Source organism: Cannabis sativa, chromosome 5 (assembly GCF_029168945.1).
Source record: "Cannabis sativa cultivar Pink pepper isolate KNU-18-1 chromosome 5, ASM2916894v1, whole genome shotgun sequence".
Lineage (NCBI taxonomy): Eukaryota > Viridiplantae > Streptophyta > Magnoliopsida > Rosales > Cannabaceae > Cannabis > Cannabis sativa.
The window spans coordinates 76,491,042-76,630,912 of record NC_083605.1 but is presented as its reverse complement, the minus strand read 5'-3'; the positions used below and the strand labels follow the sequence as shown (position 1 = coordinate 76,630,912).

The following is a 139,871-nucleotide window of genomic DNA, read 5'->3' as shown; positions in this document are numbered from 1 at the left end:
TATATATATTTATGTATATATACTGTACATATTAGCAGACAATGCATCGTCTGTTTATTGTGAATGCTGGTTCTGGATTTAGAATGCTGTGGAAAGTAGTCAAGGCTTTTTTAGATGCACGTACTCTAGCCAAGATTAAGGTAACTAGTAACTAGTAACTAGTAACTCATCATTAATTACTTGTTATTATAATCATCAAACTCAACTATACATATTATAATATATTCAGGTGTTGGGATACAACTACCTTAATGAGTTACTTGAAGTTATTGACCTAAGGCAAGTGTTTAATTATTAAGATTTTCGTTACTAATTAGTTACAAATGAATTAAGAATATAATAATTAATGTTGATTATGGATATATGAAAGTTGCTTGCCAACATTTCTGGGTGGAAATTGCACGTGTGATGACTATGGTGGGTGTTTGTTAAGTGATAAAGGACCTTGGAATGATCCTGACATTGCAGAAATTGTTCAGGTACTCTAAATTTTACATTAACTACCATTTTATAATGGTTAATTAAAATTTTAACATCTAAATTTTGATATATATTAAATTGTGTTTATTGAAGTTTTTAGGCCGTTAAAAATTTATCTCAAATTATTGACATTGTTAAATTCAATACTTTCATCCAATTTTACTAATGGATACTTGATGCGGATAAAAGTTCAACAGGTACGATTTAGTATATGTTGAAATTTAGGAACACGATTTGATACATTGACAATCATCATGTTGGTAAAAAATTAAATGGAATTGAACATAAATCCTTGTATCTGAAAATCTCAATAGTTCGAAATTCATGAACGACATAAAAAATTCAGGGATATGATTTGGTAAGTATCAAAAATCTGGAAGCAAAATCCTAATTAGTCTTTTATAATTTGGGGTAAATATTATTTTGAATCCTGTATTTTGCAAAAATTATTAATTAAACCTTCTATTTTGTTAAATGACAAATTAAACCTTGTATTTCTAAAATAATACTAAACCGTTTTTCTGTTATAAAACAAAACTTACTAATAACTCGATATAGAAGTGTTATGACAAAATTAGTTATGTTTTTTATATCTGTTCATGCTAGAAACATCTTCAAGTTAGTTATATTAAAAAAATTATCGAAAATTAAACTCAGAGCCCTATTTGTACTATTTTAAAAAATACTGAATTCATTTTGTTATTTAACAAAACGAAAGATTCAATCGATATTTTTTGCAAAATACAGAATCTAAACTGATATTAACCTTATAAATTACCATTACATTAAAATACGGACCATATATTTACTGAGAAATGATATGGTTTATGATGGACTGGTGCTGAGGAGAGGATTTATTAGTAATGAAATTTGTTAATAATAAGTATGAATTAATTTTTTGTTTATGTTGTATATAGGCAATTACGACAACAACAGATGAGGAGAATAACAATGGTGAAGAAGATCACATTGAAACAACAGCTCCACAGTCTGCATTGGCACGCAATATGGTATTTATAAAAACACTTAGGGTTCGTTTGGAACGCCATATTAGGTCGTATTGTATTGTATTGTATTATATTGAATTGGATTATATATCATATTTTTATATAATACTATGTTAAACTTTAATTTATACTAAAATATTATATATTTAGGTGTCCATAAAAGTTATTACCACATATAGTTTTACATAAAAATATTGTATAAAATACAATTCAATATAATAGAATACAATACAATACGACCTAATACGGCGTTCCAAACGAGCCCTTAATATTATAATCTGATCTGTTTAATTATTATTTAAAATATAGATTATTAGAATAATTGATGATATGTTGATATTATATGACAGAAAATCAGAGGTTTGGAAACAGCACTTGCAGACACAAAAAAGGTAAGTTCTTGAGTTAATTTGAGGTTAATTATAAGACATCAGATCTAATATGCATAATCATATCATATAATTGTTTATGTTTCTGTAAATATTGTAGAAAATTGAGGCATTGGAAGATCTACTTGATCAAACCAAGATTGTAAGTATACTTACTCTCCATTAGTAACTTAGATTTTTTTCTAATACTCATTTTGCTTTGTTTTTCATAAATTCTTACAAAATGTCATTTGATTATTACACATTTTACACCTTGTTAAAAAATCAACTTTTTTAGAGGGGTGCTAATTACAACATCTTATTACAATTTCTTAGTTAATTTATATGCCCGAAATCACATGTTGGAATATTTTCTTTTCAATTTTTTTTCACAACGATATTCGTTATAGTTACAATATTATCTTTGTAAATTTTTAAAAAATTCCAAATATTTTACAGTAGCGATAATAGAATTTTTAATATTCAAATCTACCACGCGTGTTCAAAAAACTTCAAACCTATTATCGACACTGTAAAGTATTCAGAAATTTTAAATATTCATAGGGATGATATTGTAACTATATTTTGGAATGTGTTTTTCAAACACAAAGATTAACTAAGAGATTGTAATAAGAAGTTAACGGTAACACTTTTTGATATTTTAAAGTTTTTCTTTTTTTTTAAAAAAAAAAAAAATCATTTTTACAAAGTAAATTTGTTTCCTTACTCATTGATATGTATTTGTTCCTTTTGGCAGGCCTTAAAAGGGCTGACTCTGCATATTGAAGACTTGAAAAGCTTTTAGGACACTTTCAATTTGTTAGATTTTATTATTTTTTTTCTTCCGTTTTTTATTAATTATTCCTCCTAAAATCAAACCCAATATTTGTATGTATTATATAACACAAATTTCTCAAATTATTATTGGAGAATTCACATGTACAACACTAAGTCATAAAAGTGTTAAAAAAAAATAAGAAAATAAGTGTTGCATGCAAAGATTCCTTTTTGCCTTATTGGGTAATAGAAAAGTGCATTTTACAACCATTATTTATTAATTACCTTTTTTATTTATTTATTTCTTCTTTACAAAACCAATTACATTATGATCATGGATTTACATGTCCATGTGAGAGCGTCTGCCGTAATTTGCTCTGAGGCAGTTACCTTCCTTTTTGGTTTTTCCATCTAACTTTCAGATTTTCCTGCAGTTTCCATATCCATCTTCGATTCTTTTCCCTGATTTGCCGCACTTCACTTTCATTTTTACCGTGTATTATGGATCCATTAACGCAAAAAATGAAAGGAATTATCAACTTAGAAGAAGAGGAGGAATCCATTCTGTCGTTTGATGAAGAAGCGTCCAACACTTTGAACGATAATGAAGAACATTGTCTCCTTGCTCGAGTACTAACCAGAAAGCCAGTATATTTGTCTACATTACAAAAGCAGATGAAGGTCCATTGGGATGGTCGTTTTCCTGCTAAAATCACTGAAAAAGAAACTGATCTTTTCATGATCACCTTTGGCTGTGAAGGTGACATGGAAAGAGTTCTTACTCAAGAACCTTGGCACTTCCAAAACCACCATATTGTCCTCCAAAAACCTTCTGCACTACAAAATTTACAACCGACTGATCTCAAATTCTCCCCCTTTTGGGTACAAGTTTATAGGCTACCTTTTCTTAGTAAATCAAGAGGGTTAGCAAAGGCTTTGGGTAACATTATTGGGGAGTTTTTGGAAGTTTATACTGACTCTCTCAATGAAGGATGGGGGCCATTTTTACGCATAAGAGTGAAACTAGATGTTACTAAGCCACTGAGAAGGGGTCGCAACATTCGTCTGCAGCAAGTTCGTGACAAGTTTTGGGTGGATTTCCGCTATGAAAGGTTGCCCGAATGGTGCATGGAATGTGGTTGTTTGGGCCATCCATATCAGAAATGCTCTACTTTCCTTGAATTAATAGATAATGGTGTGGAACCAGAACTTTCTTATGGGCCTGCAATCAAAGGGGCTGCCTTGCCAACTTCGGGTTATGATCGATACAGGACAGATTTCTCCAAAGGCCATGCTTGGCCTTTAGTTACTCGACTTGCAAGGAAAACCATAACAAGTACCATTCCTGCTTTGTCTCTTCGTGGTCAGCCACAGCCAACAACACTGTTATATGGGGAATCATCAGGCAACAAAAATGTTCATCCTAGTGGCATCAACAATTCTGATCCAGATGATGGGAATTTTTCATCTTCGAGACTCACTTCCTCCCCTACCAGTGGTGTCTTCTCCTTTACACCAGCAACTTTAAACTTGGCTTCTCTGGTGCATAATGACACAACAATGGCTCATACATCTCAGGTTCAGGATGCAGGGAAACATACAGCAACTATGAACATTAATCCACAACCTACTATGGGTGTTTCTGCTTGTCCTGATACAATTAATGGGCAAAAAATTACTCATCCATTACCTCCAGCAACAAAGGCATCAACACCTGGCCAGGTTTATGGTAAAACCAAAAATCCCACGGTTCCATCACCATCCTCAACCAGTATTATGCCTTCTTCCCCAACTGAGATTGATTTATCTGACATTTTCATGCCAAACATTGGATCACCTATGGGTTATGTTGCTACATATCCGCCTGATGTAAGCAACTCAAATGCTTACACCACCCTCTCCAACATGGCTAGCCCATCAGTCCACGCTCCTATCACAACCGATTCCACAATCTCCATGACTACTGCTGCATCTTTTGGCAAAGAAAACCAGTCACCAAACCGATCTTCCAAGAGACAGCCAGGAAACTTGTCAATGAGAAAGGCTCTTAAGCGTTGCAGGGGACTACAACTTGCTTCCTCAAATTCAGTTCTGTCCACTGATGCTGAGGTGAACCGGAATGTTTCTGACACTGATGCAGATCCATCCGTTTCTTTGGACAACTTTGCGGAGGCTGTCTCACAGCCCCGCAACCAGCCATGAAAATCCTTAGCTGGAATGCGCGTGGGTTGGGGAATCCTAGCGCATTCAGACAACTTCGGTTGCTTGTGAAGCAACAATCTCCTCATGTATTATTTATTATGGAAACTAAATTAGTATGTAATGAAGTTACTCGTTTTCGTCAAGCTTTACATTTTCCTAATGGGTTAGAGGTTCCTAGGGTCGGGTTAAGTGGGGGTTTGCTTTTGTTATGGAAAGACAATGTAGATGTAACTCTTCTTAATTATAATATAAATATATTTGATTGCTACATGAAGTGTGATAATGGGCCATCTTGGCATTTCTCTGCTTTTTATGGTGCTCCCGAAACTCACAATCGAATTCACACATGGAAACTACTTGAGAGATGCAAGGATGTCGCTCCTTTGATGCCTTGGCTTGTGATTGGCGATTTCAATGAAATTCTTTCAAATGAAAATAAACTTGGTGGGGCGTTACGATGTGAACAACAAATGGACAAATTTCGATCAGTTTTGGACATATGTTACCTTTATGAGCAACCTTTTGACGGCGATCCTTTCACTTGGATTAAAGGGCGTCACAATGTCAATGCAATGAAGGAAAGGCTTGATTGGTGTTTTGTAAATGATCAATGGAGTAATACTTTTCAGCCGATTTTAACCAAACACTTGGACTATTATAAATCGGACCATAGAGCAATCACAGTTGAAGTTATTCCTTTGACGCACCAACAACCTGAAGTTAAGAGGCTCTCACGGTTCAGATTTGAAAAATTATGGCTGTCCGATTCTGCAGCAACCGATATCATCCATCAGACTTGGCAACAAAATTTACAAGGTACTGCAATTGACAATTTCTGCACTAATATAGAGGCATGCTCCAGATCTTTACAACAATGGCATCACCATAAATATGGCAATTTCAAGAAGAAAATCACAGCTGCTCACAAAGAGGTAGAACTTCTAAACAACCAACAAGTTCGGAATGATGTTTCAATGTGCAATCTTAAAAAAATGGAGGATACTCTTGATGAATTGCTATCCCAAGAAGAGGTTTATTGGCAACAACGATCAAGAATTGATTGGTTACAATGTGGAGATGAGAATACAAAATTTTTTCATGCTTATGCGTCTTCACGAAAGACCAACAACACAATAAAATCCCTGCATAATGAGGATGGTGTTGCAGTCACTTCAAAGCACGGGATGACTGATATTATTTGCAATTTTTTTGGGGACTTATTCTCTGCTTCGGGTACACACACAGAAGCTTTGCAGCAGGTTTTACATGCAATTCCCACTACTGTTTCTGCTGAAATGAACGACACGCTGTTGCGCCCTTTTTCAGACAAAGAAGTACTTGATGCTCTTCACTCAATGAGTCCTGACAAAAGCCCTGGTAGTGATGGTATGTCAGCCATGTTTTATCAACGTTATTGGGATCATGTAGGCACCGATGTCACAAAGGTAATCCTTGGAGTTTTGAATGAGGGCCATGATATGAGCAGAATCAATAACTCAATCATAACTCTCATCCCCAAAATCAAAAAGCCGAAATCAATGGGGGATTATAGACCTATTAGTCTATGTAATGTGATTTACAAATTGATTTCCAAAGTGATAGTGCTACGGTTTAAAGATGTTCTACCTTTCGTGATATCTGAGAATCAGAGTGCTTTCCTTCCAAACCGTCTGATCACTGACAACGTTCTTGTTGCTTTTGAATTGGTTCATCACCTCAAACACAAGACTCAAGGCAATAAAGGTTTTTCGGCGCTCAAGTTGGATATGAGCAAGGCTTTTGATAGGGTTGAATGGGATTATTTGTCTGCGGTAATGGACAAAATGGGGTTTGCTCATCAATGGATCTCTCTCATTATGCGGTGTTTATCGTCCAATAGTTTCTCTTTTCAGCTAAATGGAGAAATTGTGGGCAATGTCTGGCCAACAAGAGGACTTCGTCAAGGTGATCCTTTGTCGCCTTACCTTTTTTTAATTTGTTCAGAAGGTCTCTCACGGCTGCTACACCATGAAGAGCAAATGGGAAATTTGTTGGGATTAAAGCTCACAAGGCACGCCCCATCGGTATCCCACTTGTTATTTGCTGATGATAGTCTCCTTTTCTGTCACGCAAATCAGAGTTCTGCTTTAGCCATTAAAAAGATTTTGGAGACCTACCATCAAGCTTCAGGACAATTCCTTAATACCAACAAGTCAATCATGTCCTTCTCTCCCAACACTTCACATGATGCAAGAACTTTCTTCAGCCAAACTTTGGGAATGCCAATCTGCGAATGTCATGAGACTTACCTAGGTCTTCCTGCATACTCAAGTCATAATAAGAAGGAGTTATTTAGTAGTGTCAAGGACAGAATATGGAAGCTCCTAACTGCCTGGAATGACAAACTGTTTTCTATTGGGGGGAAAGAAGTACTTTTGAAAGCGGTGGTGCAATCGATTCCTACATACGCAATGAGTTGCTTTCGCTTGCCTTTGGGTTTCTGCAATCAAATAGAGTCTATGATGGCAAACTTTTGGTGGGGCTCTAATAAGGATGGGTCTAAAATCCATTGGAAGAGATGGAAGTTACTCTGCAAATCCAAGTTTGAAGGTGGAATGGGTTTTCGATCTTTTGTTGATTTTAATCAAGCTATGCTAGCCAAACAAGCTTGGAGATTATTCAATAACCCAAACTCTCTTTTAGCTCGTCTTTTGAAGCACAGATACTTTCCTAGAAACACCTTTCTAGAAGCTCACAAGGGTCACTCCCCATCTTTAACATGGCAAGGAATTCACTGGGGTCGCGAGCTACTTCTTAAGGGACTACGGTACAAGATTGGTAATGGTTTTCAGGTACGATGTGGACTGGATCCTTGGATACCAGGACATGATGAGTTCAAGCCAATATACTTCTCGGGGGAACCATCCACGCCAGTATCTACTTATATACATGATACTATGGAATGGAATTTGCCACTCTTACATGATGATTTCTCCCAAATTGATATTGATCGGATCCTCACTATCCCTTTAAGTTTTTACCAATCAACTGATCGGCTTATCTGGCATCATACTACAAATGGTCTGTACAGTGTCAAATCAGGCTTTCACCTTGCAAGCGCTATCTCTGAGAAAGATCAAGAATCGTCCTCGGATGATCACAAGTCGTGGTGGAAATATTTTTGGTCATTGCAAATTCCCCCAAAGGTTAAAATTTTTGCTTGGAAAGTTGTCCAAAATGCCCTACCGGTTGCCACAGGTTTGCACAAACGAAATGTAATTGACTCTGCTTTATGTTCAAGGTGTAAACATGCATGGGAATCAATTGGACATGCCTTGTTCTCATGTAAATCCGCCAAAGCTGTTTGGAAAGGTACTAAGTTTCTAATTGATTATCACCATGCTCACAGTATGTTTAATGGAGATTATCTAATTCATTTGGCAACTACAATGGAAAAAATGGATGTTGAAGAAATCATATGTGTTATGTGGAGCATTTGGAATGATAGAAACAAGGTACTACATGGTGGCTTACCAAGAGATCCTCTTTCAATTGCAACCTTTGCTTTGACTTACATTGAGAAATATAGAAGTGCAAAGAATATATCCTGCAAAAAATTGCAGCAGGATATTACACACCAAAATGCCACTTCCCCATCAAGACCTGTACAACTCATGGCTGTAAATGCTCAAGGAATGCAAACACTACACCCCATGTCTGCACTTAGCCGATCCCCATGTCTGCAGATTAGAGAAAACCATACTGCAATGCAACCTCAAACTGCCTCGCACCAGCACCCAGTAGCAGCAGCACAACCTCCACGGAACAATTCTGATGCAGCAGGCAGTACCTCACGTCAGCAGCTCTTAGATAACATTACTTGGACTCCTCCAGCTATGAATGAACTTAAAATGAATGTTGATGCTGCAGCAAATTTTCAAGATCACACACTAGGAATTGGCGCTGTAGTTCGCAACTACAAAGGAGAAGTGATAGCTGCCCTCTCTAAACGAGTCCAAGGTTGTTTTCGTAGTGATGAAATGGAAGCAAAGGCGCTCTTTCATAGTCTCAATTGGGTTAAACAATATCCTTTTTCAATTACTATGGTGGAAACAGATGCGCTACGAGTTTCCTCTGCTCTGAACTCTTCACATAAGGATTTATCATGTTTTGCAGATTTAATTGATGATGTTCGTTGTCTTTTATCCTCTTTCCCTAGAGTTACTATTATCCATGCTCGTAGGCAGGCTAACAAAGCTGCCCATGGCTTGGCTAGGTACGCTCTAGAGTTGGATGAAGATGTATCTTGGATAAGAGAAATACCTTATCCTATTTTCTCTATTATTGTAAATGACTGTTGATTTATAATAATATTGGAAATTTCTCAAAAAAAAAAAAAAAAAAAAAACCAATTACATTATACTTGTCAATATGTTGAATATTTTGATCAAAAGATAAGATTTGTTGACCAAACTACCCTTATTTGATCAAGTCCAAGCTCCATATTATTAAGTGTTTTCTTGTTTTGCTATGAACAAGAAAAAAGGATTGAACTTTAAGTTTTAACTTAAGTATCCACTTTTAAGAGAGGAAAATTGAAACCCAATTTCAATTTCATTAGTAAAATTATGGTCAATTTAGTTAATTTTTATCAAACACTTTACAATTACAATTTACAACTAGTATTTGTAATCAAGTAAAAGTTATTATAATTGAGTATAATTAGCTTTAAAGAAAGGAGCCTTTTATAATCACAATTATAGTTTTGAACCATCCATGCACATTGCATAGATTAGATCCTTTTCTTTTCATTAATTCATCTTTTGAGTTGATGATAATTTAAATGGTAGTAGTAATATTATAGCGTATTTTGACATGCATATAAATATATAGATACGACTTATCTTGAAATATTGTGGACCATAAGACAAAAAATTATTTTTAGACCCTTATTAATAAAAAAAAATATAATTTTTAAGAGAAATTTTTCTTTTTAGCTTTTGTGCGTGTTTGGTAGACTTTAAGTACAAGTCTAGCTCGTCTATACTTAAAGTGGGCCCTATATATAGTTGCAAACAATGATTGGCATTGGCAAGGTTTAGGTGTGTATTTTTGCTTAGGGTGAAAGAAAGACTCAAAGTTTGAATTTTTAGGGTTTCTGCATAAACAATTCGGTGGTCCTATCATATATATACCTATACCTATATCTATATATGTATGTATATTTATATCATGTTTTGACTATGATTGAAGAGATCAAAGCCATCATAGTAGTAAATATTAGGTGCAAATGCAATGCAACAACCTTTTCTCTAATACAAATTATTGTTACTATTTATATTTTGAGATATATGAATTATGATATGAGAGTTGAGGTCATTATTTATTATTATTATTATTTCTTTCATACTTAGCTAGCAAGGAAAAATCATATAATAAAATACAATAAAATAAAGAAAATTTGGTTAATGCGTATGGACAAGACACTCTGTATTTTTGTTTTATTTTATATGAGAAAAGATAGCTTTTTATTTTTGACTAAGAAGAAAAGAAAGCATTTTTAATTACTCCAAAGTTCAAACAAACATGTTTAATATTTCTTAAATCAAAATCATTACTTTTAGTTGAGTTTTTACTCCATAATTCAAATAAATAATAATAATAATATGTTATATTTGTCTATTTGTATTGTATGAACACTTTTATTTGGAAGAATTATTTATTTATTTTTTGATTGTATATTTTACAGTGTTGAATTTAAAAAAAGTTGTTGCATAAATACTTTTTTTGTGTTATTTTCACACGTGCTTGCAATGTATATATATATATATATATATTTGTGTTATTGTACATTAAGAGCTCGTTTGGAACGTTATAGTAGGTCGTATTGTATTGTATAATATTAAATTAGATTATATATTATATTTTTATATAATACTATGTTAAACTTTAATTTATACTAAAATATTATATATTTAGGTGTCCATAAAAGTTAATACTACACATAATTTTACATAAAATATAATTTAATATAATAAAATACGATTTAATACAGCGTTTTAAACAAATCCTAAAAGACTTGTAAACCACAAACGGTCTCACAATAATTAATTATATTATTTTAAAAGAAATAATTAACAAATTATATATATTTTTAAAAAATTTAATTATGCATTTTTACTAATACACTCTTATTTATTTAGTATTTAATTTTTTATTATTACAAATCATTATAAATTCTTAAAATTTATAAAATGTCTTAAATAATTAAAAAATAGTTCCAAAACACCCTATATTATTTTTTTGTTAAAAAGACATAAATAATAAATAATGAAAATGAAATGAAGTGGTGAAAGAGAGAGGAGTTGGAGGAGGTTGTCTCAATTGGCATCATTTTATCAAATCTGGTTTTTCCCAAATTCCCAAATCCCCAAATTCTGCTCTCTCTCTCTCTCGATCTCTCCGTCTCTCTCTTCTTCTTCTTCTTCTTCTTCTTATTCTTATTCTTACCAGCTTGGCACAATGAGCACAGGAGACCTTCTCAGCATCGACCCTCTTGAGCTCAAGTTTCCCTGTAAGTCTTTTTCTTTTTCACCATGGATTCAATCGATTCAAGGTGGGGGGGCTTCATATTCATTCATCTGGATCGCCTTTCGCTTGGTTTGTTTTTCTTATAGGTTTTGAATTTTGTTTCTAATTTTCACTGTTTTTTTTTTCTTAGTCGAATTGAAGAAGCAGATCTCTTGTTCATTACAATTGTCCAATAAGACCGATAGTTATGTGGCTTTCAAGGTAATTCCTTTCTGGGTTTTCGTTTTCTCTATCTATATAATGTAGCAAAACCTAAGATCACCCGCATCAATTATTAGATTTTTTTTGGGAAGGGACCTAGCTCAAATTTGATTCCCTCTTGTTTGTTCCAATTAAGGGTTTTTATTTTAATGGTGAAAGCATTAGAATTCGAATTATATCGAATTTAATTATTAGATTTCAGGATTTGATTGATCTTCTTATTATGGTACAATAAAGCTTGGATCTTGCATGCTTTTGATTATAACATGGATTTGATTGATCATGTGATTCATGTTCAGGTCAAAACTACGAATCCTAAGAAGTACTGTGTTCGTCCCAACACCGGAGTTGTCTTACCACGTTCCACGTGTGATGTTATAGGTGCCTGCTTCAACTCATATTCATCCTACTTACTTACAAGTTTTGTTTTGTTTTGTTCTGTTGAGTTTTTGTTTTTATTTGAGTTTAATCATGTAATGATTGTTCTTTTGGCTCAGTCACAATGCAAGCCCAAAAGGAGGCCCCTGCTGATATGCAATGCAAGGACAAGTTTCTATTGCAGAGCGTGAAAGTAAATGATGGTGTAGCTGCCAAGGATATTAATGCGGAAATGGTAATTGTTTTAGGGAGTTCTTATGTTTTGAATTATGAGCTATAAGATCGATTCGATAATGTAAGGTGTTACTTTTTCTTTTGGTGTAGTTTAATAAGGAAGCAGGGCACATTGTCGAGGAATGCAAATTGAGAGTGGTTTATGTTTCTCCTCCTCAACCACCGTCTCCGGTGGCAGAAGGTTCGGAAGAGGGATCTTCACCGAGGGGATCTGTTACGGAGAATGGAAATTCTAATGGTGCTGAGTTTTCCAATGTTAGTGGGGCTCTAGTCAAATATTTTTGGGATGAGTTGTTATGTTTTGTTTCTCATATTAAAAGATAATTAATGAATTCATTCCTTTTACTGGTGATCACAGGCTGCAAGGGCATTGGCTGATCGGCCTGAGTTTCAAGAAAAATCTTTAGAGGTAAACTTAAGAGGAGAGAAAGAAGATTATTGGAATTTGTAAAATTATTTTTGGTTTATATTTTTCAAGCAAAAAGTTAAATTCTTTGCATATGGGCAAGCAATTACACACCAGACACATACATATTAATATAGAGAATCGGTATTTATTGTGGTAATCTTCTTCTTTCTGTTTAATGCCATTTTTCTTTCTGAGTATGACTTTGACAGTGACAGAAAACATATTATTCCATTTATTTTAATTAGCTGAGTGTTTTCACCTTTTTTTTTCTTTTCAAAATTGGCTTTAATAGGTAATGGCTGATTTGTTCATCATCAAAAGTAGTATTTTTATGTTTTAACTTTCCTGGAAATGGGGAAACTTTTGAAAAAACAATTATTGCATGTTAAGTGGTAACTCTATTGAAGCTGCTACATCAGCATAGATGAAGAAGTATGTGTATTTCTCATAATTTACCGTAGTTTTTTGTCTTTGGCGTAGCATATTTTAATGTGTTGCTAGAGTGGTTAGTATACAGCATACTTCTAGAGAGATGCTGCTGCTTTTTTGCAGTTTCATTTGTGCTCTGTATTTTATTTTTAATAATGTGCTACACAATATTGTTTTGTTTACAATTGTTTACGTAAATTGCAGGCAAAAGTTCTTATTTCGAGATTGACTGAGGAAAAGAACAATGCAGTTCAACAAAATAACAAGCTTCGCCAGGAACTGGTGAGGCCCTATTATGCATATTCTTTTGAAGAGGATTATACATGATTAATATATTTCTCGAAATGGCTAAATTATACTTGTTTATTTCTTCCTAAGAATGGGTTTAGATTATCAATGTTATGGTAGAATCAAGCCAACAGTTACAACTTGGGCAATCTGCATAAGAAATACAAGTATCATGTCTTGTTACTCTTGTAAGAAAATTTGGGAGGGAATTTTTTTGTTTAGTGGCATATATTTTTTCCAAGCACTGGTTTACTGTTGTAGATCATGAACTATTTCATTGGGTAAAGGGAAGTGGGGAAGGTTAATCGGAGTGTCACATCCTTCTGGTATTGCATCTGAGAATATGTAATACTTTAATACATGCTTCTTTCTAGTTACCGTATGCCCATTTGATTTACTAGTAAATTGTCCTTTCTTTCAATATATCTTCAGATTATTCCTTGGTTTGGGTCGTTTTTTTTGACAAGATTACTGTGTGTGTAGGAACTTCTGAGACGTGAAAGCAGCAAAAGCAGCAGTGGTGGTATTTCAATCATGTTTGTCATCTTTATTGGCTTGCTTGGCATAATTTTGGGATATCTTATGAAGAGGACGTAAGCAAGCGACTACTACTATAAATGGTTTGGCATACTATTTCCTTATCGATTCCTTTTCTGACCCCAAAATCATTGAAGAATGAAGAGGGGACCGAGTAGAAAGTAATCGAAGAGGAAGGGTGGTGCTTTGTGTTAGTTATTAGCCATGTGAAAGTAACAAGTTTAGGTGGGTTCATCATCATCACCATCATCACCATCATGGGGTATTATTGTAGTTGCTGCTGAAATTTGCAAGTAGTAGTGCATTGTTAACTTATGGTCTTCGGTAACATTCCATTCTCTTTTTGTAACTTAAAAAAAAAAGATTGATTTTTCATTTTGCTTCTTTCTTTCATCGTTCAACTAGGGAGGTCCTGGTAACAGTATCTCTTGTGACTGTTAATAAATTTATATACATTTTCTGTGTGCTGCAAATTAGTAGCTTCATTTCCTAATAATTTTGATTCTTTACTCATTGGTTTCTATTCTATGGTAGCAAGAAAGTTATTGTATGGATTACATAAGAATAAACCAACATGAGAAATGAATGAATTGTTACAAATAATGCTGAAGAGTAAAACAACAGTTTAAAAGGTCAACAACAGCCAGGATAATTTAACAAATGAGGGGTGCAAATCACCTTAAATATGCATTCACGTAAAAGGGTGTGCTCCAATTTCACAAAAATGGACAAATGTGTACAACTTAATTAAAAAAAAAATTACAGTTGTTCCTTCTCCATGGAAGGGGACAAGGACAAGCTTGCTCTATACGTTTCATTTTAACTGTTTGGTCAAGAGTTATGGCTCTACTACGTAAGACGCTCATGGACCATCAGGCTGATAAAGACAGTCTTTACTTGGAAAGGAACCTGATGAAAGTATCTCTTGTCTGTTTACAAGATTCACCATCACCAGAAGCGTGTTCTTCATCTTCTTCCACTATTTCTACATAAACAAGGAGCTTGTGAATCGCCCAAAGTATGCAGCATATAAAGAGTGTGCTCAAACAACAGGAAAATGTACAAATTTCTACAGCTTAATCAATAAATGCAGTTGTTCCTTCTCCATGGAATGTACTCGAGGAGCTTTCAGACGGAAGAAACTACAGCCTGCACTAGTTTCCCGTATTCCCGGTCTCCTTCAAACTCTTATATCACACCCTGTAGCAAAGACGAAGAGCAGAAATATGTTATATTAATTCATAGAAACGTTTAAGAGGACAGAATGTTAAGTTTCATCAATCTACTAACAATCAAGAAACTAAAAGTTCTCTAAGAAAACATAAATTGCCAAAATTTGTTCATCAATGAGTAACTGCAGAATTTGTCACATTCTTCGTTGACAGCTTCAATACATTTTGCCTCTTAGTTCATGTAAAAAATGATATCTTATTGTGTCAACCCTACCCAAAAAATTAATCACTCTTTGCCCCTTTGTATCACTAGAAGTTTCTCAAACTCAAACCAAGTATTCCATCACTAATCAAGGTAATCACCCCTGTCATGTAAAGAACCTCCTCTAAACACCATTCACAATAAGCTGAATACTACAAAGAAATGCAAAATCTTCAAGGCAAAGTGGCAAACGCAAAACTGAAAACCAGATGAAGAAGGCTTTAGAATTACAAGTTGCAGAAAGCAATTGAAACTATCTTTGAAGGTGAATACATCTTAAATTCAACTAATAGAAAACTCTCAACATAGAAGTACTGTTATAGCATCTCTAAATTACAAACTACAAATTCAGTGAAACAAAGATGCATAGCTCAATGAGAGATTAATATAATCAATGAAAATAGAGATTAAAGCAACAACAATGTCATAAACAAACTCACCTCCCAGAGAACTTTCTACGCTTGGGGCTGGGATTGTATTTGTCTCTATCTCTATCTCCATCACTGGATTTCAAAAGAAAACAACAAAAAATATTAAAGCTTCGCAATAAGTTATAAAACACCCAAAGAAATTCTAACAACCAAAAACATCATCAAAACACAAAACTCACATCCTTGAAGAGAAGTTTCTATGCCGAGGATTAGCTCCATCTCTAATACCCCTACTACTTTTCTCAATTACCAAAGCTCTTTCCCTTTCCTTCTCACGTTTTTCTCTTCTTAACCGTTCTTCCCTCAGCTCTTGCAAAGTCTTCTTTCCCTTATTCTTCTTCATCTTCTCCTCTTCTTCATCAGAAGAAGAAGACCCATTACAGTTTCTTCCTCTCTCACTACTCAAATCCTCAATAGGTTTCTCAAGATACCAAGGCAACTTCACTCCTTTCCCAGCAAGACCATAACCCAACCTGTACTTCTCATCTTCCTCAGTCACAACCTTAGGTTCCTCTTTCTTTATCATCTTCCTCAATTTCTTATTAAACCCATCTATTTTCTCAGTGTCACCTTTCTTCTTATCCTTATTCTCTAACCCTACTTTAATGGGATCAAAAATCCTAATTCCCTCAAACAGATTAATGTGAGCAGATTCCTTGGGTTCAGATTCCTTGGGTTCGGATTCCTTGGGTTCAGATTCGGTGGGTTTGATTAGAGGAGCTAACCCACGAGCAGTGCGAAGCTGTTCGACACGGAATTCAGTATCTCGTTTTCTGGATTCCTCGCGCTTAAGCTGTTCTTCTTTAGCGGCGGCTTCTTCATCTTTGCGGACTTTCTCTCTGTTATCGAAGTTGTATACATTCCATCGTTTTTGGGGAAGAATGTTCAGACCTCCATGGCCTCCCATCGGATCTTAAATCCAAGCTTTCACGCTTCAATTTTGAATTTTTTTCAGTGGAATGAATGTAAATTCAGAAACCAAAAAGAAAAATGAGCTTAATTTGATTCGAAAAATAAAAATTTTACAGATTGCGAATTGGAAAATTAGGGCTTACAGAGAGAGAGAGAGAGAGATTTGCTTAAGAAGATACATGAGATGAGACGGTTTGCTGAAAAAACGACGAACTATATATAAGTTTTAGATTTCATACAAATTGTCGTTTTTTCCGAATGATGCGTGCCTATCGAAAGTGTGTCGTTTTTCATAAATGCTGTCGTTTACATATGTTGTTTTTCCCGTGTTTCATGAATGTTTATGTCATTTCTTTGAAAGTGTCGTTTTCTTGGATAATGTCGTTTTTTGAAGATAATGCCTTAGTTTATGTCGTTTTCGGAAATAATGACTTAACTTATGTCGTTTTATTTAAAAAGTGTCGTTTATCAGAAATAATGGCTTAGCTAGTATCTTCCTTACATACGTCTCGTTTCTCCGAAAAGATGTCATTTCTTCGAAACGCTGCCGTTTTCTTGAAAAAATTGTTATTCTGAAAAGATGTCGTTTTTCCGAAAAGATGGCATTTCTCCCAAATGATGTCGTTTTATTGAAAAATGTCGTTTTTTCTGAAAGATGTCGTTTTTCTAAAAAAATGTCGTTTTTCTGATAAATCAGTAATATTTGTGAGTTAAACTTGATTGTAAGCAAACAACGTCTCATCTTTTTTCTTTTTCTTTTTTGAAAGGACCAACTTCTCGTCTTCAGAGGAGAAACGAACAATTAAATTAAAGAGCAAAAAAACGAACAACAACAACGAAAGAGTTTTCTTACAATCATACAAGGCAAAAACATAAGAGTAATTTGCGGCAAAACCCCCTTAACTATCAATTTACTTGCAAAAAACCATCCAACCTCATATTTTGGTGGGAAAACCCTCCAAAGTACTATTCTGTTTACATTTTAAGATGTCGTCTGTCCAGCTCATAATTTTGCCCACGTGGCAATGACAAGTCACTAAAAAATTATCCTATGTGGCCACATTTTACAAAATAAAAATAAAACTTTAAGAGTAATTTGCGGCAAAACTCCCCCAACTATCAATTTACTTGCAAAAAACCATCTAAAAAACTTTAAGGTTGGATGGTTTTTCGCAAGTAAATTGATAGTTGAGGGAGTTTTGCCGCAAATTCCTCTTAAATTTTTTGTTTTTATTTTAATTTTTATTTTGTAAAATATGGCCACGTAGGATAATTTTTTATTGACCTGTCATTGCCACGTGGGCAAAATTAAGACTTAACGAGGCTGAATAGACGACACCTTAAAAATGTAAACGAAACAGTACTTTGGAGGGTTTTCCCACCAAAATATGAGGTTGGATGGTTTTTTACAAGTAAATTGATAGTTGAGGGGGTTTTGCCGCAAATTACTCAAAACATAACCAAGAGAAAAAGGTTATGTCGAAGTGGGGATAAACTCTAGTAATACAAACAAAACCAAAAACATATATGTATACATATAGAACATTAGATATATATATATATATATATATTGAATTGACATGTGTGTGATTATTAATTATTGCTTCACAATCCCAACTGAGATTGCACTTCAAGTATGGCTTTAGCAGAGTCATTAAGCCTTTGTTCCTCCTCATGTGAGAGATGAACATTAGTGACACCCAAAACACCACCTCTTCCCAACTGGGCAGGCAAGCTCAAGAACACTTGGCCACCACCAATGCCATAGAAGCCAGTGGCGAGTACGGTGACCGGGTGGATCTTCCTCTGGTCTCTGAGTATGCTTCGAGCAAGATTGGCTGCAGAGTAACCTATGGCCCAAGATGTGTAGCCCTTGAGGCTTATGACTTCGTATGCACTGCCTATCACTTGTTTGTGAATGTTTTCCAATGTTTCTTTCTCGTATGGAATTTGCTGCCTTTCTAAGAAACTAAGTACAGGCACTCCTCCTACGCTTATACTTGACCATAGTGCTACTGAACTGTCCCCATGTTCTCCAATTATGTAAGCCTATATACAACATAACACAACTCAATTATTTCACAAAAATACCAAATTTCTTATTACACCTTTAAACTCAATATTGTCACCACAGATGATAAATTCTTAAATTTTCAAACTTTCCCATTACATTATTATAACAATAAGAAATTATGGCTTTCCAAATTTTAAGAATATTACTATATATAAGATTATCAATTATTTTAAATTAACTACATACAAACTTGTCCATTTTACACCAAACAAATTAAATTGTTTAATACTTATCACTTCAATATAAAATCATAGCCTAAAACTTTAGCTTCATGTGCTGCCCATTCCCAATATGCATTATTTTATTTAATACTTATCACTTTCACTACAAAACTATAGTTTATTTTCTCTTCACAATTCAATAATAATAATAAAAAATTATCATTTAATATTTTATTTTTTAAAAAACAAATCTAATAAATACCTACCCCGAAAGTGACCACTTAATTATTATTTTTTACTTATATAATAATGGCATTAATATAATGTCAGCTTTTAATTAAATTTGGCAAAAAAGAAAAAGAAAAAAGCTGACCTGGACATCTTGAGCATTAACATCTAGATGATCGGCGATGAGAAACCGAAACCGAGAAGAGTCCAGATTCGTACCCGACCCGATAACCCGATTCGAAGGAAACCCTGATAACTTCCAAGACACATAAGTCAAAACATCGACGGGATTAGATACGATCAACAGAATAGTTTCCGGCGAGAATTTCGCCAGCGGAGGTATGATGTGCCGAAACAGAGCAACGTTCCTCTGAAGCAAATTCAGCCTCGATTCACCGGGGATCTGGCGTGCACCGGCAGTGACAATACATAGATCGGATCCGACGGTGACGGAGTAATCGACGGAGGCGATGATCTTCGTCCTCGGGAGAAAAGCTGCAGCGTGTTGAAGATCTAACATCTCGCCTCGTAACTTATCGGGTTTTGCATCGACGAGGACTAGTTCGTCGGCGAGATCTTGGGTGAGGATAGTTTGTGCTATAGCCATGCCTACGTTACCGGCGCCGATGACGGAGATCTTGGTGTGGCGTTTGGTTGGGGAAGGTGGGGCGGCGCTGTGGATTGGTCTGAAGAAGGCATTTGATAGGTCGAGGCCTCCTGGCCCTAACGACGAAGTTGACTCACTCTTCTGCATAGTAGTATTGGGATATGAAACGACGTAGTTTTAGTATGGCGTTTTATTAGAGGGTTTTGTGATTTGTTGTGATGTGTCGATGTGGGACTGAACGGTTATATATACAGTTTGAGAAGAAGACGTGTGATACTTTCAACAGGTACGATCACGTAAATGATATAGTATTTCAACTTCTCTTTTTATATAAACGAAACGACGTAGTTTTGAACTTCTTAAGGGGTTTTACAAGATGACGTGTGATATTTTCAACAGTCAATGAATCCATGTATGTACGGTCAGTCACGTTTATGTGTTTGTGAAAAGACAAGAATAGCCTCGGTTTACACTTGGAATTTTGGAATGTTTGTAGTGAATATATTCGTCATTTAGCATTATATAATATCTAGAAATATTTTTTGCTTGGGGACCAATCCAATTTCTGGAGTTTAGAATTTTCTTTATTAATTTAGAGCTGTTTTTCCTTTAGATTGGGTGGGAATAATTAAATCATATAATACCAGAACTTTTTGGTATGAGAAAACTATGGGTGGAGAAGAGAACACAAACCATGCCCTAAAGCTTTCGAAGACTATTTATCTATTATTCTACACCACGTGGCACTAATATATGGACAACCATTCTAGTCAATAACTCATGTATGAACTAATTATAATAATGGGTTATGCCAAATGCTAATTAATGCCTTAGTTGGTGTAAAGGAGGCTTAGTTGGCTAAAAGGTAAAGGTTGGAGTAAAAAGTCAAGGTGGAGACTGATAGCATAGTTACGGTTCAAACAATTTTTAGTAAACAACAAATGGCTTCTGTTTTTGGGTTGATTATTAATGATTGTAAATTTTTATTATCATCTCTACAAAATGTTAGTCTTCGTTTCATTAGACGATCTAGCTAATAGAGTCGGTCACTTTGTGGTTAGGCGGTTTCGGTTTTTCTCTGATTATAGAATTTATAGGAATGTTGTCCCTGATGATCTTCAAATACTCTTGTAAATGAATGTTAAATTTGAATGTAGTTGATAATTTCATGTTTAAAAAAAAACTCTAAGTAATTAAAGTAGATTAATTAATATATATCATAGCCAATAGTAATAAATAGTATATACGTGGCCATATATATGATATATGGAGAAATGCATGTGGACTGCATGTGGGTACGTAAAGAGAAAAAAAAAATGTACTTTTAAGTTATTATTGTCACGTCGTATCAATAAGCAAAATATATGATCATAATATTTGTTAATTATATCTAGTGTTATTGGTATTGACATTTTCAGTAAACACATTTCTCTTTTGCATGCCTATATTTGTTACTTTTGTTTGGTAGCTAGATTAATTTTACAAAAATATTAAGGGCACACCTTTCATTCTATTACAGTTAACTAATTACAACATCGGTATTATTAGACACCTTAAAGTGCCTAAAATTGTTTTGAATTCAAATTTTCTTTTCTTTTCATACAAGTAAAAGAAAATTCAAATTAACAATACTAACTGTTTGTAACCCAGAACTTTAAAGCTTAATTAATTGTTCAAGAAAATAAAAATTAAAGCTTAATTAAAAAATATATATACACATATAATTGGTTAATAGATTAATTTAGTTAAGGCAATGTGATAAATTTTCCTCATTACTATACTTTGTTTGTTAAAATGTGGTATTTAATTATATAATTTCTTATGCAAAGTTCTTTTTCAATTTGTTAATTTCTATTTGTTTGCTCAAATACCCTTTTGGCACTGCAAAAATGTGGTCATAATAATGATTATATTCTAGCTTTTATTAAATTATATCATGCAATATTATTCATCATAAAAATAATTCAACAACATTAATATATATAATAAAACACAGAAAAACATGTTCATATTCCAAGTAGAGACTGAACTTTGACAAGTGTTTCAGCAGATTCCTTAAGCTTGTACTCCTCTTCCTCAGACAGATGCACATTAGTGACACCCAACACCCCACCTCTGCCCAACAAAGCCGGCAAGCTCAAGAACAATTCTTTCCCAATGCCGTGGAGCCCCGTGGCGAGCACCGAAACAGGGTGAATTTTCCTCTGTTCTCTTACTATGGTTCGAGCAAGATTAGCCACAGAGTATCCTATTGCCCAAGAAGTGTACTCTTTAAGATTTATAACCTCATAAGCACTTTCAATCACTTGTTTGTGAATATTCTCTAAAGTTTCCTTTTCGTAACTAATTTGCTCCTTTTCTAAGAGCTTCAAAATTGGTACTCCTCCCACGCTTATGCTCGACCACAATGCCACAGAGCCATCTCCATGCTCTCCTATTATATAAGCCTACAAGAAAGAAGTATCAACACATGTTTTCGATGTGGGACATTTTTGATCAAAAGATAAACAAATTAATCTCATCACCTGTACATCTTGAGCGTTAACATCTAGATGATCAGCTATGAGGAATCTGAATCTTGATGAGTCGAGATTCGTGCCCGAACCAATCACGCGATTTGGTGGGAACCCTGATAATTTCCAAGAGGCGTATGTTAGAACATCGACGGGGTTGGAGACGATTAGGAGGATTGTTTCGGGTGAGAATTTGGCGAGCGGATGTATGATGTGTCGGAACAAAGATATGTTCCTATGGAGTAGATTCAATCTAGACTCGTCAGGGATCTGGCGAGCGCCTGCAGTGACTATGCAAAGATCAGAGCCGCTTGTGATGGAGTAGTCGGTTGAAGAGAGAATCTTGGTTCGAGGTAGGAAGGCTGCAGCGTGCTGCAGGTCTAGCATCTCACCTCGGAGCTTGTCTGGATTGGTGTCAACCAAGACAAGCTCGTCGGCTAGGTCTTGGGTAAGGATGGTTTGGGCTATGGCCATGCCAACATTGCCAGCTCCAATAATTGAGATTTTGATGTTGCTTTTGGTGGTAGAAGGGGGTGTAGCGTTTTGGATGGGCCTAAAGAAGGCCTCTGATAAGTCGAGGCCTCCTGGCCCACCCAAAGAAGAAGTGGTGGAATCACTCTTCTTCTCCATTTTTAGTATTAGTGTATATATTTGTTTGTTTATGTGTTGGGAATGTAATAATATTTATAAGCGTCGTTGAGTCTCTAATTTGTTCAAAAGGGAATGGGGAGAGAGAGTGGTTAAGATTAATATTATAGTTGTGTGGGATTTTTCAAAGATCAATGTTTGATTATTTTGTACATGTAATAATGTCGTACTAACTAATGTATCTTATGAGTGTATGACTAATGTGAGGTTTGTTAATTCAATGTGGAATTACTTTTTCTTTCTTAGTGGACAATCAAGTTTCAATTCCCAGGTCGTGAAGGCTGGAATTTTCTATTATTTCTAGATATATATTTTATATTATTTATTCTCTATTATTATGTATGACTAAATATACATATGTGGTACTTTTGGGTAGCAAATATATGCCATATACCATTACCACCATTGATTTTTGTGAGTTGTGACAGAACTATGGGTGAAAGAGGAGAAATGGTAAAAGACACCCTTTATTGTTATTTATATAATTAAGTTTCGGATGTGATGAATAACTTTTATAAAATATTGTTAATCAACTATAAAATGTCATTGTACTAAGTATTTATATATGGTGCTTACAGCAAGAAAAACGGGAAAAGACACTAGCAGTATGTAATACTGCTATTGGTCTCATACAATTTAATATATTTCTTTTTTTTTTTAACCACTAATGATTAATATCAGGGTGCTACTTTTAAAAAGTGCTAGACACCAATAATATTTAATAATAATATTCCTTGTAATAATACCCGTAGAAGAGTTAAAATAGGATAAATATCATTTTGGACCTTCTGTTTTACAAAAGTTACCAATTGGACCTTGTGTTTTGTTAAATGACAAAATGGACTCTGTATTTTCTAAAATAGTATAAATAGGACCCTAAATTGATTTTTCTGTTAAAATAAAGTTTAATTATACTCCGATCTAAAAGTGCTATGACAAAACTGTTTACATTTTTTGTATCTGTTCGTATTAAGTATTGTTTTCAAGTTGGTTGTATTAAAAAAAAGTTGTCAAAAATTAAGCTCAGGGTCCTATTTTTACTATTTTAGAAAATACAGGTTTATTTTGTCATTTAACAAAATACAGGGTCCAATCTGTAACTTTTGCAAAACACAGGATCCAAAATAGTATTTACCCGTTAAAATATGATGTGTTGCACACTTTTTAAAAATAACTGTCTTAATAATATTCGGTAATAATTATTAAATTAATTTGATGTAAAACTCAATAATATACTAAGTGGTGATACTAGAATCAAGTGGTTGCAGCATTTTTCATGTGAAAGAGTAAAGAATACTTTTGATTTCCACCGACTCTCATTCGAAGCTTTTCCATTATTATTTTATTTTTTCAATCTAAATTGTTAATTTCCATTAATTGACATTCTCATAATTAATCTTAGTTCTGATTTAGACTTTATTTTCCAAAGCATGTGTGTATGGGGTTGGTTGGGTCGACTATAAATAGCACCCATCAAATTTCTTCATTCAAACCTTTTAAGTAAATAAAATAATTCTATTTGTTTGAAAATTTTCATGGTTTTATATGTTTGTCCCTCTTTTACGTACCTTTTATCATGTTCCATTTTTTGAAACATTAATTAATTCATATTGTTGATAATTTTTTTGTCTTCTTATTGTAAGTATAATAATATTCTATATCTATATGTTAAAATTTATCAAGAATAATCAATACAAACCATGTTTATATTCTGCAATGACCATCTCAATCTTCTAGGGATTATAAATCTCTACAACGACTACAAAAAAAAAAAAATAAGTAGAAAATATTCAAATCACTCTTTGAATATAATTGATAGATAGCTGGTAGCTTATTAAGAAGAGCTATCGCCCAAAAGAATAGACAACAACTTCGAAGGAACACTATTAATAAGGAATATACGTTCAGCTAGGGACATAGAGTGTCAGGCAATAAAATGCGCGGCACGATTCGCAAAACATTTGACAAAACATAAAGTAACATTTGACAAATTTTGAAGAATAAACTTGCAATCTTCCACAATAATTCCAAAACCAGAATGGAGCCTCTCATTGCTTCGAATAGCTTCCACACAAACCAAACTATCGGTCTCGACAGCAGGCTGAGAGTAATCTTTTTATTAGGTTTCTTGATAGATTTTTCTTTACACATAAAAAAAAATAAGCTACAACTTATGTCATACTTACTAGTAAAAGAAACATTTACTTAAGCTACTACATGAAACGGCAACCAATATATGAAACGACGTCAAACTACATGAAACGACAACCTATATGTGAAACGACATCAAACGACAGAAAATACAATAAACGACAATATAATCCAAAAACAATCAAGAGAGAGAGAGTTTGTTGCAGGGTTCAACAATGGAAGCGGAACTGGCAGAGTTAGAGACAATTCAAACCCAAATCCTCCGACGCATATCGGACCTAGAGCTCTCCCTTCTCCCTGCCGGCGCCGGCTCCGATATCGAAGAATCTGAACTGGTGGCGGAGAGCGATACCGAAGCTCGACTCTCTTCCATTCTGCGGAGCCATGGCGTGAAGGACTTCTGTTTCAAGAAGGTCGCTTCGGATTACTACAACTGGCCTCTCGAGGCTCGACGAGACGCCCTCTCTGCCCCATCGGTCGATCATCTCTGCAAAAGCATCGTCTTGGTAACTTAATATGTTCATTACATTGGGTCGATTATATTATGTTAGGTTTAATAGAATGGTGATTGAAATCAGTGAATTCTTTAGGGATTATCAGTTGTGTAATGATTTGATTCTCACTTATTAAACAAGCTTGTTATGTTTAAAATCTAATTGAAAAATGGAAACTTTGAACTGGGGATTTAGGGATTATCTGTTTTGTAACGTAAAGATATGATTTTTGGGGGAAAATTGTGGAGTAGACAAATATGAACATTGGTTTATACAAATGTAGGTTATAGTGAGCACTGATGAGCTTATATATGCTCTGAAATTGAACTTGTTATGAAAAACATTAAAGATAGATACTTTTTCTAGTTTCGTGATCAAGTAGTTTTTTTTTTATCTTGAACAAAAAACCTTCATTAATTTAAAAACAAAATAATTACATCCTTCTAATGTAATCTAAGAGGCTATGCTCATTCCTTGTGGGTTTTTTGTGCAATACAGTGAGTATTCTAGCTTGCAAACTCCTTTTAATCTCCCTATCAATCATTGTAACAGTACAAGAAAAGCAATTATATATACTATTGTTTCTGTTTCTCCAAAGACTGTATACAGTTGCAGCAAACGTTGCGAAAAAGGATATCTGAATTGAGCCCTTTCTCTCTATTCGGGTACCACTGACGCCAACTTTTAAAGTCCAAAGGTCAGGCCTTCTAAACATATTGTTCTCCAACAGGTCAATACTCAAGCTCCATCTAATGTTACAGATTGCAGTGATCGCAACAATTCAAAATACTATGTTGTTGTTGTTCAGGTAGGTTTTAGTTTTCTGGTAAAGTAAAGAGATTAAAAAAGTTCAATTGTACTTGCTACCTGAATGTAATGATACATTGACTTAGTTCTTTTTAATTGTTGTATTGCAGTATACTGCTCGATTCAATGCTGAAACTGTTAAAAATTTCTTGTATTCACTCAATGATGGCAAGATAGCAAAAAAGAAATTTAACTGTAAGTTTCTGTACTACTAAAGCAATACTTATTATGTTATTGTATTTGCCTCTAGTGTATGTAAACAGTCTCTAGTATTTGAATTATAAAATACTTAACTTGTAGGTTTGATAGATAAACAACAAAGTATTTTTTTTAATGGTCAGTTAGAATGAGAAACCCTTGAACAATTGATTGAAATAGGCATCATATGGCAACATTGCTGGACTTTGGATTGCCTGTATTCTAATACTGCTTACCAACTTTTCTTCTGAAATCCCGGAGTACTCGTTTTCATCTTGGTAGTTGTCTTACGGTATTGACTTTGTCAACTATTGTGTATATTTGCAACCTTACATCATTTATTGACATGTCTAGACATGTCTATTGCTAACATTTAAGTTCTTTTTGGCTAGACATGTCCCTTGCTTGCGTTTAGGTTCTTTTTCAAATGATCTGTCTAGTTCTTGGCCCATTTACTTGAAAGACTTTTTTTTTAAATTACCTTCTGCCTGTCATAGTGGAAGCTCTTAAAAAAATGTTGAATTGTCTCTGTGGTTCTTCTGGTACATATAACAATAAAAAATACTGAGGTCTCAATGCTTTGGTATCTTAATATATCTCAGAAGATGATACTGATTGCTATTTTTTCTCCCTCTTTCACTCAGTGAGGCTTGCACCTGAGGAGACTTCAGCAAAGTTGACTGGATACGAGCACAATGCTGTAACATGTGTTGGTTTGAAGACAGACATTCCGGTACACATTCTTTCCCCACAAATTAATATATCATGTGTAATTGCGTATAAAAGGAATGAGCTCACTTCAGGTTGGAATAGACATGAGAATAAAGACTTTGACAATTATTTTTTGTATGAATTAGAGCAGCAAACCACTAAGATACAGTAGATATTTTAAAAGTGTGAATATGATAAAAATGGAAAAGTGAACTTGCAGAGAACTTCTGTCTGAAAGCAATACTCTCATGCTGAATATTTTCGGGTACATGTCTGAATATTTTTGGGAACCTGTCTGAATATTTTTGTTCTCGGCATGCATTGACAAATAATTCAGTGACAAACTGCTTGATTATTGTCTCTTAATGCTGGAGATAGGTCTAACTCATTACCCCTTTCGATTTGATTGCCGAGGATTTGCTTTAAGTCAGTGTTGCTTTATGTACCCCATTGATAACAACGTTTTGTGATGACAAAAGGGAGTTTGGTTTATGTTTGCAATAGTAAGAAAATTCTTGTTGTGAGTTATTTCATTCAAACTTAACTTCCAGCAATTGGATGATGGTCATTTCTAATTATGGTCCATCAATACAACACCGTTCTGAAGTGATAAAAAAGTCTAGATTATAATAGGGTGGTCCACCCTATTTATTGTATGATAGAGATATGGATTGACAATTCAGTTAGAATAGTGTAGCTAGGTTTATGGACAGCAAAAAACCATGAGTTGTTAGCACATGCATCTGTGTAGGGAACACTATCACTTTAAAAGAATTTGGGGAACATTTGACGTTGAAATAATGAAAATCTCTCTTTTCATCACATGCTGGAAAGGTTAAATAGATAGAGAGCTGCATGAGAAACCAACTAGACTACGCAACAGAAATTATAATTGACACCTTGTTTTGATTGGTATTGCTTTGATTTCAGGTGATTTTGGACGAAGCGATTACAAAACTTAACCCCAATTTCTTCTGGTTGGGTGGCGGTGAGGTTGATCTGAAGCTCGGGATTAGAACCTCTGAATTTATTGACTGTGTGAAGCCTTTCATTGTCAGTTGTAGTGGTGGTTAACAACAAGGGCTCAAAAGAGAACTCTTCATCAAACCAAGACCATGCTAAAGACAACTCTCTTTATTTATATTAAACATTGTAATTTTTGGCCATGGCTAATGGCAGAATAGGAGGTCAGATTGGTATAATGACTTAATGTTTTGTTTAGGATTTGAAATTTGATGAACATTGGAGGGTCCACAGCAAAAGATGTATGTATAGGCCTTGTCTCGCATTGTTGTTGGTGGAAAAGATTGATGAAGGTGACACATGGAATGTTAGACTGAGCCACAATTCATCAATATAAGCCATTAATTTTGGTTGGTTGTTAGTTAATCCTCATGGCATTTTTTCATCATATATAATATATTTATGTGTGTCTGAAAATGAAAATAAATACAAAAAAACAAAGTCACTTCATGTTCTTTGATTCATCCTATCATAACATAACCAAAACATGTGTTTTGGGATGAGTTTTATGGCCTTTGTAAAACTCATTTTCTCATGTGACACATTCATTATTATCAATAAAGAAGTATAAATTATTATTGTTCAATCAAATTGCATTACATAGTGTGAATTTCAAGAAATGAATTCCAAGTTATAGTGAAATCACTAGAAAATAATAATAAGTCTTGAGATAATTTATTTCATAAAAATCAAATTTAATTGTCTCAAATGTCAAGTTATTGATTTTTACATAAAGTGAGAAATTAAGGTGAAAGAGAATGAATGGAATATATTATATATGGCACATCTGTTACTATTAACAAATTAGTGTTGTTGTCTTAACATTAATACATAGAATTAAATCAGAATTACAAATAGTTAATTCAAACAAGAATTTCATTAATTAATTTCTGAGAACATTGAAGGGCTTGTCATAACACTACTAACACAGCAATTCAGACAAAAGTACCAAATTATAGAAGGTGTCTAGTTCTTCTACTTCATCTTCTCTAGTGCAACAGAAGCAGAAACCAAATCTTCAGCTTCAACCGGCTGATGCATCTGCACTCGTAACTTAACATGTCAATTGCCATGAATAAATCTAAGTGTAGCATGCTCTAAAGAAGAAATAATCAATTGAGTACCAAAATTTCAATTGCCAAAATACTCTAGTATAAACCTTGTAATATGTATGATCTACATACCATTTTATATTTGCAGGATTCTATGTATCATGTTATGAACGGGCACTATAAACATCGAAAAACTCGGGACATAACATACAAAGATTCTTCTCTCTCAGTATTGAAGGTTGTACATATTAAGGGTGTAGAGTGGATACTATACTACTTACAGCTTTTGCAACAGCAAGCCAGTGAAAAGAACGAACGAATGTATCTTGATGTGAGGGAAGGCTATCGTGTTTCCAATATGTTAAATTTTTAAACTTTGCATTCATTTCCCAACAGTTTGAATCCTCTCCAACCATGCTGGAAGCTTTTCTCTTCCCTAGTCCCCTCTTTCCCAAAACAAATCCTGCAACAAATACCGATATAGATAATTAGTGATGTTTCTTCCTAAAGAGATTATAGTTCAATAAAGGAATAATACAAGAAAGTTAACAAGCCTCATTGAAATTAAAAAGACAATGATAACTACTTTCATTCAGGAACAAGATTGATTCTTGATGAAAGGAAAAGTAGAAGACGGATAAGCCTTTGCTTAAGACACCCAATGAAGGTCCTAGTGGTTAGCATTCTCTTCTAATTTCTTTTTTTGAAAAGAAACATAGCTGAAACCAAATCTTTAATTAAAACAATTTAAAGTCATAAGAGATGATAAGCTATCATCTTTAATTAAAACCAAAAACTCCAATCTCTCAGAATAAATCAGAAAATGAAAGTTCTTAAAACCATATTATCTCAAAAGAGTCAAAAAAAGGCTACCAAATCAAATCTAACTTTCCATAGTTTCCTCCTACCAATAAAAAGCTTGCAGAACAATATCTTGACATTGATGATGTTGAGGCCAAAACAATAAAATACCAAAAACATTCATAACTATTCATCCAAAAATATGTCTGAGGAGTGATATCCCCAATTCTTAGGCCACTAATTCTTATTTTCTTTACACACACACAGAAAAAAAAACATTAGGTGTTCATATTACCTAGGCACCACGCTTCGAGTCAAAATACACCTAAAGTTTCAGGCGAAACGAATGAAGACTGGACTGCTAGTGCAAGAATATTAATAAACCTATAAATTATAGAAATTTCTCATAACTAATATCAATATATTTAGACCATATTTATAAAAATATATGCATAAATCACATACCAGAGTACCCTTCTGGAAGAGAAAGTGTAGTCCCCTGCAGCTTCCTTCCTCTGAAATGAGCTTCCTCTAATTTTAGTCCCTCAATTTCCACACCTTTTAATCAACCCCAAGAAAACCATCAACACAAATTCTCTAAAACCGCTAAACTACTAGAACAAAACATACTCTTACAGCAACAAGAAGTTGTTTACCAGTGGATTTGGGTTTGAAATAATCAGCAACAGAGCAAGGGCCGTCGAACTTGATATTACAAGGCAGAAGGTGTACTTGACTTGTCAAATCAACCACATCATTCTCCGATTCACCATCACCACTGCTGCACCTGTAGAGCTTTATACTCCCTTGAGTTCCATCCTCCATTGACTACAAAAATCCTAATTTGGTCAATTTATTTTACCTTGTCTCCATCAAATATAAACATATAAGAGAAACTCAAGAATGAAACTCAAACAATTCTTCACTATCAAAAGATAAACATACCAAAAATAATTATATATAACTGACATTCATTTATGTTATCACATTGCTCTACTTCAAACATCAAGCTTAAGCCATTAGTTTTAAAAAAAAATAGACTAAAATAGCTTCAAACAAACAGAAAAAAAGGATATGAAGATCTAAGCAATAATACCATTCTCATCTCATATACATTATTAATCTTATATCTCAGATCATAGAAGAACACTAAGAAATATGCATATCATTAACCATACTAAGCATAACAAAAAAAATCAAATGAAATGAAATGAACTGAACTGAAAAATCCCTAACTAGTAACTATTATAGGCCTAAAAAGTTGAGAAATTAAGAACATTATGTATGAATGAACAATGAACCAAACCCATAATCATGATACTCAATCTCTAACTATTCAGCCTAAAGATTTAAAAGTATATATGAATGAAACACATAATCAAACCATTATAAAAAATAAAAATCCCAACTTTAATTTAAAAATCAAGTTCAAAATCCCACACTCAGTTTTCAATCTACTGCTGTTTGCTTATCTGGGTCAATTCAAGACAAAAAAGAAAACACTGTAAGAACAAAATCAAATCCACACTAATATGATAACTTAAGTAAAAACAATCATATATGCAAAATAAAAATGGAGAAAAATGACAGAAAAGCTGAGGATTCTCACCTAAGGAGAAGAAGAAGAAGAAGAAGAAGAAGAAGAATAACCGGAGATATGGAACGGTGGGGAAGAAGGAGCCGCCGTGTGGTACTGTACGTTAGGAACCAGAGAGGTTGAAAGAGAGAGAGAGAGAGATTTTGATATTACACATATTTCTTTATTGCATTTCTCAATGCTTTTTTTTTTCGAAAATTTACATAAATTTTCTTCTTTTTTTTTTTTAAGAATTTTACAATTTTACATTAATTTTTTCTCATATATATTTTTATAATATTCATATAAAAAATAAGAAGAGTACCACATAAAAATACATTAAAAATTTTATTTTACATATAAATAAAATTATAGAAATCGTAAAAATATTTAAAATTTGGTACAAACGTATTTTAATAATTTTTTTTTGTTTTTTATATTTTTTTAAATAATCTCTTTTTTTTATGATTTTTTAGAGCAAATTATAACTATTAACCATTTTTATTTTATTTTGGATAATATTTCAAGCTTTGAATTTTTAATTTTTTTTTTGAGAGAAAATCATTTTATATTAAAAAAAAATTAGATTTATCTTTTTTTTTTTTTTTGATTTAAGCGTTTATATATTACAAGGACTCGAACTCAGGACCTCCAACACTCACACACCCATCTATGGCCACTTGAACTAACCTCAAGTGGTTAAAAAAAAAAAAAATTAGATTTATCGATCATTACAAAAAGTGTTCACAGGTATAAAAGATAAATCAATCATATTTGTTAAGTATTTATATTTTGGGAAACATGCTCTACAAATTTAAGAACTCAATTTTTAAATTTATAATGAAGCCAAAAAAAATAATAAAAGGTAAGATACTTTATATATATTATAAATAAACTTGTAAAAACTTATGTTAAATTTTTATAATTTAAAATTTGATGAAAATAAGGGGAAGCCGCTAAGGCGTTTGGTTGGAAGGAATGAAAATATAGGAATGAGAATAGGAATAGGAATGGAATAGAATAAAATTTAAAATACATAAAAAAAAAAATTGATAAAAAAATCATAAAATTTTTTTTCTTGTTACATTGGAATGGTCATTCCTTTATTTTTAAAATAGTATAGTCATTCTACCAAAATAGTGGAAAGAGCATTCCATTAGAATGCTATTCTAATACTTTAAAATGCAACCAAACAAAGGAATGAAATAAAAATTGTTTACTTTCCATTCCATTCCATTTCATTACCTTCAACCAAACGCCACCTAAGTGTTAAAACCGGTTCTAGTTAAGCTTATTCACAAAAAATTAGTTATTTTAGTCATTTGTGTTATTTTTCTGTTAATCCATTTTCTTGTTCAGTTATCACTTTCATTGCCTATTTAAGGCATTCTTCAATGTAATTCATTCATACAGATTATAAAGAATATCAAATTGTTTTGTTCTTCTCTCTCTTGTTTTCGTCCCAGTACTAAGACTAGTTTAACAGTGAAGGAGGGAACTCAAAATCTTTTTACTCAAATAAAAGATAAAAATAAGAGGGCCCACAACACAAGATGTATGTATAGGGCTTGTCTCACATTATTGTTTTTAGAAAAGATTAATGAATTAGGTGACACATGGAATGTTAGATTGTGCATGCCACAATTGAGCCATTAATGATAGGTAGGGGCATCAGTTTTGTTTTTATTATATATATATTATTGCTATATACTCAGAAACATTAATGTAATTCTAGTAAGCATCTTGCCTCTTTGTGTATCAATTTAACAAGTTTTCTGTAAATACTTAGAAAAAAAAAATTAAGCATAAACATTACTTTTGTCGTTTGAATGTTTCTATTCTTTGGTGCTGAGAGAAATTATGTCCTATTTTTTTAAATTGTGATAAACTCCATTGTAGTTATAGTAAAAATTTTACTTTTTTTTTTTAGAATTTTTAAATAATTTATAGTACCAAAAATAAAATTAAAATAATTAATTATAAGATTCGCTTATTTATTATTTTTTTTATATATATGTAGTGCTAATGACAAAATAAAATAAAACCATATTCCTTTTCATCCTATATTAACACATAATTAAGGACCAACCCCAAGTTGCAAGTGAAAATAAAATGTGCTTTGTTGCATTACACAACTCTATGAGAATAGCTTCATAGTACAATATATCTATATATACTCAATTTAATCATTTAATCAAAAGTCAATATAATTATGAGCAATAACCGTAACAAACAATTTCTTTAGTTAAGTTGGATTTGATTATTTGTTTTGATTTTTTGTCCTTTCTTTTGTTTGCTATTTAAAAAACCAAATGTGATATCATTTAAAAATTACTTACTTTCTCATTTTTCAATTTATTTTGTACCTATTTTTATATTATTATTACCAAACTAACAAGCTTTGTCTCATTGTACATATGTTGTTCTCAATAATATATATAAAAATTTTGTCATCTTTTCTTCAAATTAATCACAAATTTAATTTTCATATATCTTCCAAACATGTAGTGTTGATAATTGATTAAATGAACTTGTCCAAAAATAAGATGTTGATTCTAGTAGATCCTTTCTCCATGTTTTGAAGTTGTGTAATAAAGTCCCCACATATTAATGGAGTTGTATATTTATATATCAAAAACAATCTGACATGCACACACAAGATTATAATTTCCATTATTATACATTAATTATTATTTTCACAAACACATGTCATGGGCACACATGTTTCATGCATATTTCCATTCCCATATTTATATAATCACTTTTTATTTTCCACACACTTAAAACAAAAACAAGTAGTACATATACACTTACACATACATATATATACAAACATTATATATCATGATGAACCAGTTTGCATTATATATTTGTATATGTGTGAATATATTTTTCATTAAACAACAAAATGTCCCAAAAAGGGCAAAATACGTAGTTCTTATTATCATACACCACTACACTATATATTATTATTATTATTAGTACAACAATATATAAAAGACAAATGCAAGAACAATAAATAAGAGTGTGTATGTGTATTATTAATTAATTAATTAGGGTCTTTGGTTGTGAATTGGAGGCTTTCGGTGAGGTTGAGCATAGTCCATCATATCTATATCTTCTTCATTACTCCTTTTGTTTTCCTTATTATTAGCATTAACATCTTCTTCATCATATCCCAGCATTGACCTTAGACTCTTACCCTTCTCATTTTCTCCCTATAAATATATATATATATATATAATATGTTATTTCATGCATGATAAATTAATACATGTTGTATATCATATACATGAACATTATGCATTGACTCATTTTTATACTAGATATGCATGCAAGCCAATATATATAGTATGGTCCCCCGTGGGTATTTATATAAAAGGATTCAAATAATTTAAATAAACAGAAAGAAGAACATGATCATAAATATGAATATAGATATATATATATATTAATTTATGACTACATACCTTAATATTATTATTATTATTATTAGTAAATTCAACACTTGAACGTTTGAACAACTGATCAGTATGTGATGATGATAAATATGGTTTTGTTGTGAGATCGTTTCCTCCTGTACATATAGATAATATATATTTACAATCAGCCAATTAATAATTGTGTAAACCAAATAATTCCATAAAGAAAAAAGTAACAATAATTGCTACGTACCAATAATTAGTCATTTGATTATTCTAAATTTTAAATATTGTATATATATTATACGTACAATAAATTAGTCTTTTGGACATTAATCTTCCTTCTAAAAATGTTTTTTTACACGTTTATTATTTATTTGGTGATCTCAAAAAACAAAAAAGAACCATATATATAGAATATAATATTATATATATTATGTAGGATAAATAAATAGTTAATTAGTGTCTCATGTTGCATTCTTTTTATTTTTTAAATATTTTATTAATTTTTTAATTTTTTTTTTTTTTATATTTGGAGAAGTAAATTTGAACTTAAAATTTTTCTTTATGCATATTAAATCACTAAACTAAATCTATAACTACAACACTTTATTAATTTATTGATGCGGCTTGATCAGAATTAGCCAGGTATAATAGCAAATTTTGAGAATATATATTATTTATTATATTTTAGAGTTGATGTTTGTATTTTTTAGCTTTATACTAAATTCTATTTTTATATAAGTTTAGTTAGTTAATTTAATAAACTCATCCACTACTTAATTAGTGTTGAGGGGATTTTTGATAAATGTTATCAAAAGATATATATTCCATTACTAAAATTTTATCACGAGGCTAAAATTTAGCAAATTAAGTATATTATATATATATAAAGCTCACAATTATTATTCACACATATATAGAGTAGAATAACATAACAAACTGCTTTTCTAAATATAAATTGTTATAAAAAAGAAAAGATAAAAATAATAAGTTTGTCTTTTATGAAAAACTATATACATATTATAACATAGTATATATAAGCTTACTAATAAGCCACCTAAAGAGATTTCTTGATTGGAAATAATAGTACATATATATATATATAATTAAATTAGGTACCTTGATCAATAGAAGGTTGATCATGATGTTGTTGTTGGATCATCATCAATGGATTTTTGTGCTTCAAAGCGTGAATTGCACCATTATTCATATTATTATTATTATTATTATTTTCTTGCTCTTTTTGCTGTAATTAATAATAAGTAATAAAAGTTAGAGAGAGTACTATATATTAATTTGTATTTTTGTATACATAAAAAACTTGTATATATATATTTATATAACTAATTATAATAACCTGGTGATGATGATGAGGAAGATGACGAGCATTGCATGCATGCAAAGAAGCATTAAGACAAAGAAGAGTGAAAATAATTAGGGCAACACAAGAAGACATATTGATATTCATTATTACGATCGAGATTATCGAACAAATCAAGTATATATTATATATAGCCTTAGTACAGTTATAGAATATGTATTTTATAGTTATATAAGTTGAGTTTAAGAGTATATATAGTTGTGTATGTAATAGGAGAGGATGCGTTTTTGGGATATATATATAGTAAATGTAGAGATGAGATGAGATGAGATGAGATGAGAATTAATGTATATATGCATTAAATGCAGGAGGGGGTTTGTGTTGTGTATGGGGAAATTAAAGAATAGAGTAGAGAGGTTCATTAAGAGAAGAACATGCTTGTGTTTTTATTTTTCAACATTTTCACAACCAAATTCAACATCTTTGCCCTTCTCCTTTGTCCCCCCCTTCTCTCCTATATCCTATACCTATACCTAGCCTACATATCTACTCTCTCTCTCTCTCTCTCTCTCTCTCTCTCTCTCTCTCTTTTGTATTTTTTGGTCAAGTTGAGTGGGCCCACCTCTAGCTAATAAGAAGGGACAACTTAAGCTACAATACAACATTGCTATTCGACCCTTCAATACTACTTTTTATAGGTAGTACTTTATAATTGGTTTACGATATTTTTTTTAAAATTATTTTATTAAGTTATTTAGGATCCATACCTATATATCATTAGTAATACGATACTGAAGAGGTTGTTAAGCACCAATAATACTTTTTAAATATATTTCTCATAAAGTTAGTCAAACAATACAAGTATTGTACACACATTGCCTATTTATATAGATGCAAGTAAATATTATATATTGTTATGTATATATATTTGGGTAATTGTATTTTTCAAAATATTACAAATATAATATACCTTAAAATGATAAATAATAATAAAAAGGTGTTATGATGCGAGTAGTTATATTTTCTTTCATCTATTTGTGCTAGGTCCTCTTCAAGCTAATTAGAGATCTTAGGTCAAAAAGTTAAATTGGGCTCTTTTATATGAAAAACATTATGTTTTTTTTTATATAGTGGTAAAAATTTAAAATATAGTATTTTAAAAATATAATTAAATTTTTTTAAAAAGAAAATAAAATATTCTAGCATCCTAAAAACTAAATTAAATATATTTTTTTAGAAAATAGTTATATATTTTAATAAACAATAGTAAAAATACAAATTATGGTATTTTAAGAAAATAAATTTAAAGTATTTTGTTAAAAAAAATTTGAGCTTAGGTGGGGATGAGCGTGGGCTCCTGCTGCCTCACCCTTGAGCCGACCATGGCTAGAACATGTTAGTTGTATTAAAATAAAAATTTAATGGAAATTTAGTTTAATGTATATTATTTTGAAAAATACAAAATTTAATTTATCATTTAACAAAATAGAAAATTTAATAGATATTATAAAATATAAGGTCCAAAACAATAAAGGTAATAATTATTTTTGACATGTGATCAATTACAAGTCTCTTTTTTACTTAGACTAGATATTTAAAAACAAATTTCAAAATAAAAATTAACTAATTTTTTTTTAAAAAAATAAGCATATAAGAATAGGATAGGATATATAGGACCTAATGACAAAATGTAGTATTAATTAAGAGTTTACATATATAATATTTATATGTATATCAAGATCATGATAAGAGGTGTATCAATATATATATATAAATGTTAATTAAATTAATTAATAGGTATGAGTGTCTACTTTTTTGTTAGATACTCGATCTCTTTCTCATCCTAACATAACATAACATTAACATATGTATGCACCCTAAAGCTTACATACTCCATAGCCCCACTTCATCAACACCCTTGTCCCATATATATATAAACAATATATGTGTTGTACATATTCGGTGTATATGAATAACACAATTCTAATAATTAATGTTTATTTATGGTAAGAATTAAAGAATAAAAACATTAATTATTTTTACAAGTTTAACTAATTTTTGTTAATTATTTAATTTTGTGATCAGAAACTCTAATAATTAACTACAATTTATATAAATAAAAAGCGTGTTGTCTTTCTACTTTGATTAATTTTTTTTTTGTAATTTATACGAAAGCCACTTTACTTTCTATGTTTATGGCCGGCTCTATGTTAATTTGGGCTTAGGCAAAAATAAAAATTGGGACCAGCTCTATGTTAATTTGGGCCTTAAGCAAAAATAAAAATTGGGGCCCAGTGAAAAAGTAAGACTATTGGGATTTGAATTCTCAATCTCTTAGTTGTTAAACTAATCAAATTACCACTAGGCTACAACACATATTTAGAATTTAAAGTATGATTATTTATTTTATTACTAACTATATTTTATTTTATTTTTTTTTTTTTTTGAAATGGGGCCCTGAGCGGTGGGGGGGCCTAAGGCGGTCGCCTCCTTCGTCTTAGCTCAGGGCCGGCCCTGTCTATGTTATAATTCCTTCTTTTTCAAGGAGAGGTGTGATTATCGTTAGGCTGGCATAAGCACATAAGTATGTTAAGTTTGTATTTAGGGCTCAAAAAATAATTTATTTTTAAAGTTATAAATTTTTTTATTGATTTTAAAAAAATACCACATTTTCTTCTAAATAAGAGTCTAATTTTTTTTTCTATGGCCCATTATATTTTAGGGTCGACCTTGATTATCGTTTTTTGTAAGTTTTTATTAAGGATAAGCTGAGAACTACTATTTTTTATTACACATTAACTAACTGTAAAATAATTTTAATTGATAAATACTCTCTTTTATAATTAAAGTACAAAATATAACACCACATAACTTATCAAAATTAGAATCCTTAACACACATAATAGAGATATGACCTATAAAACTGGATACAAATAAAATAATAATAAAAAATAAAGAGTGAATATACAGTATAATTTCATCTTTTTACTTTGAGGCAATGTATAAGGTTCACCAAATTAGGCTAAACAGAGAGAGATTCTTCTCTCAGATATTGTATGAATGTTTTAAGCATGATTATTATTCTATCTTTTATTTTAACACTTTTAGGCTTTACTTTAATATACTTACCTATTTACAAAATATATTATGTTTGCTTACTTTCTTTTAATGTTACTATAATACATTTTTTCAAAACTAATTCTCTACTTTATGATTATTGTGTGTAACATCTTAGTCATTCATTCAAGTAGTGTCTGATTGTTTAGTTTTGATTTTTAATTTTTCTAAGCGCTCTTTTTTTGTAATGACTTATGTTCTTTAGTTGTTCTTGTTCATGTATTTAGGGTATATCGGTTAGTCTGCTATATGTATTTTTTTTATAGAAAAATAAAAAGATAACTCCACCTACTCTAATTTATTATGTACTGAAGTTTCTTCAATACTAGATGATATTATCTGTAATAGCCATGGTGTATAATTTACTTTTATGTATATGAAAGGTTTCTTTTTTAAAGGAACAAATCTAAAGTATCCTTGATGTTATATGTTGTAGTAGTAGTAAGTTAGATATGAAATGATGATGATTATCAAAATCAAGACAAGTGGGAAATAATAAGTTAATAAATGATGTAAAGGTTGAATCAAATGAAACCTAGATTGGAGTAGTACTAGTAATGGTGGGAATTTCATGTATGTATAAATGAGTAAGAAAGATTAAGAGAATTAGAGACAAAAGAGGGGATGGTGAAAGTGTGAGGTGCAGTGTGTTTTGGGGACAAGAAGAAAAGGGGTCTTAATCGTTGGTTCTTGGAATTCAAATTACCCAACATTATGTCATGTACACCATGTGCCTTAGACATGGTACAATTTCAACATCTCCAATTGGGGCCACACCATAATCCACATATTTATTAAACTCCATCCTCTCTCCCTCCATCTCTAATTGTTTCCTCTAATTAAGTTACATGTTCAATTCTACACATTTTGATTACTAACGAGCTATATTAATATGGTGTTAGACATAATAATATTGTTTAACTATCTACTTCTGTATATTCACACACACATATTATTTATTCTTTGTTTTTCTTATGAATAATAATATGTATACACATAATTCTAAGTAGGAATATTTCATTTTTATACCTTAAAACAGTTTTTTTTTTTTTTTTTTTTTTTTTTTTTTTTGTATTTTTACAGAATTTTACATAAAAATTCATATTGCAACTAGCAGAACAACCTAAATCGCAACCAAAAATCGTATAGGAACCTACATAGAAACTACCAGATAAACCATTTTAGAAATCCAAACCGTAAATTTGAAAAAAAAAAAAAAAATAGTATATGGAGTAATTTTCCTTTCAACTAATTGTCTTTATATTTAAGATGAGTCTCACTTATCAAAAATAACTTGTTACATGTATGTGTATCATATTTATGTGTAGTGTGTACATATTATTTTTGTTTTCAATATATTTTTAGGTAGAGTAATATGTATTAATTCTTGCTTTGTTGGATACACATCACTTGAGTATATATATATATATGATAGAATATGTATCACAACCAATTCATGATTTGACTAACACTTATGGTTATGGTGGTCGGTCTTCACCATGTCGTCCATATATTTGGTAAATTTGTAATAAGTTGGATATTTGTTTGGATGAAGATACCGAATCACATTTTTGTAATAATAATAATAAAAAAAATCTTTTAGAACTCTTAAAATGTAGTATAGAGATGCAATCCCCTTTTTCTCAAATTCATTCATCTTGGCTAAATAGTAGAGTACATTAACATGATTCATACTACTTGGGTCAAGGGTATTTTTTTAAGTTGAATTGGAACTCTATAGCAAACTTACTAAATTCATAGTATTAATTGTTTGTTTTTTAGAGGAAAAAAAAAGATTTGAAGATGGAACTCATAGTACATATTTCGAGCATTAGTGGTGTCTAATACATCTAAACATGTCATCTTGTAATTGGATAATAATACTCCCTAAAAGTTATTACATTAAACTATATGAGACTTGATACTTAGTTGAATTAATAGCGATATTAACAGATAGAACGATACTAAGTATTACTGGTACTTTTTAACATCTCTCATATTTTGAAGATGGTTAATAGACTAATTTACCCTCCTATTACTTTGATTCTTTGTTTTTTTGTTTTTTTTAGCAAATGAGATTTTCAAGGCAATTGTCGCATAGTGCTACTATTAACTCCCTATTACAATCTCTCAGTCAACCTATGTGCTCGAAAATATATGTCGAAATATTTTTTATAGTTACAACATCATTCCTGTAAACTTTTTGAAAATTTTCTAATAATTTGAAGTGCCAAAAATAAATTTGAAATTTTTTTAACATATATAGTAAACTAATGTCAACTATTCAAAAATTTACAAAGAAGATATTGTAATCATAACAAAAACATTCTATAAAAAAATATTTAGACATATAATTTCGAGCATGAAAGTTGATTAAAAAGTTAGGGAGAGACAGCTACCACACCATATCTATTCTAGAGATTAAAACTAACTTAGCGATATTGTATTTACAATAAATGAAATTAGACACTCTTAATAGAGAAAAAATCTATCAAGACAGTACTAAACTAAGATAAGAATTCTTGTTCAAAAGAGCATGTACACGTTCACTCAATATTCTGAACCCCAACCTCGAACAGAGGAGGCCCTGAAGAACTGAAGAACAACTATTGCTTCCGCCCCCAGAGGTGATAACGAACCCGAAATCGAAGTGTTGCCGTAGAAGCTAAGCATATACCAAGATGGTCACCAACCACAACCGCACAACCAATTCTTATTCCTGCTTCTTGTTACAACATTTTTCCAATACAATAAATGCCATCCCTATATTTCATTCTTATTCATTTTCCTTTCTCATATACTCATATTCCAATACCAATTAGGATTTAGTAAAACGTGTGTGATTGATCATATATATATATATAGTAAACCTCTAATTTCAGACCATTTCCAACCCATCATAACTCTGAAATGGTATCATATTCATAGTTCATCTCCCACCTACTTATTTATTCAAAACTTACATTAAAGCAAATATTTTCCTTCTTGCCTATCCTTCTGCTCTGTCCTGTTTGTGAGACAGATTCTGAATCGCATTATCACTGTTCTTGAATTGCATATTCTCAAGGAAAATATATGGGGAAATTAGTTGCTGGGTGGGTACTATTCAATGGCCGAGTTCCTTCTTGGATCTTCAGCAATGGTGTTTGCAATCGACAAGAGATTTGAAGAGTCAAGTCATTAATGCTATTTTTTTCTGCTGCTGTGTACTTTATTTGGAAGAATAGGAATCAATGTATCTTTGGTTGTGTGTAGCTCAGCTAGAAGCATTAGCTTAGAGATTAGAAAGATTGTTAAATGTAGAGTTTTGAGCCTTGGGCACCTTAAAGTTACCAAAAAGGATAGGTATATTCTAAATGTAGTTGAAGGCTGGTAATGGTTTTTTGTTTGCAGTTGCTGCTGGTGCAGGCAGCGACTAGCTGTTGCTACTTTTCTTGTTTGTAATTTGCTTGGTTTTTCAATAAAAGTTTCCTCTTGTTCGAAAAAAAATATATATATTTTCCTTCTTAACTTTTGGATAAAGGATAAATATTTTCCTTCAAATTTAAATACCATAATAGAAATGACAAGAGAATACGAATTTAGCATTAACAATGTACTAGTATGTACATGCATACATACATATATATTCAATTTTTTAAATATATACACAATATCACCACTAGCAAGGTGTTCATACAGTAGAGATAATAAGAGCAACATTAGCATATATATATATATATATAGAGAGAGAGAGAGAGAGAGAGAGAGAGAGAGAAGATAAGTGATAAGATAATAATGAAGATAAACAGAGGTGAATCAGAGGGTGTCTTAAGATTTAGAAACCAAAAGTGTTCTCACCACTGTAAGTGACATAAAGAAATCCATCTTCATCCTTCTTTTCTTCATATATGGCAGACATAATTGCACCTGCAAAAGCCAAAAGAAGCGCCAGTTTTCCATGGCATCATGGACCATCATCTCAAACTGAAAAAGAGATAGACTGTATCTTCAAAAATCTCAAGGACAAAAACAAATATATACCTGTAGGTGGGAGAACATTGTCCACAAAAATAAAGATTGCCTTTTCTGCACTTAGTTTAATCCTTTTGCGGATCACATAAACAAATTGTCCCACGGTTAGGTCAGCTGGGACAAGGTACCTGTTGTAATTTGTCTCTCAAGTCAGTTTTAATCAAAAGGAACACACAGAAAAGCATAAAGATAATAAAAGGAGAAAGAAAGAAAGAAAGAAAGAAAAAACATACAATCTGACATAAATTCCTTGTTTTGTAAAGCTGGAAACTTCAAGCACCAAAGATTTTTACCAACAAACATTCAAACACACCCACTTTATAAAAGAGAAAACCTATAGCTAAATAGCTATATTATCCCTAGATAAAAGAGTAGCAGAAGATATTATACCAGTAAGCAAAACTTAGTAATGTTAGACAACTGAGCTAAATTTTTTAAAGCAATTAAAGTCAGACAACTTTTTTCTTTCCCTGTTTTACTAAAAGTTCTCTATAGTACTCAAATTAATTAACTTTAACCATGCAATAACATGCAGCTAAGTTAAAGAACTAGAACACTGTTGTGGCTGAAGAAAAACCAGAGAAAAGATCATAGGATTTCATTTTAGAACCATATTTAGTTTGTGAAAAGAAGACCTTACTTCTTCTTGTCAATATTTGGAATATCACTTCTCTCTGCTTTCTCCACAATCACCTTTAAATTATACAAGCAAGTTTTAACCAAGTTAGTTATGAAGCCAAAAGCAATGTTATAGTACTTAAACATAGAGATGCGAGTAAAGTTAAAGGAAACTATAAGAGCCTAAGCAATGTTACAAAACAAAACAACTAAGACACTTCAAGTCCAAGATGTAGTAAACTTAAAGAAAAGTAGCATTGCTAAATATGATTAAGCTTAAGCAATTCTAAACAAAATCCATCAGAAAACTCCAGTATTGAAAGCAATAATTAAGTAGTAAACTTAAAGAAAAGTAGCATTGCTAAATATGATTAAGCTTAAGCAATTCTAAACAAAATCCATCAGAAAACTCCAGTATTGAAAGCAATAATTAATGGACATATAAATTTTATGCAATTAGCCACAAAACTATCATTAAGTAGAGAAGTATACATAATTCTCTACTTTCTACACAAGCAAGCATAAAATGGGAGAACCCAAAATTTGAGCAAAATGGTAATCAAATGCGTGAAGCAACAATACATTTTGATTTAAATCTGGTAAAATGATCATGAACTTATGCAACTTCATCATAATACCAATTTTAATCTAAGAAATAGAACAACAAAGACTGGTAGAATTTCATGGTACATTTAATCAATGGGGAAAAAAACAGAGACTAAAATTCCATCAAAGTAACAAGATGGTCAATCAATCATGTTGCTTAAAAGTATAATCTCACCGGAATCCTATCAGGGTATTTCTCTCTAATTCTAGCAGCCTCTGCACGTCTCTTATCTGAAGAAGAAAACAAAAAAAAACACAAATTTAAATTACACAAGAACATCAAGAAAACCACATACACTAAATACTATAACACAATTTCATACCAAGATCATGCTCTTGCTTGAAGTAACTCTTTGCCATTCCACCTGAAATCACTAACCCAATTTCATTAATTACCAATCCACAAAAACCTAGTTACTTTACTTTTCCCAATTTCATACACACCCAACTCCAAATTTCATCAACTATCAGAAAAACAGAGTCAAATAGAGCACAATCGAAGACAAACAGAGTGAAATGAAAGTCCTCAAACAGTGCGATCATAGAAAAACGATAACTTTTTCTCAGAACAATCAATTTTGGGTAAAAGCAATGAATATACTCGATCAAATCATAAACTAAAAACAAATCCGAAAATTAATAAAACCAAACCTTACGAAAGCGTTTTAGTGTTCGATCAGTGAGTCCAAGTCTGAGTCTTGACGAGAGCTCTCACGGTTTTCTTGATGAAGATAACAATGGCGGCTTTTTCTTCTCTGATTTTTTTTTTTTTTTCAACGCTTTATATATTATTAAATTATTATCTATTGAAAATAATTATTGTTTTTAATTTAATAAATAATAAAAAAGGAATATATTGAGATAATGCGTCTGTGCTTACGTGGCATACGTATCTATAAGCCAGGTTGTCTTGCGTAGCAATCAAACAATTCAACGACTTGTCGTTATTTCACTACGATGTCGTTTCGTCTTGACTCAAACAAGTTGTCGTACTCCGTTAATTATATGACTGTCGTTTTTAAATAATACGACAATAAACAAAAGCCGTATTTTTTTTGTACCTATGGCATAATAAACGACGTGTCGTTTTTTATAAATGTTGTCTAAGCAGAAAAATGGGAAACCAATAAGACATTTTTTAGTCAAAGGATTCAATAATGGTGAAGAAGATATGGTCTGAAATTTAAAAAAGGAAAAATCATTACATTTTTTTTTAATTATTATTATTTTTTTAAAAAAAGAAAATAAATAAATAATTTTCTATTTAAGGTGAGAAAAAAAAAAAACAGATAGTCTTTGCACTTCTTTTTGACAGATATTGGGGCCACCTTTTAGGCCAAAGTGAGTGAGAGAAAAATAAATAGTTAATAGAAAGTAGAGATTTTATCGTTAATTAAAATCAACTAAAAGCAAAATCTTGTCTATATATCTTACTACAACTTTATTAATTAGTTTGGTGTGTGCTGATGAGAGCTAATAAATAATTAATTAATTAGTTTTTTTAACTTCACTAATTATAATTAATTTGGTAAAAATTTCATGCATGCCAACCCTTTTTTTCATATTCCCCATCTCAATTCATTGCCTTATTATTAATATTAAAATTAATTATAAAGTACATAAATATATATTAAAATCCTTTTGTTGATAGCTCCATCTACCTCTCCTAACTTTATTTTATATTTTTATACAATTTTAATTAAGAAAATGAATTTAATATGTGAAACTTTTTCAAAACATTGGAATTTTTCCTTGATAAAATTTAAATTATTTTTTAAGTCATTAGATATATTATTCTAGTTGGAATTAATAAATTCTATTTATATAGATAAAGTTGGGATGTTATTGTGATTTAATTTGGTTAAAAAGTGAAAAATAAAGTAATGTCGATTAATTTTATATGGTTTTTAGACTACAAAAGCTTCTGCCTTTACAGTTTTAAAGATCGATCACTAATTTAAAGATGGTTAGATTCTAATTATATTACTCATTAATAATGCATTCCCAATGTGAAATCATATATAAATTAGTCATAATAATAATAATAATTTATACAATAATTCAATGAGACCCTTTTTCTCTACAACTTTTTTTTTTAATTTAGAAAAATAATGATATTATTATATATTGGCCAATATGCATGCAATAATTCAAAATAGTCTCTAGTTATAAAACAATCAAATGTCATATTAATTTCTTGTCAAACAAAGAACACTTTTGAAATTGTTGCATTTTTTTTTTCTAAAATAAAATATAATTAAAGTAATAACAATAATAATAATGATGAAGTCATTTTCTTTTCTGTTTGGTGAATATAATGATAGTAAGAAAGAAAAAAAGGTCCAAACCAAACCAAATGACATGATAAGGATTGTGAAACAATATTAATTAAGACCACTCCATAGCCAGCCTTTTTAGCAATAAACTCATAATATATGTCCTCTTCCTCTATATATAAATATGTATATATATATATATATATAAATATATATATATATTCATGGGTAAGTCCACGTTACAAATTTAAAGAAGTGTTTCGGTGCACTTTATATTTGTTTCAGCATACAGATAAGTTTTATAGTTAAATATTTTTTTTATAATCATATGTTCTAATTATTTAAGAATACTTAATTATATTTTTTTTTTTAAAAAAATAAATATATAGTTTACAATTTGCCAAAAATAAGATTGTTACACTATAAAAATAGTGTAAGAGTTGATTAGTACTTTGTAAATGGTATAAAAGTCTATAAATATGTAAATGTGTAGTCACTAAAGAATATGGAATGAAATAATAGAATTTTATTTCAATTGTAGATTGGCATTGTCTCGAAGATTGCATTTAGAGTTTGGCGATAACTTAAAGTATGCATTTGAAGTTTGGCACTGACTCGAATAGTGCATTTAGAGTTTGATACTTACTCAAAAAGTGCATCTCAATAATTAATATTGTATCAAAGATTTATATAATTTATTACACATATGATCAGCACCGTATATTATTACAATGAATCTTAAATAACTACAATATCCATGATTATAAATAAAAAAATTAAAATAAAAAAAATATTTAAATGTTAAAACAGATAAAAATCTACCAAAATAACTCTTTATTTATTTTTATATATTTATTTATTTATGTATATATATTCCTTTATATACATATACACTTATCATAAAGTCTTCGAATCATAATAGTTTGAACAAAAAAATTGAAGAAGGTTCTTATCAATATTTTCTTGATGTTTACTCATGCATGCATGTACTGGCAGAGATGATAATTTATATATATATGAATATATACATAGTAATAATTAATAAAATGTGTATATATAATGTGACAAGCTCTTAAAGCATGCATCAACATTTTCATTTCATTTTCATCGATCCAATCATTATATTCAGTGAATATATATATACAATTTCAACGATATGGACCATAGTAATTATAAAAGAGAGAGTGGTGCAAGCAAGAAACCCTAGCTTGCTATATATATATATATATAACAAATTATTTTTGTTCACTATAAACTTGATATTATATAATGAATATTTATGATTATGTTTGTTAAAATAAATAAGAAGCTTAATTACTTTAATTAGAGGGTTTTGAATTAGGGCATCACATGGGGTGGTGGTGATTCATATATATATATATATATATATAATTAATTATAATTATATAATTATAAAGGTAGAGCCTTTCATGCATATCCTGACATGTCCAAATCATGGTTTTCCTAAACAATTCATGCAACACCAAACCATGTCCCCTCTCATCCCTTAATTCCACACAATATATTAATTATTACCTAATTAATTAACTATCTTTCTCAATTGCAGGTATAATATCCTTAATTCTATTTTATTTTGTTAATAATTACTATTATAAGCCTTTTAAAACGTGTAGATCACAAGTAAATAAAAACATCTTTTAAATTGAACACAGTTTAGTCACTTGTAATAATAAAAAGGTCTATAATTGTTTTTTTTTAAAATAAAAAAAATTAAAATATATCGATGAATTAAATTACAACGTTATCGGGCAATGAGAATTCATTTTGATTAAAAACTCACTTAGTTGAGCAATAAAATTACATTACAAAAAAAATTTATTTTTAAATACAAAAGTGAAAAAGTTGTGACTAATTATAAATTATCATTCTTATGCTGTGACTAAAAAATTCGTGACATAAAATATTAGTCACAAAAATCACAATTTATTATTACTAAAACTAAATTAGTGACAATTTATACCTATAAATACTATGTTTAGTCACAAAAATTTTATTGTGACTAAAAAATTATCACTAAAAGTGACTTTTTTTATAGTGTTAAAAGATCTTGAAAAAGTTGTATCCCATAAAAGAGCTCATAAGGCTCGTATAATGAGCTACATAGAACTCAATTTCTCATCTCGAATTTAGTCCCTTAACAACTTTAATAACCGTTATAATAACATTCCACAGTAATAAATTGCAAGCTTTTCTCCGCAATAACCTCCAACGCCAACAAACAAGATGCAACTTCACCACATAGCACTAGCATAAGGGCAAACACTTGGTATCAACCCAAAGCACCTTCCCTACATGATTTCAAGCCACCATCGTCAGCATCATTGCCCTCTCCCTAACCGTCACATTACAATTATGTTTAATCTAACCTATGGGCAGAAGAGTCCACTCACCGACGGTAGGAGAAGGTTGAAAATGCGACAAATTAAAGAGAGTAATTATACTTTGTATAACATTGAGCAATATAATCAATAATAATATATGCTATATCATTTCTTGTATATGCACTCTGTCATTTCTTGCTTTCCACATAGTATCAACTACGATACATGTATATAAAAACACATTATCAACTTCGATTTCTAAACAGGAATGAGTCTCTAAGAAAAGTACGTATCTCCATAAAAAAAAAAAAAAACCATGCTACAATAAAGAAAATGATATTACATAGTTTCTATAATTGTTTACATATATAGATTTTAGATTAATAGAGAGCTGTATTTGAGAGTCTACCTTTCAACTTCAAATTATATTATTATGATCATTATTTCCCAATAATAAGTAAACAAATTTTGCTTTGTAAAAAGACACGTGTCCATTTTTAATTGAAAGCCAAATATAGTAAATGAATAGACTTTATTTAATATATCATTTTCTAAATGTATATAATTTTTTTTTTATAATTATTGCTCAATATTATTGTCTCACTGGTCCAGTCCAATCAAATCTTTATTTATTCTATATATATTTTTACTTGACTAAGCTATATGGTATTGTGTGGACCACATATTAATAATATGGCTCTATAATTAACAGCCAGATCTGCTTAATTGATTAATTATATTAATATTAATTAATTAATCAATTACTATACTAATATATATATAAAAAAAAAGGAAGGAAGATAATCCATGTCTTAAAAGATGGACTCTTAAAATGGTCCCAGCAACAAGGAAAAGAAAAGGTTAAAAAGGAGTGATTAATTTAATCTAATTATTATATATAATAAAACAGTGATTGTGACACTACGTACATATAAATATGTCACATACTTTGATATAAATTGATATAAGGGGCATGAGCCACAGAAGAAATGCAGAGTTTGTCATTAATTAAATAGTACTGAAAATTATGGTTCAAAAAAATAATAGTACTGAAAACTTGTTTAAAAAAAGAAAGAAAAAATAGTACTGAAAATGAGTCTTCAAGAAAATGAAGCAAAATTAATTATATCTCTAAAAAAAAGTCATAATAATATTAATAAAGATGGGATGAGAATCATAGAAAGTACTCGAAGGGGATCTTGAGGATCCTTCTTGTCATTTATGTGGTTATGAAAAAGAAATTATGGAACATTTTTTTCTTCGTTGTAATGTTGTTTATCATTCATGGAGATCTTTTGCATGGGGTTTAATTCTAGTAAGTGATAATGGCATTAGGTGTTGAGATTGGGTTAAGTTCTTGTGGGGTTTCAAATCAAGGGGTGTGGATACCAACGAGTTATTCTTGTATGCGTTTATTGTGGTTGAAACATTGTGGAAGGCTGTGTTTGGCCTTGTTCTTCCACGTTGTTAGACTGTCATTTCACCTTAACTCTCACTAGTACGATATTATCCGCTTTGGACTAAGCTTTCATAATTTTATTTTTGGGCACCTTCCCGAAAGACCTCATACTGATGGATTAAGTAGATTACTTATATTCTAAGCAATTCTTGTATTTTTTTTTTCGAAAGTGGGACTTGAATTGATACTCTAACAGGCTAGAAATGAAAAAATGCACGATAATGTACTTAATAATATATCTCACTATATAATGTTAGTATCTTCTTGTTTTGCAGAGTATACTCATCCTTGTTGCAACAACCTAGTGTTGCTATAGTGGTTGGATGGTCCCCGTCCCTAGCTGGTGGATTGGATAAAAATTAATTGTGATATTGCAGTTGGGCGAGACAAAATGATGATTGCAGTTGTTGGTAGAATCCATTTTGCGCAAATTATGTGGATTGTCACTGAGTCTATTGGGTTAAAAGGAGCCTCTCTGGTTAAGGAGGCAACATTGTGTCATTCTTGTGACAGTCAGTAGTCCCGTGATCCGTAAGGGGAAACACCGGGTAAGCTGTGCAAACCCACATCGCCTGGAGAAGGTCAAGTGGGATGATTCTGAGACTGTGTAGGTATGGGACTACACAGTTGAAGAGAGCTTAAATGGATTGATTGGTACTACCTATATCAACAAGGTGCATCTTGTTTTTCGGTAGCCCATTACGAAAGAACTCCATAGTTAAGCGTGCTTGACCTGGGGCAATTTCAGGATAGGTGATCTCCTAGGAAGTTTTTCCAAGAAGCATGCGAGTGAGGACAAAACATGCTGGAAACACTCGTGTTGGTCTGTAGGACCAGTCATCAATCCATGAAGCAGCCAGAGTGACGTACTCGTGTATAAGAGCCATTCATTCTGTGGGTGTAAAGACCCAATAGAAACTTGAAGCGGGTACGTTACAATTCTTTTATTGTTGAAGGTGACATTGAAGTAGTGATCCAACTTATCAATAAGGTGATTTATAGATGGGAGATCAATAACTATTTCACTAATTGTAAGAGGTATTCTAATATATTTTTGGATTTTAAACTTTTTTAAGATTACTCGTAAGCTTACCATTGTTGCTCATAATATTGCTAAATGAACATTGACTACGAACATTACTAGATTTATTGATGTTTCCTCAATTCAATGATGTTACAAGTTACAAGTTACAAGTTCATGTGAAGGGGCAGTTACAAGTTCACTTTTAAGCTATCATACCGAAATTCGGTCAAATTAACCAACCAATGTTAAACTTCCTAATAAATAGAGGGACTAGTATTAATTAGTAGTGGTTTGGTTTGGTTTGGTTTGGATGGAATAAAAAGGTGATATGTAGAAAGAAATTAGAAGAGAAGGGTAGATTGGAAAGATAGTAGTATAGTGACGTAGTAGAAACTAGAAAGGAGGGGCAGAGATGACAAAATTAAAGAAACAAAGAAAAAAAACACCATTTCTTTTTCTTTACTTATTACTATTCTTTCTTACTCTCTCTGCACCACTACTGCTCTGCTACACTGTACTCCTCTCTCCCCTGCTCCACTCTACACTTTTTATTTATATATATATATAAATAATTTCATAACACACCTTACCTCATTCTCTGTATTTTCATAACATTATATTGCTATATAGTAAATTGGTTTGTTGGCTTTATCTTCTAAATAAAATTTAGGCATGAGTTCAAACCTTTTATATATTTTGACTATGAGGATTGCTATTAGGTGCTAGTGGTGGTAGCAGTGAAATGGTATTTTGTAATTGATTGTAATTAGGTATTAGTGTGTATATATAGATGTATATACATATACAACTTGGCCTCCATCTAAACAGTGGTGATTCGATACTTTTGACCATTTTTAGATAAAATAGTTGTAAAGATGATCCTCATATATTTACTCATACATATATTTTTATGACAATCCTTCTAATAAGTTCCTTAGCTTAAAATGTTAAGTTTAGGTCCAATCCAAGGTACATGATAGTTATTAATACATCTTTTTTTTCTTCACTAAACAAAATTATAAAGTGACCAAAAAAGAAGCTGTTTTTTACACTACTTTCTTTTTCTTTTTCTTTTTTTTAAACAAATGATATTAGATAATTGTATAATACAAGATCTACTGATACATTCTTTATTTGTTTCGATATCTGTTAAAAAAAATTAGTCTCATTTTATGGTCATTTATGTTGTTGTTTAAATTAAAATATTTTGTAAAATTTTGAGAGATTTGAAAAATTTAACAAAAATTTAACAAGCCATTAATAGGGTTCAAATAATTTATTTTGTACACGAGATTTTTTTTATTTTATACTCGTGTAAAATAGACTTTTAAACTATTTTTTTGGTGTGTTAATTTTTTTAAAATTTTTCAAAATTTTACAAGATATTCTAAATATAACATTATAATAGACGACTATAAAAAAAAATTAAAAAAAAATTCTAAACACCAAATCAAATAAAAAATACATGGGTAAACCTATAGAATTTCTCAATGTTATTTATTATATGTTGTCTTTGATAAAATTGTAATCTTTATTAAAAATCCTTAAACTTTATTACTTGTACTACTATATATATATATTTACTTAGTTTTTTGTTTCCCCCTTTTAGGTGTTGATTTAGATAGTTTTATTATTTTCTGTTGTGAATTCAGATCACTTTGAACTTTTGCTTTCAATGGGTTTCGTACTTGAGAAAATGAGATTCAAATCAAGGGTTTTGTTTATGAAACAATAGAGAGAGAGAGAGAGAGAGAGAGAAAAGAAAGAGTCCTAAACCAAACTTGTACAATTCACAAGACAAGACAGCAGTAGCAGTATAGTACATACATGTATAGAGAGAGAGAGAGAGTAAAAGCTTTTGAAAATGGAACCATTATAGTTTCTTTCTCTCTCTCTCTTTGTTTTTTTGGGAGGTAAATAAAGGAGTGAGTAATGGGCAATTTGGGAAGTTGGATGATGACTACACTTTTGGCGTTTTGTTCTAATCACCAAGCCACTCCAAATGCTTCAACCTCACAAATAATCACATTAGTAGTATGTGTAATATGAAAAAATAAAACTAATAAAAAAAATAAGGTAAATTACTTTATAACTATCTAAAGTATTAAATTTGTAAATAATATAAATTTAATGTTTTTTTACCAACATAAGTACATGACACAAGTTGGGCTGAAATTCTAAATCCTTATATAATATTAGTTACTTTTAATAAATTATTTTTATACTGATAAAAGTAAATATAAAATTTATATTACTTACAAACTTAAAATTTTAAATATTTATGTTTATATTTATAAAAAAAAAAAATAGTACAGTCTAACTTTTTATTGTACTTTGTGATTAAAAAATTCATGTTAGATTTTTTTAAATTCTTTTTATCGCGATATTCGTTATAGTTTTAACATCATCTCTTTACATTTTTGAAAATTTTAGAATAGTTTATAATACCAAAAATAAATTTCAAATTTTTGAATACGTAGTAAACTAAAATATCAGAAATCCTATTTTATTAGTACGATAAAATATTTCAAATTTTTTAAAAAATTTGTAACTATAACAAATAATACTATGAAAAAAAAATCTGAATATATGATTTTAGGGGTAGAGATTCACTAAAAGGTTGTAATAATATTTAAATTATATTTTTAAAACTTTCGTGGTTTTCTTATTATTATATTTAAATTAATTTTTAAATAAAAAATAAAAATTTAATTATTTAAACCAATTAAAAATTATCAGCTGTCAAATTACTTACTTAATAATTTTATAAATTAAATATTTATTTAGGTATAAATTACTCTAAATAATAGTAATAATAATAATTAATTAATTTATTATTATATGAAAAAGGGTATAATTTTGTATATATTTTTTTTTTGTGATATGGGCACTCCCCTCTTTCTCCTCCTCAAACTCTATGCAAAGAGAGTTTCATAAAGGAGACTACTTTATTTACCTTTTTCATGATGCACGCATCCATGGCAGAGACCCTCCTGACTACTTACTACTACTGCTAATACACACAAAGGGTAGAAAAGAAAAATACATATTACAAGAAAAACCAGAGCCAAGAAAGAAAGACAGAGAGTGAGAGAGAGAAAGAAAGAAATGGAGTTGAAATGAGTTGATTCAGGCAAGTATGGCATGCGAGGAACGATGGTGATTTTGATGAAGCTTCTCTTCTTCATTCTTGATGGTTATGAGTATTAATTATTGATTTTTAAATTTTTAACTAAAAAGTTTATTGCTTTAGGAAAAATCCTCAAAACCCACTTCAGTTAGCTAAGAAAGTTTGAATCTTTGGTGGGTTTGGTCGGAAAGAGAGGAAAAGGGGTATCAGAAATTGGAGGGTTTTGTTTCGATTTGGAAAGAAAGAATCGAAGAAGAAGAAGAAACCCCACTTATGATTTTCACATGAGAAGAAGCCCGAGCCCTCCCACATCGGCGGCATCGACTCTCTCTTCGTCTTTCGGTGGTGGGGGAGGTGGCGATACAGACAACAACAACAACAACAACAACACGGGAGGTGTGGCGCACGTTCTTCCGCCTGAGTCTGCTACTTCCGGCAAAGACGAGTGGATTCAAGCTGGGGTTGGGGTTGAGGTTGGGGGGTCAGTTTTGGGCGAAAGATGTGGGCTTGTTGTTGGGTTAGAGGATTGGGAGAACATGTTGTCAGAAACAGCGGGAGGAGTGGTGGCCGGAGATTCTCCACCATCGGGAGGAGGACAAGACCACTCACTTCTCAGGTGGATCGCTGGGGATATGGAAGACCCTTCTTCTTTTGGACTCAAACAACTTCTTGAGTTTGATGGCAATGCCGGTGTTGGCTTGGGAATCGTTGATCAAGGTCCGGGCTTTGACCATCTTATGGCTGGGATTAATCCAAGTTTGGGTTTTTCTGGTTCTGTGTTTGTAAACAATGACTGCAACAATGTTGGTAGTGAGAAGATTGGTTCAATTGGTATACAAAACCCCATTTACTCAAATTCTGGGATTCATAATAATAGTCTTCCTCTTCCTGTTTCTTTGCCTCATGGAATGATTTATTCAGATGAGAAGCCACAGATTTTGAATCCACAAACGTTAATAAACCAACAACATCATCAGCAGCAGCAGCAACAACAGGCCAGTACTACTCAGTTCTACACTCAAAATCCAAACTTTTTTCAACCATTAGAACAACAGCTTCATCAACATCATCATCATCCCCAACCCAAGCGCCACAACTCTGGCAGTGCAGACCCAACATCTCAGATCCCAGGTAACGAGTTTCTACTAAGGAAGCAACAACAACAACAACAACTGGGTTATCCTCAGTTTCTTCCTCAGCAGAAGCCATTGATGCAGAAAGTGGTGCTCGAAAACAACAACCAGCAACAGCAACAGCAACAGCAGCAGCTTCAACAACATCAACATGCTTTGCTGGACCAGCTCTATAAGGCCGCCGAGTTAATAGGGACTGGGAATTTCACACACGCGCAAGGGATATTGGCGCGGCTCAATCACCAGCTCTCTCCTGTTGGAAAGCCCCTTCATAGGGCTGCTTTCTACTTCAAGGAGGCACTGAATTTGCTCATCTTGAACAACAACAACAACAATAACACTATTCCTCCTAAGTGTCCATCACCTTTTGATGTCATTTTCAAGATGGGAGCTTACAAAGTTTTCTCTGAAATTTCACCTTTAATACAGTTTGTCAACTTCACTTCCAACCAAGCTCTCCTTGAGGCCTTAGACAGTGCTGATCGGATTCACATTGTCGATTTCGATATAGGTTTTGGTGCTCAATGGGCTTCTTTTATGCAGGAGCTTCCTGTTAGGAACAGAGGACCTCCTTCATTGAAAATCACTGCATTTGCTTCGCCCTCAACGCACCACCCGGTCGAGCTAGCGCTAATGCGCGACAATCTAGCTCAATTCGCCAACGAGATTGGTGTTGCTTTCGAGCTCGAAGTTGTTAACTTTGATTCACTAGAACAAACCTCTTACTCAATGCCATTTTTTCGAGACCAGGGCGAGGTTGTTGCTGTGAACTTTCCCATTTGGTCTGCCTCAAACCAACCAGCAGCATTGCCTAATCTCCTCCGTTTTGTTAAACAACTTTCCCCGAAAATTGTAGTGTCATTGGACCGAGGCTGCGATAGGAGCGATCTTCCATTCCCACAACACATCCTGCAAGCCCTCCATTCCTACATTAACCTATTGGAGTCATTGGATGCTGTTAATGTGGCTTCAGATGCAGTTAACAAGATTGAAAAGTTCTTACTTCAACCGAAAATCGAGAGCTCAGTGCTCGGGCGCCTTAGAGCCCCGGACAAAATGCCCCTTTGGAAGACGCTATTCGCCTCAGCTGGCTACACACCCGTGACATTTAGTAACTTCACCGAAACACAGGCCGAATGTGTAGTGAAAAGAACTCCTGTGAGGGGATTTCATGTGGATAAGCGCCAAGCTTCGCTTTCTCTTTACTGGCAGCGTAGGGAATTGATCTCGGTTTCGGCTTGGAGATGCTGATGAAACAAGATTTATTATTACCAATTGGAATGATGAACAGAGTTGCAAACACCAGAGAGGTTCCAAACTTATTCTACTCTTGATATTTAAGTCAAAATAAATTGTTTTTAAGGAAAATGAAAACTCTGTTCTTCGCAACCTTTGTTATGACATCTTCAATCTTTGTGAAAATTGTCATGATTATTATTATTATTATCATCATCTGTCTATCTATTTATTATCTTCAATCTATGTTGTTTTGCATATTATTGGTAATATTATTTCATATGTTGATATTGTTATGGTGAGAAGAAGAAGAAAAAGATGATGCATTGTTTTGATTTTCTTACTTAGTGGATTCAAATTCCTATATTTGCACTAGAGAAGTAGTTTTGTTTAGGGTTTTAAAAGCTGTTTTCAGGCTTCTGAAGCTTCAAAAACACTTGTGTTACAACCGTAATCAGTGAGTTTCACTAGCTTTCTTGAAGCTTGGCCAAACATGGCTGTAGTTTACTTAGGAAAATTGAAGTTGTTCCCTCTTATTTTGGCCACGAATGATCTTATTATTAGTTAAGGTTACCTTGTTTTGTTCCCAGAAAGTAGAAGCTCAACCAAACAGGACGTTATTTTACTTAGAAAAATTGAAGTTTTTCCCATCTTATTTTGGCCATGAATGATCTTATTTGTAGTTAAGGTTGCCTTATTTTGTTCTCAGAAAGTATATTTTACTTAGGAAAATTGAAGTTGTTCCTTGTTATTATTTTGGCCATGAATGTTGTTATTATTAGTTAAGGTTGCCTTGTTTTGTTCCTAGCTAATATATTATCTCTATAGTCAAAAGTTGATACCATCCACCAATGTAGACAAATGTTTTGCCACATGCCTAATAGAAACCCCACAAACACAACACAACACAACAACATGAGTAGTAGATATCTTCTTATTATGTTTTTGAGGTTTTTTATTTGTTGTTGTTTTGTTTTAAAGTATTGATGATTTGATTGAAGAGTTTAATTTTGCATGTTTTTTTTTTCAATGTGTAGAAGCCAAAAACATCAATTAACTTGGTTGATTAACCTTATTATTATAATAATCTCCTTTTCATGTGGTAAATTTGTAAACTCACATACATATTATATACATATAATAGATTAAGAAAAAGACAGAAAAGAGTAGATGATGACACTAAATAAATAAACTAAACTAAACTAGTTAAGTTCCAATAATGAAAAACTCTATAACATGGTATAGTAGAAATGTGTCATATTTTGTCTGAAAATTCTCTTTCTTTCTTTGCATGTATAACACCAAACACGTAACGCGTCATTCTCATATTTGTTTGAAAAGCAAGATTTATTTTTAATTAAAAACTTTAAAGTGTGAACTAAACAAAGAAATATGTTTTCATTTACATTAATATTTAATTAATTAAATTTATAATATGTGTATAGATACAGCTCTACAAATACTTGTCATGTAGCTCATTGAATTTGATAAAAAAAAATACTATTTTTTTTATTATTATTTCTCTAATTGCTTTCTACTTTGTAGACATCTACTAATCAATCCACATGGCCCATGTTTTATTCAACCTCCACTTGATTACTTTATTTTATTTTATTTATTTTTAATATCTTTTTTTAAGCTTTTAATTAAAATAATTAATTAATTAACCTATTTTCTTCTTATTATTATCATTGCATTCTCATAAGAGGTTAATATAAAGAAGATAAAATTATCACATAAATATATGGGATAATTTTATAAATATATAAAACAAAAAAAAAATTAATTTTTTTAAGTTTTTTTTGTTTTTTGTGTTTTCATATTACCAGTTTATGTAAATTTTGTTAAAAAAATATGACACAACTACAATAGTAAATTATACATTTTCACAACATTCATTCAGTTTTATAAGTTTTTTGGGTTTCAAATTTTCAATATTGTCAAAAGTATAAATATTATTTAATCTTAGTTATCTTAAAGTAAAACAAAAAATGTATATATAAAATTTATTGTAATTACAATCATAAAACTAAAATAATAATATATATTGTTAGCTAAAAAATAAATAATAGTAATAAAAAATGTGGATATGGTTGAAAACGAATTCCTATAATAATCCTTAGTGAAGAAGCTCAATAATAAATATTAGATTATAATAATCAAGTTGATTATGAAAAGGCTGTGTTTTACAGATGTATTGTAAGTAAGTTATAATATTATAATACAATCACAAGATATTGTGTAGATTTTGTTTTGTAATTCTTTAAAAACTATACTATAGTATAGTAGTTCTAATTCTAAATTATTATTATTATTATTATTATTATTATTATTATTATTATTATTTAAGTTTTCTTATATAAGGATGTTATGTAGTGAAGGGGGCATTGGAACTTGGAGGGAAGTGATTATCATTATAATAATTAATTAATTATTAATTAAATTAAAATTTACAAAACTTTGATCAGACATAAAGATGGCTCATTTACATAGGCAAAAAAAAGCTAGGTCATTAGTTGCATGTTCGTACAATCCGAATCACTTTCAAAAAATTTAATTGGGGCACACACAAAAACATATCTTCCAAATCAAATGTTTTTTTACATATGTTAAAAAAATAATTAATAAATATTTAAGTTTCATTTTTATACTAATAATACATAACTTATATTTTTGAAAGTTTATTAAATTTTATTTTTTATTTATAATTAAATTTAAATATACTTATAAAAAATGATAGATGAATGGCAAGTACTTATGAAAATTTTAAAAATATAATTTAAATAATATTACTGTTAAAAATTAAATTTAAATATTTATTTACAAACTAAAAATTAAATTAAGTATTTACGCTATAAATTATTCTTAATAATAATAATAATTATTATAAAAGAAAAAAAAACATAACCAGTCATTTTGACACATATTTTAATTATTTCAATGAAGATTATTACTTGATATTAATAGTAATATATAGACAAATATGACATTATTTCAGTCTCAAAAGTATGAGATTGATTAGGATTGGATTAACATAATTTTACACGTTTTTACAATTATAGTTATCATTATCAACCTTAATTGAATAATAAATACTTTATTTTGTCCCAAAAAAAATTCAGTCCATGAGCTTTTTATTTTCTTAATTAATTTATAAAAAAATAAATATTAGGAAAAATAAGACCCATATACAGTGCATGTAAGCTGTGAGCCACTTATATATGGGTTTTTTTTGGGTGCGGCTGTGGTCCAAAACCCAACCCAACCCAACCTATTGGGGTGCACAATCTCATCACTTTTGGAATTTTTCAACATTTCTTTTATTATTATTTTGTTTTTCTTTTATTTCATTTTCATGAAAAATTTATATATATAGAAAAAAAAAATATATTTGATATGAGTGAGAAAGTTACTTATGATAGGTAAGAGTAGTAGGTCTAGAAAATAATGGGTGGAGATCATGTGTTATATGGTACATTCTAAACTATCACACTATATACTATATTATATTGGGATACATATTATTTTAGATATTCTAAATTTCTATTTTATTAAATGATAAATTAAATATTATATTTTAATAATATAGTAATTATATTTTCTATATCTTTATTATATTTTTTTAAAACAATATTATCAAAAATTGTGTTTGAAGGTACTATTTTAAAAATTTTATAATTTTTGTGATCCGAAAGACTATTACGTAGCCTATTATATAGCTATGATATATATGTATATTTGATTGATATAGTAGAGTCAAAGTCTAGTGGTAGTAGAATAGAGTAAGTAGGTCTTCATGTGAACTTTTTAGGCATATTTTGTATTGGAGTTTTGAGGCTCTCTTTATATTGTTTTTACTAATATAGGTGTTTTTAAATGAATTATTTTTGGTAAGGTGGGCTCTCCTAACCCATCACATTTCAAGGTTAAATTTATTTTTGGTAAGGTCTTTTTTTCTTCCTACACATTATAGATATGTGTTCTTTTGATTTTTTATTTCCTCTCATTTTCATTAGGTTGTAGGTTTTGGCTTTAGCTTTATGATATGATAAATTTCATTTGAATTATAACCTTACAATTATCAATGTAAAACTAATCACATAAAATTTTGATACATTCATCCAAATTGGTTAAGTAATCTGTAACTCGAATCAAGTGACACTACTTAAATAATCAAAATCTATTATAAATGCATTCGAAATATATAATTAAATTTATCATACATAAATGATGTCATATTACAAATATTAATTGCAACCTAATATTCTCTTTCTCTACTATTAAGAACCTAATTTGGTATAGTAGTGTTTTTAGAATAAAAATAATTTAATTTTTTGAGGAATATATGTGTGTGTTGTGTATATTAGATGGGGTTGTAATATTACGAAAATGCCCTTGAGTGAGTGAGTAGTGGGCTCATGTCAAGTGAAGTGGAAAGGGACAAGTCTTCCCATATATTATAGGGTATGGTATAGAGTGCAGAATGGGACGAAAACGACATGAGATCTCTTTGGGTCCCTTTTTATGTGGGTGGGACACCATCCACCACTCAATCATCCTCATCATCATGCCACGTGTACGATAGATATTTTCTGTATATGACACGTCATTTTCTACTATATTGACCATGCATATATTACTTTGTCTTTTGAATAAGGTGCTTCTCTATCCAAAGAAAAAATATATTGTCTTTTGAGAAATACTAAATCAAATTAACATATATTATAGAGTAAATATTATTTTGTATTTTATATTTTACAAAAATTATTAATTATAGATTTTTTATTTTGTTAAATAATAAAATAAATATTTATTTTTTTTCAAAATGATACAAATAGGAGTCTAAATTAATTTTTTGTGAAAATAAATTTTAATAATAATCTAATTTTAAAAGTATTATATAACAAAACTGTTTATATATCTATTATGAATTATATTTAAAAATAGTCAAAAATTATATTTAATGTAAGGTAGTAATATTTTAAATTTTATTGTACCTATTTTGTAAAAGTTTTAAATTTGTTCAAAGTGGTATAAAATAAATAATGACTTTAATTTTTGTTATATTAATTATAACTTAATAATAATTTAATTTGAAAGTGTGATATAATCAAACTTATATTATTTTGAACAACACAAAATTTAATTAATTATTATTTAATAAAATAGATTCATATTTTTTTACAATCCAAAATAATATTTATCGTTTAATATATATGTAAAATACACACGAGGTAGTTTGTAAAATAGTGTAAGAAAATAAATATTTTAAATTTTTTACTATTTGACTTGGTTCTCTTTTGTAAAAGTGTGAGTATTTTGAATTATTTGTTGGTGTAAGTCAAAGAAAATTTATGAAATTAATTGTTTCAATTTTCAAGAGTAAGATTAGAGCTTGGTTTAGAACGATAATACAAGATTATTACAAAAAAGTTTTATTATTTTATATTTTTATTTTGTAAAGAGAAACCAATTAATTTTTGAAATACTATAGATGAAAAAAAAAACAGTTGACTATCTTATTAAGATATATCACGTTAGTGTTAATTAATTACTTAATTTGAACAAATATACACATTTTTGAACTAAAAATAAGTAATGATTAGGGTAGTTTCAGTCTTATAGTTGACAATAAAACCTTGTCAAGTTTATAATTATTTATTTATAAATAGTAATTATTTAATTAAAAGTCTCTCTATGATCTACACATCTTGTTTTGATCAATCTTAATCATAATAATAATGAGATCCAAAAATGAATGTTTGTGTTCCAAGTGCAATGTTTCTCTATTAATTAATTAATAATATAATTAATTATGGGGTTAATTAATCTAAATATATACATGTTTTTTAATTATTGTTTAATTAATTAATTACTTAATTAGATGGGGATTGAACTTGGGCAGTGCTTAATTAGGTGGTACACTTATAATGAATAGAAATTACTATCAAAGAGATCTTAATTCTAAATCACGACTCGATTATTAATTAATTAATTATTAATTTATTTATAATATATTATTGATAGTCAAAAGTACATAAATCACCGTTGGCATGTTTGGTTATTTTGTTACTTTTCATCAATAATTAAACTTAAAAACCATAAAATAATAATATCTATTAATTTTACATATTTATATAATATAGTTAATTAAAAATAATATAATATACGTACTCTAATATTTTCTTGCGTGAACAAAATGATGAGATAATATATATATTTATTAGAAACTTTATTAAGAAGAAAAATCATCTAATATTATAGACATAAATTTAGTAAAAATATCTTCTTTTTTTTAATACCCCATTTGAACAAGAAAGTTTTAACAAAATTACGAGTCAATCTATTAACTGAATACTAAACATGAAATAATATATAGATTGATTCCTTCAAATCATGAGTAATAATATATATTATAATTATTATTATATATGTGTTAGTTATATAGTAGATATATAATGGATTAATAATATATGTGGAGTGATATTGAAAGACAATATGATGATACTTTTGCCAAACTTGTCACACAAAGATATATACAGATTGATATAAAGTTGATATTTATGTTATATATGTTGTAAGTTATATGCTTTAGAGAAAAGGTGGTTATGTAGTACTATTTATTAAGAAAAACTGTCCCCATGGAAAGTTTTAATGATGTTGCTATAACATCTAATCTACCCACTTAATTATATCATTTCTTATATAATTAATATTATTGAGAGATTTTATGTATATACATATTGTTAGGGATTGTGATTTGTGAGTGGAACTTAATTGGGGAATTAAAGTGCTTATTTGTCATCATCATCAAATCCTACCCAATCTCTTCTTTAACTTATAAATAGTAATTTTAATACAATTCATAATGTATTATAAAGTACATAAAAAATACTGCATAATTTACTCATTTTTTAATACTTAGGGCAGGGATGTGAAGCCCAGTTGGAGAGGGACACCCTATGATGAGTGGTGAGGAGCGAGCCATGGAAGGTCTCGCCTGTTGGCGAGACATGGAACCCCTAGTTAGGTGATGCTTGAAGCCCCTTGGTATGACATAGAGCCCCTTAGCAAGGCATGGAGCCCTTGGGTGAGTCCCAATGTGCCCTACATCTCTTGGGCGAGTGGGGAAATCCTTGGGGCGAGCTTAAGCACTTGGGCGAGTGGGTGATTTCCTGTCGTGTACTCTATTAATATTTTGGTCATAACTTGCACAATATAATTCAAAATTGAACAATTCAAGATGTTTTGGAAAGTAAAGAACGAAATCTACAAATTTTTATGTTTGGCTCTAAGTTAAAGATACCTAAAGCTGTCACTATGTCAAGCCTCATAGCTTGAGCTACCCTTCATTGCATGTTTCCACCAATATGTGTCAAAGACACTCCAAATGACTTAAATCATGTGCCTAGTCTCTAATAAAAATCTTTGTCAAGTTAATAACTACTTCACTCATCATAAATTCAATATTATACCTGTGAAATTTCGAGATAAACAATTGTAGAATTACATTGTAAAGTACAATCTAGAGTTTTGTTATGTTTGCTATTTTTTTTTTGTCTTCATGGGCTTTTGAAATAGAATGGGCTTTTGGTGTTTGAGGGCTTGGGAGGTGGTTGTCTAATTTTTAATTTTACTATTGTTTTATGTTAATTTCTGATTTTTATTAGTTACAAAATAATGGTGCTTATCACCTACAGTTTTCTGTTGTTATCGTTAGGATTAGCAGCTGTGTTTTCAGGTATGGTTGGTTTGGACAATATTCAAATTGCTATTATCATTTGTTTATTGATCCCTTGTTTTGTGATTTTCTTTACATTTATTGTTAGGGATCTAATTAATTTGTGTTTCTTGTTTCTATTGAGAATAATGAGTTTGTTATTTCTAAATTTTATTGGAAGATGATTAACCCATAATTATCCATGGGTTGAGCCTACTTTTTGTTGCATTTGTGAATAAACACTTGATAATTTGTGTCTTATTGGACTTATAGTAGAAGTTGTAACTATGTCAATTTTGTATAATGCTACAAACCCAAAATTAGATTGTAGCACGAACACACACAAAAAAAGGAAACTTACAAAAATACTAGAATTTGGGATAAGTTTTATAAAAATACTGTCACACGGAAATATTTTCAAAAATGTTGTGTAGAACACAAAACAGAACAACTAAAAACAACTGTGTAAAAAATACCGTATACTGCAGTATACAACTTAACACCAATAGAAAACCAGTGAAAACTTAACACAGTATACTGCAGTATGAAACTTATAAAAAAACATAGTAGAAAAGTAAAAAATACCGCCTGACAGTATTTTTGTAAAAAAATAGCAAAAGTTAGTATACCATGTAAATTTTTCAAAGAAAATGTAACTAAGTCGACTATAACACTTCAAAGTTAGGATATTATTATGTTATATTTTGACAAAAATTGAACTCAATGTACTATTTTATATTATTTTGAAAAATACATGATTAAAGTTATTTTTTAACAAAATAAAGAGCTACATCTATAACTTTTACAAAACAAAATATTAAAATAGTATTTACAAAAAAGAATACCCAAAATTGGCACCCTGACAAAATATAAAGAATAAAATACACTCAGGGTCGACTTAACCATAAGACAACTTAAGCAATCGTTTAAAGTTTACAAAATTTAAGGCCTATATTTTAAGGGTAATATACATTATTTTTTTTTATAATATGGATGATATACATTAAAATATATATTTCATATATTTTTAAAAGAAAAAAAATCTTCATTAATTAGTTTGAATATTAATATTCACTACGAACGTTACAATTCAATTAATTTTAAATCTAAATTTCCATAGCTATTAATTAATAATTAATGATTTTTTAATAAGAAATCTTATATATAAAATAAATTTAATATAATATCATAATGTTCCATTATAATTATATTTATTTTATTCTAATTAGTTTTATGACTATTAATTTATTTTTTATTTTTATAAATAAATTAAAGTTTGTGAAGAAAAAAATTAGTCCTCCGATAATTATTAATAAAATATGTGAAAAATAATAGAAATTAATATAAAAAATAAAAATCTTAATAAAATTTTAATAAACCTTGATAAATCAAAAATGTCTAATTTATATTTTGCCTTAAGCCTTACAAGATGGCCCTCAACCTCAATAGTCAATACACATACATAGACCCATTTGCAAGAAAATAAAACATTGGGGACCAGATAGCAAGATACACAAAAGATAAGACCTTTTTCACAAAAAAAAAAGGACTCATTTTGAAGAGTCTCGTGGGAAAGAAGTCAATCGAAATCGATAGAAAGAAAGAAAGAAAGCGCAGAGATCAGAGATCAGATTCAGAGATTGAAGAAGAAGAAGAAATGGGTATTATAAAGAGTGCCTTTACGTTCATGTCGGCGACTGTATTCGGAATATACATAGCTCAAAACTACAACGTCCCCAACATCAAGAAACTCTCAGACACTGCTCTCTTATTCGCCAAACACATCGAAGAAAATTACCGAAAGCCCAAGAACAAAACAGACGACTACGAAGACAATTAGTTTTCTTTTTTCCATTTTGTAATCTAAAGTTATTGTCTTTTTTATTTTTTCTGTTAAAGGGTATAAAAACCCCAATTCAATTTCATATTTTGTTCCAAATGCAAAGTTAGAAACTTTAAATGTATACACATTTTTGTCTTTTGAGATTACCACAAAACAACCCTTTTAAGATTTATATATATATTGTTGGAAATATTGTGAATATTTTAACAAAATATATAAGTGTCTTAGTGTGTGTGAGTTGGAAAGAGTCCCACATGGGATATGAACCCTCATTGACAAGGGTATAAAGAGTGCAACTTTGGCATTTGGGTTTGGGCCCCAAGGGGTACCCAGTTTTGTGCGAATGGGTGAGGACACACACACTTGACCCACCACACACGCGCGCGCGCGCCGTCCGTCCGATCCGAGCCGGGTTGGGTTGGTTGGTGTGGTGTGACACAATATTATTTTTTACAGAAAAATTATTTAATAAAATAATTATTTTTTTATTTATTAATTTAATTAAGAAACGTGTTTAATTAAACTGATTACTTAGTCGTATCAGTTAATGGGACACGTTCAAAGGACCAACTCACCCCACTTCAGAAAACGTTATTCTTCCCGTTATGTTTATTCAATCCATTCGCCTATATAATGCGATTGAACTGATGGGAAGAAAACATCTCTTTTTCGTATCAGAAAAATACAGTTTTTCATAAAATTAAAATTCCATCTGCGATATCAAATTTTTGGGTGTATTCGACGGTGCTCTACAGTGCAGTGGGGTTCCGATACAGTACAACGACTGGGCTGTTTTATCCTGGGGACGACCGGCAATTTCCGACTGCTTGCACACTCCTGGGCAGTGCCGCGAACGTCTTAAAGAGAGCGACTTAGTCCGCGACTCAACCCAGAATTCTTCATTCGGTAATATCGTTCCTCTTTTATTTTGCTAGCAGTTTACTCAACAATTTTAAGACGTTCTTTCTGCTATGACTACTACCGATGAATGTTCTGGTTCTACTGCTGATATTAACAAGCCTTTTCGTTTTGAGGGTTTGCACTTTAAACGTTGGAGACAGAAGATGTTGTTCTTTCTGACCATGAAAAAAGTTGCGTATGTGCTTACTGTTTTGAAACCAGTTGTTTCTGAGACTCCACCTCCTGCCGAGAAGAAGGATGAAGTCGAGAAGTACGAATCGCAGGTTAAGGAAAGGGACTCCTGGGTAGAGAATGATTTTCTGTGTAAGAATTTTATTTTGAATGGTTTGTCTGATGATTTGTATGATTATTATAATTCTGACAAATCTGCCAAGGAGATATGGGAAGCATTACAGAAAAAATATGACACCGAGGAGGCGGGAACAAAGAAATACGCTGTCAGCCGCTACTTGAAGTTTCAAATGACCGATGATAAATCAGTCGAAGCTCAGTCTCACGAGCTTCAGAAAATAGCTCACGAAATTCTTTCTGAAGGTATGACTATTGATGAACAATTTCAAGTTGCTGTTATGATTGATAAATTACCCCCTTCGTGGAAAGATTTTAAAAATACTCTCAGGCATAAAACAAAAGAGTTTTCGTTGGAAAGTCTGATCACTCGTCTTCGAATTGAGGAGGAAGCTCGAAAACAAGACCAAAAGGAAGAGGTGCTTGTTGTTGGAAACAACAACAACACTAATAAAAGATCCACTCGTTACGAAACCCAATGGGAAAAACTTTAAGAATCAGAATCGCAAAGCGAATCCAAACCGCAACAATCAACCTCGAACCAATAACAACAATCAGAATTGGAACCATCAAAGGAACCATAATAACAGGCAGCAACCACCCCCTAATAGAAATGACTCTGGTTTGTTCATGTGTTACAACTGTAACAAGCCAGGTCATATGGCACGAAAGTGTAAGAACAGGCCTAGTTCTGCTCCGCAGTGCTAACTCCGACAAGAGCCGCCTTTTACGGCTATGATTTCGAGAGATCAACCTTATTGGTGGATCCGAAGGGTGGTGGGTAGATGCGGCGCTTCTCGCCATGTCTGCTATGATAGAAATATGTTTAAAACATATGTTGCTGCTACTGAGGATCAGAAAGTGTTGTTGGGTGACTCCCACACCACTATAGTTGCTGGTACTGGAAATGTGGAATTGAACTTCACCTCTGGAAGAACTGTGATTCTAAAAGATGTGATGCACACTCCAGAGATGAGGAAGAATTTGGTCTCGGGCTACCTTCTCAACAAGGCGGGGTTCACTCAGACTATAGGAGCTGATTTGTTTACTTTAACTAAGAATGGGATATTTGTGGGGAAGGGGTATGCAACTGAGGGAATGTTTAAATTGAATGTTCAAGTCAATAAAGTTAATGCTTCTGCTTATATGTTGTGTTCTTTTAATACTTGGCATGCTAGACTTTGTCACGTAAATAAACGCATAATCAAGAACATGAGTAGTTTAGGCCTAATTCCTAAATTATCTTTAAATGACTTTGAAAAATGCGAATTTTGTAGCCAAGCCAAGATTACTAAAACACCACATAAATCTGTGTTAGAAAAAGAAACCGAGCCTCTAGATTTAATCCATTCTGATATTTGTGAACTTGATGGAACTTTGACTAGAAATGGTAAACGCTACTTTATCACTTTTATTGATGATTGTTCTGACTTTACCTATGTGTATTTAATGAAAAATAAAAGTGAAGCTCTTGATATGTTTAAGATTTTTGTGGCTGAAATTGAAAATCAACTTAGTAGAAAAATCAAGAAGTTTCGTAGCGATAGAGGCACTGAATATGATTCTACTGCGTTTATTGAATTTTATAACTCACATGGAATCATACACGATAAGACTGCACCTTATTCACCTGAAATGAATGGCAAAGCTGAAAGAAAAAATAGAACTCTTACTGAATCTGTTGTTGCTATTTTATTGAATTCGGGTGCTGCTTCTCATTGGTGGGGAGAAATTTTATTAACTGTATGTTATGTGCTTAATAGAGTTCCTAAATCTAAAAGGAAAATTTCTCCATATGAAAGTTTGAAAAATAAACAACCCAATATCTCATATTTTAAAACTTGGGGTTGTTTGGCATATGTTAGAATTCCTGATCCTAAGAGAATTAAATTGGCTAGTAGAGCATATGAATGTGTTTTTATTGGATATGCTGTTAATAGTAAAGCATATAGATTTTATGATTTAAAAGCGCATACTATTTTGGAATCTAATGATGCTGATTTTTTCGAACATAGATTTCCATTTAAATTGAGAAATAGTGGGGGTGCATCATCTAGTAACATGACTGCTTTTAGGGATAATGAGCATGAAAAGGGTATAGAAACTGAACCTAGAAGAAGTAAAAGAGCTAGAATTACCAAAGATTTTGGTTCTGATTTTTGTGCATATACTTTAGAGGAGGATCCTTCTAACCTCCAAGAAGCCTTGACTTCACTAGATGCTGATTTATGGAATGAAGCTATTAATGATGAAATGGACTCTCTTGAGTCAAATGGAACTTGGCATTTAGTTGTGTTACCACCAGGTTGTAAGACAATAGGTTGTAAGTGGATTCTTAAAAAGAAATTAAGACCCGATGGTACTGTTGAAAAGTACAAGGCACGACTTGTTGCCAAAGGGTTTAGACAAAGAGAAAATGTAGATTTCTTTGATACATTTTCACCTGTTACTAGAATTACATCTATTCGTGTGCTTTTTGCTCTTGCTGCTATTCATAATCTTGTTGTGCACCAAATGGATGTTAAAACTGCTTTCTTGAATGGTGAATTAGAAGAAGAGATTTACATGGACCAACCTGAAGGTTTTGTTGTTCCTGGTCAAGAACATAAAGTGTGTAAATTAGATAAATCTTTGTATGGTTTGAAACAGGCACCTAAGCAATGGCATGAAAAATTTGATAATCTTGTCATCTCACATGGCTTTAAAGTAAATGAAAGTGACAAATGCATTTACTATAAATCTGAAAATAATGTGTGTACCATTATTTGTTTATATGTGGATGACTTGCTAATTTTTGGATCTAATATTCATGTCGTGAACAATGTGAAATCTTTGTTATGTGAAAATTTTGACATGAAAGATCTAGGTGAAGCGAATGTAATCCTTGGTATACAGATCACTAGGACTGAAAAGGGAATTTCTTTGGATCAATCTCACTACATTGAGAAGATCTTAAAGAAATATAATTACTTCTTCGTAAACACTGCTTGTACACCATATGATCCCGGTGTAAAATTATTTAAGAACAACGGTGATGGTGTAAGGCAATGCGAATATGCGAGCATCATTGGCGATCTTCGGTATGCCACTGATTGTACTAGACCCGACATTGCCTATGTCGTGGGATTACTATGCAGGTTTACTAGTAGACCTAGTGCAGAGCATTGGAATGCTATAGAGAGGGTCATGAGATACCTCAAAAGAACATTGACTCTTGGATTACATTATCAAAAGTTTCCAGCTGTACTTGAGGGGTACAAAGGATGCCGATCGGAACACTTTATCGAGATGACTCCAAGGCAACCGGTGGCTATATTTTTAGCATAGGCGGTGGAGCCGTTTCATGGAAATCTAAGAAACAGACTATTACAGGCTCAATCTACAATGGAGTACGAAATGATAGCGCTATCTTGCTAGTGAAGAAGCGGAGGTTGGCCGAGAAGCCCGCTACCGAGATTCCTTTATGGGAAAAACCTATTCCAAATTTGTGTTGATCCATTGCGATAGTACGCGGCTATTGCAAAAGTACGTAACCGTTACTACAACGGTAAGAGACGACAAATACGTCGTAAGCACAGCACTGTTAGAGAGTTTCTCTCAACAGGAGCTGTTAGAATGGATCATGTACGCACTGATGATAACTTGGCTGATCCTTTGACGAAAGGCTTAGCTAGAGAGAAAGTCCTTAAAACATCGAAAGGAATGGGACTGTTGCCCTTAGATTGATGAATCACTCATAATGGCAACCCGACCTATATTGGAGATCCCAAGAAATAGGTTCAATGGGTAATAACAAGTTATGAAGTGATAAAAGTGAGATCATGCTATAATTATACGAAAAGAGAAGCATGAATTCCTGAAGCGATTTAAGGTTGAGTTAATAGAAACTCTTAATGAGATCTATACTCCAAGTGGAGTGGAGTACCGAGCTACGGGAGTACTCTTGATAGACTCACCTATGTGAATGTGGGAGTGGGGCCGCTTCCTATGAAATTTTGGGCAAAATTTCTAGAGCGTTCACTATACTGGGATAGACGTGCATGGCCATTAACGCACGGGCTTTTGATTACACCCTTGAAAAGGTTGTTGCGTGGTACAATGTTAGAGATAGAGTTCAAGACTACGGTCACTCTAGTAAAATCTAAATCGTATTCACTACGCAGAGGTTCAAATCGAAAGATACCTTTGTTTATGCTCAATCTTATTGTTGAATGATACTAGTAGATGGAAATATTTTTTAAAAAATTCAAGTGGGGGATTGTTGGAAATATTGTGAATATTTTAACAAAATATATAAGTGTCTTAGTGTGTGTGAGTTGGAAAGAGTCCCACATGGGATATGAACCCTCATTGACAAGGGTATAAAGAGTGCAACTTTGGCATTTGGGTTTGGGCCCAAGGGGTACCCAGTTTTGTGCGAATGGGTGAGGACACACACACTTGACCCACCACACACGCGCGCGCGCGCCGTCCGTCCGATCCGAGCCGGGTTGGGTTGGTTGGTGTGGTGTGACACAATATTATTTTTTACAGAAAAATTATTTAATAAAATAATTATTTTTTTATTTATTAATTTAATTAAGAAACGTGTTTAATTAAACTGATTACTTAGTCGTATCAGTTAATGGGACACGTTCAAAGGACCAACTCACCCCACTTCAGAAAACGTTATTCTTCCCGTTATGTTTATTCAATCCATTCGCCTATATAATGCGATTGAACTGATGGGAAGAAAACATCTCTTTTTCGTATCAGAAAAATACAGTTTTTCATAAAATTAAAATTCCATCTGCGATATCAAATTTTTGGGTGTATTCGACGGTGCTCTACAGTGCAGTGGGGTTCCGATACAGTACAACGACTGGGCTGTTTTATCCTGGGGACGACCGGCAATTTCCGACTGCTTGCACACTCCTGGGCAGTGCCGCGAACGTCTTAAAGAGAGCGACTTAGTCCGCGACTCAACCCAGAATTCTTCATTCGGTAATATCGTTCCTCTTTTATTTTGCTAGCAGTTTACTCAACATATATATATATATATGTACATGTACATACTAAAAAACAACCCTTTTAATGGTCTTGGTCTAGTCTTCCAATTCCATGGTTATGTAGACATCATTTGAAGCAGATTTCAGGTTGTCATTCTGTGATTCCCATAACCCCTTTTCAGAGTATGATAAACGCCACTTATCTATGCAACTCTTCTGATGAGTTTCCACCATGTTTGGAACTTGTCTGTGTTCTATAATCTTTAAGATCTCTTCAACTTTTCCAAGAGCAAAAACTGCTTGCCTTACACTATCTTCTCTCTTTTCTATGGCAGTGCTCAAACACTTGACTGTTATAACTTCTTGTAAGTTAGTCATACAAGCACCAAGTATATCAGAGATCATAACTGTGATAGCTTCAAATAATCTCTCTGATGATGTTTGGTCACTTCTTTGGTAGCTTAGCTGAAGAGATTTGGTTATTCTGTACATTGAATTTGCAGCTAATAACTTGGAAGGCCATTTCAATGGATTGTCCTTTAAGCAAGAATGAGCCTCATTTAGCTTCTCATACTCAGAAAACTTGGTCCTAGCAATTTGGGATAGTTGTTCAAGCACTTCATTTGGGGTTAGCTCTTGATTAAGTGACATTTTTATAAGATCAACTCCAAGCCATTTGTGGTAGAGCTCAACTTCTGTCCAAGTAGCTGCTGCAGCTTTCTTGATGTTGGTCTTATCAGCTTTTGTGTCTAAGTATTTCTCCACATTTGTCACATAGTTAAGGCCTTCATTCACTCCACATCTCAAGTTTCTGATTGAGTTGGGATCAATATTTGGAAGTGCTAAGGCAATACTTGTTAGTGTCACCACAGGCATAGCCCAACTATTAGGAGGCCTTTCATATCCCAAGCTAGGAACTTTTTCACTGTCGAAATAAGCCAATGCTTTAAAACCTTGTGAAGATTTCTCCAACAGTTTTTTCAGATACTGAGGTTGTTGTTTTCTCCCTAGCTTAAACCAGTACTTAGTAGCATCACAATTGTGTGAGATCATAAGATCAACAAGTGCTTCCTCGCCTTCTAGGTGCAAAACAAAGCGGCTTAGGTTCAATCTTCTTTCCCTTTGAGAATCTTGTTCTGAATCAACACTTCTTGACACACTTTTACATAAGTCACAGCACAATAAGATGTAACTTGCAGAGAAAATCGAAACGAATCGAATCCACTTACTCACCAAAACAATTCCCTTCTGCATTGCTATACACAAGTCCAAGATTCGGTTTTTAGCATCATGAACAACTCTCCTGCTATGTCTGTTTTGAAGCTTAAATATTTTAGAAGTTAAGGGACATCCTTTCATCTCTTCTAGTCTCTGAATCCAGTATTTTTCTACTATGAATTCCCTTTTGGTGCCTTTATTTCCCCTATATGGACACCTGAATCGAATGGCGAATAACCATCTGCAAGCCGGGCCAATTGTACCAACTCCAACAGCAATAGTCTGTGTTACAAGAACTAGAGTAGTTGACCATTTATAATCAGATTGACCATCACAAAACTTGAACATCCAAGGCATAAAGAAAGATCTAACCATGGCTTCTCCCAAAATTGCAGCACTCAATAAACAAAATGCCCCTGAAGCAGTGCAAGTCACTGACCTTCCCATCACAAATTGTGGACTAGAGCTATATGACATCATCCAATACTTGCTCAAATTCTCCCTCAGTTTACAAACTAATGAAATGTTGTTCTCACTTGAATCTTCTTTAAGTACTAATTCATACTTCTTACTATACTTATATTCAAGATAATGCTTAGTGGTGGGAACTGTTATAGCAGAAAAACTCAATAGCAGTAGCAAAACAAGCATGATAAACATAACACAAGCATGTTCTTTCCAAAAAACAAAGATTGCCCCAGTAGCTAACTGTATGCAAATATTGACTATAAGGGTAATTACTAGTATTCCTAAAGCCACGATGTTCATGAATATTTCTTCATTTCCCATGGTTCCAAGTGAAGGCATAGAGTTACCCATTATAGTGCAGACAAAGACAGTGCTACTGAGCTTGGCAAGCTGGTCACCTCGGCTCGGCATGGAAGTGTTTAGATCCACAGAAAGCTTCACTGCTGCTGCTATTAAGGTGAGTGAAGTAGCATTTATGGAGAAGAATCTGCAGGGGAACCAGAGTTTTTTATAGCGCAAACCATTGATTATGTCTAAAGCCATGGCAACAAGGCATGCTGCTGATGCTGCTGCTATGTATAATCCAATCCATGGCATAGGTGTGCTGAAATTCTGGTCATTCAAGTTCCCATCTACACTGCATCCAGCTCCTCCCATTTTTATAACCCCCCTTCTAAAAAGGCTTTTTTTTTTTTTTGAAGTTGAATCCTTTTCTCAGTTAAAAATTATGAGAGAATTCTTCACAAGAGAAAATCACATGAACTCTTGTGACCAATCTCCACTCTTGTCTGAAAAGGTAGGATTTTGAACCTTTTTCTCAGTATGAGAAAAAACTTCGCAGAAGAAAATAAGGACACAAAACAAAGAAAAACACATCAACCCTTGTAACCAATCTCCACTCTTGTCTAAAAAGCCTGGCTTTTGAACTTTTTTCTCAGTAGAAAATTACAATGAAGAATTTCCAGAGAGTGGTTGCAGTCAAAGCTGGGTGCTTTTTAGTTCCAAACCTCATTTATTAGTATTTTTTCTACATGTATTTTTACTCTATTATTGTGTTAGGTATGGATGACAATTGCGCTGACAATTATAAAATTTCTATGTCTTGTAATAGTATTATCACTATTGAAAGAAAAAGTCTTTAATTCTTATTTAGGTTCTGTCAAAGGTTGAGACTTGAGAATCCTATCCTATGGCTATGATCGTAATCATTATCATTGTTAATTGTATTTCTAACTTTTTTAAAAGGAGCCAAACCTTGGAATTGGATACCAATAGAGCTAAGCCAGGCTATAATATAATAACATCTCATTTGCCTTTGACATTAATTAATTATGATGAAAGTGGGATTTCATCATCATTTTTATTAGAGGTGTGTTAATTTACCTCTTAGTTGAAATATTTTTTTTTAGTATTTGTTATAGTTATAGTATTATTTTTGTAAATTTTTAAAATTTTTGAATAGTTTACAGTATCGAAAATATAATTCTTAATATTCCAATTTACCATATGTGTTGAAAAACTTCAAACGTATTTTTAGTATTGTAAATTATTAAAAAAAAATTAAAATTTTATAAGGATGATGTTGTAAATATAATGAACACTACAATAAAAAAAAATTAAAAACAAATATTCTAATATGTATTTTTGAGCACGGAAATCGACTAAGAGCAGGGCCAGCCCTAGACAGTAGGTATAGGCGGGCTAAGTCCGCGCTTAGGGCCCACTCATTTTAGGGGCCCAAATAAAAAATACCATTTATCTTTATATTAAGGGCCAATTTTTTTTTTTTTTTGTTTATTATCTATTTCAACTTAAGGTCAACTCTGACTAAGAGATTATAACAGGAGGTTAATGCTAGACAGACTCGCTCTCTGTACTATTCATAGGTTCAATTCTAACAAGTCACACACTCATATTCCGGAAATACAGATACAAAATTTTTTTACGATCAAACTACTAAAATAGAATGGGATAAAAATCAGAGAACCAAAAGCTTCACTTTGTAGTGAAAAGTGAGTTAATAATTTTTGTGAATCTAATTCATTGAAATTCCGTGCGGTTCGTTCGATAAATTCCTACCTCTCTATCTATCTATGAGATTTTCGATTTTTTAAAATTCCATGGACATGCAGAAAAAAAAATACTATCTCTACTTGAACCAAGAGATAACTTTTACTTACACTTATCATTATTATTATAACATATAATAATTTATATACACACTCCTTAAGCTTGAAGTGATTGAGAATGATTGAGTTGAAAAATATAACATGATTTGTGGTTTAGAGAGGTTGTTTGAGACATTGGATTCAATTAGTGAGTTGAATATAGATGCAATCATTAACATGAAATGTTGTAATAGCTATTTATTTTTATTAATTTTTTTTTGTTGAGAGGGTAACCAAGATATGAGATTGATGGTGTGAAAACGTTGAAATCAAGGGATATAATTGTTTTTTTTTAAAAAAAAAAAATGAAGGATACAATTAGTTTAATTTAATTTTATTGGGGATGTGTTTTTTTTTTTTTTTTTGAAAGAATTATTGGGAATGTGTTTGATGGGCATATTATTACTCATATTTAATATTCAAATTTACATATATTATAGTATTCTTTTATTTTTTACCTTTGGGGAAAATCTTTGTTGTTAAAGTCCAAAATACAAAATAGTTGTTGAAAATTACCACAAAAGTTCTTAACAATTTGTCCCCATGTTTATTGGTGTAAATGCCTGGCTCTATTTCAATTTGTCATACTTTATACCAATATACATATTTTTATATATAGGAAGTTGTTTTAAATCCTTTATAGTTTATAAAGGGTGGCAATTCAAGACACTCGTGTTTGACATGAACACATTCGAGATTGGTTCGACACAACTCAAAAATTATTTGAATTTGCTCATGTTTTATTAATTTTTTGTGTCACGAATTGTATTTGTGTTAACGATCTAAAGTAAATTTAAGAACTCCAAACAACATGATGATACTAAAAGTAACAATTTAGTTTATAACCTATCAACACGACATAAACTTTTGTGGGTTCGATATGACACGAAATTTAATGAAGTCGCGTTCATGTGAGTATTTTATAATATTTTCATGTCATGGGACGTGTTTCGGTGTTTGTATTGACAGTTTTTCAATAAATTAAAACTTCAATACGACACGAATGTGACATTTATGCACGAATTCACCCCTACTTTATATACAAATATATAAATACATAATGTATTTTTGCAAAATTGTAAACTTTTTTCTTTGAATTGTAACCAACTATATTTGTTTCAGGAACTATTTCATAAATACTTTAAAAAAAGACATATTTTAAGAATTTACATTTCTTTTACATTATTTTATTTCTTTACAAAAATACGAAATTTGTTTTTCTATTTAAAAAAAAAAAGTAAAAAATTTCTAAAAAAAAAAACAGAATCTGTGTAAGTGTGAAAAAATAATGAATCCATAAAAATATAAAAATAGTTCGATTTTAATTACTTTGTCTAAATTTCCTTTCTTTCTAACCAAGATATACTGTAAAAATTACTATAATAACAAAATTCATAATTAACTATTAATTATATCATGTTTATGAACAATAAGATAATTTATTGGAAAACAAAAATATAAAGTTGGTAATTTTCTAAAAAAAAAGTTTGATATCCAGTAAAAGCCCATAACATTATTTGGGCTAGGCTGGGCCCATTACTTCAGCGTCTTCTTCCTCGTCTTCTGTTCATTTTAATTTTCGATCTCAGGCTTTCTCCAATGGCGACGAGATCGAATTTTTACAAGAACCCTTCCATTGCTTACAGGAAAGATTTTAGTCTCAACTCTGTTCTTCAAAACTTGAAAGGTACGTACTACGTAAAATCTCCTTTCTCTCTCTCTCTCTCCATTGAAGTATCATTGAGTTTTCAGTTTTCGCTAATTTTGGTCTGATTCAGCTTACAACGCTGCAACTGGTGCTGCTCCATCAATCGTAGAAAAGCTACATGAAGATGAAGATCAACATCATCAACCCAATAACAAACGCCAACAAAAACGAAAACGCCACTCTCAACCAAAATTATCTTCTTTGGAAAAAGCTGAAGATGAAAATGGACCTATGTCTCACCATGATTATATCCAGAAGATAAGGTAATTAATCTCTTTTCTTTAAAGGAAAAAAAATAACAGTTTTGATTGAAATATGTTTGATATTGGTGTGAGCAGGAAAGAAGCTTGTTCTTCAAAATCTTATGAAGAATTATCTGCTGATGTTCTGGTAATTGAGATTATCTTTGAATTGGCTTGTTTCTTTCTTAATGGGTTTGTTCCAAGTATTGATTTTGTTTTCTTAATTTCTCTTTGTTTCAGGGAACTTCTACTTCTGCTCTTGTGAATTTGGTAGCATATGGCAGTAAGTTTTTCTGCAATTTGAATGGTTCAAATTCATGAAATTTGATGTAATTGTAATCTATGGTTTTCATTTTCATGCTTTATTAACTTAATTTGAGTTATTTTGTATGATAATTTAGGTGATGAAAGTAGTTCTTCAGAATGTGAAGAAAAACAAGATTCACTAAATTCTGGTTAGTGTCCTGATATTATTAATTTTCTTTTGCACAAATGAAGTAAAGTTTATTAGATTGTTCTAGTATGAGTATGAAAATCTGAGATAGTTGATGAATTCCATTATGAGATTGAAATAGTATGATTATGTTTATGGCAACTCTTTAATGTTGACCTTTTAGGTTATGAAAATGAACTTGATCGAGTAAAGAGCAGAAGTGAACAACGTTTTCCTTTAGCTGGAGAACCTGTTTGTGTAATCTGTGGTAAATTCGGAGAATATATATGCAATGAGGTAGAAATTTAAAGACCTGTGTGTAGTTTGAAGTTTTCCATAATTCTGTTTTCTATTTCATTAAGTTTGATAATCCTTCAATGGTGTTGGTACTTTTTGATAGACCGATGACGATGTCTGTAGCATGGAGTGCAAACGCGAGCTTTTAGAATTCAGTAACGTTACAAAGGTAATCAATGCACAAATTCAACTTTAGCAATCAAAATATACTGCTTTCATAGTTCTGAAGCCTTCAAATAACTACATTAGGAACCTTTGAGGACCCAAAGAGCTGATGCTGTCTCATCCGAACTTAAACTTAGCTTACCCGTGTCTGAGATCGAAGAGGACACATGGGATTTCAATCGGAATCGTTGGTCCAGTAAAAAATCTAACCTTTGTACTTATGAATGGTATGCTTATGAGTGCTGTATTTATGAGTCAATTATCCAAAGATCTTGTCAAACTTCTCTTTTATGAATGGCTGAGAATTTCGTCTTTGAAGCACAGCCTGATTATTTGCATCTGAAACTCTGAAAATGTTTTGTTAGTTGGAAATGTCAAAGACCTGGACACCTTGCTGAAGACTGTCTGGTTATGAAATCTAACGAGGTTTGTAATTCTTTACGCATTTATCAGAAAAATGAAACCTGCTCTTAAGTTCATTCATTCCTTACCTTGTTTGGCCTTTAATGTAGACATTACAAGGGAAAAACAAAACCAGTTCCCTTTCCAGAGATCTTGCTGAATTGTACAAAAGGTGTGTTACCGCTCCCTTTAAATTAGCCGTCAAATATTAACTATAATTCTTCAATTCTCCAAACTTTGAATCAAAGTTTACTCAAAATTGCTTCGCTTTTTTTAAACCTTTTATCTGCAGATGTCATCAGATAGGCAGAAAATTGTCTTCTGCTAAGTGTAGCTCATGCTGCAGCTCAATAAGTTTGGCGACATGCCTCGGTTGTAATACTGTTTTTTGTGACGAGTAAGCAACAATATTCCCTTTTAACAGATTGGGAGAATGATGCCATATCTCTTACTGTAGCAGATAAACTCAAAACATTACCTCAGCAATTTATTACTTATAAAGCTAATTTCCAGTGCAGGTCATTTGAACGAGCATATAAAGAAACAAACATCTCATCGACAAATTTATTCCCATAAGCTCAGGCGTCTAGTAAGTATTTACTCTTCACGAGTTTAAAAGAAACAACAACGAAACTGATTGAATTGAATCCTTATCTAATTTAGTTATCTAATTCGTCTAGGTGAAATGCTGCAAATCAACATGCAAGGTTACAGACATCAACGAGCTTTTAGTTTGCCACTATTGTTTCGATAAAGCCTTTGATAAGTTCTACGACATGTACACTGCAACTTGGTATGATATGGGATACATTTTAAGAGTTGTTATTAACTTCATAATTGATCAACATTTTCACTTCATAATTGACATAAATCCCAACTGTATTTCAGGAAAGGTTCTGGGTTGTCGATGATTTGGGGTTCTATATGCTGCGAAGACCACTTTGAATGGTGAGTTGTTGTAGGATTTTGGTGCAGTTAGGCATAAACAAGAGATTATTAACTATGTTTGATGATTGTTTGTGACGGTAAAACAGGCACAGGATGAATTGCTTGAACGCAGGCATTGAAGACAATGCTTATATTGTGAATCGGAACACTCAAAGGAAACATGAATCTACTCAGCTTAGTGACTTCATCTTCTAATCTAAGGTTCCTATAAACTCAAAGAAGCGAAATACGGTATGGTTGTTCAGACAGCTTCTCTATTAGTTTAATTCATGTGTTTCGGTTGTTAGTTTCAACATGTATATTGTTACAATGGAAAGACACCAAATCTTGTCATATTTTCTCACTTATAAATTTATGATTTCCTTTTACACAAAAAAAACTTGTGAGCTTTGTGTTGTGTTCTCAGGCTATTTAGGACCATGAATGTAATTTCGACCATTGGAACAATTTAGTAGCGGTAATAGTTTGGGGAATAAAAATTCTAAATAGCAACTTTAAATGATAGTTAGGATCTAACATTGACTAATTATAAAATTAGTTAGTGATTTATAGCTTTCTAAATATTATGTATCCTATTATTTGAGTTATACTATGTAAATATATTGAAATTGAATATTTACTTAAATAATTACAAAATAATGGTGATAGATATAATCTAGTTTATTAATGCTATATATTTTCTTACAAAATAAATGTAGAATTAAAACTTAAATTAAGTTCAATTGAAAAAAAAAAAAAAAGTTCATATATATAACACGGTGCCTTGCGATTGTTCAGCGATATTTCATAAACATTATTATATAAAGTTATAGAGAATTACAAAAAAGTATTACTGGTGCCTAGTATTTTTCTTGGTGTTATACTGCTACTGGTCTAATTAAATATCATGTCTCATATAATTAAGAAAATAATTTTAAAAAAATATCGCTAATTAATCGTAGAATACTACTGGTGTCTAATAGCAGTATTTTAAGTTATATGAGATTTAATATTTAATTGTATCAATGTGGATATGACATTTTTATTTTAAGGACACTGGTTGTTAACATGTAAACACCATTTATTATTATTATTTTAAAATAATCTTTTATTGTGTGTATCATTAAAATATAATAATTAGTGGTAAGTTTGAAATAACGGAAAGTCCCAATATTTAAAAGTTAGCTCCATTCCTGAATAAGAGTGTATAATTCAACATGTGATTTGAGCATGCTTTATGGGTATTTGACAAAATAATATTATATTTGAATATTAGCTCAATTTTCAATTGTAAAGATAGTTATAAAAATCATGTATTCTACATTCACATTTCAGTTTGGTTGGTATATGGAGCATTAAAATCTTACCAATTATATTTTGGTGCTTTTGAGATGATGATGATGATGACAAAATCAGCCCATAAAGTAATAATAATATAGAATATCAGCTACCAACTTTAATAGAGTATTTATATATTTGGACAAAATATGCAACAAAACATTATATTTAGGGCAAATTAATTTTATTTTTTCAAAAAATTAATATGTATCAAATCGAGTTTCGAATTTTTCTTATAATGATTAGAATTACTAATGAATTCATTAAGTAGATATTTACAATCGACATCAAAACTTTCTCGAACCAATGTAATACCAAGATAGTTTACCATCTAATCGAATAGTATTTTACGAAATCATAGGCGGTAGAATTCTTATCACTAGTCACATGAGATAAAACTATCCCCTAAAATTTAGAGAATAATTATAATCAAACTATTGAAATTTGAGATTATTGATTCATCGACTTCTGTCCAACCTCATTTAATTTTTTTTACCAAATTGTCCACCTAAACATATTAACAACTTTAAAAATATTAGCAATCACTCACAAAACATGACCAATAATACTACTACTTCATTTTCTTCCTTACTCATTATTTGATATTACGTCTCGGATAATACAATAACATTAATTTAATTGTAACTCTAAGTCGTCTTCACTTTACTTAGAGTGTACATCGTCCTCCTATCAAGTTCTGCCAATATTTTTAAAGGGTAGGTCTAACATGGTCCGTAGGCCCAATATTTTTGTGACATGCTTTGTTCGTGCCATCCCATTTTTCTTAAACAAGTCAGCCTATTTTCGTATTAGAATCAAATTTCTACATTACTTTTTTTTTTATATATATTTTATAGTTTCAATTATATTTAAATAATTGTCAACAATATTTATAAAAATCATATATATAAATTAATAAAATTATTAAATTTTAAATATTTACCTATAAATACTCAAATAAATATATATGTACACTAGTTTTACATTTTTTTAGTATTTTTAATTATAAAATTATTGTTAACAATTGTCACGTGTTGTATTTTTTGAACTAGTTCATTCGTATTTATTTTTGCTATATCGTGTTTTAATACATATTTTTTTTATCATATTATACCAATTTATATTATCATGTCGCAATGTGTCCAAAGTTATATTTTTTATATGTGATCATATTTGTGCTTTTTTGGACATGTGCTCATTTCCATTTAATAATTGACTAATTAAGATTTTTATTTTTCGTATTTTGACATGTACTAAATCATGTTTCTTGAACTATTAAGATCATTAAAATTTTTTCATGAATTCTTAAAATTGTTGGATTTAAGGATTTTTATTCAAATTTTAGTAAGAAAAGTATAACATACATGAAAGTTTAGAGGTCATAATTTGATACATGTTAAAGTTCACGGGTATAATTTAGTAGATATTAAAGTTTGGAGAGCAAGATTTAGTACATAAACAATCACTAAATTCGTAATTGAACAAAAATCCTTAAATCTAATCATTTTAATAATTTCGCAAAAAAAAATTAACAGCAAAAAACATTCAAAGAAATAATTTAATATTTTTGTGAATATAACAAAAGAATATAAATAGCGTGTTAGTGTGGTGGGAGGCGGAGCACATGGCGTTGATAACAAGTCAAGAAAGAGACGGTATCGAGCTTAAGCATACCCACTCAATCCCCTACTCTCGCCTCCACATTACCACACCCTACACCCTCCTCCACTCACATCACATGATTCAACCCAACAACCCCCACCCACAACCGTCCGATCGAAAACAAAATTAAATACTATTTACGTGGGTCCCCCAGTCAATTTACGTGGCGAATATTCTCCAGACTCCAAGGCTGAATTTCCCCGGAACTCAAAACAAAATCAAATACAATTTAATCATAAAGAAAATGAAGTAGCAGTATATAAACACACCTCTCTCATTTCTCACCCTAGAAAAAGTTAAACCAAGAAAATAGGTGGAGATCTACACGAAACGACGTCGTTTTTCGGCCATTGAATCTCCACACAGAAGAAAAAGAACAAGATGAAGGCTTCGGGAACACTGGTTGCCTCGGTGTTGGCGGCATCCACCGTAGCTTTCGGTTCCTCCGCCGGAACACGCGATGTTTCTCTAGATTCTTCTTCCAATCAGGTAACTAAGATCTTTTCATGATGATCCGATTTCTCGATTCGCCGATTTCAGACATTTTCCTCCTAAATTTGTTTTGATTAGTTTCAAATTTCATAATCGCAGGACTTTTCTTCGTGTTCGGGAAGGAAAAGCTCGCCGAAAACGACGTCGGATAAGGAGAAATTTTCGCCTAGGTTCGACGGCTTGAGGTTCATAGAAACGTTGGTTACAGCTCACAGATAAGCTCGGCTCGGCTCGGCTCGGCTAGGCTAGGGTGTTCGTTGGGTTAAGGCCTACGTGTCTAACTATTCTTTTTTGTGGCTGTAAGAAAAAGAAACCATTTTTAAATTTGATTTGTTGGTTTTTTTTTTTTAAAAAAAACAAATTATTAATGGAAGAGTGTTTTTGGTTGTTGTTTATTACAATACAACCCAGTTTTGCCGTACAAGTGATTTTGTGTTTGGTCTGATAATTAATTTTATTTTATATTTAAAAACGATATTTTCTTATTTTGTGGCTGTTTTTTTTTATTTATTTAAGGTTGGCTGTCGTTTATAAAGGGAATTGATTAGCTGTAATTGCTAAGATTTAGCTGTCAGATATTATTAATTAATAATTTTTTTTTATTATGCTAAATTTCATACATAACTAAAATGATATTAGATCTCTTGTAGATTCAAAAGTTGTAAAAATTTAATACATTTAACAATAACATGGGTTTATTTCAGATACTAATGCATAAAGGAAGAGTGATTTCATGCAAAAATGTTTTTGGAAAACTAAATAATAAATATTTTCATTTTGCATCGTTTATGACACCAAAAAATATTTACAAATTACATAAATGAATTGGTAACAAAAATTTCGGGAATGACAATAATTTACTTGAAGGTGCAATATGTTATAAACAATTTAGTTATACTTATGAGAAATGTTAAAGAGGGTTTTTATGTTGTAATATTTGGAGCAATTTAATATTGAATTTAGGGTTAAGTACGGATTAAATAATATAACTTATATTATATTAAAAATTTAGATCTTAATGAATAAAATAATATATTCCTTAATCTAAATGTAATATAATTTATTATTTAATATAATATGTCACTAAATATTTATTGGTATAAAGTAAATATGAAGAGAATGGCAGTGGTGGACTGCTGTGCTAGAGAAATTTATGAGGATGGCAAATTGTAGTTGTGGTAAAGTAAAATGGTTACTTAATTACTATGACATTGGTTGAAGACAAAATTTATGATCATCAGTCATAAATAAATAAATTAGCAGTGAAATTCATAAATTGAATTAAATAAAGTAACCAAACCAACCATCTTTGCATGAAATGTTTTGTTCACATGTCATTGTCATTGTCATTTTCTATTATAAAGCCCTAGCTAGCTTCTTCGTCATCATCTTCTAGAACTTACATATTTTGGTGGAACACATGAAAAAGATGGGGAAAATGTTCTTGTGGCTCAGCTCATAGATACTTTTTTTTTTTTTTTAAGTTTAAATAAATTTGGAAAACTCATTTTTTCATCAAAAACAGGAGAAGAAATTAATATATTCAAACTATTGGGTTGCACACAAGGAAGTACCAAAATTTGCCAAAAGAATATATGCAAATTTGTTAAAACGTACATCGATAAACAATATACAATGAACCAACAAAGTCTGTAAAGATAAGAAATCAAAAAAATGGGGAAACATGTTTGACAAATATGGTTCACTTAATATGTTTGCCTTAATAAATGAATATTTTGTTTTTCAAGAACTTAAGAGGCTATAAAACTTGATGAGAAAGTTGTGAACTAATGAGAAATGACACTCAAAAAACTTTTAAGAAAGTAAGCCCAAAAAGTCCAGATTAGGTCATAGTGGCGTAATTTTTTTTAAAGTGGGCATCTACAGTTGGACCCATTTGGGCCAAACTCCAAAGTCCATATTTTGAGTCCATTTAATTTTTTTCAATTGTTTTTTGTTTTTCAAAACAAAATTACATATATATGTGCCAGTTCATATGTGTTTACTGTTTAGAGTTTGGAAACACCAAGGAATAGAATTTAAAGATTAGCATTCCATTATTAGCTAGTGTGTATTATCTTACAAAAATACAGTATTTTTTCCAAAACTCAATCTCAAAATTTCTTCTGTGTTTAGAGTTTGGAAAAGCACAGATTTTATAATGGAAATTTATTATGATAATTCACTTCTAAAATGTATCTCGAAAGATGGATATGATGGGTTTTACGTAAGAATTATATTTCCTATAAATTCATTAGAAACAGTTAATATGTGAAAAAATAATACAGTTCATTGTAAATTAGTTTTGAAATGAAAACTCAATGTACTTTAACCACACACTTATAAAATTCTAATAAATTTCAACTTAAAATATATCAACAAACAATTAGCGATAACAAAATTAACAAAATCGTATTTCAAAAATCGAAGATAAAATAGAGTAGAGCAGATTAATGAAAATAAAAAAAATAATAAAAACAACAACAGTAATTATACCGGTTGAAGTCCTATAAATTGATGTGATTTATGACTCTACTCCAATTTTGAAACTCCATTGAATAGTCTTTATTGATTGAGAAAGAACAAGAGTACAATACAATTGAGAACGATTCTTTGTTAGGATTCTATGAAAGTGTTTATCTCTCATACTCTTACCCAAGAAACTTTTTCATACAAACACCAAAATCCAATCTCTTTTTTTCTCTATACCTCTATATTTCTTAATCTCACTCTCAAAATTATCTTCTGTATTTTATTTCTTCTAAAGATTAAGATGGTGATATTTGTAGATTTAGGATATGACTCCCAAAGTCAATGGCTGCAACAACTAAGTTGTTAAGTGAATTATGACATAATAGGCTTAACAAACTCATTGTAATAAAATCTCCTCATCAGCTTTGGATAGATCTCTCCAAATGTGAAGCATCCTTCCTGGATGGAAATCTTGAAAAGATGAAGCATGTCCAGGGACGGACCCAGTTGAGTTATTGTGAGGGCTATAGGCCCCACTAATAAAAATATTATATTTTAAAAATTTAAATTAATTATTTTTAATTTGATAATTATAGACTAAAATAATAAAAAAACCCCCACAAAATTAAATAAATTTAGTAAGAGTAATTATAATATATGTATAAATATTTTTTAATAATAAATAAGCCCCCACAAAGTAAAATTTCTGGGTCCGTCACTGAGCATGTCCTTAGAAGGATGTTCTAGACAGATACAAAATCAGTTAGAACAGACTATTCGAAATTTCTGTTAAGAGAGAGGAACTAGCCTTCCAAAACTCTTTTTGGAAAGGACCACTAGCATCTAAAGTAGGGCTGAACATTTTGAACGGGTTTGACCCGAACCCGAGCAACCCGCCCGAACCCGAACAAGTGAACCCGCAAAAAAAAATTTTTGAAAAAGTTTCGGGCGGGTTGGGTTCAACCCGGTACCCTTCGGGTGGGTTGGCGGGTTGAGATTTTAGGGGTACGGGTACCCGCCAACCCGTGACCCGCCAATCCACCAACCTGCAAACCCGTGCCCTATTCGGGTCCGGGTTCGGTTTCAATTTTTTGAACCCGAAACCCGCCAACCCGAAACCCGGTAAACCCGCCCGATGTTCAGCTCTAATCTAAAGTGGTGAAGTTAGACTTCTAGACGACTTCAAATTAACTTTCCGCTAAATCTTTCCATTTATAGGAAATAAGTATACCACACCTTTCCAATTCTAAATCTATTAAGTGGTTCAAAATTCATCATTGGTCAAATAATTATTTCGTAATGCCATTTGTTTGATTACCTCTATTTAGAAAATATATAGTTTAGCTCACTATCTAATATTAATACAATATGTTTGGTTGATGATAGTTATGATAGTTAGTGGTGATTTCATTTCTTAATAATAAAGGGACGGTTCTCCATTCTCCTAACAAAATATCTTCAATTCAACGTACTCTTTCCCCAGAAAAACAACCACGAAAGCGACGTCGTTTCCATCTCCTACCGTCCAATTTTTCCAAATTAATAATTAAAAAAAATAGTAAAATAAAATTGATAGTATGAAATGAAAATATATTTTCTTCCTTAAAATAAAAACTGAAAAAAGAGGTTAGTTTATTTGTTTGTTTGGCAATCCCCATACTTATAGCAACTAAGTAGGTCCCACCATTTTACTCTGCTCTCAGTCCCAATTTATAAACAAAATTATCTCATTTTTTTTGTGTTGGAAAAATTGTTAAAATGAGTGTATCAATGATCCACATTACTCATTCCAATCTTTTCTTTTTTTTTTGCTATACCATCACATGCTAGGGCATTATTTTAATAATTCAAAATAATTTTGTTTCAAAATTGTTGATTATTTATTTTTAAAGTAAATTAAGAGGATTTAATGTTTCTCTTTATTTTTATAAGTATGTGATATAATAAGCTTAAATTGTATTTGTTAGAAAGTTAAATTATTATGAACTACTCACAAATTATAACAACATACATTATAAACTCCAATTTTTTACTGTTTTACTTTCAAAGCATTTTTTTGCATTTTTACGATATTTATAAAAATAACACAAAAATAATAAAAATAATATTTAAACAACAATAAAAAATAACATACAAATAATAAAAAAATAAACGACAAATAAATAAAAGTACAATATAAAAATATATTAAAAAACTATATTTTCTGTGAATAAAATCATAAATATTATGAAAAAATTTAAAATTCTATATAACCATATTTTTGAATAATGGTGAAATGGTTATATAGTGAAATAATATTCCATATAACCATTTTATTTATTATTATTATTGTTATTATTATTATGATAACTCTAGTTGAATTGATTTAAGATTTTTATTATATAGGATTGCTCTCTTATTTTTCAATAAAATGGTTTAATTATGCATAAGTTTAGAATGTTTAAAAACTTGTTGAAGAATTATTAGAAACTGAAAATTGTATTTTTACAAATGTAAATATATATTTTTTTAATAATAGTAATAAAATTGTAGGGATATGATTTTGTCCTGTGATGTACTTTTGTCCCGTTATTGTACTTTTACAGAATTGTAATTCGTGATGTACATTAGATGGTCTCAGGATATATTTATACTTTTTAATCCTAATTACCCCAGATCAATCTCAACCGTCAGATCAAATAACTCCCTTATCTGACGGCTGTCGTACATCACGAATTACAATCCGTGAAAGTACAATAACGAGACAAAATCATATCCCTAAAATTGTAATTGTAAATATACTTGCAGTAACAGAACAGAAATAGAAAATTAATTAGGCAGAATTTAGAAACTTACACAAGAGAATGAAATCAATTAATAAAGTATCAAAGATTACAAAAATAATTGACTTAATATATAAATTTAGACTTTCTCTAATAATTTATCACAACCCTTTGTAATCCACATTGCAAATCTGATCTCTGAACCACACAAAGTAGTGAATTTTCTTCAACTATTGATGTGTGTTTACTTCCTCTCAAAGTAAGACTTAAACAAATTTTTTTCCAAAAATATATGCTCACTTCTTTACGAAATGAGACTTCAAAAAGTCTTCTCCCAAAGATCCACACTTGTTCAAAGCTTCCATTCAACATATTCTATGAATAGTACGAGATCATAATAAGAAAATTAAAAATTTTATAAATGTAACACTCTTCTCACAAAAATAGATATAAAAATATGATACTATAAGAGATAAAAAATATTTGAGTAATCTCTATACCCGATTTATATAATATAGAAACATAAAAACAATCACAAACACGTTTTCAAAGTTCTACAAGACTTTTTTAAAGAAAATCGTTGATTTACTATATCAAATTTTGATTCTAGTGCCGCAAAGAAGAAAATAAAAGTTATTTAATTTGCTATATACATACCAAAAACTAAATTAACATTTAAAGAAAAACAAATCATATTTTTAAAAAATAAGCAACTTTCCATAAAAAAAATTCTTAACAAGTTTCCTAAAAGCTGTAAATACATCTCTTCTTAAAGAAAAAGAGCAATCAAACTCATAAAATTAACACAAGAAAATTTATTTTAATTACATAATAAATTAAATTAACACAAAATTTCACATTTTTATGTTTGGATGAATGTGTGACCGCTAATTCCAGTATATTCGAATCATGGAAGCCACGTGTCCCTTAAGAAACTCACGCACGTGATACGAAACAGAAAAGTTTATCGTACCAGACCTTGAACTGCCCAAAGAAAAAGACACCTCATCCTCTGAGAAAACGACACGTGTCATCGCACGACAATCTAATACTACAAAGAACTGTCAACTCGCCCGAGTTATATAACTCAGCTGACCTCTTTCTTCAACTGAGTCACCACTCTCAACGCACTCGTTACTCGTTAGCTCTTCTTCTTCTTCTTCTCAACAATTTATAGTAAGTCAAACTCGTTAAAGTTTCTTCTTTCCTTTTCATTTGACTAACCGAATTCAGATATTTTCTCCGATTAGTTTTCGGTTTCCGCTACTTTCTTATTTTCTTCCTTTAAATTTGGAGCTAACGTACTATCTATCTGTTTCTCATTTGAGTTTTCGAGAGATTTTCTTCTCCAAAGCTTCGATTTTTAGCTGGTGGGTATTGTTTACAGCTAATGATCTCTGAGAATATTACAGAGTTTTTTCTAAAACTGATTTTCTTTTTCTTTTTACAGAGCTAGCTTCGCCGGAAAAAATGGCGACGATCACAGCTTCAAGTTTTGTGTCAAGAACTTCTTCTAGTGTCGCCGGCCATGGAAGTTCGGGATCGGAGACTAAGGCGAATTTGGCTCAGAAGAATTACCAAACAATGACTCACAATGGATTAAGATCTCTGAACAATCTGGGTATGTTAAAGTTTCGATCTTTACAAACTCCGGCGACCGGTAAAGCTATGAAAAAAGTTGAGAAGACTGAGAAAAACGACAAGTCGTTTGGGAAAATTGTTTGTGGGAAAGGAATGTCGTTGGTGTTTGTTTCGGCTGAGGTTGGTCCATGGTCTAAAACTGGTGGACTTGGTGATGTTCTTGGTGGTCTTCCTCCGGCCATGGCTGTAAGTTTATAAGTTCTTTAAAAAAAAAAAAAACAGAGCTTTTTTTGTTGGATGGATCATGTGTTTTTTGATAGTGAAAGTTTTGATTTTTAGGCAAATGGGCATAGAGTTATGACGATTTCACCACGATATGATCAGTACAAGGATGCATGGGACACTTCTGTTCTTGCTGATGTAAGTTATATTTTCTGTTTGTTTCTCGAGAAAGTTGGTTAAGAAAATAAAGTGATTATTTGATTAAAATTGCAGATTAAAGTTGGTGACAGAGTTGAAACAGTTGGATTCTTTCATTGTCATAAACGAGGAGTTGATAGAGTGTTTGTGGATCATCCCTGGTTTCTTGAGAAGGTATAATTTGAGCTTAATTAATTTAGTTTTGATTAATTAATTAGTGTTTTTAGGTTTGGATTAGTGTATTTAATTAATGATGATTAAAACAGGTATGGGGTAAAACTGGATCTAAAATCTATGGCCCTATCACTGGAAAAGATTACAAGGATAACCAATTACGCTTCAGTTTGTTGTGCCTTGTAAGTTTATTATTATTATTAATACTAGTGTTCCTTAATTTATTATTTTTCTAAAGCCAATAATAATAATAATATTAATAATATTAGTGTAATATTCACACAGAACCATTTTTTTCTTTTCTTTTTTGGTGTAAATTAAAATTAGACTAATTTTTATTATGGTTTTTAAAGTATAAGTTTGTAAAAATATGATTTTTTTTTTTTTTTAAAAAAAAGTTATTTTAGAGAATTTTTAGAAAAAATAAAAATTATGAGAAAACCATCATAAGGTACCTAATTACTCTTTATAGTATCTGGTTACCCAAAAATATATGGTTACTCTTACTTGATTTTTTTATATTTTTTAATTTTTTTCTCAATTTTCTCGTTAAATAATCTTTTTTATTGAAAAAAAATATATTTTTATACAAAAAAAAATATAAAAAAGTCATAAAATTTTTAAATTCTCCTTAAAACTATAGGAAAAAGTTTCTAAGTAAAATATATGGTTTTTTATATTTTGTTTATGATTTTTAAGTTAATTTTGGTTTTCAGGCAGCTTTAGAGGCTCCAAGGATTCTAAATCTGGACAATAATGAATATTATTCTGGACCTTATGGTATTGGGCATATTTCTTTAAATAAAAAATAGACCATTTTATTTAATAAGAAAAATAAGTAATTAAAAATCATTCCTTTTAAACTCATAATAATTTCATGTTGCAGGAGAGGATGTTGTGTTCATTGCTAATGATTGGCACACTGCTCTTCTTCCATGTTACCTTAAATCTGTATACCAACCTAAGGGAATTTACAAAAATGCCAAGGTAATTAGTGATTAATTATTCATCTTTTAATTCATCATTAATTAAAATAAATTGATTAATTCTTTCTTTATTATAATATAGGTTACATTCTGCATCCATAATATAGCCTACCAAGGAAGATTTGGCTTTACAGATTTCTCACTTCTCAATTTACCTGATCACTTCAAGAGTTCTTTCGACTTCATTGACGGGTACGTACATATTTTCTTAAGAGTCATATCATTGTTGGTGCAATTAAGTATTGAGTCTTACATGTTTTAATTTAATGAGAAATGCTAAAAAACACTACACTGAAGGTGTTATATCGGTATTGGTGGAATTGAGTATTAAGTCGTACCTAATTCAATTTAAGGGTAAATAGTGACATAAGTACCTAAAGTTTTAAGTTTGTAAGCGGCATAAGTACACAATATTTGTAAAACTGTAATTTTCCGTTAGTTTTGTCAGTACAGACTCTGTTTTAAATTCATTACACTTAGAAGTATCTGATACTACATGTTTCTGTCTAGACCTAATGATCTAGAATTTAGACCTTATATGTAGCCTGTTTAAGAAAATAACAGAGTTTGTACTGACAAAATTATAGAAAAATTGCAGTTTTACAAACATTGAATACTTATGCCGTTAAAAATAAACATCGAGATTATCCTACTTACAAACTTAAAACTTTAAGTACTTATACCGCTATTTAACTTTCAATTTATTAGTTGTTATAAAATTTCACTAACCATTTATAAGATATCACGTTAAAATAGTGTTAGACACCACCATAGTTACTTAATAACAATACTCCTTTTGTTTAGAACTCTAATAAGGTGTCTAGATGTCTAGAAGGTTAAAAAATATATCACTTTATTTTGCGAATTTTACACTTTGATGTTGTTAGTTTTGCAAATTCATCTCATACTTTTCTAACATGTATATTTGAGTATGCATATCTAAGTATTTTTGTTTTAATTAAGGTACGAGAAGCCTGTTAAGGGAAGAAAGATAAACTGGATGAAAGGTGGAATACTTGAATCAGACAGAGTTGTAACTGTGAGTCCTTACTATGCAAAAGAACTCATTTCAGGAGAAGACAGAGGTTGTGAATTAGATAACATAATTCGAAACACTGGTATTACTGGTATTGTAAATGGTATGGATGATCAAGAATGGAATCCCTCCACTGATAAATACCTCGCAATCAAATACGATGTCAATACTGTAAGATCCTAAGATTTATTTTTACTTAAGTTATTATGTTTGTAGTACTTAAATATCTAAGTTATGTTTTTTTAGCATAGAAAGTACTTAAATTATTATGTTTATAACACTTAAGCGTCTAAATTGTTTTGTTAACGGGCCAAAGTACTCAAATTGATCAGATACTTAACGCTGCTTTAAAAATAATTTGGATACTATAGTGTCACAAACATATTTGGGGCTTGCGTCCTAGGTTTGGGGTCTAAGTCTGGGTGTGAATTTCAAAGCGGGGTAAGTTGAAAAATGCCTCTTTTATTCCTCAATTAATCAAATTTACCTCTAATTTTATATTTATTTGAAACATGCCTCTTTTTATATGTATTGTACCCAAAATACCCTTACATAAGAGAATCACATGGAGAGTATCTTGAAGTGACAAGGGCAAAATTGGTACAATGTTTAAAAAAGGAGGTAAAAATGATAGATTTTAAAAAAGAAGGTAAAAATAAAAGAGGACAATATAAAAAGGGCATAGAGTGTAATTTCCTCTTTCAAAGCTTGGGGTTCGGGTCAGGGGTCAGGAATAATTCAAGGTTTATGGCGGATTTAGGTTCGGGATCTGAGAGTGGGATTTGGGTCCGAGGCAAATCTAGGTCTAGAGTTTGGGTTCAGGTTAGAGGTCAGCAAACATAACTACTTTAGTATTTTCGCCGTTAATTGATAATTTAAATATTTAAGTGCTATAAAGATAATAATTTAGGTACTTTCTCCACAAATATCTCTTTTTTTGAACACGAGATTCTATTAGATTCTGATTCTTTTTTTCATTATTTTTGAATATTAGGTGTTTGATGCAAAGCCTGTATTAAAAGAAACTCTACAAGCAGAAGTTGGGTTACCTGTGGACACCAAAATACCAGTGATATGTTTTGTTGGTAGATTAGAAGAACAAAAAGGTCCAGATATTCTTGTGGAAGCCATTGATCAAATCATTGATGAAGATGTTCAAATAATCATTCTTGTAAGTGCATAATAATCATTATTACTTTTACTTACCATTTAGAATGAAAAAAAAAAAGAAGAAGAATTAATGAATTGATTTTGTTTCCAGGGAACTGGGAAAAAGTATTTGGAGAAAATGATTGTTGAAGTAGAGAAGAAATATCCTAAGAAAGTTAGAGCCATAACAAAATTCAATGTCCCATTGGCTCATGTAATGATTGCAGGTTCTGATTTTATTGCCATTCCAAGTAGATTTGAGCCTTGTGGTCTTATTCAACTTCAAGCTATGAGAAATGGAACAGTAAGCACTACACAAAACTTTATTGTTCATCTTTTTGGAAAATTTTATTGTGTATCAACTTTGTACTTTTAATCAGTGACGGACTCAGAATTTTTACTGTGTGGGGGCTTATTTATCATTCAAAAATATTTATACCTATATTATAATCATTCTTACAAAATTTATTTAATTTTATGGGGACTTTTTCTACGATTTTGATTTATAATTATCAAATTTAAAAAATTAAATGTAATTTTTTAAAAAGTAATATTTTTATTAGTGGGACTATAGCCCCCAAACTAATACACTTGGGTCCGTCCCTGCTTTTAATATCTAAATAGCTATAAACTTAATTTTAAAAATACAGTAATTTGCGGTCAAACTATCTAAATTGTAAGGTTTGGTACGATCAACTTTCTGAACTGAAATTTTAGGAGCAAAATTCTTTAAATTTCAATTCTATTTTGGTCTCTACTTTTTTATTCGCTCTGCTCTGTTAGGTGCTAAAGTAAATTGTTATTGTGTACACAAGTATATTTATTTAAAACATTAAAGTTCAAACTATTTAAATTCTGTATTGTAAATTATGCTGAATTTTTTAAATATTGAGATTACAATTGTTCACGTATCAAAAACACGAATGTGGACCGTAAAAGCACCCAACTTTTTAATTTTCTTTAATTAAATTATCTCTTTTTGAGCTCGATTAATGATAATTAATTGATATTACAGATTCCTTGTGTTGCCTCAACTGGTGGACTTGTTGACACTGTCAAGGAAGGCTTTACTGGTTTCCAAATGGGATCTTTCAATGTTGAAGTAAGTTCTTAATTATGATTTTAAAATCATTTGATTTATATCTAAAATAGCTGAAATAGCATAATTAAGATAAATACAGCTCAAACTAATATGTTATATTAAATATTTTATTTTAATTAAGTTATTAATAAGACTAATTACCGATATTTTGCTACGAACATAAGAATTATTATGAGTTAAATTCAAGAAAAAGTGTTGATTGTATTTTTTTCAGTGTGAGAAAATTGATCCAATTGATGTGAGTGCTGTGGCTAAAACAATCAAGAGAGCTCTAACAACATATGGTACTCCTCTTATGAAAGAGATGATCCAAAATTGCATGGCACAAGATCTTTCATGGAAGGTTAGTACTACTAGTACATTAATTACAATGTCAACTTTAAATTAAGACGGGCTAAGCCTGCATCTAAGATCCATCCATCTTAAAAATCTAAATAAAAAAAAATATCTTAAAAAATGTATATTTTTTAAATAATTTTGAACTCGGAGCCGCTCCAATTAATTACATCTATATATCTATATACATATATTTAAGACTTTGTTAAATGGATGATGTTATAATAATAGGGACCTGCAAAGCAATGGGAAAAGTTGTTGCTGAGTTTGGAAGTTGCTGGAAGTGAAGCTGGAATTGATGGTGAAGAAATTGCTCCTATGGCCAAGGAGAATCTTCCTACACCCTAATCAACCTAAACCATATCATATTATAAGTTAATTATTAAGTGTTTTGTTTTGCAACTATAGTTTAGTACTAGTAATAGTATTTATATTAGCTAAGTACTATGATTATTTTGAAGACTAATTATTACATTATCAACTCTCAAGAGGGTTTTGTTTAATTTTGTTTTTCTTTTCACTTCTTTCTGCCCTGTTTTTTTATGAGATCAGTATTATGTGATGTAAGTAAATAATAAAAATTCTTCTAAATAAAATTTGTCTTTCCAAATTTCTCTCCACAAATTTGGTCTTTAATTAGGGTAATGTTGCCCATGACCCTCAAAATAACAAAAAATCTTACTTTTAGTTACAATAAAATTTGTGACTAATTATAAATCATCATTCATGTGTTGTGACTAAAAGGTTCGTTGCTAAATATATTAGTCACAAAATCATAATTTGTTATAACTAAATGTGTTTTTAATCACAATACTTATTTTAACTAAAATTAAATTAGTGACAACTTGTATTTAAATGCTATATTTTAATTACAAATAACTTTTTGTTTAGTCACGAAAAATTTATTTTGGGACAAAAAAAATGTAACTAAAGGTGTTAATTTTTGTAGTGAAGCCCTAGAGGACTCTCAACCTCTTTGTCTTTAAAGATTTTTTTTTCTTTGTTATTTTTTCAATATTAGTCCATAAGATCTCTCAAAAAATTTGCTAGAGACAGATTTAATTCTTTTCTGATTACAGTATTGTGGTTCATCCCAAGCCTTCTAAATCACATGTTATATTTGGATTGGTCGGAAAGTCTATTTTTGTAGTCTTCTAAACTAATTCAAAAGCGCCATAATTTGGAAGACTCGAGCTTGATCGATGAACTGCATATCCATTATGATTGTTAGTAGCAAATAGTATTTTGAAATGAGTGGTGGAAGAAGATTGATTGAATAAGGAATAGAGCACCGTCCACGTTTATTGAAAACTATTTAATTTATTGATTCTTTTGAAGAAGAAGTGTGTTTTTGTGTGCACATTTGTTTATAAGAGACATTGATTTGAACGCTAGCTATAGTTTGTAATGGTTTCACATGAAATATATGATTATATTCATTCAAATTAATAATATATATACATGTGTCTTTACACGTGAAGAAGAATATTTTAATTACAAACAACTTAAATTGGTTTAAAATTAAAATAATAATAGAATAATTCACAATGTAGATACTTAAGTTTAATTGTCGGTTGCAGATAAGTATCTATGTTTAATTTTTTAATAGTAATAATACTTAAATTATATTTTTAAAACTTGCGAAATTGTCTACCTATTAAGAGTAAAGTTATTATTTACTGTCAAAATTAATTTTTAAATAATAATAAAAAATTAATGACTTTGATTAATTAGAGAATGTACGTAATAATTGACTTGACACTTAACGACCAAGTACTTATGGAAGTTTTGGAAATATAACTTAAGTATTACTACCATCTAAAATTAAACTTAAATATTTATTTACAAGTGAAAATTAAACTTAAATATTTATAACACAAATTACTAATAATAATAACAATAAAATGGAAATCTTAAGAAACTTATAAAATCAAAATTTAGCTTCATAAGTATGTAATTAACTAACTTATATTAATGTGGATATGGAGCTAACATACTCAAAATCATATCTAGGTCCAAGCATGGTCAAGTTTGGGTTAAAGCGGGTTAGACCCGCGTTTAGGGCTCACTCAATCCAAGAGTTTAAAAAAATAATTTTCATTTAAAATTATATATATTGTTGGAACTTTGTATGAAATATGTAAAAATAGAAAAGTGAAGTGTGTGAGTAGGAGTCCCACATGAGATAGAAACACTACATTTTAAGTGTATATCTAGTGCAAGTTTGAGATATGGGTTTGGGCCCCAAGGGGTACCCAGTTTTGCGCGCATGGGTGAGGACTCACACACTGGACCACCACACGCGCGCCGCCGTCCGTCCGTCCGTCCGCGCCGGGCCGGGTTGGCGGGTGAGGTGTCACTTTATTTTTTGAAGAAAAAATTATTTAATTAAATAAAGATTTAATTAATTTATTAATTAATTTTAACACGTGATCAGAAGAGGTAAAACGCGATCAGTCAATGATCCGCCTTTTCCTCCCACGATCCAACTCCACCCACGAACGATAATATTACCGTTTTTTCTTGGATCGACTTCTATATAAGTCGTATCAGAACAACGTAAGAATACATCTTTTCTATATTAAAAAAAAAAATCTTTTCTTTCTTTACGATTTTTCTGAGAGCAAACAGTAGGGTGTTACAGAGCGATACAGTTCGGTGCAGAACGTATCGTACTTATACAGAGGCTGTTTTATCCTGGGGACGCCGTGGTTGCTAGACTGCCGTGCACACTTCGGGCAGAGCCGCGAAACGTCTTAAAGAGAGCGACATTGTCCGCGACTCAGCCAGATTATTCTATCGGTAATTCGTTCCAATTTCACTGTATTTAATTTCGGTATAACACTCGCGTTTAGGGCTCACTCAATCCAAGAGTTCAAAAAAATAATTTTCATTTAAAATTATATATATTTTTTTAGTAATTTTTAAAAATACTACATATTTTTTTTTTTAAATAAAAGTCTAATAATTCTTTTCTCCTTAGTCTAATACTACAATTATTAATGTTCATTTTCAAATTTAAATCATATATGTATTTATTTCAAAAACAATTAAATATATATGATATCATATATAATTAATAATTTTGTTGCATATTATATATTATAAAATTACCAAGATGATTCTACCAAAGTCAAAGTGAAACGAATGTTAAGATGTATATGATAAAAATAAGAGAAATAATAAGAAAAATTATGATATAATAATATGAAAATAAATGTGTATCAAAGAATTTAATATTAAAGAATATGTAGGTTGGTGGGGTCTAAATAAAGAGCTTTCAAACAAAAATGAAAGAATCAATGTCAACTCATCACTTAAAACTAATTAATAATAATAATCTATCTTCTTCTTCTTTTTAATTTTTTTATTTGTTTTTTATTTAATAAACACTCTGAAACTTATATAATTAGTTCAAAGAATTCATATATGGCTGATATGCATTACAGCCCATAATATATAATATATACATATTTAAATTTAAGATATTTAACAGGTAAGAAATTCAATTTTATTCTGTCGCTTTGCATTTATTTTATCTGATTTTATGATTTATTGAGAAAGTGACAATTTGATACGTGACATTATTATTTGGTGGTTATATAATGCCATCAATTTATATATCTTTACAGTTTGGCATTAAAATCCAATCTCATCTCATCTTTCTCTCCACCATGATTTTTTTTTTTGAAAGCATACCATGTTTTCGTCAAGTATAATTAAAAACAAGTTTATAGTGTAATATAAATATGTATTACTATATATATTGTCATTTTTTTTTTCATTTTTCTTAAATAAAAATTTATACATCTCAAAAAATAAAATAATCGATAATTATTTAGTTAAACAAATTATTTATTCATCCAAAGAAAGAATATGAACAACTAATCTATGTGTTATACCACGTTAGCCGACCAATAGTAATATTCTTAAAAATTTAGATAATGTACTTGTTACATCTTCTAACAATAATTTTAATTTTAGATCACTAAAAAAAATCTCTTAAAAAAATAGATCACAATTACTAAAGATTAGAATCAATTATATAGTACAACAAAATTCTTATCCAACGTGAAAAGCCAACTAGTGACATCGTGTAAAGACAAGTAGTAGAGTATACGTAACTCCCCTTTTAAATAATTATATTATCTATAATATATGTTATGAGCTTAATTAATAATTAATTGTTAATTAATAGAATCATTTGATGGTGAATGATATTCTCGTGTTTACAAAAGTAATAATATATATTATTATTAGACCCCACATAATTAATTAACTACTTTTCTTTAATGACATCAATACTTTCGGTGAGTAATTAGTTTGCAGCTGTTATTAATATTTATATATAAATGAAGAGTTTAATAATTAACAAATCTACAACATTATTAACTTCTTTTAATTTGTAAAATGATTAATCATTCTAGTACATATATACTAGGTATAATAATAATATCAAGTGGAATTAATTAAGTGACAAATTTTGATGAAACAAATGAAGTATATAAATTGTGAGAAGGTAAAGTTTAATTAGAAGAATTATATAGTAATGATTGTTAGGGTCGAATTTAGATTAAGGCGGATTGTGTTCTTGCTTATGGGCCTCAAAATTATATTTTTTTTTTGAAAATATAAATAATTTTTAATATTTTAAAAAAATTATATGAGCCTAATAATATTTTTTATCATTAAGCCCACAAATTTTCGGGGATGTATTTATATATTATAAGGCCAATTCTAATGGAACATTAAAATATTAAATTTGTTAAAATTTTACACTAAATTCATTTTAACCACACACTAGCTAAGTTTGTTACTAATTTTAGAGGGGTTTATTTGTAGACTGATGCTTGTCCTAGATTTATTAGTGCTTCTGTAACAGCTGATTTGATTTAAATAACATGCTTTCTTTCAAAAAAAAAAAAAAAACTTATCCTATATATAACATTGTCTATAGTGTCCCACTAATATTAGTGTGACACTATAGACTACACCAAAAATATTTTTATTAATTTTTAATATTTAAATAATATATTTATAAGTAAATTTTTTGTATTTATATTATTTGTGTTTATTTATAATATAATAAAAAAATATAATTTTAGTGTAATTTTTAGTGTTGTAATTAGAATAAAAAAAATTAATGTTAAAATTTTATTATTTTTGTGCTGATTTAACACTAAATTTAATATTTACCATTAGAAATGTCATAAGAGACCCACGAAGGAAACATGTTGTATAAAATACATATTATTTACTTTCAAAAAATATTATATATACAAATAATTAGCAGAAAATGATAGAAGATTCCAAATTTAATATGTTTAATTATGATATATATATATATAGTAGTTGTAGTTGCATGCATTAATTATATAAAAATATATAGTTGCTTGCTTACTTACACACCTAACAAAAAGCACTTGAACAAAGATTCCTCTAATTCAAACTTCTTCAACTCATATTGTATAATATTATGAGTCAATTATACGAAACCACAATTAATGTTGATAACGAAAGCTATTAGAACTAAGAATCATACAACAAAAAAATTAAAAGACACATGAGTATGTGACACAATTTTTGTCTTTTGTTTTGTGTTTTTCATTGGGTTCGTTAGGGTTAGGTGACATTGATTTGATTGTGATAATTATGACTTATAATAATATAATGACTCTTATTAATATTTAGATGGTGTTATTGATTTTTAATGTGAATGGGGATTAAGTAGTGAACATTCTATCTACAGCTTTTTTTAGTGAATAATAATTTTAGAGACCACCGAGAGATAAGTACGGCTTAATACATTGACCTTAAAATGGTTGCAAGTTGAAGCCCTTCCCACACAAGAAGAACTATGACCATCTTTATACATACCTTCTATGGCAATGATATGTGAGTGATCTTATTACTAAGGGTAACTCTAATCTTATCACGAAGGGTAACATAATAACACTATTATGTGATTTGAGTTACCTTTTGTGATGATAAGATTAGAGTCCCCTTTTGTGATAAGATCACTCAAATATCGTTGTAGAATAAAATGTGAGTAGGGATATTATACCACACACTCGATTGGCTAGTACAATTATATTATATTAATTGAAATGAATACTATGAAATTTCATTTCATGATAATGTACCGAAAGCTACCCCAACCAAAGTTTTTGGCTTTGGGCTTTGCTTCACAAATATGCTAGGCATCTTTTAATTTCAAATGATGTCGTTTTTTTTTCGACCTTTTAGTTAAAATAATGTCGTTTTTCCTTTTTATTTTTTTGTTGGTTTACAACATTACAAACAAAACAAACACAAATCCATGAAAGTTGGTGTAATTAATAAAACTTGATCACACTCATTCTCTTCTTCTTCTTCTTCTTCTTCTTTTTTGTTTGTTGTTAAATTAACAAAAAAAAAGTATCCAAAGAAAGAAGAATAGTAGTATATATAGTAGTACTATTCTATCATGTGAACATTGTCGGTCAAATAATACTCACTTGTTGTGGGCCCCACTTTTAATTCATCATCATCATCCACCATTGAATTAAATTCTTCTATTCTATTATTGAATTGATGATCAAAATCAAATATAATAATCAATATACATACGACAAAATATCTTCTCTTACTCTTTTTAAACAAACAAGCAAACAATAATAACACTACTTGTCTAACAATAACACTTTATTAATAAATATTACATACTAGTAAGTAACGACTATTTTTGAGTTAGAGTTGAGTTAGAAAACGCAGCCTTCAAATCCAAATATCTTCATATTAATCTTCATCATCAAGCTTAACCATTTATTATTAGATTAATAAAATCTACTAAAACAAAATATGTATATCAATAATTTATGGTATAAATACATAAATTTAATTTTTAATTTAAAATAAATATTTAAGTTTGATTATTAATTACAAATAAATATTTAAATTATAATTTTAAAATATTTATAAGTACCAAACAGTTAAATATCAAATAAATTAACATGTTAAACGTAAATAATAACTACAGCTATCTATAAAAATTATAAATTTATAAGAATATCTTCAGTAAAAATTATCCATTAAAATGATTTGGTACATGTATATTTTAACAATTATAAATATTACCACCAAAAAATACTCAAACTTAACTAGTTATTTACAAGTATTTATCTAACAAGTTACACTATAGACATAAATGGTTTAAAATATCAAATTGCCATTTTCATTTTCACACACATTATCATCATCATCATCATCTTAAAAATATCATCCTCGACTTCACCACACACACATACCCTTATCACTTTCTCTCTCTCTCTCTCTCTCTCTCTCTCTCTCTCTCTCTCTTAATTGTCCTTTTTCTTTAAAAAGAATCACTAGTGCATTTACTCTCTCTCTCTCTCTCCTCTTTATCTCTCTAACCTGAAACTGAAAAAAGCTTCAACCTTTCAACCACTCACTTACTTCCATCTCCGGCCAAAAAAACTTCATTCAACCAACAAAATGAGAATTAAAAAAATGGATCTTCATCACAAACTCAGCTTCATAATCTCAACAAGTAAGTATCTAAAAATCTCATCTTTTTTCCATTTTCTGTTTTTGGGTTTTTCTAATTAACATCTTTTCTGTTCAAAGTTCTCATCTTTATCCCATTACCGGCAAATTCACTGGGAGTAAACTACGGCCAAATCGCAAACAACCTCCCATCCCCAAACGACGTCGTTCCACTGGTCAAATCCCTCGGAGCAACCAAAATCAAACTCTACGACGCAGATTCAAGAGTCCTTAAAGCTTTCGCAAACTCAGGAATCGAAATCATGGTCGGATTAGGCAATGAGTACTTAACAAAAGTTCAAGATCCAAACTTTGCTAAAGATTGGGTCAAATCAAATGTCCAATGTTATCTTCCGGCCACTAAAATCACAGCCATTTTTGTCGGTAATGAAGTTCTCACCTTTAACGATTCTTCACTCACAAACAACTTACTTCCGGCAATGGAGAGTGTTCACTCAGCTGTTACAGATCTAAACCTCGATAAACAAGTAACAGTCACAACAACTCATTCCTTAGCCGTATTAGAATCCTCGTACCCACCATCCGCCGGAATATTCCGTAAAGATCTTATTCCGGTCATTACTCCGATCTTAAACTTTCATGTTAAAATAAATTCGCCATTTTTAATCAATGCTTACCCGTATTTCGCTTACAAAGGTGACCCAAAACAAATCCCATTAGAATTCGTTCTTTTCCAATCGAATCAGGGGATTGTTGATCCTGATACCAATCTTCATTACGATAACATGTTGTTTGCTCAGATCGATGCAGTTTACTCTGCTCTAACGGCTGTTGGGTATAAGAAATTGTCCGTACATATTTCTGAAACGGGTTGGCCTTCTAAAGGTGATGAAGATGAAGCCGGAGCTACGCCGGAAAATGCTAAAAAGTATAATGGGAATCTTTTGAAGATTATTAGTCAGAAAAAAGGAACTCCCATGAGACCAAGTTGTGATCTTAATATTTATGTTTTTGCTTTGTTTAATGAGAATATGAAACCTGGTCCGACTTCGGAGAGGAATTATGGACTGTTTAAACCTGATGGGACTCCCGTTTATTCACTTGGGATTACTAAGAGTAGTAGTACTTCTTCTTCCTCGGGAAATAGCTCCGGTTCTGGTTCCGGTGGGTACTCTCCGATTAGCTCTGGTTATTTTCCGTCGAGTTCCAACTCTTCTAGTGCTGGGTATTTGTCCATTTCCTCTGCTCCGCTTCCGGTGAGTCTTTTTTTTTTTCGCCATTTTTTGAAAATTTATTAATTGAATTATCATATAAGTTTTCAATTTTGTGACATTACAGAATTTTTATGGGGATATTTAGATAGAGCACTGAGCACTCTTTTTTTAATTTTTTATATTTTAAGTTAAATTGATTTTTTTTTTTACATTTTTACCTTGTTTCATACCTGAAAAATAGATTAAAGACTATTTTTTAAAAAAAATATAAAATTTTTTTTTGAGTGCTGTCTAATACCAATATTATATCAATATTATTTAGTATAATAATTTTTGGAAAATATATTACCTCTTAAAAGTACTATATACCACTAGTGGTTACTATGAATGTTTATAAAATTTAATACAAATATTGTTTCCCCTCACTAAAATTAATAAAATATTGTTTTTGCCATTTTTGCATATATTGAAAGTTAATATAAATATCCAAAAATTCAACTTTAGTGACATTACCAATTTTTTTTTTCTTTGTCTTATTATCGTCATATTGATAAGATTTCTATTATATTGTTATGGTCATTTCATGGCCACCGTCGTTATCAAACTAAACTATATTATTTTGTCATTTTTAGCTTTTACAGTGTTTGGTTTAAGACATTTTTGAAATTTAATAGGCCTAATGTTGTTACCCAAATTCTTGTTGATATAATAAGATTTATGAATCATTTTCATGGCTATCTTTATCAGAGACTAAAAGTAGTAGTGATAAATTTTTACACTATTTTCAGGACAAAGAGAGGTTGATTTTGGTGAAGATGATGATGGTGACTTTGTTGATGTTTTTCATTGGTTTACTTTGAAGAAGTGTGGCAACAAAGGCTTGAATTTGATTATTAGGTAGTGGGCGTTAGAAAAGTATGGAGCTGTGGAAAAAATAGTGTGATAAAACAGAGGCGACTTGGGAAGTAGGGAAAGGTAATAATATAAAGAAAGAAAAGTTTATATTCCTTTCTTTGTACGCCATTATTATTTTTTGGAATCATTATCATTATCATGATGACGATGATCTTTAGGCTTAGGCATATGCTTCATCCGACAAACTGCATATTTTTTTGGCATAGAGTTACCAAAATATCCATCTCTATAAGACCATCTCAAATTGGAGTTGCCCTTGAGTGGTCTTTGCTTCCCATATGTGTGGTTTAATTCTTGAGATCACTTTTATATAAAATGTTACTAATGTTGTACTTTAGGCTCATCTAGTTCAGAGGCAAAATAATTTTTTCTTTTTTACTGATATACTAAATTTTAGAGTCGGTCAATATAAGTTGACTACATGTGAAGTGAGATTATGGTAGATAACTTTTAGAATTACCAGCCATTATAGTAATTTTTTTATAAGGAAAGATGCTAAATTTTATGTGGATGAGAAAAAAAGAAGTAATATTTTAAAATAACTTGTGTGCTTTTAATAACTAAAATGTTAACATGTTCATTATTTTTTACTTTTGCAGGATATCTTAATAGGAATAATAGCAATAATAATAATAATATTAAGATTATTAGCTGTTCTTGCTGCTGAGGAGCTTTTGTTAAGAGAGACATTGATCACAGATTCATAATTTAGTGTTAGCTTAGATGATTTGCTATTTTCTTTATTTTCATCTCTTAAATTAATGATTGTATTTTGTACCATTATTATTGTTATTATTCATTTTATAGTGAACAGTGTTAGTCACTGCATCAATAAATATTTCAGATATTGCTTTAACTTCCTAGGACTCTTTTAAACATGAAACTCAGTTGGTCATTGCAAAAAATGTATTAAGTCAAATTATAATCTCTATTTAAAGGACCATTATTACTATTGATTACATTACAGACTCAATAATTTTGAAATAACAATAGTAAAATCTACCAGAAGTAAAAATGACTAAAAATCTAAGTAGCCAGTAAACAACAACAACAATAATAATTCTTATAAGTAGTAGATCAAATATAAAAGAATATAATAATAACAGAATGTCCAATCCAAAAAAGGGGCTCCAAGCTGCAATGAATATATATATAGCTCCTAGTAGTTTTACCGATTTAACCAACTTTTTGTTCAGCTTGAAGGTTGAAATAATACCCGACCCGACCCGAAATATAATGTTCAAAATGCAGTAGGGTTTTTGCTCTTGATTGATTGATGATGATGCCTATACCAAGTTAGCTTTCGAAAGACAAGAAAAACAACTCGGGAGCGTTAAAATAGCAAAGATGGACTTTGACTTACGTTCTCAAGTGCCTGAATGAGCCTGAGATGTCTCGCTCTCGCCTGCTGTTCCTGAATTGGGTTCAGCAGTCCTTACTCTTCTATAGAATAATACATAGGCGGCCGAAGTCCTGATGTCAGCTTCATTGACGGCAGAAACATGACTATCATCGAAATGGTACCAATTGTCTTCGTCGATCAACTGCACGAACAATTTGACAGAAGAATTAAGCGATCATCATCCAGTTTAAACAACTAATTACTAGAAAGGCGAAAAAGAATAGATTTTGTTTCACCTTGGCATATGCAGTGTAGTGACCACCACCAAGACCGCCGTAATGGTTGCTAATGGCGTACAATTCGTACATGTGGTGTTTTCCATCCTCGCTTATCACGTATTTGCTCAAATCAAGATCGTGAATAGGAAAATTCACGTAAGTGTCTAGCTTGTTCTTTAGGTATCTGCTATACGAGAATCTTTTCAAGTGGAAAACAAGAATCTCGGGCAACTTCCACAAATCTAGTTTCTTGGTCGCTTGTCTATGTTCCTTGCACCCGGGGCAGTACCTATTGAAAAGAAAATGAGCAATACATCTATTAATGGCAATATATTTCGAAAGGTAAAAATATAAAAGAGTTACGAGTTTGGATTAGGTATCTCACCACATGTCATCAGGCCCCAAAGGTTCTTCCTTCAAAAACGCCTCCAAGCATGTAAACAAAGAAATAGCTTCCGGTCGAGTTTTCTTCACCGTAAACCCAGCCTTATGAACCTCGGGAAGATCCTTGAGAAAGCTGATATCATACAAGTTATGTTCTTTTTCAGTCCAGTCTAAATATACCCTTACGACTCTACTTGAATTTAATAAAGTGTCCTTCTCAATAGGCATGCAGCTCGAACTGTTCCCATCGGTAATAAAAAGTTCAAAGGACAATGCTTCACTGGATTTTGTCTCGACTTCTGCATAGTCTGTTGACAGATTCTTAGAATCATAGCTGTTTGATGGTTCTTCAATATGCTCTTTATCAAATCCATTTTCCTTGCCATTTTGGAGCTTACCCGATGGGCACGCTCTCTTCAAAGGTGACAACAATCTAGTAACAGCAGCTTCCACATCGGCTCCACGTATTGGCTCTTTCAAATAAGTAACAAAAGGGGTGCCGATAAGCTTTCCCAAACAACCCTTCACACTGTCTGATGGAGACCTGAAAAATTAAAACCCCACTATTTAAACCAGAAAATCCAGCAGAAATGTAACAAGCAGTCTGCATAGATGATTCAACACAAAATGTCTCGATACAAAAAATTAAAAAAATATCTCTCAAAAGCAGATACTATAGCCAAGTATTACCGACATCAGCTTCTTAATGAACAAGTCTCACTTATTTTGAGCGATTTATCAAAAAAGATAGGTGTTTACCAACTTCAACCTCCTAATGAACAAGTCACTTATTTTAAGCAATTTTTAAGAAAAACAGGACCGGCTAAACCTTCACAGGTTTACCAGTGCTATTTAGCTTAGCAATTCCAAGAGATTAGTGATGTAATCTTACTTTTCATGCGGTCGGTGAATTATTTCAACTCTGGATCTTCCAACAACATTTTTAGAAAGTCTATAAGCAACAATATGGTCTTCCTCCTTAATTGACCCCAATGGCTCCGAGGGGTTTTCCAAATATCGGAAAATCTTGTGATCATAAACCTGGATATTGAAATTACAGACACTCAACCACTGGAACTACAAATAAGACTATAAATATATAAATTGTAGCATATATCATTGGAAACCAAATTTACCTCGGCAAGCAGAAGAATCTCATCAGCACCCAAGCAACAAGCATTACTTAATTGTTCGCTAAGATCCTTACAGACACCTTGCTTAAGCAAACTCACAGTGTAAGGCATTGGAAGACCACTTCCATCACCGTAAAACACAGTCACTGTTATATGCCGAGTTACATTCGAAGGTAGAGGCAATGACAAATACATGAAGGGATCAAAAGTGATTGAAATCTTCCCACATGCTGGGCAAACCAGTGTCGACTTATATTGGCCCTGACCATCAACAAATAAAGATGTTAAGAGAAGAAAATACTTTTGTACCAGAACAGGAAAATTAATGGTTCAAGGAAAGATGAAATATAGCTTCCAATAAAGAAGTCTTCAATTTCCACTAACCTGGCAAACATCCACAATCAACGAGTCATTCCGTGCCCTGTGATTTTTCCAACACTCAACGGCAACTTCCTCATCTGGACGACCATCTGAATCCTTTGCTTCTATGTATGGCTTTCGTTTAACCCGATTTAAATCCTCGTGAAGTCCGTCCAACAGGAATGCAAGGAGTTCCTACGAAGAGAAAATTTTATGATGAAGCAATATAGTGATCATGAAAAATAGTAAAATCATAAATTTATATTTATATATAGTATTAATCTTTGGCATTGAAGGTATACAAACGTGATATATATAAACATCAAGACATACAAATATATTAAATAAAATTATTATAAATCAATATACAATACTTACTTGAGAATCATGCTGGTTATAGCCACTGAACTGGGGAGCAAATCGAGCTAATTTTCCCTTGAAAACACGTGGTGCAATTGTAGTTCTCCCTGAGGACCATAACTTCCTCAAAAGCTCACCAAAGGCGATTGCAAGCTCACCCTGCACAGCTACAATTTACTTTAGAAACTGTAACAGCATTACAGCTACTTAATATTGAAGTTAACCACATCAAAAAACTGGAACAAAGATAAAAAGAACCGAAACCTACATGCATTCCCAATGGATTTTCAGTATTAATCTCATCTTTGTAATCTTGCAAGAAATACTCAACGAGAGGAGGAGTGTGAACTAAACATTGCAAGGCACTGTTCATAAAGCAAGTATTTCCCAGATTCTGCAATCCTGCCAAACCTCCCCTTTCTCCTTTTGTTGACTTGTAAACATCATATCCATCATCAATATCCGAGAATGACGAACTTACAGCATTTCCCTGATATAAATTAGAACTATATCCAGATGAATGACCATTTGACATTGTAGGCCCCCCAGCAATTGTCACTGAAGACCTTGATGGTTCTATAGATACCAAAGCCAACTCGTTTCCTGTAGAATCCTTGCCCAACAAAGAACCATTGTGTACATCTGGCACCTCAAGAAGAATCTGTGCATATAAATAATTCATCAAGAGGATGTCTTCAATCATATTTAAAACTACATAAAGATTTCTTTTTTTTTTTTGTTGGGTAACTAAATTAACGTGTATAATACAGCGATTGTCAGATTTACAGCACTGAGTACATTAATACTCAAAGAAATGTTCTCTTTTGAACCAATGATTTTAATAATCTTCAACAAATTACTCACTTCTTGATCCATCTGCAAGTTTGCCTCCTCCAAAGTTTGGTTGGAACTGTTCATCTTTGAATGCTTCCGTTTATTGAAATAGTCCCAAATAAGTACCTGATATTTTACAGAAATACCAAAATTAAAAGAAGAAAAAAATTAGTTGAAAGTTAAAAATTTAAAACCATACAATAATAACAACATCCACAACAAAATTAACCTTTTCTTTTTCTACTCCACGAAGTTTACACACCCTCTCATAAAGCTCGCTTGTAGAGGTCTGAAAAAACAAAAAATAATAAACAGTAAATCTCATAGACCTTTAAACCATAAGAAAAAAATCTATTTACTTTCAAAAAAAAAATCTATTTACTTCCAAAAAAAATCTGTTTACTTTCATAAAAAAAAAAAAACTATTTGACACAAGATTTAGAAAAGCAATGGGGCTATGTTTGGTAGACAAGAAAGAAAACAAGAGACAAGGAAAATATATAAGATACATAAAGTTGGAGTGAGGGATAGATTCCATCTATCTAAATTGTTTGGTATGTAAGACTGAAATAAATTTGGTTTCTTCTAAAATAATAATATTACCCTTAAATTATTAATATACAATTCTTTTTGCTTTTATTTCCTATTCCTACTGCACAGCTTATAATTCTATTTCTTCCCACTTTTCACTCATAAACTTCTTTCCTCTCATCTCCCTTATCTTCTCTACCAAACATAGTGTAAATTGTAGCCATAGCATTGACATTAAACAAGTATAGAAAAATGCAAAGACTACAGAAGATTAGAAACCAGGAAGTGCAATGTGTGCCCTTGCCAAAAGATCAGACAATGGAAAAAAAATCATTGGAAGCGCTAGTGGTAATGATTATAGATAGTTGAGCGAAAATCACAAAATTACCTTTCTGCTTAATTTTAACACTGATTGGCTTTTGTCCCTAGAATCAATCAACTTAAGACAAAGTGGGTAAACCTCTACAAGATAATTCTTGATAAAAGTACCATGAGAAATCAATTTCCTCGGTAACGCTGGTCCTCCTTTGTACCTGATGATTTAAAGCACAAAAAATACAAATAAGTGGTGCACACAATTCATAACCTATTGCTATTTGATGCAACTCCAAAAATCATACTCATTTTACAAAACACTAAAACCCCAAAAGACCACAATACAGGTGGTACCCTTATTCAACTACCTTAGATTCTAAGAACAACTTTAGGAGACTAGCTAAATATATATGTAATAAAATAAGAGCAAAAGAAATAAAATACCAACTCAATAGTTTTTCCCAAACTAGTTGAGAAACTAGAACATAGTCTCTTCCTTCCTCCAACAATTTATGAAGCTCTAGTTCTTCACCATCATTCTCTTTGTTATTTAGAACTATATCAGAATTATCAATCGGCCCAGGTCTATCTACACTCCTTAAAGTAATAACATCCATATTTTGGGATTCAGAAGACTGCTCATCAACCAATGATTCACCCATCCCTTGCTTTGTATATCTCTGCCAGCTTGAAAACCATCTGTGCAAAATAGATAGAAGTCCAAATATCAGATAATGTATATGGGAAAATAAAACAAAACATTAAATTAGCGAGGCCGGCACAGCACAAAAACTAGTAAATGTAGATGCCAATCATCTAAGCATTCAACACTTATCAATTGTATATAAGAAGCATAGACCTTTATTTTAAATAAATTGGTAAATCTATGGAAAGGATATAGAATTAATTTTCCTAATCAGAGTTTTACCATTAGTTTTTTAACCAACAGAATGTATTTGCTAAAATTAACCAGGTGAAAGTTAGAAAGCAAAATAATCTCACTCAATTTTTGCCTAAGCAAATGATGATCACGCAGTGTAAATTATGGTCACTTGAGGGACCATGATGATTGCTTACTATAAATTTATGGTCAATGAACTACTATGATGCAAATATTATTATTCTTTTCCAGAATTAATTTACTAACAACTTCTTTATTATAATCATTTTTAATAATAATAATAATAATAACAATTGGTAGCAAGCTACCATTGTTCAATCTGAATATCTGAAGAAAAGAACAATTACATTCTGTAGGATTTACATAACGTGTTCGGTCAAATACTTGAAAATGATAAATTCTTAAAAATATTTGAAAAATAACTTTGTTGTGGCTATTGGCTAAGGAACCATATTTTACACTGACCATCCATTTCTAAATGTGAGAACAACTAGGATATTTTGCTAATTTCATTTCTTCACATTGTTATATTTGGCAAAAAAAAACGTCAAATTTGTCAAACTAATAATTCGAAATACTAAAATTTGCAAAATGACTTCACTTAATTTACTCTATGCAACCATGATGATCACGTTTTGTGACCATAATAGTTGTTTATGGTCGCACAGTGTGATTCATAGTCGTTTTTGCGACCATACAAGGCTATTTTGTTAATAAAATTTTATGTAAAGTTAGTTTGCTAATAAAAATGTTCATAGCTATTTTTACAAATTATTCATAGAAGAATAGAATATATATTGCCTCCACTTCACATAAAAGCAAAAAAAAAAACCGATGAAATTCCTAACTTGCACGAAGCAAAGAAAGATACTAAGCTTTTTCATTTAAACTAAGCTAAGAGAGCCACAATATATTCGAAAGCCTAACCTAAAAGAAAGAATATATAACAACCAGTAACTTGAAAAACATCAGATGTTGGGAGCCTAATTATATAATTAGATTATAAACAACATAAATTACGCAAGTTAAACATCTAATGGGGCAATATAAACAATACTATGTATCAATCAATACGAACAATTAATCAAAACAAACAAAGTGATATAATGTAAATCAAGAAAATTCAAAGAAACCCAAACATTAAAAAGAAAAATCTACCTATTCGAAACAACGTAGTACAAATTTCCATCCTTCAAATTCTTATCAGATTGATTAGTAAGCTCAGCAATAATCCGATTCTCTTCGTCGGGAGGAAGAGGCAAGCAACTCGCTCCATTATCAATCATGAATCCCGAATCAGGAATCGTCATGATTGAGATTCACAAAAGATAAATAATCTAAAAGAAAATAAAGTACAAAAATCAAATCAAATCAGTCAATCAGATGCACAAACAAAGATCTCACATACAAAATAGTCAAAAAAAAAAATCGTGAAATTGGCAAATGACGAAAACAGACATTGAAGAGAACATGAATCGTAGAAGAAAGAGGAATTGTAATAGTAACCTGGATTGAAGATTGAAGAGATCAATAAGAAAAGAAAACCCTAGGTGGGAAGAGGAAGAAGAAGAAGAGAGAATGTGTAACAGTCGTTTTCCTTAGGAGTTGGTTCTCTTCTTCTTCTGTGTTTCGGAACTGTAGCGACTTAATCACGCACCCATATTTATATAATAACTCATTTTTTTAATTAATTAATTAAGAGTAATTTGTGTTGTAATCAAAGATAAATATATTTGTAATTTTTTTATTAGTATATTTAAATTAATTTTTAAATAAAAATAAATATTTAATGATTTGTAATAATGTAGATGAGTCTCATTATCTATTATTTACTTTTAAAAATTAAATTTAATTATTTATCTAAATTAAATAAATTACTCATTAATTGATATTTAATTAGGATTTTTGTCTAATTTCGTTCGATTTTACTAATTCAGTAATTGTCTATGTATTAAATTATGTTTTTGAATTTTAATAATTACTAAATTGAGTATCTCAAATTATGACATGTATCCAATCGCATTTTTTGAACTCTCATTTATGTTAATCATTTTTAAATTTAATATTTTTAATATTTTAACAAAAAAATTAATTGTCTTAAAAATTCAAATGACATGACTTGATATACGTCAAAATTTAAGTAGTACTAAAAATCTTAATTTTAGTTAATTAATTATAATGAAATGAAACGACTCTCATCACAACAAAACTCTTTTTCTTTTATTTATTATTTATTTTTCAAATGATAATAATAAATGTGTTGGTGCTCTATTGGATATCTTGTCTTTTAACTAAAAATGCTCAATTTTTTTAATGCTTTTCAATTAAATAATAAATAAATGTTTTTTTTTAAGATCCAAATTGGGTGTGGCTGACATTATACGTGATCCAAAATCTCCTCATATTCCTATTATTGAAAAAGAAAAAAAAAAAAAAAAAAACCTTCAGATTCCTACTCTTACAATCTTTTTCTTTTTTGAACAAATTTATACTCTGCATATTAATATTATTTGTTTGTTATATGTAATCTTTTTCAAAATAAAAATGAAATTTATAGAGTGGTGTATAAGTTTTTACATTGCTTAAAATGAGTTTAATTTATTCAACAAACTAATTGGGTCTTGTTTTTTTCTAAAAAAAATACAATTATTATTATTTATTTAATTAATGAATGAATTGACCAAGACGAAGTCTTGCCAGATTGGTCATTGGAGAGCCATATTACTAAATTAGTGTCTTTCTCCACTTTACAATTGCGACAATTCAATTATTATTTTGTAAAAAAATATATATTTTTTCGTTGAAAGATATAATTTTAAAATATTTACTAAATTCCTTTAAAAAAGAAATATATATAATATATATTTACTAAAATAATTTTTTTTTGGGACTTTTCTAAATTTTTTACTAATGTAGCCACTTAATTTCACAAAGATGTTTGGTTGGTTTAATGTTACGTGGTAGAAATTAACTATTCAAATAGAATAACCAAACAAGATAAGAAGTTTAGCCATAAATTTTCATTAGACTATTAAGCATTAATATTTTAAAGTATTTATTTTAAAGCACGAATAATAATATATGTATATACTTAATTTATACCAAAATTTAAACAAATATGTATAACAAATCTTTTTTATTAGAAGATATTGTCACATAAAATATAGTGCAAATTGTGTGATTGGTTGAACCTTACTTCCATAAACTATTAGTTCGAACTTCGAAATGTTCAATTCAATTCAAATAAAGCTATTATAATAACAATAACAATAATAATAAATTATCTCAAAAAAAAAAATAAAAACAATAATAATAATAAATACAAAGCTTACTTACACACTAATGAAACTTATAATTGATTATTACTTGTGAGATAAATTATTCAAGGTTGGGATATATATAATATGTAGTGCAATTACTATTTACTACAACCTTTTATTATGAAGTAAAGCTCAATAATGTTATGAAGTAAAGCTCAATTATTTCCCCCAACAACCCAAGCCACCATTGAAATGAGCTGTAAAACTTGTATAATTGGACCTGTTAATTAATCCAATGAAAAATGAATCAGTACTGAACTAACATCTCCAAATTTATAGCATTAAATAAAACTTTTATGATTTTTGATAGTTAAAACTCACATGTACCTGGAATGGACTAAACATACCAGCAAATATTGAATATTACTATTCAAATGCTAGCCTTTGGGTTCCAACTAATTGAGCATATTGACCTTTTTTAGCCAATAACTCAAAGTGTGTCCCAAGTTCTACAATACGGCCCTCCGAGCAAAGGGCAATCATATGAGCGTTCTGGACGGTGCTTAACCGATGAGCTATTACCAATGTCGTCCTGCCCTTCATCAAGTGGTTTAGAGCCTCCTGAACTAGGCGCTCGCTAACTGCGTCTAATGCACTCGTTGCCTGTGCCCAAGAACAAATTAAAATTAGTCAGTCTAAAATGGGACACAGGAATACTGGGTGGAGCTTGTGATTATTTCCTTTCATCTATTCAGTTAAAATTTAGGTGTTTGATATGATAGCAAAATACTTGCCTCGTCGAGTATCAAGATTGGTGCGTTTTTAAGCAGAGCTCTCGCAATAGCAACTCTCTGCAGATCATTTCAGAAAAAAAAAATATGTCATGAACACTTCTTCTTACTTCACTCACTCTCTTTAACTTCATTGTCATACCTGTCTCTGACCCCCGCTAAGTAGGCCTCCACGCTCACCTACTAGTGTGTCATAACCCTACAGCATAAAAAAAATTAAGTAAACAGGAAGACACACGATGGCAGATGAAAAACGCCAAAGTTTTTTAACCTGTGGGAGGGAAATAATGAAGTCATGAGCATTGGCAGCTTTTGCTGCCTTTATCACATCATCCTTGGAAACAATTTCATTTGGAAGCCCGTATGCAATATTTTCCCCAACAGACACCGAAAAGAGGATAGGATCCTGTATTGTTTAGCATCCACAAAAGGCATCACATCATCAACTAAATGTTAAAAGAGAGAATTATTCTAACAACTTGGAACAACAGCAACAACAACAGTTGAAGGATATATTTCGTACTTGATTAACTATAGAAACAACACGAGCCCATTCCCTCTTGTCAAATGTTCGGACATCCTCCCCTGCAACTGTGATGCGGCCCTGGGTTGGCTGCAAAACATTATGCATAAAAATTCTTTAGGCTATGACAACCACATTAAACCTTCATTTTGAAACTGAAAGTAGAAAGAAAGAACCTCATAGAAACGAGCCAATAACTGCACTATTGTACTTTTCCCTGCACCACTTGAGCCAACTAAAGCAGTAACTGTTCCACACTTCAGAGTTAAGTTGAGACCATTTAGAATTCCCACGTCAGGTCTTAAAGGATAAGAAAAATACACATCTGCAACATATTAAGAAAAAGTTATTGTAGTAACGGTCTGGAATGTGAATAAGGCAGTCATTTTTAGCAAACTTAGATGAAACTAAAAGAACTATTACAAATACCTTCGAGACAAACATCACCAGACAGTGCTAAGCTGCCAATATCAGTAGCTGATTTAAGATTTGACATATAATGCGTATTTACAGATAAATTTTTCTCACTTGAACTATCATCAATGAACAATTTATAGTTTTCATCATTCAACTTTGTTTCCCGTATTTCCCTTTCTAAACCATAAGCTAAAGCTTCGTCAATTTCTACCCCAGATAAAACTGAATTGATTCTCTCTATAGCTGCAAAACTTCCACGGAGATCACCAAATGTGTTGACCAGGCCTTGAACCTGAAAGACAACTTACTTTAAAATAACAAAAAAAGAATCACACAAAATTATTTAATACAGATATTGACTTACAGCAAATGTTAGTGTGAATGTGTATCCAATAAAAGAGGCCACAATTCCAATCGATAGTTCACCCTGCAAGTGAAAAATGTAACAAAATAACAAAGATTAAAATATACATATTGGAGGCAGATAAACTATATGAATCTTGTCATCAAAGCTACACATGAACTTGAAACTAAATGTCATTAAGATCGAACATTTTTATTAGCACAAGTTAGGGGTTATTTTATACATAAAGTAATCTAATTAATTAATCTATTTACAAATAGAAGTACACATTTTTGTGTTTCTTAGCTAAAGTTGGAAGCTGAATAAAAATTACGCTAGTCAAAACAACAATCCAGAAAGAACAAAATATTTAATTAATCTAATCATAAAGATGGATGATGAGAATGAGGGATGAGTCAGTTAAAAAACAATTTGGAAGATTTATTTAAGGCTACAACTTCCTACCGCCTTCACTTTGCTTCCTCCAAGGCAATAGAGTGCAAATAGAGAAATAGAAACAGCGACTCTGGTTAAAGCTTCATTGACAGATTTGAAAGTCCCAAGCTTTATTCCACTCCTCTGAAAAGCCAGGACCTGCAAAACTTCATGATAAAATGATGAGGGCAGGAGCAAGCTTTTGCATCTGCATAATCAATATGCTAATTTTACCTTACCTGGTTACCAAACATCCGCATTTGGTGCTTTTCACCACCGAAGGATCTTACCTACAACAAAAGTAGGATACCCTTATATTCAAGATTGACTCGAAACAGAATGATTGGCCTAAATTTTCCGCCACATAATGACACTAAACAGCTATTTAAAGAACACCATATCCACTTACAGTACGAATTGCAGAAAATGTTTCTGTCACACAATCAGAAATGGATGCTTGGGCCAACCCATGAGCTTTAAAAACAGGCACAGTTGATCGCTTGTACACAGCTTTACAAAGTTATCATAATCAGCAACATGATAGAAACCATGAAACAGGTAAGTTTGTGCTAAGAATCAGCAGCCAGTGATTTAAGAACATAAAAATATCAAAATGGCAATTGCAGATAATATTATAAAGAAAAACATCAATAGAACATCACAAGTTAGGCCAATTATGTACCAAATGCCCAAAACACATGCATAACCAAAGTTAAGTCCTACCTACTTCCAAAGCAAATTAGATTACACCAACAGAAATAATGGGAGTAATAAAACAATTATTCAACTAATTATACTGACTACAATTTAAAAATGAAGATAACTTACCAACTAAAACCGATACAACAAGCATCAAAACAGCAAGAATTGGTGCTAGTTGAGGAGCCAAAGCAAACAGTATGCAAATTGTTCCAATAACCTACAAGAGAAGGAAAAGGAGAACAATCACAACATGATCATAAATCAAAGAGAAAACTGGCGAAGATACAACATGAATAATATCCTGAAAATGATATGATGTGGTTTTAATAATGTGAAAAAATCATAACTAGCCTGCTATGTAATTTGATTCGACAAAAACAAAATGCATTTCTGAAGCAAAATTCAGGGAAAGTTTGGTGCCACACTAATAAAAACTGAGCCAAACCCATTAAAAAGAACTGCATGTGTGTGGATGCTCAATCGTAGGCAAAGTAAAGCTCACTTGTCTTTGGTGTAGAGTTTCTTGCCTCAGTAAATGCCCGGAGTCCACGGTCCCTTGAAACATTTTCACTCACAACATTCTTAAGAGAGCCCAGATCAGAAGTTAACAGACCTGTGAGTTCACCAACCTATATAAATGTAAAATCCAAGTCAATCATACAGTCATAATTTCAAGAGATGAATAATTAGAAGAGAGAGAAAAAAAACAGCCAAGACCCTTCAACCAAAAGAGCATGAAAATCAAATTAAGCTGATGGGCATACCTTATAGCGGTCAAAAAACTCGATCTGCACATTGAAAAAAGAGAATCAATTAACTAAAATATCAAGTGCAAAGTAACTTTCATGCCCAGTTTTAATCAAAGAATAATGTTTATCCCATGACAAACTTCACAATCAAATTCTAGATATGAACACCAGCTTATTTATTATGTTAAATCTTTATGCTATTATACTTTATCATATCTTAACCAATACACATCTTGATCCTAACATTTGAAACAACCAGTTTGTGCCACCCACACACACTGCTAAGACAATTGTTGAATTGCTAACAAAATAAGAAGATTAACGGTGCGTTTGGAATTCCAAGCTACTGTGTAATTGTAATTGAGTGTAAATCGGAGTAATTTGCTCAACCAGATAATGTCTCAAATCTCAATTACCATCTCCAATTCTTAAGTCCCCTAAATATATAATTACAAATTACAAAATATCACTATTAACTTTAAATAATTAATGCTCATTTGTCAAACATTAAAATAAGAATTCATATACAATAACTAAAGTAAATCCAAACATACCTTCTGAATCAATACCCTTCCAAAAATCTGTGCTCTTAGTGTAGACATAACCTTCTCCCAAATAAAGTTCATATTTACAATAAATATAACAGTTAAAATAGGTTCCAACGCATAAAGAACCCCAACTTTGCTTAGCAAACTCCACAACGGCTCAGGGTTTGCACCAATCAAAACTTCAAAGAAACGCCCTGCACAAAATTCAATTCAAACATCAGCAATTATTAACTAAGAAACAAACAAACCAATACAATACAATACAGTACAGTACAGTACAGAAACAATTCAATTCAATTCAGGCTCACCTGAAAACAAGGGCATTGAGAGAGTACAAGTAGTGCAGCCAACAAGAGTAAGCAGCAACAGAGCCAACCTTAGCTTGTGTTTCAGTAAAAGCCTAAAGAGAAGGCTCCACGTTACAACGCTCGGCGATGGCTGCTGCTGCGGAGGAGAAGGAGGATTTGTATCGGAGTCGGAATCATCGAGTTTTGAGTTTGATTCGTTGATAATGGCGTCGGAGGCAGATACGAAAGCGAATGCAGTGGTCTTCTTAGCTGAGCAGAAAAAGGTGGGGAAACGAGGATGGTGTGAGTGTGAAAATGGCGGGAAGAAGCGAGGAAAGCGGAGAGAAGAAGAAGAAGGAGATAGTAGTATGGAGTTGGTTGTTGTAGGGATTGGAAAGCGAGCAAAAGAAATTGCAGAAGCCATGGAAGAGAGAGAACTCTATAGAAGGTGTCTGTTATCTCCTTTGTTTGTAAACCTTGTTTAGAAATTTTATTACTATTTATTTATTTATTTATTCATCTTTTATCTATTTCCATATCTAAATTCCATATAAATACTTAAGTTTTATTTTTAGCGGTAATAATACTTCAGTTATAATTATAAAATTTTTATAAATACTTCAAATTACGGTTAGGTAACTATGAAATTCTAGAAATATAATTTGTATTATTATTGCTAAAAATTAAATTTAAATTATATCGCACATTACTCTTATTATTTTAAAATGGTCTACGTTATGTTATTTTGAGATTTTCAAAAATATTTTATAATATAAAAAGTAGTATTTATTTCATTTTTAAAAAAAATAATTTATTTTATATGCATATAAAATAAAAGTTATTCGTGCAATATATTTTTTGAACACTATTTTTACTGTGTTAAATTTTTTAAAATTTTATAAAATATCTTAAATAATTATAAAAAAAAATAAATTAAAAAATGATCTCAAATATCAAAATAGATAAAAAAAAAATGCACAAATGCACTCATTTTATGGGAATGTTTTGTAAAATCAGATGTAGTTGCACAATTGTGATTATGGTTTTTATGTTGGGTAATGTTATTGAAGAATGTAAAATTTTACTTTGAGTTATTAGAGGATAAATTAAATTTTATAGAGCTTTTATTTTAAAATTTGATTGTGAATTCAGTTTGGGATGTCCCAACTAATTTGTTACTGTGTTTAGTAGCAAAAATGAATGGTAAATAAAATTGGATTTTCTGCTAAAAAATACAAAAAAAAATTGTATTATAACATTTTTAATTAGATGCCTTTTTCAATGATTTTATGAAGTTATGATGGAATAATTTGTTAAAGTAATTTTTTTAATAAAGATATGTTATAGTGAGTTGAGTAATGTGCAAAATAATCGATCACTATCGAATAATAAGACTCCAATTGGGTCACTCAAAATTATTCCATATTGCTTGATTGATTTCTTCTTTGATCAAAATTTCTTCACCTTTCAATTTTAAAAAAGTGATACTCAATTATGTGCATTAAGTTATCAAATTAATTTTAGGTTTCATATACAAAACAAAGAAACAAAAGATATTTACAATAAAATTATTTTAATATTTATAATTGTTACACATATAACTTTAATAAAAAAAAATGACAATAAAATTACTTTATTTTATAAATTAGACCATATATTTAATAATTACTATTTATTGTATTTTTTAATTAAAATATACAAATTTGAATAGAAAAACTACGAATAAAACAAAATCATAAAATAAACTATTTTTATTATTTTTTTTTATTTATAACAACAAATCATTATTACTAAATCACTTCTTCACAATTGTTTTATATGGTCATTAATATATAATTTGGTGTTACAAAACACAAGCACCAGTGGTCTAGTGGTAGAATAGTACCCTGCCACGGTACAGACCCGGGTTCGATTCCCGGCTGGTGCAAATTTTATACTCTTTTTGACTTTTTTTTTTTCAATACATTTACCAAAATAAATGTATTTGGGTGATAAACACAGCAAGAAATAGAAGAAATTAATTGGCAGAGAGAAGCAAAAGCAATATAAGAAATTATTTGTCAAAATTTACATCTACTTTAATAATAATGATGATAATGACTTTTATCTTATCTTATCTATGCCCTTTCTCAACAAAGACAAAGGCTCTCTCCTAACACAATACATTCTCTCACTATCAAGAAGAACAAATGTAATTCATATTTACATCATGTGTTGTACAATTTTCAGATCCAACCTAACAACCTGATTAGACGGTGTCGTAAGCCATGCTCATAAGTAAACTAACATGAACCCGAGATGAGTCCTACCAAAGAGGTTAACAATGTGTGGTGTTCCTTGAGAAGCTTTGTTTCTGCCTCTATCTGGATCTTCATTCACATTGGAATAAAGGCCTCTGAACTACGTAGTCCCAGTCTGGTCTGAACTAGCTGAGGCGTCACGGACGTGCTTGGCCTCCCTGCATCTCACTTCCGCTGGTCAAGCTCTCTTCGCTGGAATCTGAAGAAGTTCCGAAGTCCTCATCTGTGAGTATATCAGTTTTCCGTCTCTTCCTGATGTCTCTTACACCTCTTCCTTGAAGTACGAGTCTTCTTCGTTTTCTCACATTTCTTTTGCCCTTAGGGACCTCTTCTTTCTGTGATTCAAGGCTTTTGCTTTCCACATGATTTGTTGTTTTTCCTTTTCCATACTCGTTGTCCTCAGAATCCTCATCAAGCTTGCGTCTTTTCCTACTTGAATTTGTCTGGATAACATGAGATTAAAATAAAGAATGAGTACAGGTAAATATATAAATACAATTATTTTTCCTAATAAATTTGAGTGCAAGAGCAGTTTTGGTCATTCAATGTCACAAAACAAAATCTTAGGAATGTTCTTGCGCTCATACCTTGGGACCTCGATCAACCAATCTGGCCCATTCATGTCGATTTCTTAAGCAATCAAGAACAGCCTGCGAATGACTTGCATAAGCATAACGCTCTCCATTATGCTTCCTCAGGTTATGCCAATGCTGCAGAAAGGGACCGCAAACATAAAATAAGTGGAAATGTATTGAAGAAATTCATTCCATTCACTAAAAGCGAGAAGATGAAAATGGCACAAAGTTTAATAAAAGCAACCATACCGGCAACACAGCATTACATAGCTCCTCATATGTCATACGCTTGCCTTTGCTCATAATCTCATTAATCAATCCTGCATATGAGAATTGAATCAGAAAACAGCAAACACGGGGATGGCCATGACAATAAAAGAATTAAACAATCCGATACCTGGTAAAGTACGATTAACAGGGCCATCACCAACTGTGCCAGTATCATCATCAGAGGTATTTCTAGGTGAACTTCTTATAGAGGGCAAATTGCGCTCATTAGCCTCAGCCGATGAAGATGGCCCACCATTTGTAGTGGCAGCAGAATTAGAAGGTATATTCCTCTTGACAGTCTCCCCTGCAGCTGCAGATCCATTGTCTTCCTTCTTGGTAGAAGCCTCTGCAGAATAATCAGTATCTTGTCTTTTTGCATCATGAGAGGATGAAACTTTTTCCATTCTTTTAGCTTCGTCAGCAACCTCACGGGAACTACGAAAGCCATCTCTGGGAGCATCTCTGAATTTCCTTCTGGGAACCTATAGTCATGATGTTAAGATACAAGGAAAAAAAAAAACCATGATAGCAGAACCATGTAAACATACCTGCTGAAAGCAGGAGGAAAATGACCACTTAAAAACAAATGAATATCAGGTAAGAATCTTACCGAAATGTTATCTTTTGCTCCGGAACTTGATGTCCGCTTATTTAGCATGCTTGTTGGGGTTGGAGAAGGCTGAGGTACACTACCAGCATGGCGGACACGTGGCACACGGGGTACTCGAGGAGAGCTGTTGAGTTCTTGATGTAGTAGTAAAGCAAGCTGCTCATAGACGTTTATATAGATAGGTCAAGCAAAATTACTAGAATATTCTACTGTATTTTTCAAAAAAAAAAAAAGGGTAGAAGAAGAAGTCTGCTCTTACCTCCTCATCACTAAGTGTTGATGGAGAACTTGATAAAATAGGTGGACACACAGATGGCACATGATTTTGATTCATTTTCGAGGACTGTGAAGGTGGTTGGTTAAATTTTTCAACTTTTGGCGGCATCCCTGAAGCTGAACTTCTACTGTTTGTATGTATAGCTCTCTGATAATGGAGTGATACACTAGGATCACTAGAAGCTGAAATTATCGGAGTTGAAGAGGTCTTGGAAGAAGCACAATGTGTGCTATCTTTTGATTCGGTAGTCGCTTTCTTGGAAATAGAATCATGTGAACTCCTGCTTGAATGCACGGGCTTTGGAACAGTGTTTACTAATGATTTTGGACGCTCTTTCAAATTTTTCCTAGAGAAGTCAACCCTATCTTCGTCCCGGACACGATCTTTCCTTGTATTGCCATTACTGTCAGGTGTCATTGGTGGTTTAGCAATAGGATTAGCATTTAGATCAACAGATTTAATATTGTCAGAAGTGGATGATTTAGGAATCAAAAGAGTGGTTGAGCTGGAAGAAGTTTTTCCGGAACAAGCTACCAATTTACGCTGACTAGGTACTCCCTGAGAGTTTGGCATAGCTACTCCTGGATTAGAATACTCTTCAGGAAACCCAGAACTATGTTTCTCTACTGAAGCACTTTTCTGCAGGGTCAACAAACCTGTTTCACCCAATAATTGATCACCCTTATCTGTATGAGAATCACAAACTGCTTTAAAACTGCGATCAAGATGTTCCAGCTTCTGATCACTGGAATGCAAACTGCTTATTGTGGCATCTGACACTTTAGAAGATTCCAACATGTGACCTGAAGAAATTACAGGTTCTTTCGAATCACCACAAGGAGAAGATTGAATATTCAACAGAGACCCAGATTTGTCATCACGATCTTCCTCTTTCATTTCCAAATTAGGTTGTTCAGACACCAATAAAACATCACCACTAAAATCTTGCGCCTGATTGGCCTTAATTTCAGGTGTAATGCCAGGCACATTTTCAGCAAGATGTTGACCAATGTTTTTATCAGATCCTTCAGGGCTATCATCATCCAACTTACCAACAGTTGTGCCCTATCATTGAAAAGTAACTTACTTTCATCAAGCTTAAGTTTACTCAAATACATCAGAACACCGAATTAAGCGGCACCAATCAAACTAAAAGCACAAATTATTTGAACAAGAAGTTGAGATATCAAACATAGATTAAGAAATGTAAACGCACATATACACACAAAGGACACAGCCATGAGTTCAATAGTCTTTAGTCATTGTGTTGACATATAGCTGAATGATCTCAGAGCCAGACATTGTATAAAGTTGCGAACTCGAAAGCTGTAAAAGAAAAAAGAAAATGAACTTTCATGCTGGAAATTTTGTGAGAACTGCAGTTTAAATTTTGACACTCCCAGATCTTATTCAGATTTTCTTAAAGACCAGCTGGATTTTGTTGTAAAGGAAAAAGAGAACTGAAATTAAATCTATATAAATGAAAAGTGCATTTTTTCTTTTTTTTTTCTTTTCTTTTCAGAGAGGAGAGGGAGGCAGGCAGGCTGTTTGGGGAATTGTTTTGCCATCAAGTCTTTGCAGGAGATCTGTGAAAGAGTTAAAATTTAGGTTGGCCCCTATCACGGTGTTTAAAGGTTTTTCTTTTCAGTTTTATTGATAATTTAAGAGATCTTATGATATTTAGGATAGTTCAATTTCCATTTTGATGCTGGGTTTGTGCTAGATTATCTTATTTGTGTGGGACTTGTTCCTTCCCTGCTGTGAGAAATCTTCATATACAATATCTTATCTAATACAATTTTGGAAATTGTTACTAACAAAAATTTTCGGAAATTGCTAATACGTTAACAACATATTTCTTTTGTTTAAAGTTATAAACAGTAATGGCATTTTGTAATATTGTATTTAGAAAAAATATGACATTGAATTATAACAAGCGACCTACATTTTTCCTAAGGTTGTATTCATGTTATTTTGCAATGGTTTTAAAAATTAGAAACGTGTGCACACAGAGCAAAATAAAATAAATAAACAACTCATGACTACCAGTAATTTTAAGAAGTTTCATCGTTCATCTTTTAATCTTTGCCAACTTAAATATTTCACCAACATATCACTAATCATCTCATTTGAAACAGCCTTCATTCAGATAAAAATCATCTCATTTGAACCAGCCTTCATTCAGATAAATCCTAGATATTTCTATATGCTACACTAATGGTGGTCAAAGAGTGAAATACAAAAGTGGTGTGTCATCTAGTACACTTAAAGAACTCAAGCAATCTGTTAGTGATATAATCCTAGAAAGATAAATCATTTTGTAACACTTCCAAATTGTGCTTTCAAGCACCAAAGAACTGAAGATGAAAAAGAAAAAGATGACCAACAAAATAATTGTGTGAAAGGGTATGAAAAGTACCTCTGCTTTCATATGAAGTTTTCCAGTATTATCATGTCCAGACGATGACCCAACTGCACCATCACCTTTAGGAGATCTTTCTATCACGGCAGGAAACTGATGGCCAACCTTCTCTTCCTTCGATCCAGTACGAATTGAAAAATCTTGTGTAGATATGTCAGATGATAAGACTTCTGTAGAATGCTTTCCAGCATTACCATGAGCAAGACGTCCATCAGATGCAGGATCTCTAACCACAGTTTCCTTCAAATTCTTGTTCTTTGTACTGTGACTTTCACCTTTGGAAAACTTTGGAGCTCTGTCTTCATAAAATTGCAATTGTTTTGCATCACTTGTTGATGTAAACACTAGTGATAAAAATGAAAAACAGAAAAATTGGAATCAACAGGCACACATGAGCTAGAACAGTATACAAGATGTGATACACGGTTAATATTCTCATCAATGAGTGCATAGTAGAATAAAAAATCTTATTAGTAGCATAAAATGAAGATAAATTTCAGCATTCCATAAAAAAACTACCTGTTCTAGAAGAATGTGAGCCTCTTCTGTTAGAAGCATCAACCTCTTTCTCAGCAGTTCTTGCTTTCCTCTTCCCACTTTTATCTTTAGATGTTCCCGAATCATCTTTCTTCCGCTTACCAGAATTTAACACCACAGACCGAATTAGGCCACTCTCCTTCATCCCATTCTGAGCACGCCTAACATCAAGACCCTCACTCTCCCACTTTTTTGTCTCTTTCAAAGACAATTTTCGGTCACGGGCAGCTTCCTCATCCCTCCCTCTCAAACCAACCAAAGCAGCCATTGGAGCAGCAAATACAGTCTCCTTCGATAAAGAAAACAGAACACCTGCCCCTTTATCTACAGGATTCTCATTGTCATCATCCAATTTAGCATCATCTTCCTTTTCATCCCAGCAAGGGAACTCCTTATATCGAAAATTGAACTTCTTGGGTACATAGCCAGTGCACTTCCACAGCTCTGGAGTAAACACAGAAGGTAACCCACCAAACAGAGCAGGATCACCCCCAGGAATTCCTTGAACATGTACTCTCTCCTCCATTGGAATATCAGTCCAAAGCCTAAAAGGACGGCGAGGAGGTCCATTAGGTGCATAAGAACCCTCTATTCTAACAGTTTTAGTAGGAAGCTCAACCAACAATTGTGCAACCTCAGTTTCTTCGCTCTCATTCCTACTATTCCTGATCTTACATTTATCACAAACAAATATATCATCTCCCTTCACATATTTAGAGCACCGTGTATGCACCCAAACACCACACTCATCACAATTAACCATCTCCTCTCCATCATCAAAATTAACACCACATACACAATCCACAGTCCAAGAACCATCAACCCAATCATCAGGAGGGTCAGAACTCTGGAGACGATGCGACCGGCCTTTCATCTCTTTCAACACCCCCTAATTACCCAAAAACCTACAAACAGAACTACCGCTATAACCCTAAAAGTTCCATAAATTCAAAATTAACAATAAATTGCCTCAATTCGCAAACCAAATATAGTTCCAAACACCCGTTCAAACAAAAATTAAGGTATAAAACAAGTACCTGGGAATAAAAACTCTAGTATTTAGATTAACGAAGATAAAGAAAAGAAAAAAGAAGTCATTAACGATAAATTGTATGGAAAAACGAACCTCTGGGATATTGTACAACCAGAAGAAGAAACCTTTCAAATAATGGTTAAAGAGAGAAAGGTCGCTCTATGGCTATGGCTGAGGATATTCGCAGTCTGTCTCCAAAGTGGGTCTTGGCTTTCTTGGCAAAGCTTTTGGGTGTTTTCTCGGGCGAAAATGGCGTCTTCACTTTTTTTTTTTTTTCTCTCTGTCTCGCAGAAACTGGCGGAACTGAAAAAGATAGATAATCTCTGATTCTGGGTTTAGATTTGGCGTCCGTTCCCACTTGACTATATCTTACCAATATTTACACAAATGGGCCTCATTCCAGTCCAATTTATCATGGCCCATTCTATAATGGGCTTTGTGTACATTCCCGCCCACCTTACGTCAGAATGGGTCTTTTATAATTCTGACCCAATAAACCTCGAGAAAATTACATTGTATCCACTTTATTTTATTTGTAAGTAGGTAAATTTTAATAAAATAAAATATAAAGGTACCTTTGATTAATGGATAAAAAACAAGGGAAATTTTCATGGGCCACCTTATTTTGGCAATTATTTTTAAAAATGACGTTATTTTTGTTATGTTAAGTTTCTGTATATGTAGTTGACGTTTTTATGGTAATTTTCTATTTTTAACGATTTGTATATTGGGCTTGTAATCCCGGTTTTTTCGGCCCAATTTTTTAAAACACACACTCTTTGTACGTGTCACGTCATTTTGTTTTCATTTTAAAAAAAACGTCATTTTTGTAAAAAGTTACTTAATTTAGTATATTCTTAAAAAAATCCCTAAAAAAAAAGGTATCCCTCAATTTATTCCATTAGCGTCATAATATATATATTTTTTTTACACAAATTTCTCACTTTTTTACTATGTGGCAGAATTTTTTTCAAAAATACTGTGTAAGTTTTATATTGTATACTATGTTAAGTTTTTACGGTTGTTCTAGGGTTATTTTTATTTAATTATTCTATTTTATTATTTTACGGTTATTTTATAAAAAGACAGTATTTTTATAAAAAAAATTCGTGTGATAGTAAAATTGTAAACTTTTGCCCAAAATCTAGTACTTTTGTAAAAATCCCATTTTTTAAGGATAATCAGATAAATTGTAATTTGCTTCATAAATATTTAAGTTTAACTCTCGACTGTAAATAAATACCTAAATTTAATTTTTGGCGTTAATAATACTTAAGTTATATTTTTGGAACTCTATAGGTTCCTAGTCGTTAAATGTCAAGTCATTATCTACGTATCATTTACTGATTGATATATTTAAATTAATTAAAAATAAATAAAAATTCATGACCAGCACCAATCATGGATCACCACGTGGCAATTTACTTAACACATAATAGCCAAGTACCTATAGAAGTTCTAGAATTATAACTTGTGTGTTATTACCGCTAAAGATTAAACTTAAATATTTATTTGTAACTGAGAGTTAAACTTAAGTATTTATACCGCAAATTACACAAATTTTTATAAAAATTTTACAATTTTATATATATATATTTTTTTTTTACATTTTTACGATATTCTATAAAATACAAGAAAACAATAAAAAAATCACATGAAAATAACAAAAAAATAATATAAAAAAATAATAAAAAAATTAATAATAAAATAACAAGAGTGCAACATATAAATGCATAAAAGACCGTATTTTATGTAAAAAATATATTAAAAAATCTCGCAAACCATATTTTTATAATTTTTTTTTATTATTTTTGTAGTTTTTTAAATTATCTATTTTTTTTATAAAGACGTCACAATGGATCTTTTAATAAGGGTGAGTAATTTGCGGCATAAATATTTAAGCTAAATTATCGATTGCATATAAATACTTAAGTTTAATTTTTGACGAAAATAATACTCAAGTTATATTTTTGTAACTTTCGTATGTATTTGGTCATTAAGTGTCAAGGTAATAGTCACGTAGCAGTCCATGATTAGTCCATGTCATTAAATTTTTATTTTTTATTTAAAATTTAATTTAAATATGTCAATAAGAAAATGACATGTAGATAATAGCTTGATACTTAACGGCAAAATACCTACGAAAGTTTTAAAAATATAACTTAAGTATTATTACGTTCAAAAATTAAATTTAGGTATTTATTTTAATTAAGAGTTAAACTTAAATATTTACGCCGCAAATTATTTTTAAATATACATTGACACTTTTTACTCATTTTTGTGATAAACTAATGTTTCACTTGATTTTTTATTTTATACTCCTTTTTCTTTTTCTTGAGAGAATGATGGAGAAAAATAGTGAAAATTAGGTTGAACACCATTTGATTTTTTTTTTTTTTTTTGTCTTTTCTATTAATTAAATTTGGAAAATCAGGTGGAACACCATTTTTAATTTCTTTAAATTTGGTGATAATTTAAGGGAAATTTGAATTTCCATACTTACAATACCCTAAAATTTTATCCCTAAATGCATAGTTATTAAAATTGGTCATATATGAGCACATTACTAATTTCTCAAAAATACCACTCACATTTGAAATCCCTAATCTCATCAGCCTCTCTCTTCCTCTCTCTCAACTCACTCTCGCTCAACCCACCCGATCCCAACCCCAACCCCAGCTGACGGTGACGGCGGACCCAATCGACCCACGGTGACGGACCCAGTCGACCCACGATAATCGACCCAATCAACGACGCAGAGCTTTTCGATCCTATCGGTCCAATCAGACCTCCACGAATCGGACCATCGGACCCATGCAACGTGACCATTACACCCAACCCGTCGGACCCATGCATCGGGACCATCGGACCCAACCCGTCGGATCATCGGACCCAACCCGTCGAACCCATCGGACCCATGCATCGGGACCATCAGACCCAACCCGTCGGACCCCATCGGACCCTCTTCTTTCCCAATGGGTTCTCAGATCCGAATCCACCAAAAATTCCACAAAATTTTTCTTAAATCTAACAATAGGTTTCACAAACAATCCCAAACAAAATCACAAACATAATAAATCTTTAACACTATCTAAAAAAAAACACAAAAAAAATTAAACATGGCGTCGCCGTGGATCCACCGTGGGTCGAAAAGCTCTGCGCCGTCGATTGGGTCAGTCACCGTAGGTCGACTGGGTCCGTCACCGTGAGTCGATTGGGTCCGCCGTCCCCGTCAGCTGGGGTTGGGGGTGGGGTTGGTGTTGGGGTTGGGATCGGGTGGGTTGAGTGAGAGTGAGTTGAGAGAGAGGCTGATAAGATTAGGGATTTTAAATGTGAGGGGTATTTTTGAGAAATTAGTAATGTGGTCATATATGACCAATTTTAATAACTATGCATTTAGGGATAAAATTTTAAGGTATTGTAAGTATAGAATTTCAAATTTCCCTAATTTAATGTGGACCATAGATATAATTTGATCAAATGGATTAAAATTAGTGTAAATAATAATGTAGAAAATAGTGTTAAGAGAACGGGACCCATACATATGGTAACTACTTATACATTTATGACAAGCAAACTGTGTTAGACTCAAATCTTATGTGTTGTCATCTCGTAATAGAAGTGAAAGCGACGTGCAAAGTTTTGAAAAAACAGAATCGAGTACTTAGCCTCGTCAATGAAAATAAAAACTTGATAAAATATCATAAAATTCATAACAAACAACACATAACAAAGTCTTAAAATGCATAAAAGTGGTCATAGTGGATACTAGGAGTGTGTGTGTTGAGGGACTTATGGGATCGAATCTCAAGCGTGTAGCTCAAAAAATATATTTATAAAGACGCTTCTATAAAATTAAAAAAAAAAATCATAATTAAATTTGTACAAAAAATCCTAAATTTAATTATACTTTCTTAGAATTCGTGTGATAGTTTTTCCTCATTGGTGAACTCTTTCATACAATATTTTCTTTTTTAGGCTTCATTCGATGAGTTTTCTTTCTCTTTAGTGAGTTATTTCGAGCTCTTTTTGATAATAAACTCTTTGTGATTTCTTTCATACCGAGCTCTTCTTAGCCATTCATTTAATTTACACTTCTATAGTTAAATCAAATGGCGTCTTATTCGAAAAAATTATCATTTGATTTAAAGTATGGTGGTAGTCCAAATTCATCGGTGTGTCTCTTACTCTAGTAGCAAGATGTTTTTATTGCAAAACCTTGTCAACAATCTTGGTTCTCAATTTTAAACTTAAGGCTTGCAATTTATGTATTCATAAAGTATTTCAAATTAACACAATCTTCACACAATACGACTATGCTTAATATAAACATCAACACAATTTTAAAATTAATCGTGCTTAGTTAAGTTTAACCTATTTTAAATTGTGCATCTTTGTGCTAAAATTCAACCCCGGCCAATAATTTCATATTGTTTTTGAAATTCTAAGTATTATTTTGTAGTGATCGATATTATCACCCTTAGTTTAAACTTATGAGGGATTCTAACTATCAAGCACAACAACAATGAGTGAGTATTCTTAAATTGCTTAACATATTCGTTTCTTAAATTTCTTTAAAAGTTTAGCCAAAATGGAGATAATTAATTAATTAATAATACATATTTTTTATTTATTTTCTAAAAATGTTTTAAACTCTACAAAAAAAATTAGCTATCACTAAAAAGGTTCTCAATCTATATTGGGTACTCAATCTTCTATTCACAATGACAAATCAATGTTGATTACTTAATTAATATAATAATATGCAATTTTTTTTTTAATTTTTTTGATAACAATATATTATGCAAATTAGTTGGTTAAATTTTGTTTATTTGTGTATATATAATATACAAAGAGAATAGCACACCTTTAATTAAATAATAAATGTAAAAAGAAGATCTTCTTTGTTCTATGTATATGAGTTGGACTTGTTACCAAAAAGATTATAAAACAAACACACTTTGTTTTAATAATGCTTCTAATGTCGTTATTAATAATTAGAAAGAATATACATATTGGTAAGGAATCATTCCATTCTTAAGGGATCACATATTTTTTGTTTTATTGTTTTTGTTTGTTTTTTCTCTAACAATATAATTTTAAATTTTAACCATGTGATGGGAAATAACATTTAATGGTTAAAAGATGTTTTAAAAGCCTGGTTTTTCAAATATTGTTATTTAATTTATTACTATAAGGTTATTAATGTGTATGCATGCCATAGTTATTGCCTTTGATAAATTTGGAAAAGGGGGAAAAATAATAAACTTTATAAGATTATGTGTAAAGAAGACAAAATTATTTAAGGAATCAAAATGTAGGAAAGATAGAAATATAGAGATATTGAGAATGAGAAATGTATTTGGATTTTGTGATTTGTGTTTTTATGGAAATAATAAATAAAATTGCAAAAAATGATGTAATGTGTAAGTTACAAATGCTAAAAATAGTATTTTGTTTTATAACATATAAATATAAATAGATTAATTGGTGAATGAACGAATTATTTTATTTAGTTTTTTAAAAAATAATCTCTTCAGTAAATTTAATGAAAAAAACTTTAAGAGAAAAAATAATATAAAGAGATATGATTAATTAAGAAAAATCTACTTACAAAGCGACACTTAGATACACAGGGTTGACCTTAGGCATAAACAAACTAGACCCGTACTTAGGACTCACTTATTTTAAAGGCTCAAATAAAAAAAAAAATCTTTTAAAAATATGTAAAGGCCCAAATTTTTTTTTTTTTTTTTTGCTTATAAGCTATTTTAAATCAGGGTCGGCCCTGTAGATACAATTGGGGTATGTAATGCCCCTCTTTCAAGTTTTTTTGGACTCTTACACCCACAAAATTATGGCTCGCTCTTATACAGGAGTACGTTTCTTTAGCTACTTTCTTGAATGATGATCGGTCCTGTAAACCAACACGAGTTTTTCTGGCTTACTTTAGAGGAAGTTAGGTCACTCTTACAAGAGTTTTTCTCTAAGTTAGTTTGGAGTTCTCAAGTGATGGGCTTAAAAAAAAAAAAAAAAAAAAAAAAAAAGACATTTTGTTATCATTAGTAGTACCTATGAATCTATTTAAGTCTTTTTCAATTATGTAATCTCTTATTTAAATATAAGTCTATCATATTTAATATTTTTCAAATAATGTGAGATTGCATTACTTATTTAGTCTTTTACTTTATATTACAACATAAATATAAATAAATGTAACCACACAAATATTTCATTCTTCCAAAATAAATTCAATTAATCAATAAAATAATGAATTTTACTCATATATGTAATAAAAAAATACATTGAAATGAATATATAAGTTTTATTTTTGACAATTCTTTTATATATCGTTGTATAAAAAAACTAAATTATAATTTATCCAATCACTAAAACTAAAATTGTTCTATATATATATTTTTTAATTTTATTTATAGTCAACTTTATAAACGTTTTACACCCCTAGTTTTAGGGAGAATACTTTTTGGGAAACTTACAAAAATACTGGAATTTGGGTTAACTTTTACAAAAATACTGTTATACGGAAATCTTTACAAAAATACTGTGTTTTTATAAAACACCAGTAAAACACAAAGCAGTATAACTCAAAACAACAGTAGAACACTAGTAAAACACTAGTAGAACACCAGTGAAACTTAACACAATATACTGCAGTATGAAACTTATAAAAAAACACAGTAAAAAAGTAAAAAATACCGCCTGATAGTATTTTTGTAAAAAAATGGCAAAAGTTAGTATACCATGTAAATTTCCCTACTTTTTTGTAGGTCCTATAGTCCTTCCTACCAAATTTACCATTAACATTTTATTAAAATAATTACCTCCAACTATTTTTTTTTTCTTTTTCAAAATCTAAATATAACCCTTTTCAACAAAAAAAAAAGAAAAATCAAAATATAACCTAATTCTTATTCATTCACTCCAAATTAAATTTGCCATAAATCGTCAAAAAAGTGCCTAAAAGTAACATCATTATTCATTACTTGTTAATCAATATGATATGATATTATATGTGACAAAACTTCCCTTCAAAATTAATCTCTCCTTAAGTCATTGCAACAAAATCATTGACCAATTCTTCTACCATAACCAACAATCTTCTCTTTTTTACTTTATCATTTCCTTCCAATTTCCATGTTATTATTTTGTTTTCTATAATTACTATGACTTAAATTTCACACTTTTTCTCAAATTAGTTTTTTCTTTTTTCTTTTGATACTATTGTTAATCTCCTTAAAAGGGTTGCTCCAACCTCATAAAAATATTAAAAAGTATCAATGGTATTAATATTCTTCAATCATGACTGACATAAGCGATTTGAGCCCGTATTTAGAATTCACAATTTTTCGGAAGCCCAAAATAAAAGATAAAATGTTTCATTAGACTTTTATTTAAATAAAATTAAGTGTATTGATTGAGTGTATGTCACATTACACAATAGTGTGAGTTCAAGCCTCATGACCAATATATCATATCGATATTGATATAATTAAGGATCGAGTTTCATATAATTTTTATAAAATATCGCTAAGCAATTACAAGACGCTACCATGTGGTACTAACTATTATTGGTGCCTTATAACAATATTTTTAGAAGTGTTGTTTCTTGTTAACTCATTTCATTAGGGTGACTCATTCAATTACTTTTTATGTTACTAGTTACACAGGAAATTATCTTTGTGTCTATTTTTTTAAAAAATAAAACTGCATTTTTATAAATAAAAAAAGCTAAAAAAATAAAGTGGTTGTTTGACTGTGTTTTCAATTTTTAGTTTTTAAATTGTATTTTCAAAAGTGAGAACATGAAATAGTTTTTTATCATTTTCAAAATTCAATGGTGTTTGGCTTAGGTTTTTTAAAGCTATTTTTTAGATTCTTTTTTTATTGAAAAAATCAATATTCTATACCATACCATAACATAAACCAATCCAATCTCATATTAGACCCCGAATCCGAACTCCGATCCAAACCCAGACCCGGCCCCGGACCCAGACCCCAAAACACAAACTCAGACTCGAACCCCGAACCCCGGACCCAAACCAGGACCCAGACTTGGACAGGGGTCCAGGTCCAATTTTGGGGTCCGGGTCGGGCTTTGGGGTTTGGGTCCTGGTCCTGGTCTGGGTCGGGTCGGGGGTTCGGGGGTTCAGGTCCGTGTATGTGAGCAAAAACGTAAAATATAATGTGTTAGACAAAAAAATAAAATAAAATTGAAAATTACATTTTAATGTTTTTTGTTTTCTTGGTTTTTAGTACCCAGTTTTTAAAAAATTTAGCCAAACGATCCCAATTAGTTTTTAAAAATTGTTTTTTATTTTTAAAAACTGAAAACAGTTTTTGGTTACAAAGTTAAACAACCCTAAGTTTACAAGAGAGATAAAAGGCTTCACCTCTTTAACTGTAAGAAAAAACCAAAGATATCTATCTTAGTTGAAAAAGCAGGAAGTTCGCAGTAGCAACATTAACCTTTATGGGAATCCAAAAAAAGTTAGTTAGCATCCTTAACCATATTAAACTAATTAAATAATTCAAAGGACACAAACTTGTCTTTCTTGCACCCATAACTCTCCTCCTACACCAAACATAGCCAATCCAATAAAGTCTTTCATCACCGGTATTCCAACCACTTGATCCACGTGGCGCGTGGCGTATGCGGGCTGGTCGGAAGGTCAGACTTGCTAACCAACCCGCATCTGTCACGTGGATTGGGGTGGTCGGGATACTCGAGATGAATAACATGGTTCATAGACAATCAAAGAAGAACACTAGTTTGCGTCATCCTCTAGCCCTACAGAAAGACAAAGACTAAACTAGAGTAGTAGCCTTAACCCCATTTAGGGAATAGGACGAGAGTCGTCAAAGCATCAATCACACTGCCCGACCTATCCAACACAATAACAACTCTAACAGAAGTAACTCCATAAACTACAACAACATCAATTAGTGATACATGAATCACTTAATTTTTCATGTTACATTTTTGTTGAATATTGTAAGTAGCCATGTCCATTATTTGTTCTAATAGATGTTCCCATGAGTAAGGGTGACAATTCGTATTTACGGGTCGTATTCGTGCCATGTCGAGATTCATGTATAACAGGTATATGCTCGACTTGTAAGCTGATGATTAGCCCGCCTTAGCTCAGACCCTTGAACTACTAATTCTATTCAAATATAAGTTAAATCACATAAAATTAATAGAGGAAATACTTCATATACTATTTTTTAGTTTTTTTTTTCAAGTTTATGGTTTGGGTTGTTTCGGTAGTTTTTATGTAGGTTGCTATGTGGATTTTGATTGCGATTTAGGTTGGTTGCTATGTGGATTTCCATAAAAATACAAAAAACAAAAAAAAAAACTATTTTAAAGTGTAAAAATTTAAAAAAACCAAATTAATGATACGGTGATATTAATTTAAAATATTATGATTCTGTTTTAGAATATGAATTAATACAAATTCTTGAACTAACTAAGAAAATACTTTTATTTTAAAGATATGAGATATTAAACATTAAATCACGTGGAGATGTGATCAAGATTAACGTTGATGAGACGCTCTTCTCTGCGGCTAACACTTACAGTTTTGTTGGTGTCGCACAAACTTCTACAGGGATGGTTTTTAAGGATGTTAGCCTATTACATGCTGCAGAGAAGGCTTTGTATCGCTTGAAATCGCAAAGGCTATGGGTGTACAGGAAGCGTTAAGTTGGATCAAAAAGAAAAGATGGAGTCGAGTGATTATCGAAACAGATTATCATACCGTGGTTCAAGCAATAAGAAGTTTAATTTGGATGGTGTCCTATTTTGAAAGCGTAATTGATGATTGTAAGGCATTGTTGAATTGTGTTAATGATGTGTCTATTTTATTTGTTAAACAATCTGCGAATAGCATTTTTTATTTTTTAGCTCAAACTATGTATTTGGTTGCTGATCGTGTTTTTAAGAGTGAAGATTTCTCTTCTAATTTTTTTTTATGCAATCATAAAGAATATTTGCTAATAAAGCTTCACTTTTTTTTTTTTTTTTTTGTAAATCAGTATTTAAATTTAATTTTATTAGTGTTATATTTTGGAAAACTATGCATAGATAACCGTAAAAATATTAAAGCTACCGCACCATATTATTGGCTAAATAATTTTCATTAGCTAGCTCGTCTTTTTCTTTTAATAACATGTATATAATTTCTAATTAAAAAATTAGTTTAATTAGTTAATTCCCTTATTATGTGTTTATGTTTGATTAATTTTACTTTCCACTCCATTTTATTAATTTTAGAATTATGATTTTTTAGTTCCTGACCTTTTTTTTTTTCGCTAAACAAGAAGACAAAAACGTACAATTTCATTAGTATTTATTTATTAATTATTAATTTATAATTAAAAGTGATTAGTAATTTATTATTATTATGGTAATTATTAATTAATTAATCTAAACCAGCAAGATACCTGGAAGAAATAGGTGCCGTAGCTACGGGGTTCCTCAATTTCACAGTACCAAAAAATTGTCGTTTATTGTGCCTGTTAATCAGAAATTACTAAACTACCCCTGAAATTACAAACTACTCTCATAGTCGTCGTGTCCGTTTCAGTAAATTCCACAACAGTACGGAGGTAAAGCTACGTAGTAAAAAAAATATCTTTCCCTTTTAAAAAAATAAAATAAAAAATAAAAAAAGCGTGCGACCGCGGGATCAGTAAAATATCCACCAATAATATTATGCCACGTCATCGAATTGCTGCATGCATCAACATTCATGGTTCATACACATAAATATGTTTACACATTAAATAAAGATCTCTTCTCTTTTCTTCCCCTGAATTTTCTTTTATTACAAAAGTTTCTTTAGGACTATTAAAATTGTTGCAAAATAGTCCTCTTTAATTATATTAAAATTATTTTTTTGGCTAGTATATGTTACTAATAAGTTATGAATATAACTTGAATAATCCGACTACTAAACAATATTAGAGGACGTTGTAAGATCGATTTTCGTTAAA

At 31.1% G+C, this 139,871-nt stretch overlaps 20 protein-coding genes and 1 non-coding gene across 33 annotated transcripts in view; 11 read left to right on the top strand and 10 right to left on the bottom strand.

Moving 5' to 3' along the window:
- Nucleotides 1-2,854, top strand: part of LOC115715870 (phosphatidylinositol/phosphatidylcholine transfer protein SFH11) — a 4,567-nt gene extending 1,713 nt beyond the window's left edge. For 2 of the 3 annotated variants that reach the window (XM_061116245.1, XM_030644540.2), the window contains exons 5-11: nt 39-140; nt 230-279; nt 371-479; nt 1,398-1,490; nt 1,838-1,879; nt 1,977-2,018; nt 2,613-2,854. In XM_061116245.1, coding sequence (XP_060972228.1) covers nt 39-140; nt 230-279; nt 371-479; nt 1,398-1,490; nt 1,838-1,879; nt 1,977-2,018; nt 2,613-2,660 — 486 coding nt within the window. In that variant the 3' untranslated portion in view covers nt 2,661-2,854. The remainder of the gene's footprint in view (nt 1-38; nt 141-229; nt 280-370; nt 480-1,397; nt 1,491-1,837; nt 1,880-1,976; nt 2,019-2,612) is intronic. The other variant, XM_061116246.1, reaches the window with a different exon arrangement.
- An 8,285-nt stretch (nt 2,855-11,139) lies between these two features.
- LOC115716350 (vesicle-associated protein 1-2) lies at nt 11,140-14,353 on the top strand. The gene is made up of 8 exons (XM_030645127.2): nt 11,140-11,387; nt 11,535-11,605; nt 11,905-11,986; nt 12,103-12,218; nt 12,308-12,472; nt 12,576-12,626; nt 13,260-13,337; nt 13,827-14,353. The coding sequence occupies exons 1-8, from the start codon at nt 11,336-11,338 to the stop codon at nt 13,938-13,940; spliced, it is 729 nt and encodes a 242-aa protein (XP_030500987.2). The 5' UTR covers nt 11,140-11,335; the 3' UTR covers nt 13,941-14,353.
- A 188-nt stretch (nt 14,354-14,541) lies between these two features.
- LOC115716349 (uncharacterized) lies at nt 14,542-16,848 on the bottom strand. Its single transcript, XM_030645126.2, has 3 exons — nt 15,925-16,848; nt 15,755-15,817; nt 14,542-15,080 (listed from the first exon to the last, which is right to left on the bottom strand). Exons 1-3 carry the CDS (start codon nt 16,650-16,652, stop codon nt 15,074-15,076), a joined length of 798 nt encoding a protein of 265 aa, XP_030500986.1. The 5' UTR covers nt 16,653-16,848; the 3' UTR covers nt 14,542-15,073.
- Nucleotides 16,849-18,133: 1,285 nt separating this feature from the next.
- LOC115716348 (L-lactate dehydrogenase B) lies at nt 18,134-20,277 on the bottom strand. The gene is made up of 2 exons (XM_030645124.2): nt 19,266-20,277; nt 18,134-18,706 (listed from the first exon to the last, which is right to left on the bottom strand). The coding sequence occupies exons 1-2, from the start codon at nt 19,872-19,874 to the stop codon at nt 18,263-18,265; spliced, it is 1,053 nt and encodes a 350-aa protein (XP_030500984.1). The 5' UTR covers nt 19,875-20,277; the 3' UTR covers nt 18,134-18,262.
- Nucleotides 20,278-21,687: 1,410 nt separating this feature from the next.
- LOC115716905 (L-lactate dehydrogenase B) lies at nt 21,688-22,920 on the bottom strand. Its single transcript, XM_030645826.2, has 2 exons — nt 22,253-22,920; nt 21,688-22,174 (listed from the first exon to the last, which is right to left on the bottom strand). Exons 1-2 carry the CDS (start codon nt 22,868-22,870, stop codon nt 21,734-21,736), a joined length of 1,059 nt encoding a protein of 352 aa, XP_030501686.2. The 5' UTR covers nt 22,871-22,920; the 3' UTR covers nt 21,688-21,733.
- Nucleotides 22,921-25,207: 2,287 nt separating this feature from the next.
- Nucleotides 25,208-28,638, top strand: LOC115717188 (uncharacterized). The gene is made up of 5 exons (XM_030646148.2): nt 25,208-25,545; nt 26,264-26,341; nt 26,451-26,535; nt 27,183-27,271; nt 28,180-28,638. The coding sequence occupies exons 1-5, from the start codon at nt 25,255-25,257 to the stop codon at nt 28,321-28,323; spliced, it is 687 nt and encodes a 228-aa protein (XP_030502008.1). The 5' UTR covers nt 25,208-25,254; the 3' UTR covers nt 28,324-28,638.
- A 383-nt stretch (nt 28,639-29,021) lies between these two features.
- LOC115715774 (uncharacterized protein C12B10.15c) lies at nt 29,022-31,894 on the bottom strand. Its single transcript, XM_030644446.2, has 5 exons — nt 31,735-31,894; nt 30,782-30,953; nt 30,591-30,683; nt 29,606-29,787; nt 29,022-29,313 (listed from the first exon to the last, which is right to left on the bottom strand). The coding sequence occupies exons 2-5, from the start codon at nt 30,948-30,950 to the stop codon at nt 29,248-29,250; spliced, it is 510 nt and encodes a 169-aa protein (XP_030500306.2). The 5' UTR covers nt 30,951-30,953; nt 31,735-31,894; the 3' UTR covers nt 29,022-29,247.
- Nucleotides 31,895-34,414: 2,520 nt separating this feature from the next.
- Nucleotides 34,415-36,864, bottom strand: LOC115716929 (uncharacterized). Its single transcript, XM_030645850.2, has 4 exons — nt 36,484-36,864; nt 36,246-36,372; nt 35,172-35,278; nt 34,415-34,919 (listed from the first exon to the last, which is right to left on the bottom strand). The coding sequence occupies exons 1-4, from the start codon at nt 36,592-36,594 to the stop codon at nt 34,755-34,757; spliced, it is 510 nt and encodes a 169-aa protein (XP_030501710.2). The 5' UTR covers nt 36,595-36,864; the 3' UTR covers nt 34,415-34,754.
- A 6,263-nt stretch (nt 36,865-43,127) lies between these two features.
- Nucleotides 43,128-45,612, bottom strand: LOC115717145 (autophagy-related protein 8f). 4 transcript variants are annotated; one of them, XM_030646095.2, is made up of 6 exons: nt 45,454-45,612; nt 45,126-45,167; nt 44,978-45,033; nt 44,219-44,271; nt 43,588-43,706; nt 43,128-43,473 (listed from the first exon to the last, which is right to left on the bottom strand). In XM_030646095.2, the coding sequence occupies exons 2-6, from the start codon at nt 45,160-45,162 to the stop codon at nt 43,382-43,384; spliced, it is 357 nt and encodes a 118-aa protein (XP_030501955.1). In that variant the 5' UTR covers nt 45,163-45,167; nt 45,454-45,612; the 3' UTR covers nt 43,128-43,381. The 4 variants fall into 4 exon arrangements, with proteins under 4 accessions (XP_030501955.1, XP_030501956.1, XP_060971991.1 ...); XM_030646096.2 differs by having other exon boundaries at nt 45,126-45,176; nt 45,454-45,599; XM_061116008.1 differs by having other exon boundaries at nt 45,459-45,585.
- A 9,181-nt stretch (nt 45,613-54,793) lies between these two features.
- Nucleotides 54,794-57,644, top strand: LOC115716331 (scarecrow-like protein 22). Of its 2 annotated transcripts, none has more exons than XM_061116244.1 (2): nt 54,794-55,036; nt 55,157-57,644. In XM_061116244.1, exon 2 carries the CDS (start codon nt 55,318-55,320, stop codon nt 57,415-57,417), a length of 2,100 nt encoding a protein of 699 aa, XP_060972227.1. In that variant the 5' UTR covers nt 54,794-55,036; nt 55,157-55,317; the 3' UTR covers nt 57,418-57,644. The 2 variants fall into 2 exon arrangements, with proteins under 2 accessions (XP_060972227.1, XP_060972226.1); XM_061116243.1 differs by having other exon boundaries at nt 54,794-55,062.
- Nucleotides 57,645-66,638: 8,994 nt separating this feature from the next.
- LOC115717230 (uncharacterized) lies at nt 66,639-67,100 on the top strand. Its single transcript, XM_030646202.2, has one exon. The coding sequence runs from the start codon at nt 66,780-66,782 to the stop codon at nt 66,960-66,962; it is 183 nt and encodes a 60-aa protein (XP_030502062.1). The 5' UTR covers nt 66,639-66,779; the 3' UTR covers nt 66,963-67,100.
- Nucleotides 67,101-67,936: 836 nt separating this feature from the next.
- Nucleotides 67,937-68,668, top strand: LOC133038526 (uncharacterized). Its single transcript, XM_061116695.1, has one exon. It carries the CDS (start codon nt 67,937-67,939, stop codon nt 68,666-68,668), a length of 732 nt encoding a protein of 243 aa, XP_060972678.1.
- Nucleotides 68,669-72,747: 4,079 nt separating this feature from the next.
- On the bottom strand, nt 72,748-75,938 carry LOC115717229 (uncharacterized). Its single transcript, XM_061116242.1, has one exon. It carries the CDS (start codon nt 75,503-75,505, stop codon nt 73,259-73,261), a length of 2,247 nt encoding a protein of 748 aa, XP_060972225.1. The 5' UTR covers nt 75,506-75,938; the 3' UTR covers nt 72,748-73,258.
- A 2,607-nt stretch (nt 75,939-78,545) lies between these two features.
- Nucleotides 78,546-81,690, top strand: LOC115715609 (uncharacterized). The gene is made up of 15 exons (XM_030644252.2): nt 78,546-78,703; nt 78,795-78,987; nt 79,063-79,114; nt 79,207-79,249; nt 79,368-79,421; nt 79,584-79,696; nt 79,800-79,865; nt 79,946-80,088; nt 80,227-80,287; nt 80,374-80,435; nt 80,556-80,660; nt 80,777-80,852; nt 80,944-81,056; nt 81,152-81,211; nt 81,298-81,690. Exons 1-15 carry the CDS (start codon nt 78,616-78,618, stop codon nt 81,404-81,406), a joined length of 1,338 nt encoding a protein of 445 aa, XP_030500112.2. The 5' UTR covers nt 78,546-78,615; the 3' UTR covers nt 81,407-81,690.
- A 2,708-nt stretch (nt 81,691-84,398) lies between these two features.
- LOC115715611 (uncharacterized) lies at nt 84,399-85,167 on the top strand. The gene is made up of 2 exons (XM_030644255.2): nt 84,399-84,679; nt 84,782-85,167. Exons 1-2 carry the CDS (start codon nt 84,572-84,574, stop codon nt 84,899-84,901), a joined length of 228 nt encoding a protein of 75 aa, XP_030500115.1. The 5' UTR covers nt 84,399-84,571; the 3' UTR covers nt 84,902-85,167.
- A 5,789-nt stretch (nt 85,168-90,956) lies between these two features.
- On the top strand, nt 90,957-97,310 carry LOC115715608 (granule-bound starch synthase 1, chloroplastic/amyloplastic). 3 transcript variants are annotated; one of them, XM_030644250.2, is made up of 15 exons: nt 90,989-91,092; nt 91,245-91,286; nt 91,367-91,743; nt 91,837-91,917; nt 91,993-92,091; nt 92,184-92,273; nt 92,808-92,871; nt 92,978-93,078; nt 93,160-93,269; nt 94,041-94,284; nt 95,108-95,284; nt 95,375-95,566; nt 96,278-96,364; nt 96,579-96,707; nt 96,932-97,310. In XM_030644250.2, the coding sequence occupies exons 3-15, from the start codon at nt 91,387-91,389 to the stop codon at nt 97,046-97,048; spliced, it is 1,848 nt and encodes a 615-aa protein (XP_030500110.2). In that variant the 5' UTR covers nt 90,989-91,092; nt 91,245-91,286; nt 91,367-91,386; the 3' UTR covers nt 97,049-97,310. The 3 variants fall into 3 exon arrangements, with proteins under 3 accessions (XP_030500111.2, XP_030500110.2, XP_030500109.2); XM_030644251.2 differs by lacking the exon at nt 91,245-91,286 and having other exon boundaries at nt 90,957-91,092; XM_030644249.2 differs by having other exon boundaries at nt 91,006-91,286.
- Nucleotides 97,311-103,770: 6,460 nt separating this feature from the next.
- LOC115715610 (glucan endo-1,3-beta-glucosidase 11) lies at nt 103,771-107,191 on the top strand. Of its 2 annotated transcripts, XR_009688038.1 has the most exons (4): nt 103,771-104,249; nt 104,327-105,462; nt 106,209-106,395; nt 106,935-107,191. XR_009688038.1 is itself a non-coding variant. In XM_061116241.1 (3 exons), exons 1-3 carry the CDS (start codon nt 104,195-104,197, stop codon nt 106,278-106,280), a joined length of 1,263 nt encoding a protein of 420 aa, XP_060972224.1. In that variant the 5' UTR covers nt 103,909-104,194; the 3' UTR covers nt 106,281-106,670. The 2 variants fall into 2 exon arrangements, 1 of the variants encoding a protein (XP_060972224.1); XM_061116241.1 differs by lacking the exon at nt 106,935-107,191 and having other exon boundaries at nt 103,909-104,249; nt 106,209-106,670.
- A 53-nt stretch (nt 107,192-107,244) lies between these two features.
- LOC115715607 (ubiquitin carboxyl-terminal hydrolase 9) lies at nt 107,245-114,471 on the bottom strand. The gene is made up of 14 exons (XM_030644248.2): nt 114,280-114,471; nt 113,932-114,110; nt 112,317-112,571; nt 111,946-112,090; nt 111,256-111,315; nt 111,057-111,152; nt 110,461-110,853; nt 110,211-110,351; nt 109,857-110,027; nt 109,476-109,733; nt 109,232-109,380; nt 108,341-108,883; nt 107,974-108,244; nt 107,245-107,879 (listed from the first exon to the last, which is right to left on the bottom strand). The coding sequence occupies exons 2-14, from the start codon at nt 114,081-114,083 to the stop codon at nt 107,703-107,705; spliced, it is 2,811 nt and encodes a 936-aa protein (XP_030500108.2). The 5' UTR covers nt 114,084-114,110; nt 114,280-114,471; the 3' UTR covers nt 107,245-107,702.
- Nucleotides 114,472-116,105: 1,634 nt separating this feature from the next.
- Nucleotides 116,106-121,319, bottom strand: LOC115716737 (ABC transporter B family member 28). 3 transcript variants are annotated; one of them, XM_030645626.2, is made up of 17 exons: nt 120,850-121,319; nt 120,548-120,735; nt 120,009-120,032; nt 119,772-119,873; nt 119,371-119,461; nt 118,952-119,052; nt 118,782-118,832; nt 118,573-118,701; nt 118,129-118,191; nt 117,777-118,056; nt 117,524-117,672; nt 117,348-117,437; nt 117,096-117,230; nt 116,967-117,023; nt 116,828-116,884; nt 116,415-116,696; nt 116,106-116,313 (listed from the first exon to the last, which is right to left on the bottom strand). In XM_030645626.2, exons 1-16 carry the CDS (start codon nt 121,250-121,252, stop codon nt 116,460-116,462), a joined length of 2,157 nt encoding a protein of 718 aa, XP_030501486.2. In that variant the 5' UTR covers nt 121,253-121,319; the 3' UTR covers nt 116,106-116,313; nt 116,415-116,459. The 3 variants fall into 3 exon arrangements, with proteins under 3 accessions (XP_030501486.2, XP_030501485.2, XP_030501487.2); XM_030645625.2 differs by having other exon boundaries at nt 116,421-116,696; XM_030645627.2 differs by having other exon boundaries at nt 116,441-116,696.
- Nucleotides 121,320-122,684: 1,365 nt separating this feature from the next.
- Nucleotides 122,685-122,755, top strand: TRNAG-GCC (transfer RNA glycine (anticodon GCC)). The gene has a single exon. It is a non-coding gene; the product is annotated as a tRNA-Gly (tRNA).
- Nucleotides 122,756-122,849: 94 nt separating this feature from the next.
- Nucleotides 122,850-129,199, bottom strand: LOC115717132 (uncharacterized). Of its 2 annotated transcripts, none has more exons than XM_030646082.2 (9): nt 128,946-129,199; nt 127,802-128,856; nt 127,280-127,626; nt 124,843-125,925; nt 124,584-124,739; nt 124,101-124,455; nt 123,953-124,023; nt 123,716-123,838; nt 122,850-123,571 (listed from the first exon to the last, which is right to left on the bottom strand). In XM_030646082.2, the coding sequence occupies exons 2-9, from the start codon at nt 128,691-128,693 to the stop codon at nt 123,266-123,268; spliced, it is 3,333 nt and encodes a 1,110-aa protein (XP_030501942.2). In that variant the 5' UTR covers nt 128,694-128,856; nt 128,946-129,199; the 3' UTR covers nt 122,850-123,265. The 2 variants fall into 2 exon arrangements, with proteins under 2 accessions (XP_030501942.2, XP_060972223.1); XM_061116240.1 differs by having other exon boundaries at nt 127,802-128,724.
- Between the last annotated feature and the right edge of the window lie 10,672 nt (nt 129,200-139,871).

Bases quoted from the DNA above. Each gene is read 5' to 3' on its own strand.
- LOC115716350 (XM_030645127.2), top strand. From the start codon at position 11,336: ATGAGCACAGGAGACCTTCTCAGCATCGACCCTCTTGAGCTCAAGTTT. The intron at 12,627-13,259 runs GTAAACTTAAGA...CGTAAATTGCAG, and splicing joins TTCAAGAAAAATCTTTAGAG to GCAAAAGTTCTTATTTCGAG. The intron at 13,338-13,826 runs GTGAGGCCCTAT...CTGTGTGTGTAG, and splicing joins ACAAGCTTCGCCAGGAACTG to GAACTTCTGAGACGTGAAAG.
- LOC115716349 (XM_030645126.2), bottom strand. From the start codon at position 16,652: ATGGGAGGCCATGGAGGTCTGAACATTCTTCCCCAAAAACGATGGAAT. The intron at 15,818-15,924 runs GTGAGTTTTGTG...TTTGAAATCCAG, and splicing joins AGAAACTTCTCTTCAAGGAT to TGATGGAGATAGAGATAGAG.
- LOC115716348 (XM_030645124.2), bottom strand. From the start codon at position 19,874: ATGCAGAAGAGTGAGTCAACTTCGTCGTTAGGGCCAGGAGGCCTCGAC. The intron at 18,707-19,265 runs GTCAGCTTTTTT...TGTTGTATATAG, and splicing joins TTAATGCTCAAGATGTCCAG to GCTTACATAATTGGAGAACA.
- LOC115716905 (XM_030645826.2), bottom strand. From the start codon at position 22,870: ATGGAGAAGAAGAGTGATTCCACCACTTCTTCTTTGGGTGGGCCAGGA. The intron at 22,175-22,252 runs GTGATGAGATTA...TCTTTCTTGTAG, and splicing joins TTAACGCTCAAGATGTACAG to GCTTATATAATAGGAGAGCA.
- LOC115717188 (XM_030646148.2), top strand. From the start codon at position 25,255: ATGGAAGCGGAACTGGCAGAGTTAGAGACAATTCAAACCCAAATCCTC. The intron at 25,546-26,263 runs GTAACTTAATAT...GTTCTCCAACAG, and splicing joins TCTGCAAAAGCATCGTCTTG to GTCAATACTCAAGCTCCATC. The intron at 26,536-27,182 runs GTAAGTTTCTGT...TCTTTCACTCAG, and splicing joins AGCAAAAAAGAAATTTAACT to TGAGGCTTGCACCTGAGGAG.
- LOC115715774 (XM_030644446.2), bottom strand. From the start codon at position 30,950: ATGGAGGATGGAACTCAAGGGAGTATAAAGCTCTACAGGTGCAGCAGT. The intron at 30,684-30,781 runs GTAAACAACTTC...GTTGATTAAAAG, and splicing joins TTTCAAACCCAAATCCACTG to GTGTGGAAATTGAGGGACTA. The intron at 29,788-30,590 runs GTATGTGATTTA...TATTTGTTGCAG, and splicing joins TCTTCCAGAAGGGTACTCTG to GATTTGTTTTGGGAAAGAGG.
- LOC115716929 (XM_030645850.2), bottom strand. From the start codon at position 36,594: ATGAATATCAATATGTCTTCTTGTGTTGCCCTAATTATTTTCACTCTT. The intron at 36,373-36,483 runs GTTATTATAATT...TATTAATTACAG, and splicing joins TTCCTCATCATCATCACCAG to CAAAAAGAGCAAGAAAATAA. The intron at 35,279-36,245 runs GTACCTAATTTA...CTATATGTACAG, and splicing joins TCAACCTTCTATTGATCAAG to GAGGAAACGATCTCACAACA.
- LOC115717145 (XM_030646095.2), bottom strand. From the start codon at position 45,162: ATGGCAAAGAGTTACTTCAAGCAAGAGCATGATCTTG. The intron at 45,034-45,125 runs GTATGAAATTGT...TTTCTTCTTCAG, and splicing joins CAAGCAAGAGCATGATCTTG to ATAAGAGACGTGCAGAGGCT. The intron at 43,474-43,587 runs GTATATATTTGT...TGGCTTTTGCAG, and splicing joins CAATGTTCTCCCACCTACAG to GTGCAATTATGTCTGCCATA.
- LOC115716331 (XM_061116244.1), top strand. From the start codon at position 55,318: ATGAGAAGAAGCCCGAGCCCTCCCACATCGGCGGCATCGACTCTCTCT.
- LOC115717230 (XM_030646202.2), top strand. From the start codon at position 66,780: ATGGGTATTATAAAGAGTGCCTTTACGTTCATGTCGGCGACTGTATTC.
- LOC133038526 (XM_061116695.1), top strand. From the start codon at position 67,937: ATGACTACTACCGATGAATGTTCTGGTTCTACTGCTGATATTAACAAG.
- LOC115717229 (XM_061116242.1), bottom strand. From the start codon at position 75,505: ATGGGAGGAGCTGGATGCAGTGTAGATGGGAACTTGAATGACCAGAAT.
- LOC115715609 (XM_030644252.2), top strand. From the start codon at position 78,616: ATGGCGACGAGATCGAATTTTTACAAGAACCCTTCCATTGCTTACAGG. The intron at 80,288-80,373 runs GTTTGTAATTCT...CCTTTAATGTAG, and splicing joins TGGTTATGAAATCTAACGAG to ACATTACAAGGGAAAAACAA. The intron at 80,661-80,776 runs GTAAGCAACAAT...GCTAATTTCCAG, and splicing joins AATACTGTTTTTTGTGACGA to TGCAGGTCATTTGAACGAGC.
- LOC115715611 (XM_030644255.2), top strand. From the start codon at position 84,572: ATGAAGGCTTCGGGAACACTGGTTGCCTCGGTGTTGGCGGCATCCACC. The intron at 84,680-84,781 runs GTAACTAAGATC...TCATAATCGCAG, and splicing joins TAGATTCTTCTTCCAATCAG to GACTTTTCTTCGTGTTCGGG.
- LOC115715608 (XM_030644251.2), top strand. From the start codon at position 91,387: ATGGCGACGATCACAGCTTCAAGTTTTGTGTCAAGAACTTCTTCTAGT. The intron at 94,285-95,107 runs GTAAGATCCTAA...TTTGAATATTAG, and splicing joins TCAAATACGATGTCAATACT to GTGTTTGATGCAAAGCCTGT. The intron at 95,285-95,374 runs GTAAGTGCATAA...TTTTGTTTCCAG, and splicing joins ATGTTCAAATAATCATTCTT to GGAACTGGGAAAAAGTATTT.
- LOC115715610 (XM_061116241.1), top strand. From the start codon at position 104,195: ATGAGAATTAAAAAAATGGATCTTCATCACAAACTCAGCTTCATAATC. The intron at 104,250-104,326 runs GTAAGTATCTAA...TTCTGTTCAAAG, and splicing joins CAGCTTCATAATCTCAACAA to TTCTCATCTTTATCCCATTA. The intron at 105,463-106,208 runs GTGAGTCTTTTT...CACTATTTTCAG, and splicing joins TTTCCTCTGCTCCGCTTCCG to GACAAAGAGAGGTTGATTTT.
- LOC115715607 (XM_030644248.2), bottom strand. From the start codon at position 114,083: ATGACGATTCCTGATTCGGGATTCATGATTGATAATGGAGCGAGTTGC. The intron at 110,352-110,460 runs GTAGGTTTCGGT...GTAGCTGTGCAG, and splicing joins AAAATCCATTGGGAATGCAT to GGTGAGCTTGCAATCGCCTT. The intron at 109,381-109,475 runs GTAAATTTGGTT...TTCAATATCCAG, and splicing joins AGATTCTTCTGCTTGCCGAG to GTTTATGATCACAAGATTTT.
- LOC115716737 (XM_030645626.2), bottom strand. From the start codon at position 121,252: ATGGCTTCTGCAATTTCTTTTGCTCGCTTTCCAATCCCTACAACAACC. The intron at 119,462-119,771 runs GCAAGAAACTCT...CTTCTCTTGTAG, and splicing joins GACTCCGGGCATTTACTGAG to GTTATTGGAACAATTTGCAT. The intron at 118,702-118,781 runs GTAAGGTAAAAT...GAAGTTTTGCAG, and splicing joins TGCGGATGTTTGGTAACCAG to GTCCTGGCTTTTCAGAGGAG.
- LOC115717132 (XM_030646082.2), bottom strand. From the start codon at position 128,693: ATGAAAGGCCGGTCGCATCGTCTCCAGAGTTCTGACCCTCCTGATGAT. The intron at 127,627-127,801 runs GTAGTTTTTTTA...TTTTATCACTAG, and splicing joins CTCACATTCTTCTAGAACAG to TGTTTACATCAACAAGTGAT. The intron at 124,740-124,842 runs GTAAGAGCAGAC...GTCTATGAGCAG, and splicing joins CAACACTTAGTGATGAGGAG to CTTGCTTTACTACTACATCA.